Source organism: Daucus carota, chromosome 8 (assembly GCF_001625215.2).
Source record: "Daucus carota subsp. sativus chromosome 8, DH1 v3.0, whole genome shotgun sequence".
NCBI lineage: Eukaryota > Viridiplantae > Streptophyta > Magnoliopsida > Apiales > Apiaceae > Daucus > Daucus carota.
The window spans coordinates 18,283,599-18,420,216 of record NC_030388.2 but is presented as its reverse complement, the minus strand read 5'-3'; the positions used below and the strand labels follow the sequence as shown (position 1 = coordinate 18,420,216).

Genomic DNA, 136,618 nt, shown 5'->3' with positions numbered 1-136,618 from the left:
GTGTGTTCGGCTCGAGTTCGACTTGTTAAAACTTGAAAAATACATATGATATTTATATAATCTATAAATGTTATTGAATTTAGAATACAACATATAATATGCCAAATCGATCGGGAGAATCTTAACTATATTCCTAAATTAGCGTTTCGATTTTTTAAAAAATATTGACTAGTACCTATAACTAGTGTTTAATCCTAATTTAGCACTTTGATTTTTAAAAAATATTTTTAACGATCCAACAGTATGGATGTTAACATATATACTGTACATTTTAGTGAAATAATAAAAGTTTAAAATTTATTTATTTTATTTGGTTTCCTATTTTAAGAGTCAAGTAGCGGTTTGACATTGTTTTCTTTTCAAGCTCGGCTTGACTTAACTCAGTTCGTATTTGTTCGTGAACAAGCTCGTGTCCGACTCGTTAGTTAACGAGCTCGAGATCGAACACGATTTTTGTTCAATAAAAAAACTCGGCTCGACTCAGCTAGCTAGAAAAAAATAATTAAAACTTGGCTCGACTCTGTTCGTGAACAACCTAGCGACATGTATTTTTTCAGTTTAAAAAGGTAAGAGTTATTTTATTTCTGATTTTTTTTTAAATTTTTTGATCTAAATATACTCACATGATTCTTTAGTTTGTAATTTTCCAAATTAATTGATTGCTTTTATTTTTTTTGTCAGAGGCTAATTCTATTTTATCCCAAATTGCTTAATTACGGTAAGAGTGATTTTATTTGTTATTTTTCAGGATTGGTAAGAGTGTTTTTAAATTAAAACTTCAGTTATTCCATAGTCGTCTGTAATCAGAAGCGAGGATGGTTTCACCTTGTGGGGAGAATGAAATGAATTTTACACTCTAAACTCTTGCGAGAAACGAACGGGCATGTTGGGGTACGAGAGAGGATAAACCCACTTTGGACTATCCAATATCCAATGGGGCTCTTGCTACTTATTTGCTAAACCAATACAGTTACCAACTTTTTGCAAAACTAATTTCTGTTGGAGTGAAATGTAGTTTCAGCTGATTTGAAATCCACGTTCTCATTATATTACATTATCCTAATAATAAATTTTCTTATTTAGTCACTGAGCCTATAATTTTCTTATTTAGATACTAAGTCCATAATTTTCTTTAACAAGTCTATTTAATTTGATCGGCAAGTATTTATTTGGATTTCATTTCTGTTTGCTAACATCCTACGTTTGTTCCTCACGAATTCACAAACTAGCAAAGAAAATCAAGAAAATATCCAAGTGGAATAAAAATCGCATTCATATATTATATTCTACACAGATATCAGATTGATATCATATTTTACATAGCAATATCTTCTTGTCCTGTAACTAATAAGATGTTTCGTTTGTAATATAAACACAATATCATATTGATGAACATATCGATATAGTTGAGTTCAGTGATTAATAGGTAGGAGTTAAGCAAGTTGAAGATGACTAAAATTAAAGAAAATGAAGGTGGTAGACATGAAAGAGTTGCATTTTATGAATTATTTATGTTTGCAGATAAATTAGATGTGTTGTTAATGGTTATTGGGAGCTTGGGAGCTGTTGTTAATGGACTGAGTCATCCTCTTGTTTCCATTGCAATGACCCAGATTATCAACTCTTTTGGCAACTCCAAGAATGATGATGTTGTTCATCAAGTTTCCAAGGTATGCTTTTTATTTCTTTTTTTGTAATTTATTTGTTTCGAGTTTCGAGTTCCAGAGTCCAAGTAAAATATGTGCACATTGTTAAGTAACGGTTCATCTAAAATCTCGAGGTGTTATAATTTTTTTGTCTGTATTCAGGTGTGCCTTGTGTATATCTACTTAGCAATTGGTGCGGGCATTGCTTCATTTCTACGTGAGTACTAACTGTCATTTTTACCTTCGGTATGATTGGTTTTTGAGTTTTGTATCAATTTTATCAGTTTTGAGTGTAAATGGAGTATATAATTGCAGAGATTGCATGTTGGATGGTGTCCGGGGAGAGACAGGCTGCTCGGATAAGAGGGCTCTACTTAGAATCATTGTTGAGACAGGACGTTGCGTTTTTTGACACTGAGACGACGACTGGAGAGGTCATTGGGAGAATGTCTGGTGACACTATTCTCATTCAAAGTGCTTTGGGGGAAAAGGTAATGTAAAATGTGTCTGTGGTCATGTGCAATTTTTAGTTAGAATAGGGTCTAGCTGATGTTTGCATGATTGGTTTTGGAATATAAAAATGTAGCGTGATAGAAATCAATGTGGTTCATTTGATTTGGTTATACTTGCATCACAGGCTGGGAAATATATTCAGTTCATGTCAGAATTTGTTGGAGGCTATGTGATCGCCTTTATAAGAGGATGGCGCCTCACGCTAGTTCTGACATCGAGCATTCCTGCTATTCTCATTACTGGTGGATTCATGGGAACGTTAATGGCAAAAATGGCAACTCAAGGTCAAGTTGCTTATGCTGAAGCTGGAAATGTAGTTGAACAAGCCATTGGGGCCATTCGAACTGTATGACACTACTATAAATTGAATTGCATCTGTAGTATCTGTTTTTCTTTTCGTTTCTATACTTATTTGTGTTGATTTTCTTATATGTTTAGGTTGCCTCCTTTACTGGAGAGAAAAATGCAATTGATAAGTATAATAGCAGGATTCATGTTGCTTATGCCACTGTAAAGCACAGTGGAATGGCCTCAGGATTTGGAATCGGCACTGTCATGATGAGCGTCTACTGCACTTACGGACTAGGCACATGGTACGGATCAAGACTTATCCTAGAAAAAGGGTATGATGGTGGAAAGGTCGTGACCATTGTCATGTTGATCGTCGGTGCTGGCTTGTACGTACACATACTTATCTCTCTATATAAAAATAAAGTTTTAAGTTGTACCTCAAAAGAATTTTTCATCAAGGCATGACTAATAATTGCTTGTTTTTGAATTTTTCCTTTGGTACCAGTGCATTAAGCCAAACACTACCACTCTTGGGTGCGTTTTCAGCAGGGCAGGCTGCAGCCCACAAAATGTTTGAGACAATCAAACGTAAACCAAAAATTGATGCATATGATACAAATGGAATTGTCCTGGATGAAATTAAAGGGGCTATTGACCTCAAGGATGTGTATTTTAGCTATCCAGCAAGGCCGGATGTGCAGGTATTTTCTGGTTTCTCATTAAAAATTCCAACCGGTGTGACTGCAGCTTTGGTAGGGCAAAGTGGAAGTGGAAAGTCAACCGTAATCAGTCTGTTGGAAAGATTTTATGATCCCGACTCTGGGCAAATCCTTATTGACGGCGTAGACTTGAAGACATTTCAGCTTAAATGGATTAGGGGGAACATGGGGCTTGTGAGTCAAGAACCAATTCTGTTTGCAACAAGTATTAAATCAAATATCGTGTATGGAAAGGAGAATGCTACTGAAAAGGAGATAAGAACGGCTATTGAGCTTGCCAATGCTGCAACATTCATTGACAACTTACCTGAGGTATGCCAAGTTAAATATTTTAGAAACTGAATTTTAGATGGAAACACACACACACTTTATGGAACTATTTTATATGTCTAATGCATATGTAATATGTCTATGTGTCTTTTTGAATATGTGAGTTTCAATATATTCACAATGGGCTTTTGAATGTCTAAAGTTTACTCTTATTTCTGCATATCTTTGTATAATTATACTGGTTAAGAAACTGATTAGCTGGCCAAATTTGTACCTCAAGTTATAAGATCTTACCTTGTTGGGTGAAAATTCATTCTGTTTACCTACGAAACCAGCACGACTTATGAATGTGTGTAATACATAATTAGGGGTTGGACACAATAGTTGGTGAACATGGAACTCAGATGTCTGGGGGTCAAAAGCAAAGAATTGCAATTGCAAGAGCTATTCTGAAGAATCCAAAAATTATTCTTCTTGATGAAGCAACGAGTGCTCTGGATGCTGAATCAGAAAGTGTTGTGCAAAATGCACTCGAGAAGGTCATGAAAAACAGAACTACTGTTGTTGTTGCACATCGTCTCACGACCATCAGAAATGCAGACATGATAGCAGTTGTTCATGCTGGGAAACTCGTAGAGAAAGGTATCTCAGAAATTACTTTATAATATTATTGTTTAAATTCAATCGTATATTTTTGATTCTCAACTAGTACATCAAAATATCTTTGCTAATTTCATTGTGTTATTCTAATAGGAACACATGATGAGCTGATTAAAGATCCAGAAGGAGAATACAGTCAGCTTGTCCGAATGCAAAGTGGGAATACTAATCTGGGTCAAGAGGTTAGAATTGGGGAAACAGAAGAGGACAATATGAGTTTGGAATCGGTTAAAAATATAAACAGATCCTCTAGCCAAGGACTTTTCACCAGAAGATCTGTAAGCAGAGGATCATCTGGTCGATTATCATTTCAGTTCTCAGGTTCCAACCAAATTCATCCATCCACTGTAAGAGATGTTGAGAATGATGATAAGAGAAGAGAAACAATAGAAATTGACAAGCAGAAAAAGGAAGTATCTGTTTGGCTGCGGTTGGCCTGTCTAAACAAGCCGGAGCTTCCAGTTTTGGTCCTTGGATCAGTCGCAGCAAGTATAAATGGCATGGTCTTTCCTTTATTTGGTCTATTAAACGCAAAGGCCATCAAGACCTTCTACGAGCCCCCAGCCAAGATGGAGAGGGATTCCAGGTTTTGGGCACTAATGTATGTTGGTCTTGGTTGTCTTATCATTGTAGTCATACCATTGCAGAATTATCTCTTTGGGGTAGCAGGTGGAAAATTAATACAAAGAATTCGCTCATTGTCATTCCAGAAGATTGTACACCAGGAAATTAGTTGGTTTGATGACCCTGCAAACTCTAGGTACATATGTTTTTAACATTTTTAGCTATCTACAATATATTATTCAATTTAATAGTGAACTGTTTCATATAATGTTTGGTAGAAATGCTTCTACCTCTTTAACCAACTTAAAATTCTTAAAGAAGTGTTAATAAACTAAAAAACTCCCTCAGATTAATCTTTCTTAGTGCAGTGGAGCAGTTGGTGCACGATTATCTACTGATGCTACAAGTGTCCGGAGTGTTGTTGGTGATGCATTAGCTTTGGTTGTTCAAAACATTGCAACCATTGTAGCTGGAATTTTAATAGCGTTCAGTGCTAATTGGATACTGGCACTGGTAGTCCTAGCGGCAATGCCTGTAATGCTATTGCAAGAACTCCTTCAGAAGTTTAACAAAGGGTTTGCTGATGCCAAGGTCTGTACATAAAATTCCCAACTTGTATACTGAAGTGACCTTAATATATTTTTGACCTTTTTGGCTAATTAAACACACCCTTACACCCAATTTTGGATTTTTGGCAATTCCTTATAAGTTACCTCGCTATATGTCTATCACGCAAGAAAATAATTATTCTGAACTAAAATAGGAGACAAGAAAGTCGGGTGTTCATTATTTTCATATAATGCAGGTGATGTATGAAGATGCCAGTCAAGTTGCAAGCGATGCTGTAGGCAGCATAAGAACTATTGCATCATATTGTGCTGAACACAAAGTAATGGATATGTACCAAAACAAATGTGAAGGCCCCATAAAAACAGGAATCAGGCTTGGAATCGTGAGTGGAGTTAGCATCGGCTTGGGTTCTTCATCTCTCTTCTTGTTTTATTCTTTCGTTTTCTACATTGGTTGTGTCCTTGAAAAGAACGGGAAAGCTACATTTGCTGACATTTTCAAAGTAACAGACTAGCCCTATATATGACTGAACATTTGATTTAAGAGTTCAATAAGTAGTCGACATCCTTTCCTGCCTATAACTTAATATTACTTGCTTGAATGCAGGTTTTCTTTGCTCTTACAATGACTGCAATGGGAGTTAGCGGGAATGTCAACCTTATACCAGATCGCAAGAAGGTCAAGAGTTCAGTTGCTTCTATATTTAACATTCTTGATAGTAAACCCAAAATAGATTCAAGCAGTGATGGAGGTTCAACAATAAATACTGTAAATGGTGCTATCAAATTCCAGAATGTCAGCTTTAAGTACCCGAGTAGACCCGATTGTCAGATATTCACAAATTTGTGTTTAAGCATCCCCTCTGGAAAGGTATCCTATTCGAAAACATCACATTTCCTTACATTTACGTCTACTGTTCTGTTTTTTCTTCCCATCCCAAATTAAGCTTAGACATATATATAGACATGCAATGCATGCTGTCGGATTAAAATAACTTAAATTTACAGTGAAGAACTATGTTTTTGGTATACCAAGTATGCGATAGTCCATCTTCTTTTGATCTTTGAACTGTCCTTTACAGACTGTAGCACTGGTTGGAGAAAGTGGAAGTGGAAAATCTACTGTAATTAGTCTGATTGAGAGGTTCTATGATCCTGATGGCGGTCATATTTATCTCGATGGTGTGGAACTCAAGTCATTGAAGCTCAACTGGCTAAGGCAACAAATAGGATTAGTAAGTCAGGAGCCCGTGCTGTTCAACGAGACCATCCGTGAGAACATTGCCTATGGTAAGAATGGGACAGCTACTGAAGAAGAGATTATTGCAGCAGCAAGATCTTCAAATGCACATGACTTCATATCAGCATTACCTCAAGGGTACGACACAAATGTTGGTGAGAGAGGGGTGCAATTATCTGGCGGACAGAAGCAACGAATAGCAATTGCAAGGGCTATTATAAAGGACCCGAAAATCCTTTTGCTTGACGAAGCAACAAGCGCCCTGGACACAGAATCTGAGCGAATAGTTCAGGATGCATTGGACAGGGTTATAGTTAATAGAACAACTGTTATGGTGGCACATCGATTGGTCACCATCAAAGGGGCTGATATAATAGCAGCTGTGAAGAACGGAGTCATTGCAGAGAAAGGAAGTCATGATTTTCTTATGAGCATTCCAGATGGAGTGTATGCTTCCCTTGTTGCTCTTCACATGAACACAACATAAATGTAAACTAGTCTGAAGATCATATAAACTTTGTGCTAACCATACGATGAGGCATTTAGCAGTTCTGTTTTAAAGATCTTGTATTCTTAATATCATTTGGTTCATGTTCTCACTTTACTATATTTTTTTTATCACAATGCTTGATGTGACCTGTAAACATCATATAGTGAATTTAAGGTTTACTTTCTTAGCGTGTCGAGATAACTTTTCCCAGCAAGCTGTTGAGAAAGATATGCCTTCAGGTAATCTGCAAAGCTAGTACTTTCAAACTTTGGTAGACTACCTCTGGAAGAAATCAAGCTAGGCGCAGGTCGCAGGACCTAAATCAGCATCCTGGTTAGGCATTATGAATGTTGCAATCGAGACCTTGCTTTTTTTGAGTTCACTGTCGCCCTGTGCTCGATGCTGGGATAGATCCCGTTTCTCACAACCTGCAATCATGAAGCAATGACATTTAGCTTCGGAAGTGCATCAAACATGTTCATGAATAAAAAGACACTCAAATATGATATGCACGATGTGAGTAGTGCTACAGCCTACAAGCACAAAATTGGGTATAAAATTTTGCACAAAATGACATGGCAATTGCCAATTGAGGTAGGATGTTTTAATTGGTGCTATTTATGAAAATATAAGGGACTCATTCCAATCAAAACTTAACATCAACACATGTCATCTTGTGAAAAATTTTGTACCCAATGTTGTCCATGAAGCATTTTAATTCCGACGTTGACTATAAAAGCAGAAGGGAGAGGTTTGACAGGTCACGAACCCATGCTAAATCCTTCCGAAGTTGCAGACCTTTGTCTTCATTCCCCTGAGAGAGAATAGTGAGGCCACCTGCATCGTTGTGAGAAGCTAGGCCGATAATCTTTTCAGGCTGAGGACAAGGAGGATAGTAGTTTAATCTCATTGATTGGGTGCATTCATCCAAATATCATTGCCATATCCTCCGGGTTCATATGTAGAGAATTTGCTATAGGTTTAAAATCTTTGTCCCAGTGCTCTCTGGTGCAACTGAGTAAGCCGCCATAGTGTCTGTGCATGTTAGAAACAGCACATTTCCCCCAGGCATAAGTTTCATTTTTTTTCCCACAGAAAACCTCAGGCACTATTTGTCCTTGTTGCAGACAGCAACAATAGTTTTTTACTGAAAAACAGGTGATAAATACAGAAACAGCTTTTTTGAACAACTTTTAGCTGAAAAGCTGCTGTTAAGTAAAGCCCCATGCTTTTACAAAAAACTGCTTTTTTTGCCGGAAGCAATCATAGATTTCACTATCAAACCTCATCAAAAACTTTTTTGTTTATATTATAACTCAAAATATGCATATATCAATAAAAAATTATCAAACAACTATCTGGTTTCTACAACAACTTTTCTTTATCTCAGCAGTTTTCCTTGACAGCACGACAATTTTTAATAACAATCTCAAACATACCCTTAAATTTAGTACTATATTTATCACGAACATTTGATAATTGTAATTGTTGCCTGATAGAAAACGGGGGTTTTGCAAGTGAGGCTTCCTGATATGAGGAGCTGGGAGACTGTTTAAGTAAAACTTGTCAGCTTAATCAAGCTTTTATTTTGAAGAATTCTTGAGTCTCTAACTTCATTTTCTCCACTAATAAACTGCTTATTTCATGATTTATCAGCTGTAAATACATTTGCACAGATGTTTGCTCTAAATTATTTTTAGTGCAACTATTTTTTCCTGATATATATGGTTTATTTCTTTCTTTTCTTTTAGTTTGTTAATTGATTATACACGCACACCCGCAAATTAAACTCCTGACCTCCCGCAAGGGGTACCAGGGTTCAATCACCTCACCGCACCAACACACTGTTGGCTATATGGTTTATTTCCGTTTTACTATTTCACCTCTGGTCCGACCGAAGTCAGCTTGGTGCCGTCATAGAGAACCTTCAAACAAGCCTAAACCCAATTTTGGGCAGAACGCTTAAACTAAACAGTCATCATATATGCATTCACCAAACAATGACCTTTCAACCTCTCGTTTAGTGCCCATCATGCCCGGACAGCTTGACTGTGATAAAGAATGATCCATGCTGCAGAAATAGAGAAAAGAATCCGAGAATCTCGTAAATGGTTGCAAAACAATGGTAACAACCAAAGAAATAATTTTATCATAATGTTGGCGATAGCTAGGTGCCTGAGCCTGATGTTATACAGGCTGCCTGAAAGCGTAAAACACGTGCCTTGTATTATTCCTTGATCAATAATAAAAACTACTACTACACATAATTATTTGCATCAATTAGTCCAATTCCTTGAAAAATAAAACAGGTTGTCATAGGACCTGCCGTTTTTTACTTGATCTAAAACCTTAGCTGACTGCATCTCCGACCATCATCATCTGTTAGCTAAAAAATCTATGTGACACATCGAAATACATATTAATTACTAGGATGGTGCCCGCTGCCGCGAGCTAAATTGTGAAAATAAAGTGTTTTTTTCACTTCATTTTTTGTGTTAATATAGATTTTGGTGCATACCAAAAAATTCTATAAGTATACTATAGTCCTGTTACTTTCGAATGTTAAAACTCGACGATTTTTGTAGATGTACAAAGTATTGTAATATAGTTCATTTAACGTCCCTTTCTTCTTTTTTCTTGAAGACTGGATTGTCCTGACATGAAATTTTTATAATTGATGTATTATGTATAAACTTTGTCTTTCTAACAATAATATCGCAGAATGTATATTGCTATTTTATTCTTATTAGTTTTTCGGAATTTTCAAAGTTTTTTCTGATGAAGTTAGTTATTACGATGGTGCTTCAAACGTTGTACGAAAATAATATTACTTATGAATCGTTTCTTGTATCTATCCTTTGAGATTTCACGTTTTTAAAAATAATTCATTTCCTTTTGAGTAATTACATATATGCATGATGTCATCCATTACATTTTAATATTGGAAGGAAATACGTTTCCCTATAAACGGTTTTAAAAAATATGCAAATGTTAAATATTAGTATGTAGGGTACCCCGTTCGTTTCATTTTACATTTTGTTTGTCTATTATAGGAGGTTTTAAATCGTTGTCATTAAGCAAATTAAAATAGAGTTTTAAATAAGTTTGCGTTCACTTTAAATTTAGTAATGGCATTAATTTTTTCTTAATTTTTAAAAACAGTAATTACTTTGCGTAGTAGCTCAGATTTTCGAGACACGTGAAATCATTTAATGCAACATTCATTTTGTAACGAAGATATTAATTTTTTTCCCCGCCAAACTGTGATGTTGTTTCGGAAGAAACAGCAAAACCGTCACGCTAACATATAATGTCTCTGTCATTTTTGCACGTAGTTTTAAGTTATTTGACCTCTTGCTTAAATCCTTATTTTCAAAATTTTATTTTATTCCCAAAAAACATATGATTAATATTATTATTAAAAAAGATAAATTTTAAGAAATAATTATTTTAAGCATGTGGTAAAAAAAGTTGATAGTAAGTGTAAAATAGTCAAACGACCTATATTTCAGAACGGAGGTAGTAATAATAGAATTCTTGTGTGTTTTTTACTTTTAAAAACCGCATACTATAGTCAACACATTTATTTGCCATAAATGTATTGTAACTGTGAGTACAATAACGTATTACTCTAGTTTTTCATTACAACACGATGTGTATTTATTCCCCCCTTTGAGCAAACTCTTCTCTTCCACTCTACTATTGTCGAACCAAATCAGGTAATTTCCATCTGCTTAACATTGTTTGTTTTCCGAATATGCATGTGATGAATAAACTTTTAAATTTTAATATAGTTTCATTAAAGTCTGATTTCGGTATGATTATGAAGGTTTTGTGAAGCGGAAGTAGATATAGAACGATGGCTCTGCAGTCTATACTCCCGGTGGAGTTCTTGAAGCCCATCATATATGGCCCGGATTCTGCTATCTCTGACAGCTTGGTATGTTTGTAAAATATATACTGTCCTCGTTTTACAGTTTCCCTAAAATGAATTGATTTGTCGGAATTGTTATTTTAGAAATTGCCGCGTGGTTTTGTTGAGCGATTTGGGGATTCTCTTCCAAGGAATGTACTCGTCAAGACCATGGATGGAGAAGAGTTCAGGATTACATTCTCACAGGTGGATGGGTCTTTTTCTGGCATGCATAGGCTTCTCATGAAGTTATCTGCCAAGCAACTACAATTTCTCAGTTTTAAGTTCTTTGGTGGTCCGAAATTTGAAGTATATCTGTTAGATACCAATCACATCATGCATGCTACTCCAGGTTTTTTTGTTTTTTTTTTTGTGTATTTTCATTTCGATGTAAGTTTATTGTTAATCCATGTTGAATCTTACAATTGCAGGAATGCATTTGCCTTTTAAATGCAAGTTTATTAAAGTGATGTACAAAGTTTCTAGTTGCTGGACACCTATGGTTAGACAATTTTTTTGTTGGAGAATCAATTTTTTCTGTAATTTCGTAGGATGTACTAACGTTTTAATAAAATTTTTATTGTAATTGTTAGGAACTATCAGAAGAATTTATTGGATACTATGGTAAAACAGTTCCTCAGACAATTAATTATCAACTGAGCAATGGTTCAGTCTTGGATGGTCGTTATGATAATGAAAAAGGCAGGTTATTTGGTCTGCAACAATTTTATAAGTTGTATAACATGTCATGGTTTGATACCATTGTGTTGACCTACAATGGCAATAATGTTTTTAATGTTCGTGGATTTGGGAAAGATTGTATGGAGAAGAGGCCCTTTAGTAAGTACTATAAGATTTTGAAATGGTTAAAATTAGTTCAACTATGTTATTTTCAGAAATATATACATTTCTAACAATTTGAATCTGAAATTGATCAGTGAATTCAATTGGTTATTTTGAAATTGAAGTCAAGCCTTATCATCTTCAGGAATATGATTTTGGGGTGGTAAGAATGTATTTAGTGTAGTTGATAATCTTTTCAGATCAGACATTGGTTTGTTTTGTATGACATTTGTCTTCATTTACAGACTATTCCAGTGAAGTTTCATGGTGTCTTAGATGATATTGGTCAATGTGAGAATCTTGACATACGACATGGAGAAAGTCGGTGGACTGTTTTGTTGAAGAAGAGAATGAAACGTGCTGAACTGCACTCTGGATGGACTCTTCTACGGAAAGAGTTGGAACTTAAAGTTGGTGACATATGTCTATTCCGAAGGACAGGTTCCAAATTGAAATTTTTCCTTGATGTTTATAGGTCTTGCCTATGAATCATACTCTGCAATCTATATTAAGCAAGCTTATTACTAACTTTAGTGAACAATGGCATCATGGCGTGAAACATATATTTTGGGGTAGTTGGGGTCACTGGTAATGCTGTTGGATGTTTAAGATTGGTTTATTTTGTTTTTATTTAAGATTTGCACTTTATCATATAATCAGAGTAGTTAACATTGGCAGTATTACAGACCACTTCGTTTAAAAAAACAATGAGTAGGGCAGATGTGCAGATGATGATAATAAAGTTCTCATAATTCGTAATGCATGATAGATTAAGAGTAGGTTTTTTTCATACGTATATTAGTATGAGAATTTCTTTGTTAGCTTCTTCTTCCTCTGAGGTCTTTTATCCACTTCTGTGGTTTTGATGTAAGGGTCAGAGAAGTCTTCTAAATGATAGCTTGACCCCGACTCCTGAATTCATAATTGAGTTTCATTAAAAAATGTTAATGGTTAAAGTAGGAGACATGATTCAATTTTTTCCTATTACCTGAGTTAGTGTGTTTGCAACAGCAGATAAGGGAGTTGTAGTTTCCTCTGTAGCATTAGTAATTGCAGATTGGCATACAGACACTCCATTTGCATAGTAGGAATTTAACTTTCCTAATATGTTTGCTTCCTTGATATGCAGTCTTATGTAGAAATGCTGTTTTTCTAGTGCCTTTAGGATTGTAGGTACCCTCCCCGATTGTAGCACCTTCATAACATACATTACCAGAATTAATAAGACATAGATAACAAAAGATCCTTAACAATTCAAATGAGTAAAACATCTATACCTCGTCGTCAAAGTCTGTCACAGCAAAATTAAAAATACTTCTTATTTCACGATCGAATAAGACAATATGAATTTCGCCAGTTTTGTCTTCTGCGATGATAGTTATTTCCCACCTGTATTTTTTGTTTTGTATGAATTAGTTATTTTTTCATTGTTACACAGTTTGCCTGCACCTGTTATCATATTACATTTTTAATATATAAAAGCTCAGTTAGGCACATAACCTCAAATCTGGTTCTGGAACATTTCTATCAGCACATCTATAGCATTTGAAATTTCCGTTCTTCATTTCAACTGACTTATAGCAAGAAGTACAATGGTAGCGGTACCATATTCCAGTCTCCAACACTTCTTTGATTTGAACCTTGCAAATAATCTGTTTCTGCATTTATTTTCCACTGTATACGTTAAAGATATGTTATTATTATAAATAAGTTCATGAAAATAATTTTAACTTTACCTCAGCATCATGCATTTGAAGTTTTTTCACCTCTTTCACTGTGATTTCATCGTATTTAGGTTTCACATAGTTGACGAAGTTGTATTTTCCAAAAAGTCCTCTTGCATACCTGTATTTTGTTTTGTTACGTTTTATTTTTATTATAACGGTGGACTACTATCATATATGTAATAAGTATCGAAATCTTACATCCTCCTTAGAGCAGCAACACTTTCATCCTGATAGTTAATGTAGAAGGTAGTTGCTGTCACATTGGCTAGCTCGTATTGTTTTGCATTCATCTTTTGTGGTTGCCAGGAAGTCACCTTTGCACTTGATATGATAATTATTGTTGGATGTTCCTCAACGTTTTGAATAGTTTCGTTGAATTTTTCAGCCATATTGTCCCAGAAACAGACATTAACCGAAGACCTAAAATTGAAAAGTGTTATAGTTTATTATATTAACATGTGAATGATAAGATATATTTGATAATAGAGAAAATCTAACCTCCCGTCAACAATGTTGAACTTAACCTGCTTCTGTTTTTTGCCGAATCGATTAACCAAGTCAGCTATCGGCGTGTCGTTTTCTATTATTCCAACGACATCTAATAATGTAAGATATAGGTACTATTATTTTCCAGATTAAGCAAGTTCAATAGATTAAGCAGTATGAGCTTTGATTGATGATTGTAACCTGTAAGGAAGATGTTTTTGTCTGCAATATCATCCAATTGTCCTAAGTCATAGAAATCGAACATATTCTTCTGGATGAAGCCATCCTCTTCTACTTTTTCAATATGAGTGTATGTAGTAAGGATGATTTGCTTATCATGATTAACAACTCTGAATTTTTCAGTGTTTTCATAATTTTTTATCGTGAAGTTCGAAATTATGCATAAATTTCCATCACTGAGCTTTGTTTCATCCTTTTCAATGACTTTCCCCGGGACAAATGCATGCATTCTGAAATTCTGAAACGTTGAACTATAATTTATTTTTCCAGTCTTAATTATATAAAAAAGCTAATAACTTATTATTATTACTATGTAGTGAGTAAGTTACCTTATCATCCAGTAGGAGAATGTTGATTCCTTTCCATCCATCACCAGCGCTTGATACTCCTTTCCAATGTCTTAGAATTCTAACCTTGATTTTCCAGTTGTATGAGCCTGCGTGTAGTTCTTCCAAACAGTTGTATTTTGAGGAGCTCATTTTTCACAAATGTTTTAGTCGGAGGAAGAGTGTTCCTTATATTCGAACATTTATTTTAGACGTGAAATTTTTTTGCTTTTACTTGTAGGTTGTTCTGCAGCAAGGTAGCCCCGAGTTTTTATGATGATTTGATGGTGCTAGATACGTTAAGATTTATGTTTTCCATGTATAGTTGTTTACACACTGGATAATAATCACCAAAGTGGACAACAGATGTTAAAAGCAATATCTGTCATCCAGTAGCTTTTAATGTTATATAACCAGAAAATATAGTAGTGTTGTGTCAGCAAAAGATGTTTGAAGTTACACACAATGTCACCAAAAGTCTAGTAGTACAAAACACTGTCACGTTCATGGTGTTAATTACTGGACACTTTCCACTTCAATCTGCCAAAAGATAGTAGGTTCATTGCACGCTTGAATATCTTCACAGCATATCAACCCTGCTACAGATTATCATAATTTTTATTGTGTTCGTTAATCTAAATAAATAATTTCATCTGCTAGATATACATTAAAAATTATTGAGCGTACCTGTTTTTTGTTTTTCAACTGGTAGGTGTTTAAAGTCATTTCCTCATCATCACTTTCACTAATAACATCAATTAGTTTGCGGCCCTTTTTTTTCCGATGATCTAGGCTGGCTGTTTGAATTCGATTTCTTCTTCTCTCTTACAACAATCTTTTCCTGTAAAGGAAAAAGTCAAATATATGAATTAAACCCTCCATTTTTAATAAATTTGGAAAACTATTTTTTGTCGACATTACCTTTTTAATTTTTATATTTTTAAGCTTGCGTAGGGGATCGTGCTTTGCCTTAATGCGCTTGGCCTCTTCATCGCTTTTTGGCAAATCTTCAGTTGTAATAATTTTTTTCTTCTTGGCAGCAGTTCTTGAACTTTGAGTTTTTAATTCAATATCCTAATATTGCATGCACGAAAAATATGAGGTAATAAAGAATTTGAAATGTTATTTAAATATTCAGCAGTGATCATTAAGAAATTATCATGTACCTGGATGGTTAGGTCATCCTCCGCTTCTTCTGATAAATTGTCCAAATGTTCAAGATCTGATAATTTTTCCTCAACATCCATCTGTACATCAGAAATCTGATAAACCTCGGAATTTAACTTCAAGTTTTCTTCCGAGACGTCTATTGTTAGAACATACTCTTTGTTGATGAAGTTATTGAATAAAGGCGGGAATTTTCCATCTTCCTCCTGCTTCAAGTATATGAAATGTGAAGATTAATAATATAATGACACATGCATTTGTTTTCGATAAGATATATCCACCCTACCTCTGTGAGGTCAAGTTCCACATCAAAAACCATTTTCCCTGTAAGTCTTCGAATTTCACGGTCTCCAAAAACCAATGGAAGAACTCCAGTTTTATCAGAGCACAGCACGAAAACTCTGAATCTTTTAACATGCATGTTTTAGTTTCATTGTATACAACTTATATAACAACGTAAGATCAAAATATTTGGTTCTATATACCTTTTCTGTGGCCAAGGGAAGAAACGATTGCATTGGGGACATTTGTATCTTCCATCAACATAATCTAACTCCGAGTTACACTTTGTGCAGATGTAGAAGAACCAGTTCAGATCCTCTCGAATTTTTTTAACAATTACCCTTGCAGTGACTTTCGTCTGGATTACAAATAATCTAAAACATCAGCTTGTTTTCAAATAAATATGCATCATTGAGTCATCATGTAATTACTACTTCATTTTAATACCTCGTGGTCGAGTTTCTTGATATCAGCAATGCACATTTCCTTCATTGGAACACTTTCTAACTGTTTAACCACCACTTCCTCGGGATGAAAGAAAGAAGTTGTAGTCGCCCTGCTTGATTTTTGGTTCACAGCAATTTGGTCTATATTAGAAAAACTGAACTATTAAACTGACATGCATCTCCGACCATCATCATCTGTTAGCTAAAAAATCTATGTGACACATCGAAATACATATTAATTATAAAATATACCCTGCAACTATAACACCTGTTAACAATAATTTTAGATATCATCTATCACATCTTCTATATTTGTTGATTCTGTTTGAATTTGAAAATAATAATGAAATACTGTTTTCTAAATATAGATAACCATTATAGTTCACACCAGTGGAGCATAACACCTTACAAGTTCAACAAATTTTACATAACCGTTATTTATATTATTTTAGTTAACCAATATAGCTATCGTGTTGGAGATTCTGTTACACAATAATATCAAAATACATTATTATAGAAAAACACATGCCTCATGTAACTCCAATTTTGTTGTTGTAACACTAACAGATTCACTGAGGCTTACTAGACCTCAACTTATAAAATTTATTTAGCGATAATATGATTTAAAGTCTAACAGTGTCCAGATAACTCTTCCCACCAAGCTGCCGAGCATACACTCCCTTGTAGTAGTCTGCAGTTGTCGTTCTCAGAAAGTTAGGACGAGCTCCATTCGCGATAAGGCTAGCTGCAGGGCCGAATTCTTGTTCCATCAAGGGGCTCAGGAAGGTAGCAATGGAGATCCTCTCTTCAGCCGAGTTACAGATGGCTCTATGCTCAATGCTACGGTAGGATCCATTAGTTATAATCTGCAAATTAAAACAACTTATGAAAAATAATCATGCCAGCTATCTATTAAACATAAGTGCTTGCAATTTGACATAGGAACCTATATTATTAATACCTCCAAAATGTCTCCGATGTTAACAACAAAAGCATAAGGCGATGGTCTGACTGTAACCCAATTGCCATCCTTCCGGACCTGGAGGCCTTCGGTATCAGAAAGTTGAAGGAGGATTGTTAGGCCAACAGCATCAGAATGTGATGCAAGGCCGATGACCTTATCTGGTTCGGGACATGGAGGATAGTAATTTGTTCGCATTGACTGAGTGCCATCTTGAAACAGGTCTATCATTTCCTGAGGATCCATTTTCAGACTTTTTGCCATTGCGTTTACAAGCTTCATCGCAATGCTTTTTAGTTCCACCGAGTAAGCCTCAAGGGCAATCCTGCGTGTTTTTTAGGAATACAAAATAAGTCCTAGTTCATATGGTTCTTGAAAACTTCTACTTTTCTTGACCCGTTTGTATAAAAAGTCAGGAGTACTTATAAGAAGTTGAGAATACTAGCTTTTATTTCAGAATTTCTACTTCTTTTACAAACAGTTAAACCACTTATAAGTCTTAATTTACTTCTCACTTTTAGTCCACTTCTTTATTTTAAGCAAAAATCACTTTTTATTAAGTTTATCCAAACGGTGCCTTAACATATTGTTATTGACCCAAATGGATGTTATGTTATATTTCGACACTGCCCTTCACTCGAATTTTTTGGGTTGAAGAGTGGATCACAAACGCCCATCTTTGGGGCAATTAATGTCTGCATGTCCATATTAAATTGTGACAATGGAGAGTTGAACTTGATATCTCCGCCAAACCAGAACTTTGATATCATGTTGATCAGAAGAAGACCCCAATTATGTTATATTTCACCGATCATTCTGACACCTTATATGATATGTTAGGACTAGTTTCTGTAAGAAAGAGAACATGAAATTTTCTATAAACAGAGAGTTGAGGTTGACTGACCTGTATTGGACAGGGAATTTGTTAAACAAGTGAAGCTTCCTGTAACGAACCGGAAGAGTGACAACGTAAAACAGGTCGGCCCAGTCAAGCTTCTGCTCCTCCGAGACCACGAAAGCTTGTCCATATCCCTCAAGATCTCCTGCTGCTTGCGGAAACTTCTTCTTCTCATCCAGTGGCATTTCAAAGAACTCTTTTGTGCTTCTGATTACTTTATCAAGTAATTCCTTGCTCACCCCATGGTTAGTCAGCTAAAAAAATCGAATCATATTTTATCATGCATCCTGTATTTGTTAGAACGAAATTTATGTTATTATGGACAGATTTATAAACGCATACCTGGAAGAAACCCCATTCTCTACACGCAAGGTCTAGTTTACTCGCGTTCTCCAAATCTCCAGCAACTAAGAGATCCAAGTTAACTACTGGGATTTGCAAAGATGCATTGGGATTGGATTCGATAGGGTCTTGATCAGGACGAATATATCGCGATGGAACGGCCTTGAGCTGCTCTGTTTTAACGAGTTCCTGGACAGAAGGTACTGGGAGAGACCCTCCTAATGAAACTGCACCAGCCTCTTCTTCCATTCGTATCTATCCAGAAATATGCTTCTGTTTTGATCTCGTTGAATGAATGTATCTTGCTAGCAATATATGCAAAATGCAAACTCTGTCCTGGCAGGTTTTTTACATTGATTTTTAACATTATCTTGAGAATCCTATCAAATATAGTTCCACAATATTTTTTGATTTTTTTTCCTGCATAAAAGGTTGACATTTAAATTTTTAATTTTTATAAGAAAATTATGAAATTATGCTTTAAAAGAGACTCAAAATGCGTGCAAACATGAAAGGAAACGATCACAAAGGAGTAATATTGATTTGTTAGTTGGACCTTCTTGACTAAATTAAACGAAAACTGACAGGTTGTTGCTGTACTATGTACAATATTTAATACAACTCCCTCCGTCCCCCTGAGTAGTATACATTGGGGGACGGGGACGCGGCACGGAATTTAATGCTCCTGTAAAGTATAGTTGTGTAATTTATTTTTAAAATTTTTTTTTTCTGAATTAAAGTTTGGATGTTATATTTTTATTCAGAAAAAGAAAATCTCAAAAATAAGTTACGGAACTATATTTTATAAAAGCATTGAAATGCGTGTCGAACAGTTGAAAAGAAACGTATACAATTAAATGGGACAGAGGGAGTAGCAGTAGGCAGAGTTCAAATTGTCAGAACTGAAAGAATCATCCCGTAAATTATTAGTCATACATCATTGTCGGTGCATACATGCGTCGTGTAAAATACTAAAAATATTGAGCCCCACTAGGGAATTATGCCCGCGCTTCGCGAGCTCCCTTTAAAAATGAAAATAATTATCCAAAATACTTAATAATTAATAATGTGAAGAATTACGACTTTGTTTTTTTTTTTTTTTGACAAATACGACTTTGTTTAAAAACAATGAAAAACAATGCAAATGCATGTGTAGTTATAATAGTATTAACAACCATGACCACGATTACTCTCCTAAACATGTTTGCCAAATACTTATACATAATGTATAAAGTTGAAATCCATACATAATGATCTCACAACTGCAAAATTGTTTTCTGATGAAATTGTTTTATGATAAAATTGTCTATACATAATGATCTCCAACATGCTAGTCTCTTGTTTGAGCTGCAAAGTTTCCATCCTTAAACTCATTTGGACTGGGCGCACCTTGAAGTAGGAAAACCAATGCAGGTTGTTGCTTTTGAGAAGCCCATCAACTTAGCAAGTAAAAAAATTAGGACGGGTTTAACTTTTGCATAGTTTAATATAGACAACCAACGCAGAATCGATGGTATTTTACTTGACAAAACCATATATTATGCTATTGTACACAATGTTGTAGTGAACAAAGCCATCTTCCATGTTAGAGATGTCGCTTTTGCACATGTTCTTCTCTTTGAGACCCATGCAACAACAGGAAGATACATCTGCTCTGAGATCTCGCTTCATCATGGCGAGGTGGTAGAAACTTTAGCATTATATTTCCCTGAATATAAATAAGTTAAAACATGTACATACCTAGCAGGTTTATCATAAGGCCTTTACGACTACAACATAATCAATTAAATACCATGGTTGTAATATAAAGGTTCTGATGAAATTAAGCCAAGATCCAGGCCATCAACATTTCCAAACCAAAAGCTCAAGGACATGGGGCTTGATTTCTTACCCGTGAGGCAATGCATGTATGAAACTGTGAAGAGTCTGTAAGAGAAGGGTGACCGCTTGATTTCCGTAACCAAATTTAATCAGATGTAGCTATGCCATTTAATTACTACATTCACCTAAATTTTTTGCAACGAAACTTTAATAAGGAAGTGAAGGATTCTCAGCCAACACACATATCAACAAACATACCAGCTGAACATAGAAATCATTACATGGAATAGATCCTAGAAAGGCAGACTTGCTCACCTGGGAAGAAAAGCCACTGAGTAGATGCTAGAAAAGACATGACTGACTATAGTGTCGACACGTATATAAAAAGGACACTATCGGGCATAATACCAGACCATCACGGTATTTGTACTTGATCACAGCCTAGAATATTTAGTAGCAATAATGTATCCTTCTCTCATTCTATCCTAGTGGCATAACCTTCACTATAAATTATGATTACCACTCAAATTACTACTCAAAAGGTAACTTCAATACACGATCACATGTAGTCCTTGACAAACCAAAAGATCATTGTATTAGATACCATACCGCTATTTATTGAAGCTTTTGACCGGGCATCCTGCAATTGATGATCAATTTTTTGTCTTTGTATTCTCTCCACCCTATTGCTCAAAATTTGATGTAGAGTTGTTCCAGGAGCTCTAGGTATATGACCTGATAGTGAAAAAATAAAACACAAAAGATGAATGATGAATGTTTAGCCAATTAGAAACCACATTAGATTGACATAATATAATACATTGCGTGTTTTCATCTAGGTATATGACCTGATAGTGAAAAAATAAAACACAAAAGATGAATGATGAATGTTTAGCCAATTAAAAACCACATTAGATTGACATAATAGAATACATTGCGTGTTTTCATCTTCCAAATTAGTCCAACAGCATTTACAGGCTACGGAAAACATTAAAACGGTAAGAAAAGGAGATGCTGCATAGTTAGATATTTTACGCAAACCATGTTGTGCTTACCTGTCTCGCTTGAACCCGGGTTATCATCCATCGTAGAACCTGCATATCATCAACTCACATTATAAAAAATCTTAAACAATTGCTGAAAATAAGGCTCAAGAGCTGTTCATGAAGCCGACCCTTTTCAAAAAATAGAGATGAGATTCCTTGTTCCTGTTTTTTTCCATTTAACATTCTCGTGTAACTATCCCAGTTAAATTACCATTTATGTTTGAACCACAAACAATCCTGATTAGACCAAATATATTAAGATATAAATTGCTTATGTAAAGGCAATAAAGTGCAAATATTATCCAATAATATGCATCTGCAAGAAATATATATATATATATATATATATATATATATATATATATTAGCATCTGATGCCTTTCAACTATAATGTGAATTTGAGAACACATTCATGGGTTATACAAAGGGAGAATCATAAAACTCGACTACCTACTAAAAACCTTTTCTTGTACCTTTAATACCAACATTGTAATCAGATGTCTGATACATTCCAGATCGAATGGTCGTGTTCAGAGAAGGCGCAGAAGAATTGCCTGCTGAAGTTGTGCCATTGATGAAAACTGAAAATAAATAGGAACCATAATAAATAGGAAACTAACCTGTGTAGCTTTTGGGTCAAGAATTTTTCATGGTATTGAGTCATATCCCTGCTTGTCACAGTGCTGAATGTTAGTACATAGTCATGGGGAAAGAGTCACATGATAAAAACATAACTACAGTGCTGGCTACCTCGAGTTTAACATGATTTGGATCATCAAAGTATTCTCTATCCTCCCAATCTGCAGGCTAAAGAAGATGAATTGATACTCACATTAGGATCTTAAATATACGAATGACCACAATTAGAGAATGATAACAATTGTAAGTTGAAATCAGTTTCAAACCCAAGATAGCATAACATAATTTAAAAATCTTTTAAGAAACTAAACTCAAATTAAATATCTATGTTCAATGGAGCTTGTAAGATCTAACCTTTTTGGCATCAACAGCTCTGATCTTGCATGGCAGAAGGATATCCCGATTAGTATACATCATTCCAGAGTCTCTCCCCCTCTGCCATCAATGAGAGTACTATATGACGCATCTTGGCCTAAGAATAAATGTGTAAAAATGGGTTAGCTTGTCTGTCTCGCACTCCAATTCCTTCTTAATGAGATAATTTTGTCCCTTCGGGATAAAATAACATGAAGTTGCTTCTTCTGTGTGCCACATATATCCGGTTTAAACATCAAACTGCAGAAATAATAAGCGTGAGTGATCAATTTTAAAACAGCAAAGGGAGTAAAAGTAGAAAATCTTAACATTATTCTGCAGAGATGGTTCTACAACTGACAGGGAATTCTTCTTATGGTACAGGGTGATTTATGACTTAAAAATTTACTTTTACAGGTGCTTATAGATGTTTTTAATCACACTACTGAAGGAAATGAGAATGGTCTCATATTATCGTTCAGAGGTGTTGACAACGTTGTATATTATATGTTTGCACCTACGGTAAGGCTATTGGTAATATTATGTATAATGTATTACATATACAACTTTTTACATAAAAAAGTAATTTTTTATTCATTTTTAAAACTCAATCATAATTTCTCCTTAGTTATCAAATTTATAACTAATGTACACTAATGCTAAAGAAATTAACTAATCATAAAGGATAATCCAGATCAGCTAGAAAAAGAGTTATTTAGCATAACAAATTATACTATTCATCTTAAGTACCGGAGACATCATTTGAAGTCAGCAGTAATGCTTGCAATGTCTTTCACCTTACCTTTATGTCACCGGTGTGACTAAGCTGCATTGCATTGGACTACACTTCAAATGCAATGAGAGAAATGTATCGAGTGGATACTGAGAGTCGAATGTGCAAGCCTTTTGTTTCCCATTCTCCTATGTTTTTATCTACTTTTTCCTTCAATTGATTAGATTAAGGGGAGAGTATGATTATATTATGCATGACTGTACTTATTAATCCTTCCCTTTTAGCTTTGCCAATCAATGTACAGGTACAAATACTATTTGCTACGCAAACTTGTGCTTAATTTTAATTTTCATTTGTAAGTTCCCAGATTGTATTTATTAATTTGTCATGGTTGGCTAACATAAAGTCCCTTCTTTTCAAAGAACGAATTAAACTCAGTTTTTTAATTCTTTTTTTATTTAGCATATATGAAAAACTAAGAATAATCCAAATTTTTATTTATTATATTTTTGACTATCGGGAAATATATGAAATAAAACCTCTGGCTCAAAATGGCCGAAAACATTGACAACACAACATTTCTAAATATCCAAATAAAATTTACCATCAAATCTTATTGAAAACATGAGACAAAATAATCTGTATGTCATGATAAATGCCTCCAAAAAATAAAATAAAGCCAAAAAATAAATTTTTTAAAAGCTTTTGAAAAACAAAACCAAAATATGCAGTAATGAATCATAACTTACATATACTTACTAATCTGTCAGACACGATTCCTCAAGTCTCTTTTCAGGCAGGCCACAATTTTCAGTTCCCTGTTAGCAAATGTGAAGATAGCATCAGGAAATTAAAACAGATTGGCACTGTGCAAACACACAAACAGACCATAAGCACCTCAAAAAAAATCCATATATAACTAATAAAACATCAGAGATTCCTTAATAAGGCACCTCACAAAGGAGTCTTCTGGTTGGCACTTTCAAACAGTATATAGAAAGGTATATTCATCATTTTTTTTACTATTGGCCTATCAGGTATATAGAAAGGTATATAGTTCCTTGTACAGATCATGCAGAGAGTAAAAAACCATTCTAAATAATTGAATCTACCATGCAACTCACACAAAACTTTGACCATGCACTGCTCACTTCTGAGCAATACCAATGACCGACACAGCATAAGTCCCAGACAAACCAAAGCAAGAAACCATTATATAACCACTGAACTACTATTCCAATACCATCAGGCCAGCTTAAATGATTGAGAATAAAAAAAATGAGAATCCAAGGTACATCAATACTTACAGGTCCTGAACCCAATTACCAACAAATACAATTCCCAACCACACTTAATTCTCGCAAAAAAAAAAAACGGCTCAGCAAGATACCAAGGCTGTACCAGAACTAATAACCACCCAAAACCACTCAGCAAGATACCAGAGATGACTGCAGAACTACCAAACCTACTATGCTCACCAGAACCCCAACAACCTGCCACAAACACCTCCTCAAATCTCCAACTGTACAACCATTTGCAGCAATGATATGACCAAGACATACTTTGGATATCATAAACCATGTATAAACATACAGAAAGACATGTCCAAGACTTTGTAGAAAGTAAGACCAAGATTGCTACATCTTGAAATTAAGTACGTCTGGAAACTATAATGTAATACGAAAATCAATCATAAAATTGGTTCGTAATACCTGTCGATTTCACTTTAAAATCTTCACTGATTTCTTTTAACATCACTGATTTCTTTTAATACAAATCACTTCACCTGTAAAAACCTTTAACTTGAATGAACTTGCAAAAACCTGCAACTTGAATTCACCTGCATAAACCTGAAACTTGAATTCATCATGCTTTTCCGTAAAACTTGTTGCTTCCGTTAAATCCTGATGTTTTATCAATATCTCCATGCCTTCTTGACTCCAATCCAAGTATTCTCTGAGCATATAAACACTATAAACACTTCACTCTAAACACTTATGTTACGCTGATCCCTAGACTTTGTATCCATTCTTTTTAACATCTATATTATTATGTATCACCAAGAATTTCTCAGTCTCATTATAATTTTATTATGCCACATGAGTCCTAAATTTAAGACCATTAGATTATTTATTTAGTATACTATACAACACCATTTTACAAACCTTTCAATGAATTGCAATTTTAATGTTCTCACTATTTGATATACCACCAGCAAAAAATGGCACATGGGGTAGCAAGATTGATTTCTTTTGCCCAAATCTGACATTTATCCATCAACCAATTGCAGCGCCAACAACTGAACCAACTACAATAAAATAAGTAAAAGATATTTAGATATAATAATAACACAAAACAATTGTAGAATATATTTGCATTTATTTTAAAGTAATCAACAAATATTGATTATTGAAGATTTAAACCTAACTGCCCAGAGTACAAATGTAATGTATCAAGACCTGATAAAGATGGCCGCCAATACACATTCACAAATATTCCCAATCTTTGATGACTCTTTTTGCTGGCAAAAAAGATGCTTGAGCAAATAAGAAGATGATGAACAATCAAAGATGCAAAATAATATACACATATGACCATGTATATCTATATAATCGAATGGTGGATTTGAATTTTAACAAAACTCGGTAAGAAAATTCATCAAACATGTAGACTACATAAATTTACATCATTAGCAAACCTGTGAATGGGACTGTTAACATGATTTTCTGGTTGGAGACATGTTTACATGAATGTATACATCTCCTAGCACAGACATGTACCAGATGTCGATGTAGCAATACCGTCACTTTTCATGCCCGGCGAAGAACACAGTACCTATTCCAATGGTAGAAGATTGCAGAGATGATCCATACGCTTGAATATGGTGTCGCTGAATCTTCATTGTCAGTTTTCATGTCTGTTTGAAGCATAAGATGTCTATGCAAACGGTGGAAGATCGAAGATATGACCCGACGCCGTGAAGATATGATCCATACTATATTCAAATTTTGAATTGAGAGTCGGAAGTTTAGGTAACAGAATATCCGATTGTTAATGCACGATCAAATCAGCCCAAAGATAGCTACGCGAGGAACAAAAGAAGCGGGTTACTGGGTTATCGGGCTATTGGGTAAACGGAGCAGGCAAAACAAATGGGTATTTTAAGGAGTATTTTAGAGGTCTTCACTAGCATGCATTAAGATTATATTGATTCATGATTTATGAAAATTTAGATCTCAATTATTGGACTTTCATGAAAATGAGGGACTTTGGTAGCTGATTGTATTATCGTGACAATCCTAACTAAGAGCTTGTTTACGTGGACCCTGTTTGCCCCACTTAAAGCGAGGGTTTTAGGTTTTTTGTTTTTAAACTGAAAAATGTTTGTTTGTGTAACAAGTTAGGATCTAGCTTAAAAACAGAAATAAATCAAAAATTGATTTTAACCGCTACTTTTTTCAGCGACTAAATATTTTTTCAACTTTTTTTTTATTTATAAAAATTACTCTCAAATCATAAACTACTCATAAATCACTTTATTATTATTATTATATATTTAATAACTCATAAATCATTAATAAATCAAAATTATCGAAATAGACATTTTAATATCTCAACTTATCTGATAAATGTTAAGTCATAAACTACAAACACGACCCATAACAACTTCATATTTGTTTATAAATTTTTAATGTATTATAAGTGAGCCCACCCAACTATTTGAGCTCATCCTATTACAAACCTAGCCCACTGAATTAAACGACCCACGTTATAAAGTTTATACAGCTGCTGTGCTGACTGCTGCTACTGGGGCCGATTCACTGCTTCACGCCACTTGCTTCCCTCCCGCCTCCCCTTCTACAACCAGTGGCGGAAGCAACAGTGAGTCTGGGGGGTCCATTGACCCTGCTTAACTGATATGTAAAAACTTTTTACATGCCTAATTTTGTTGACAGATCTTGGTTGCCCCCGCTTAAAATACAAAACCAAAGTCTGTGTACACATAAATTTGTCAAGTCCATAGGTTAAAACAGACCCAGGTCCAGACTCACTCTGCAAATTCATCTAGAATAAAAGCAAAGAAATATACGCAGCAAAACATAAAGTCAAGAAACATAGTTAAGATACAGCCCACCTCGCAGCAAACAAAACACCGTTCTCCGGAAGCTCTGACCAGAAATTTAAAGACCATTATAGTATAATGCTATTTATGTGACGCCCCCCCTTACATGAATTTCTAGTTCCGCCACTGTCTACAACTTCTTTCATTGTTCTCGAAGCTCATGTTTATGTTTTAGTTCTCATATGTATATACATACACATATATAATTTTTATTTTTTGCATATGTTAAAATTAGGGATTAATCGTGACCTGAAAACTTTAGTGTTAAATTTATGTAGGCTCAATGTAGTTGCTAAATATTTTACTAAAAGGTCATGAAATTCGTTGGATTCAAGTGACGGTAGACATGTATATTTATGATGTCAGGAGAGATCCAGAATTTTCTAGCATCGGAGATTTGTGGAGATTTGGGAACTCTTGCAAAAAAAAAAATGACGGTAACTAAAAAGTCTTGTACATATCCATTGGTGTATCGCTTGATTGAATTAGCATTACTTCTACCTGTGCCAATTGTTTTTAATGAAAGAGTATTTTCTGCAATGAATATCTTCAAGACTAATTCGCGAAATTAAATGGGAGATGAATGGATGAATGATAGCTTGGTGATATGCATCGAGAAGGATGTATTTGTAAAGATCAATAGTGAATTAATATTGGATTGTTTTTAAAAGATGACATCTCGAAGGATGCAATTACCTTCTCTGGGACAATGTATAAAAGAAATATTATGTATTTGAGATCTTTAAAACTTTTTCATAATTTTTTTTAATATTAGTAAAGCCCCTTCTTGGTATAATTTTATAATCCAAATAATAAACGAATCGGGATCAACAAGTCTAAACAAAAATCATACAAAATTTTGAATCCAAATTTAAAATATAGTTTGTTGTGATTTTATACATAGAAGGGGAGTGAATTTATGTTAATATAATAATCTTGAACTTATTAATCATAAATACTTGTTGTTGGATTCTTGGGATTATAATGTATAAAAGTTTGTAGCATTTGAATATTTTCACATGCAGGATTATACAAATTTATGGATTAATGTATTTTCAAATATGAATCTTGTTTAGTATAAATATTTAAATAATAAAATTAGAATATAATTTTAAATTAATGTATTTTCAAATATGAGTTCAAATATATAACTAAATTAAAATAAAATTTGGCGGAAATCAAATATGATACTGAAATCAAGAAGAAGATGACAGATGGCATGTATAACAAGAGGTGATGGGTAATTGCAACAGTTGACTGGCAAAGCGCGGCATATACGACAGAGGTGATGGGTAATTGCAACAATTGACTAGCAAAGCACGTGGTAGCAATAAACATAACGGGCGTTAAACTAATCTAACAAAAACACACAACTTGCGTGATTATAAAAATTACGGCATGTATTTTCTAACAGAAACATGCAACCTTCGCGACTATAAAAATTACGGACTGAATTTTGCTAGATAGTAAACTTGGAGTACACCAAATGCATCTGCTTGTAACTACATATACACAACATGCATTTAACTTTTATTATAAAGTATCATCCCTCTAATAGCGGCTGCTTGTTGATTTTATGCCCATATTGAGATTTGGATACGAAACTATATTAAGATCATTTATTTTAGTTTGAAAATAAAAAGAAAAAGAAAAGAGACCATTTATTTTAATGATTGAGTTCCTAATCAAATGTCTCTAGAATAAGCAGTCTCAATCAGTTAACATAGCATGTCTTGGAATGTTATTTTCCCCGTAGATACATTATACAAACATCGATCAGCACATTTATTTTTAGAACAATATGTAACGGCTTCTCAAAAGCCTTAGCTTGCAGTAGTAACAGAATATTTCGGCAATATTATGATTCAAAGTCTGACAGTGTCCAGATAACTCTTCCCCCCAAGCTTCCGAGCATACACTCCCTTGTAGTAATTCTCAGTCGTGGTTCGCAGAAATTGCGGCCGAGCTCCATTTACTAGAAGGCTAGGCGCAGGGCCAAATTCGCGATGCATCAAGGGGCTTAAAAAGGTTGCAATGGAGATCCTCTCTTGCACTAAGTTACAGATTGCCCGATGCTCAATGCTACGGTATGATCCGTTGGTTATAATCTGCAAATTAAACCAGATGATGCATTACATTCATTTTAAAAGTACTATTTTGATATACTCCCTGTGTCCCATGTGATTGTTTACGTTCACTATTTGCACGCACTCTGACACTCTTATAAAATATAGTTTCATAACGTTTTTTTAAATAATTTTTTTTAATAAAAGTTTAAATGTTAAAAATATATTATGGAACTATATTTTATATTTTATAAGAGCCTCAAAATGCGTGTCAAAAAGTAACGTAAACAACCTGCTGAGACAGTAAGAGTACATAGACTGCACAAGTTTTTAGTAATTCGTACCTCCAAAATGTCTCCGATGTTCACAACAAAAGCATAAGGGTGAGGTTTAATTGTGACCCAGGAGCCATCCTTTCGAACTTGGAGGCCTGCCATTTCAGAGATTTGAAGGAGAATTGTTAGGCCAACAGCATCCGAATGCGCTGCAAGGCCAATCACCTTATCAGGTTCGGGACATGGAGGATAGTAATTGGTCCTCACTGTCTGATAACTGTCTTCAAACTGCTCAATCATTTCTTGAGGATCCATTTTTAAACATTTTGCCATTGAGTTCAGAAGTTTCATGGCAATGCTTTTCAGTTCTGCAGAGTAAGCTTCCAGGGCAAGTCTGCACATTAAATACATAAATCTTATTGAATGTTTGACTCTCCCGAATCACCGAGTGTGCTAATTAAAAATAGAAATAATGTTACATATACGTGTATGTGTATGTGGAGATGAGTTTCGAACGAGTACATGCACACCACAAATAAACAAGAAAAGACCCCAAACATCACTATTTTCAGACAAATTTAGGAAAAATGGTCTCAAACTGTTATTTCAAAACGCAACTCCATGTTGTGTTTAAATTTTCTAAGGGGAACACAACACGAAGTTGTGTTTTTAGCTGAAACCAAAACTTCAAGTTGCATTTTCAGTTGAAACGACAACTGCGGCTTGTCCGATATTGTAAACACGATACGAAGTTGCGTTTTGAAATAACATTTTGGGCCAATTTTTCAGAAAGAGACTATAGACGTCTTTTTCCGCTAAACAGTGACATTTGAGGCCCACACCCAAATAAATTAAAAAAACATTTGGATTATTCTAAGCAATATGGATAAATTGAGAATTGTCATTAGATAAGAATGAAGTTCACTTGGACAGAGACTTTGGAAATTTGCATAAAGAGAGAATATGTGACCTGTAATCGATGGGGAGTTTCTTAAACAAGTGAGCCTTTCTGTAACGAAGTGGAAGAGTGCACACATAAAATATGTCGGCCCAGTCAAGCTTCTGCTCCTCAGAGACGACGAAGGCTTGTCCATATCCCTCCAGATCCCCTGCTTCTTGTGGAAACTTCTTCTTCTCCTCGAGCGGCATTTTGAAGAATTCTTGTGTGGCTTTGATCATTTTATCAAGTAATTCAGTGCTCACCCCATGGTTAGTCAGCTGCAAACACATTAAACTATGGTTTAGCATCATCATTTATCGATAAAATTGAACTCTGTACATCCGAATCTTATTCTACTATAACTAGTGGCAGACAGGCCCGACTCAATAACCTCGAAGGCTCTGTGCAATTCGAATACAACATCTCGACCATGGGGCAAATGAACTATTTAATAGAAATTTTAGTAGAAATATACATGTACTATGAAGGTCAATGGGGAACGTACCCCACTGTCCCACGCTCAATCCGTCCTGACAGGTAACTCAAAAAATTTAGAAAAAAACGTACCTGGAAAAAACCCCATTCTCTACATGCAGAATCGAAGTTATTTGTGTTCTCTAAATCTCCGGCAACTAAGCGTTCCAAATCAATAACAGGGATTTGAGGCGCAGTTTTAGAATCGAAAATGATGGGATCTTGATCGGGACGTACATATCGGGATGGAACTGCCTTGAGTTGCTCTTTCTTAGCTAGTTCTTGAACAGAAGGGACTGGGAGAGACCCCCCTAACAAAACTGCACCTTCCTTGTCCAACATTATTTATCGAACTGAATCTTTTTGTTTCGATATTATGAAAGAATGCATCTTAGTTACCTATTTATATTACACCTTCTAGCAGTGTATCCATTCTTTAGTTGGAAGTTTACGACTAAAAGGAAAAGCTACATTAGTTGTTGAACTAGGTGATAAAACATTATAGTGATAAATAAAGGAGTGAAGAAAAAGAAAGCTCTAAAATTGTCACCTTGGAGAAGGCGGCATTATAAGTGCATCACCCCTCGGCAGAGCTAAGAAAAAAATTCGAATTAATCTTTACGTGCATAAAATCAAAATAATTATCATTTTCAGATGGAGTAAAAATTTATTTTTGATGGAGAAACTATGATCATTAAAACTTTGGTCGATACATAACTCACCTTTTTTAGTGTTATTTTTTTATATTATTTTATTTTTTAGTAGAGGTGTCTTTTCAGTTAAGGTTAATACTATTTTTACTCTTTTCATACTACTCTTACTTTTTGAAACAAATACTACTCTTGCTTATTCTTTTCATAATATCCTCACTTCACTATTTTCTTTTATATAAAATTTAGTGGATCCTAACATTTCTTCCACTTTTCTTTCTTATTTTTATAATTTTGTATATATTTTTTAATTTCTGTGTCCAAATCATATAAAACCAAATGGAAGGAGGGAGTATTAGATTATCTTCCCAAGATATGGTTAATATATCAGTGAAACAAGGACGATATAAACAAGGACGTAACAAGTGGGTTAGGATGTACTCATTTTATATATTTTTATACAATATAATTATATATTTTTCATAAAAATAAGAATATAGTTATATTATTTATTTTTCTTCAAAAAAAAAAGAATTTAAAATAATTTATAAAACTATAAATAAGAATCTTAGAATTTTTAATTATTTAGGCTTCTGTCTTAGATATATCAAAAAAAAAAAATTATTTAGGACCTATTTAGCTTACGAGCTTTTGGCTTTTTTATCATCTGAAATTGCTTCTACTTTTATACACGGTGCAGAAGTGTTTTTTGGACTGTTAAATTTAGAAGTTGGATGTCAAAAATGCTAGTTATTTTTGGACTTTTTTAGTGATTTATAAATTATTATGAAGTTTTTAAATTTTTAATGTGCAATAAATCTTATATATTAATAAGGTTTCTTGTATTTTGGTAATTTGCTTTTTTTCTCAATTTTATAATTTAAATTACTAAACACTCAATTGACTTAGAATTAAAATTATGCCGACACTTTTAATAACTTATAAGTCTCATTTATCATTTATAATTCTATTCTCTATTTTAAGGAATAAGTCGATTTTTAATTTTTAAGTTAATTAAGACAACCGCTCCTCGGTGACAAAACTAATTTGATTTGATCCATGTGACAGGTTTTTGCTCAATCTTGATTATTGTTTTTGTTGTATGATTTTTTTTTTTATCAGCAAACTATTTATCTTTTAGAAAAATTATAGTTGGATGATTTATTTATCTTTCAAAAAAACAATACGTGGACCCTCTTCAGGCACATCCGAATTCCATAAAATAATAATTTCACGCTTACAAAATTTATTAATTGATCGGGATCATTAATTCATTAATACTAATTACATATTATTTTATAATAACCGCAAAATCTATTAAATTATTATTTGTCAAATATTTATAACTCTTCTTCTCTATCCTAGGATTCACCACCTACTACTAAAGGATAAACAACATGCATTACGTATTTTACATGTTCAGCGCCATCACCTAACACACAAATCAATCATTTGCACAGCAATATTCAGACGGCGTTTGTTTAGTTTCAAGCCTTGCAAGTTCCAACGCAGAAATTGTACACGAAAGCAAATGAGATTGGTAACACTCGGAAAGTAACAGTAATTTATAAAATTGTTATTTATAAACGGTTTATAAAATTGTTATTTATAAACAGTATTCTAAAAATCGGATAACTCAGTCGAGTAGTACTCGCATCTAAAAACATTTTTGTGAGAAATTAATCAAAACTTGATTAGACTCGCGTATTTTGAGTCAAACCCAAACTTAGGTTTGACTTTTTTTCGTAAAGTTTGGACAATAACAACAATCTAGCAATTTATTAAAATTTGTTTTTATTATAACGGAGGTATCAAGAGGATGATATATACCTGAACCGTGAACTCTATTATTGGTAATGTATTGTTAATAATATTATTTATTTGTTAGTAAATTATGGATAATATTCGATAATTATCATTGTTATATAACATATTCTTATATATTAATAAAAAAACATTACTATACTTAAACTTCAAGTTTAAACACTTGTAATTGTAATTTGTATACTAAAATTTGATTGAAAATGAATTCAGAAAATGAAAAAATATTAATATCCGAGTAGCTATTCAAGTACTCTCTGAATTCCGAGTACTCATTTTTTCCAAAACAAAACCGAGTTGATCCGATTTTTGATTTTCACAACCTTGCTTATAAATATCTTTTCAATTATGAACATATAAGTATGAGTAATATATTATTAATTAAAGGAAAAGAATAATATATCATTCCCATAATTCCAAATTGGACATTTTGACATGTGTGTTAAGCTAAATTGGTTTTTACATATTACTTCTAAAGTATATTTTGTTAAAAAAATATCTAATTATTGTTTTTTTGTGAAAACTAACCATATTATATAATCAATATAGATATTAGAATTTAGAAATATATTGAATATTGTAGAGAACCATTCCCTCTAAAACCTTAAGGTGTTAGAGGAACCCTTTTATGGATCTTATACTTTAACACTCCCCCTCACTCGAAATAATATACGCCCCTGAGACCTCCTGCTAAATCCATGTAGAGAACAATTCCCTTTACCCCTGAGACCTCCTGCTAAACCCATGTAGAGAACAATTCCCTTTAAGATGTTAGAGAAGCCCCTTTATGGATCTTATACTTTAACAAATATAAGATAGAGGTAGTTAAAAATGTGGAAGTAAAAAAAAGGAGTTTTCTGCTATTTTACAAGCTTATAGCATTTCTTTAGTTAAATAAGCTGTTTAAAAAATTAGTAAAAATAATAAGGCCGACCTCGAGCCTCAGAGTTCTCGATCCACGACTTTTTGCATTTTATCGTCAAGCATCGTGGGCCTGAGAGCAGTGCATTTGACATCATCATGTCACCTAAAATGATTTGGCCGAGGATTTTATTCTTTCGTATTATTAGAGCAACACGAAGAAAAATGATTCTTTTCTTTTGGGTGGCTTTTTTGGTGGCCTCGTTCATCTGCTCACTTTACTATTCCTATTGTTTCTTTTGTGACATTGTACATTCTAATTAGAAGTTAACAGTACTAATGAAATACTACTGCAACGTTCAAATATATGACAGAATACTCTGTTAAGTACGTAATATTCATAAGATTTTACGCCCATATTTGTACTAAAATATATTTATAATATATAAATTAGAGCTCACCCTTTTAATCTTTTGTAATCTAATTATTAATAATTAAATTTTAAAATTCTAAATTTAACTGGTTCTGTGTGGAACTGACACACACGCACACATATACATACATATGTGTGTGTGAGTGTATATGTGTGTATAAAATCTCATCATGTCGATACTTCATATTATAATCACTCTAAGTCGTAATATTTATATTATTTTAATCTTGCGACTGTCTATTTTCTAGAATTAACTAAATTCAATAGACCGTTACTATTTCTAATTATTAAATACTAAAATAAACGATCTCTGTACAATTTTTACAGTATTTGAATTCTATTGCAATAAATTACTAAAAAATAAGATATGTCGTTCAATTATTCTCTTACAAAGTATTAAAAATTAAATATATGTACTTTCTTGAAATTTGTGGTTGTTACATATCTAAATTTACGTAATAAATATATAAATAATATTTAAATAATTTATACTTGGAATTATAGATTAACAAAAAAAATTTCATTAAAAAAATTCTCGGTTCTCACGGGTAACACTATAGTTATGACAAAGATAAAACTTTAATCATACATACGAAAGTTTAGTATGTTTCGCACAAAGTTTAACATTTATGATTACAATAGAGAATGAGTTCATATTGTACTAATTTCGGGAGAACATCATCTATTGGTGCTCAAAATGAGGAAGAATTGCAGCACCATCAAGCCCTCTTGACATATAATAAGTTATGAACTCGAGGGTGCTGATTTCCCTGTATTTTGGTGGATTATCGGTTGACAGAAGTTGCTTTATTGGTCCATAAGGCTCTGTTAGCTCATTGTTACGAGGGTAGAAGAAGCTGGCCACAGAGACCCTTGGACCTTCATAGTTTGCCACCACTCTGTGACGAACACTCTTGAATTTATCATTAGTTATCAGCTGCCAACATATAAATTTTTGTTAGTAATTGTCAATATATAAATGATGGCCTGCGGAATTCCGCCTCATTCCGTAGCTATCACAGTCCTTTTCTTTTATATTTTTTTCGTCCCCCCCTCCTGGAGTTCTTCTCTTCTTTATTTATATTGTCTGAGGTGGCTGCTTAGGATGTTGAATGGGCTAATCTAGTAGCTAGATAGATGAGAAGGACAAGCTATTATGGGACAGATGGAGGTCAGTCCAGTTTTTCAGGGGTGACAAGGTGCAGGAGAAAGTGCCACGTGTCCAGGTGCTTGGAGGTGACTAGCAGAGAGCTTACAAGCAGCTTAATCATCTACTCGGATCAGGCTTACGGTTTGATCAGGAGATCCCTGGGGGTGCAAGGGTTTACGGGGTCTGTAGGTGGTGCTAGGAGCCTGCGGTTTTGAGAGCCTGTTGTTCAGTAAAGATTGGCTTCGGGAATCTGCAGGGGATTAGTTTCCGAGAGACATGCATTGTAGGGTGATAATACCGTAGGGGACATGTTTAAGTCAGGATTCAGGGCCATCACATGAGTCTTTATCATTCTGTAGGAGCCAGAGAAGTTGTAATCTCACAGGTGCATGTTTCAGGGATTGCATATAGGCTTGCCGTAGGCTGTAGAAAACAATTGTCAAAGCCGTAGCCTGGTGTACAGTTTCATACGCCATCAGATGCCCCTTGAGTATATAAGCTTTCTTTAGGAAGCTTCATATACTCGGAAGCGTAGATCATTTGTCGGTCATGTACTTAACATTTGTTAATTGGGTAACCAGCTCTAACATTATGTACTGTAAAATGGAACTGCAGTACTCATACATAACGTCGTTGTATTGTTTTTGTAGGCGGTAGGATTCAAATACTCATATACTCGGAAGTGTAGACACCATTTGTCCGCCATGTACCTAACTCGTTGGTTGGGTAACCTCCCCAAACATTCTAATGCACCGTAATTGCAGCACTCATGCCCAGCAGGGCTGTAATTTTTGTAGGCTGTAGGGTCCAAATACACTTTGGGGATGTAGCCGTAGATGTGCAGTTTTCAGGAACCATAAAAGGGAGCAAAGAGTAATCGGCAATATGTTTGTAATAACCGAAAACAAGTAAATATAGTCCTTGGTCTCTCATCGTGGGCTAGGATCCTTGTAGGAAAGATATGGCAGAACGAGGCATTTAAGCTTTTTAAACAAGGGAAAAAAAAAAACTCTACGACCCAATATGATCATGTGTACATGTTACCTGAGCTATACGCAGGGTTAAAGCTGGGATTAGGGATCCGGATCGTCCTATGTCAAGTTTTTTATTCACCATACCTACAAGAGTTAGCAAGACTGAGCTTGTAAAATTAGTAGCTCGGGAGTATTATGGGACTAAAGATGCCATGATAAGAGTTGACATGGGTGAGTACATGCAAAAATATAAGGTCTTTAAGTTTTTTGGATCACCTCGAAGGTCTGCAGGTTTAAGCTGTGATGAGGGTGAGACAGAATTTGTGGAGAGAGAGAGCCCCACAAACTCTTTTTTTTTATATATATAATAAGAGTAACGATATAAATTATAAAATCAATAAATTAAATTGCGAATAGTGTCATATAAGAATGAGTACTCTTATATAAGAATGTGATTTATGAAATATATATATTAACGAATATAAAAACAAAATTAGAAACACAAAATGTATGCTAACAGTGTAACATAAACAAGAGATATAGAATAGTTGTATAAGAGATATAAAATAGTTGTAGAATAAAAATAAGATAGACATCTAATATGTTGTTTATAAGAATCACAATAATTATAATTACATGCAGTAGCATTATATGTCACATGTTGTATAAATACGGCTTATTTTTAAATTAAAACAGCTTGAGTGTGACACATAAAAAGATTTAAGGAACCCATAAGTGTTGTACACATTATATTATACTATGAATCATAAAAATAATGACATTTAAAAACACTAAGGTGTGCATGGGCTCCGTAAAGATCATCAAAATGCTATACAGAATAGGAATAAGTGAAGAAAAACAACACAGGAATAAATCAAGACAATAAGCAAAAATGACAAGGAGATGAGTCATGCAGAATTATTAATGCCCCACTGTCAACACATCAACGAATGCGTAATGAAAATAGGTCTCATTGATTAAAAATGTGTTTCAGCAAGAGCTTCATATGATATGCCTACGTTAGGCAAACGCAATATAATGAAGAGAAAATCAGTGAATAAGAGTTGTGAGTGTTGCTCAATCAGACGTTGGTCAAGCTAGTTAGTAAAAGAAGAAAAGAAATGCATATGATTATGCAGCATTCATGTGATATCCATATACGTAGAATGTAGTACCTATAGACAATCACTCGAACAAGACGTGCATAAGATGTTGCTAGAGAGTATACGATTCACTTGTAATACAAAGTGAAAAACAAGAAACCAACTACAATCAAAGTATATGGTTAAGCAAAGAGGATTAAATATCTCACAACTCAAATTTTAACTACATTTTTCACTATAAATTATTAGTCAGGTCAGGTGCTACATATGTTGGCATATGTGCCCCTTGTATTTTAGGTGATCCGCAGCCGTAGCAATAGTTTTTATGCTACATATGTTGGATATATTGCCCGTAGGACTTTAGGTGATCCGTAGCCGTAGCAGTTATTGCTACTTATATTGGCGTAGGATGTAGTGATCCGTAGCCGTAGCAGTTATTGCTACTTATATTGGCGTAGGATGTAGTGATCCGTAGCCGTAGCAGTTATTGCTACTTATATTGGCGTAGGATGTAGTGATCCGTAGCCGTAGCAGTTATTGCTACTTTTATTGGCGTAGGATGTAGTGCTCCGTAGCCGTAGCAGTTATTGCTACTTTTATTGGCGTAGGATGCTCATAGTATAGTTTATGCAAATAAATGTATATCAAAAATAATATGATACAAGAAATATATTATAGCAAGCAAGTGATATAAGAGCTATACAATTGGATGAATTAAATGTATATGCGTGACATTAATAATTTTAATACCAAGCGGCAGCTAATAAACTTAATTATATAAAACATTATGTAAACTAGTTTAAGAACGCTATGTAGTGACATAATCAAAGCGTAATAATCAAGGAGGGTAAATGATCTCTAATGTTAACAAAGCGCGCTCACAGTCAGAAAAGATACGAGATAATTTTATATGTGAAATAAAATAAATGTAAGCAACACAATATAAAAATGCTGCGAAGTAACAAATGTTTAATTAACAAGACATGTGCTTAATTAGCGGGAACAAAAGGTGAAATGGCATATCATAATTGCAAGAAAGTCAATAATGGCAATGAAAACAGGATGTAAAAATAATAAATAAGTAAATATAGGCATTATCGTGCCGTCGGTAATTAGGAAGTATATAATAAAGACTTGTGTTATAGAAGGAAAGTGTAAAAATTTGTGTGGGGCGCATTATGACAAACAAATGTATTTTATAAAGGTAAATTATGTTTAATGACAATGCATGCATGCGTCGTAAATAATGTGTACACAAAGCATTATTATTTGGTATAAATAATATAAGAAGACTATATACGTATCTATATAATAAACATCAATTACTAACGGAAATAGAGCGCAAGACACATAAGCTTAGATATGATTGTATTTAGGTAAAGTGGCTTTTAGCTTCTAATGGATAGATGTATCCTGCAGCTGAAAGTAAGCAAATAGCAGTGAAACGAGACTTGGCCGTTGGGAGATTATACTGATGGGTGTACTATTCTAGGATATCAACCCTGCATTGTAGTGATGTAAGGGAAGTAGAAGGCACGTTTTTATTTTTAAAGGCAATGTGGTTTTCAACCCAAGACACAGAGGAGAGTCACATTCTCAAGGCGTAAAGAGTGGTGATGAAGAATGCAAGTGATGGATTACGGATTAAATGTTTATACACCGAAGGCTCCCTCCGCCCAATCTTTGTGGGACCCCCCCTGCTAGTCGTCTTAGAATACGTAACAAATTCGCAGTGATGTAGCTCCGGAAGACCTGCCTACGAGTGCACGCCTCACCCAAAACCACTTCGCGTTCCTGTTCTTCCGAGCTTACGGACCTACGCTCTCAAACCCCCTAGCTTGACGTATCGCCATGTGCGAGAGAATTCCGTAGCCACAATTGCCCCCTACTCTCCAGTTCACCCTCCTGGCTGCGCCTTTGTGTTGTCACCTACCCTGCTAATGTGGAATAGCGAAGGTGGCAAACAACGCATGGTTTGGGATGGAGATGTGTATAATATCCAACCACTAGTTTGGGTGACAATAGAGAAAGAGTTTTTCACGTTCGTGTGAAAGGATTACAAAAGGCTGGCAAGATGAGTGTTTGGGTTATAATGGGAGTTTTTAGATACGTTAAAAATTGACCAAGGATTCTAAAAAAACAAAAAACTGGGTGAGGACAGTATTAGCTCAATACTTGCGGGTACTCTGCTAGATTCCAGAGCTATAACAGTTAAAGTTCTAAGGAATCTGAGGCAAGGGGGAGGAGCTCGCGTAGAAGTGAGCACGTACAATTGAGCATAATATATCAACTTTGTCCATCTTAAAAGATTTTGCGTAGAACAATAAGTGAACAAGAGGATATCTCGCATCGGAATGAATTTCAGGTGAGGTTATTATTACAAAAGTAGATGTCTCTAGCTGCGGAAAGCTATTGTTTGAGATCATATCAGGGAGGAGAAACAAGGAGTTGTAAGATGCTGGTGACTACTTTCCGGCTCTAGTCGAAGACAAAATAAGCAAGAAGTGTTGATGCATTTCTTAGATCAAAAGCCAGAAAGTATGTTAAAATTGTAAGTATGGTAAATAAAATAAAAAGCGCATGGTCTGTGGGCAAGCAATTACAACCAAAGAAACTGCTTGATAATATAATACCAAAAATTACGCTCCTAGCTATAAGCAAAGGACAGTAGAATGATATATACTGGTTAATCTTGTTAGAATTCAAAACTCTGAAGAATTAATAGTTACAGTCGAGTTTACAAATGTAGTAACATGAAAAAGAAAACGAGAGCAGTCATCCAGGAGGTATACCCAGAAAATAAGGTGTGCCATAATATTATGTATAAGGTGGTGCATGGCCAACTACGTGTGTTATTATTGAAGAAGCTGTCACTCTAAATCTACAGCACATGTCAACAGTCAAGTTTGAACCCTAAATAAAAGGTACGCCGCATGACAAGGTAAAGATGGCATTAAAGAAGGCTATGTTAATTATGTAATGAAGTGTGCCATACTGTAACATGGTAAATCTGTAACTTATAAATAAGATGCTTTGTTTTATTTGTAAAATAACCAAGAAAATAATATACAGAGTGTTAGTTAAGAGAAAGAGCCAAAGCTCTAAAGTTGTAAGAGAAAAGCCGTAGCCTCTAGGTGAGAAAACAAAAGCTGTAGCTTTGATATTATTAATATATAAACAAGCGTGTGTTATACACTATTTATATATATTGAGTCTTTGAAAGATAAAAGAATATATAGTTGCAAAGTTTATCATGTTTCCACTTTCCAACAAATCTATCACTAACTATAGGGAAAAAACAGTATTGAATATGGAGTAAAATATCATCATTAGTTTGGAGATAGTTATTGTTTATTGTTAAGCAATATTCCATCTTATTCTTAGAATTTTAACAAATATAACTACATGCTCGTTGATGTATGGCTAGTAAGATCAAGTCGTAAGAGTAATACCTGGCAAGGTGAAGAAGAACTAAACACTAGTGAGGCTAAGCATCCACGTCGACGCGAGTTCTATTAATAGTTTGAGTTCAACAGACCCTTCTCGCAGCTGTAAACCAGAGAGAGACCGTCTACATATGAGTTAGGTCATCGTAATATAGCAGTAAATAACATCTCGGGGAACAATACTCGATCCCCGGCGGCGGCGCCAACTGATGGCCTGCGGAATTCCGCCTCATTCCGTAGCTATCACAGTCCTTTTCTTTTATATTTTTTTCGTCCCCCCCTCCTGGAGTTCTTCTCTTCTTTATTTATATTGTCTGAGGTGGCTGCTTAGGATGTTGAATGGGCTAATCTAGTAGCTAGATAGATGAGAAGGACAAGCTATTATGGGACAGATGGAGGTCAGTCCAGTTTTTCAGGGGTGACAAGGTGCAGGAGAAAGTGCCACGTGTCCAGGTGCTTGGAGGTGACTAGCAGAGAGCTTACAAGCAGCTTAATCATCTACTCGGATCAGGCTTACGGTTTGATCAGGAGATCCCTGGGGGTGCAAGGGTTTACGGGGTCTGTAGGTGGTGCTAGGAGCCTGCGGTTTTGAGAGCCTGTTGTTCAGTAAAGATTGGCTTCGGGAATCTGCAGGGGATTAGTTTCCGAGAGACATGCATTGTAGGGTGATAATACCGTAGGGGACATGTTTAAGTCAGGATTCAGGGCCATCACATGAGTCTTTATCATTCTGTAGGAGCCAGAGAAGTTGTAATCTCACAGGTGCATGTTTCAGGGATTGCATATAGGCTTGCCGTAGGCTGTAGAAAACAATTGTCAAAGCCGTAGCCTGGTGTACAGTTTCATACGCCATCAATAAACATCAGAGTCGAACCCATGACATGAGACAACAGAGGATAAATTCTTAACCACCGGACTATCCAATAACACAATTCTTGATAATATAACAATGATGTGTAAACATTAATGTGGTACCTGCAGTAAGTCTCCTACATTTACTAGGAGTGATCCTTTCTTAGGAGGCACATCCATCCATTTGTTCTCGTGCAGGATTTGGAGGGCGCCGATAGAATCTTGGAGGAGAACGGTTAGAAAATTAGGGTCAGAGTGTTTCGACGTGCCTAATGTCAATTTGGGCTCTGGACATGGAGGATAGTAATGGCAGGATAATTTCTGAGTTTCGAAACATCTTAAGCTAGCAAGGTGGTCACTGTTCAGCCCCAGAGCCTCCGATAGCAATTCAGACAGTAGTTTCTTCAGCTTATTTAAGCATTCCACATATTCTTCAATTGCTTCTCTGTAAGAACATCACCACAGATGTAACTATTAAATATTTAAGATCAATGACCTTCATTTCACTATATGGAAAAAGGGCATCAGTCATATGACACAAATGGTAGATCAAGCAGAGAAAAAGGTTAAGACTTATATAGATGGCTCTATCCGCAGAACAATATGCCAAACATGAGTAATGGTACGTGCCAGCACCATTCAAGAGTTGTAACTGTTAGTATCATCTAAGACCAGCGATAAAGGTGCTCTTAGCATAAATTCAAAAATTCATCAACTATCTACAAAAAACAGATGCATATTTATCCCAATTACAATTGAGAAGTGCCTATTTATAAATGATTCGTACACATCTTTTACAAAACCTGTCAGCAAAACATTATTCATGTTCCAGGGGCTACCCAAATCGAGGTGCTCTGCTCTCTAATCATGTTGGCGGAAGTCGTGCACCCAATTGTCAATCTTGGCTAAAATTATACCAAACAACAACAATGTAGTTGATTACTTGATTGCGAAAGAAACCATGATACGAGTCAAGGTAAATGTCTATGGAGGGACACACTGAGGTCTGTACTAGCAAAGATGGGGTGTTTTAGCAATCAGGCCCTCTGACAGACAGAACTCACTTTGTGGGATGCTTTGCCGTGTTTTGTGACAGTTGCAAAGCCACATTACACAAGTGAATCACTGCATTTGACTCGATCTATATTAGAGATATAGTACCATTGTGTCTGGAAATAGGCCAGCATCTCCTGCTACCGATTATAATAAAATTGTATGCTAAGTTCCCGCAGCAAATATTTATAAATTATTGTCCGGGTTTCATGTGACCATCTTAACTTCTTAAGTGTCTCTCTTTCAGCATAGACACTACAGATTCTTAGAGCAGAGTTGTCACGAACAACTCATATTCACGAGGTTTCACAATAAACGCCAAAAAGAAAAAAAAGAAAAAAAAACACATACAACAAAATGTTCCCAGCGTCAGCTGTGTACAAAGGGTTTGTTGGAGTGCTGTTAAAAACTGTTTTTGTTTATAAAGATCATATTATTATTTGGTATTTTTTGATATTTACATATTTTGAGTTATAATATAAAAAAATTAATATCTTGACATTTGATAGCAACATTCATGATAGTTTCGGCAAAAGTTTGAAATTCAACTTTTTCTAAAAGTACGGGACCTGCTTTTCTCAAAAATAACTTTTGAACTAAAAATTATTTATAATCTTTGTTTTTATATTTATCACAGTTTTTTTCTTGTTTTTTAGAAAAAAAAATTCTAAACGAGTAGCCTCCTAAGCTAAAAGTCTAAAACATATTGTACTCGACTCCTAAATAATCGTTGCAGGCAGTGGCGGATCTGACTATAAAGTTAAGGGGGTCAATTTTTTTGTAAAACAGTGGCGGATCTGACTATAAAGTTAAGGGGGTCAATTTTTTTGTAAAAAAATACTAAGAGGGGTCACGAAAAATTAAGGGGGGTCAATTTCAATTTTACAACCTAAAAATATGTATAATATTAAAAAAAAAAAATTTAAGGGGATCAATTGCCACCTCTCCCACTTCTAAGATCTGGTTGCAGGTGCGCAGAAAAAAAAAATATAAAATTAGAACTCAAGAGATCAAAAATACCTCATAACAGAAGGCAATCCTTCACGATCAACAACTCCATCATCAAAATCACAGGTAACAGTATCCCTCCACTGTCCAATCTTCGTGACAAAAAGATCCAGAGTGCTATAATACTTGACCCTGCGCTTAAGGTCCCGCGTATAAAACTCTGCTTTCAACTCCTTCGCCTGTTCATGAAATTGTCTCGTAACTTCCAACACAGCATCAGTCACAGCCTCAGGAACTCCATGCTCAGTGATCCGAAAGAATCCCCATTTCTCGCAGGCTTCGCCAATTCCAGCCACGATTTCAGCTCGTCGGCTCGCATGTTGAAATCCCTCGAGGCTAATCACTGGCAAGTCGAGCTGAGCATCTGCCTTGGGTAGCTTGTCTGCTGGATGAATAAAGAACCTGGGAATTTTGGAAACACCAGAAGCAACGAGGCCTCTGACTCCAGCTTTCGAGTCGTCGAACAACTTGAGTTCGTTGAGTATGTCATGATCAGAGGCTTCTGCATTTTTAAGCTCCATGGCAAATGTCAAACTCAACTGAACCAAAATCTGTGTAGCAGTGTAGGACTATATATGACAGATAAATAAATGTGATTTATTAGGAGATGCTCGCTCTTATGTGCCTAATATTTATAGTCACAACAGAAAATAAAACGTGTTTGAATTTAGTAATACTATTTTGAATTATCTGCTTTCCGCATTATTATCATTGTATAATGAAAATTATTTAGAGACGTAGACAAAGAAGCTTCGAAGAAATTGAGCAAAACACCTCCTTTATAAAAATAAAACCAGCAGAAACAAGGCAAGTAGGATGGGTTATTCATCATAAAATATGTGATCATGGAGTCAGGATAAGATACTTGAAAGTGGCCATTACTGAAAAATAATGTATGTATCTATGTTCAATAAACACGTTTTCAAATTTGTGGTGGATACTTGTCGGGTGACGTGATCTTGGATTAGCCGATTATTACCGTCTATTTGCGTACTAGAATGGCTGAGTTGAGGTCATAATAATATATACCGATGAGTTAGAGCATCTCCAACGGCGTTGACTATAATCGTTGGCTAAATGGGATCCGTAAGAGCATCTCCAATGGCGTTGGCTATAATCGTTGGCTAAATTCGACCTGCAAGACATTATGTAAAATTTGCTGAACCTGTAAGACATTTTGCTTCAATGGTACTAGCTATATTGGTTGGCTATAATTTAAAAATAGTATGTTATTAAAATTTTATATTGTTAAAATAGAATATATCAGTTCAATATGGTAATAAATGATGTGCAATCTTCCTACAGATTTCCCTACAGACCTGTAGAGGTTCGACAAATTTAGCCATCCATAGGAGGTTGGCTAAATTTATAGACAACAGCTGAGCATGGTTGGAACTGAGTTTTTCGAACTGTTGGCTAAATTTTTTTATTTTAAGTATGCCAACTCATGTTTTAGCCAAGGGTTTTCAATGGTTGGAGGTGCTCTTAGGTTGTACTCTATAAATTTTCTCTTTGAATATAATTTTATGGTCTTTCTATGATGGGCACATACTGAGCGCGGAAATTTTTTGTGTTTTGATCATTTTCTTGCTCCTACTTCTTAATAATGTCTTAATAATTGTGAACTTCATGCAAATACACCAACTACACCAATCAAAATGATCTAAATAAGGTACATGTATGACATCATAACAGACTCGACTATAAAAACAACGGTTTTTCTCTGGGCACACAATAAGCGCTAACATCTATGAGTTGGGTGCATTCTTATTGGTCATGTAATTATAAATATGGATGGCCCCCTGCATTTACATCAATTCATCAAAACCCTCCAAACTCATCAAATTTTGTGCATATTGTGTGCCCTTGGGCACACATTAGAAAGACCCTAAAAACAAACCTGAGGAACGAGAATAAGGTACGCTCACAACACATCTCTAGAGCAAGATATACTTTGAATTAAAAGAAGTCTGATTGTCACGCCGGAGGTGCTTAACGGATCAAACCCCGGTTGAGCATTGTTTTGCAGGACCCTCTCCTTCAGGACACATCGCAGGCTCGATACGAGGACACCACAGATTTGGCTTTATCATTGGGTTGATAATAAAACTATTCCATGCTAAAAAAATGAGTTCAAAAAGGAGGTTCTTGTAAAAAACGAACCTATTTGATAGTCAAGAAGATGAGATTATCTAGAAAACTCCTGGTTATGGAAACTTGTTAATGGAGTTCTACGAAGACAGCTATGAATACAATTAAGAGGTATTTAGCTTCGTAATTGTCTTGGTGCTGGAAAATCTAGCGCAACTACACACTATACAAACTTCGTAGGCGCTAGGTGCAAGCTGGTGAAGAAAATTCTAAAGTGCCATGGACTTGGCGCTCCTCCATATACACTATGTAGGAGACCATTGGTAGTAAGACTGCTTGCACATTCTAAGTGTTGGGCCTGGTGCCAAACATTCCTGTCATCTTGTACAAGGCACCAGCCACCAGGCTGGTGTACCATCTCCACAGTTTCTTGAAATAATCAGTAATAATTAAATATTAATTTATACAGCAGTTAGTTGAATATTCTATATATCACAATCATTTTCTCTTCAAATGATCAGGAATAATTAGGGACCGTTTGGATGAGCTTAAAATAAGTGCTTCTTACTTAAAATAAATAAGTGGAGTAAAAGTTAGAAGCAAGATAAGACTTATAAGTGATTAAAGTGTTTGGAAAATAAGTAGAACCTCTGAGATAAAAGCTAGCATTCCTAGCTTTTTATAAGTGCTTCTTGACTTTTTACATAAACGATACGAATAAATACTTCTAACTTATAAACTGAGAAACCCAGCTTAAAAGTGGTTACCAAACACCCACTTAAATAATAACTAGTTGAGAAGCCGCGCGTTGCGGCGGCCTATAAAAATTATATTAATGATTCAATATTAATATTTGCAGAATACAATAATTTTGTGGCTGTTTAGAAAAAAGTATATTAATAATTAAAAATTAATATTTGTAGGATAAAACAAATTTTATATTATAAAAATCTTGATGTAATACCAATACTAATATATAAAATTACAAAATTTGAACTATAATTTATGGTGAAAAAATGAAAATAAGTTTCTACAAGTAATTAACAATTTAAAGCACAACGAATCTTAATTTTATATGTGTTTTTTTAAAAAGTAATCATGTTCTTAAATTGTCACCTTCCTCCAATTTTTTTGGATTGATTGTGCACAAAAACATCTAACTTAAATACGTGAGATAGCGGTCTATATAACTACCATTGCGTGTAACAACCTTTATTTTTTAATATTGTATAAACAGCCTTTACTTAAAAGTTACTTGAACGGAGCAAAGAGATAATGCATGAATAATATTTTCCTTATATACAAAGCAAATCATATAAAAATTAACAACAACAAACTTGTCCGATGGACAAAACAAATATTATAAAAGAATAATCAATAAACTTACATCACTAATAGTTAATTTATTGATATTATCCATCAATATCATGCCAAGACTATATTCTTCTCCCGTGTTTGGATTTGTCGAATCCCACCTAGCGGTTATTTACTTGCAACAATCTTTATATTTTTTAATACCGTATAAACAACCTTCACTTATCGTTGCAGAAGAACGACACCACCGAGTTGGAAATCGAGTAAGAGAACTATCACCAGAGAGAGGTAGGATTGTGGTATTGAGAGAGATTAAGTTGTGTTTAGATGATTAAAACCCTACAACCTATAGGGGTTTTTATATGTGCTACTTTTTTCCATAATTAAATAATCTGAAACAAAATCACATTAAAACTTTCAAGCTGCTATATTCCATAAATAATCCGAAACAAAATCAGATTCTGAAACTTGCTTCTAATATATCCGAAACTAAAAAAGGTAGTTTTAATTTTTGATATTTTTCATCCGAAAATTCCAGAAAATTAGAAAAATATGACAGAGCGATGTGAGAGGCGCCACCTACACGACCCTCGCTTCTCCTTTACATAGAAACGAAAATTAGATTAAAATTTTCAAGAAATTCCAAACTAAAAAAGGTAGCTCTATTGCTTCTCCTTTATATAGAAACAAAATCAAATTAAAATTTCAAGGTACTATATTTCATAAATAATTTGAAAACAAAATCAGATTCTGAAACTTGCTTCTAATATATCCGAAACTAAAAAAGGTAATTCTAATTTTTAATATTTTTCTTCCACAAATTCCAGAAAATTAGAAAAATAAAACGAAACGATATGAGAGGTGCCACCTACACGCCCCATGCTTCTCCTTTATATAAGTATATTGATTGATAGACCCACATTTATCAATCTATACACATCGTGTGCTTGCAGTTATTTATAATTTCACACATCAAAGTTTGGATGATAATTAAATTTTCATTTATACATTTATTTGATGTATTTTATTTTCTTGTGTATTATATTTTTCACTTTTAATATAATATACGACTTATTGCACACAATTCGAGTTTTTTTGAAAATGGTCCTTATATTTTTTTTGAATGAAAATAAGATGGCGAACATCTTACCAAAACTATCGATAAATAATGTGCCTGTTTGGGCACCTCGACTTATGACTTTTTCTACTAAAAAATCATATTCTACCTTTTTGACCCGTTGTGTAAAGAATCATAGGTACTTATAAAAAACTAAGAATTACATCTTTTACTTTTGTTTTAAAATATGCTTGTTTTCTAAACAATTTAATTATTTATAAGTATTAATTTACCTCTGATGTATAGTCCACTTTTTCCTTAAAAAACATTTTTTCAAACTTACCCAACAGCCCCCGATATAAACAGGCTATATTTACTTTATTTTGGTGTAAATGTTGAATCAAATCTGAAAACAATGACTCAAAGTTAGAAGCAGGATATTCTTTATCGTGAAATATGTAGACGTGTTGCAACATCTGGCTTGTTGGAATTATTTATGGAGCGCGCAGGGTTATTCTAGTAGTGGACCTTGCCTCCGCAAATGCGCTGTACTGTTTTCACGCGTTTTGCCATCGCTGAATTATCTGCAAAGTAACTCCACAAAGAAAAACTACGACTTCAAGTCAGCTAGATTGTAGCCTACGTTTTACAACCAGGATTTGTAATAAGACATTTCCCTCCATTTTTGTCTAGATTCAAGTTCGATTTATCGAAAACTAGTGTAGTATAGAATTTTTTTTTTTTTTTTTTTGCGTGTGTACATGATTACATGTTCTAAATTTAAGTGATTATATTTTAATTTGACTGAAAATATTTGATTTGTCATAAACATCTTTAGTAATCCTGAATTTATAAAACAATCGATTAATTTTAATTCTCTGTTCTCACAAGTATGTCGTATGTATATAAATTATTAAACCTAAGCAAATATATTAAATTAGCATTTCATTTTTCTGTAGGTCGACACTGTAACTGTTCACATAATTGATGCTATTTTGTGAGTGTCCAAATAATAGATGGTATTTTGTGAGCGGAGGGAGAAGTTCAATTCATACAACTACTTTTTATAAAAACAAAATAATTCATACAACTACTTTTGTAATAAGCTACGGAAAATATCATTTGTGTTTGCCTGTACTTAAAACAATGTTAGCTTTAAAATTAGAAAACTATTCATTTATGAAATTAGTCTGAAGGTAATTTAAAATAAAAGTAAATCAAAAATTGATTTAATATCCGAAGTTAGTAGTTTATATTTTTTTGACATAAGTCTTTTAGTTTTATTATTTTTCAATACAATCAAGTTGAATATCAAAATAAATAATCTATCAAATCTGTTTTATTATTATATTTTTATTCATAACTTATTTAAAATATAAAATAATGTAAAAAGACGATTCAAACCGAAAGTGTGTGCTAAACGGTCTCCGTGACATTGCTGCACATGCCCGAGGAAAGAAAAGAAATACATACTGTGCAAAATTGACTGGATTAACAAGGTGACGTAGCATCTTAGATATCTTTCATATTCTGTTTTTCGAATTGGGGCACAAGCATCTTAGATATCTTTCATATTCTGTTTTTCGAATTGGGTCTGTGCCCTAAGCATAAAATTTATAAATTTAGATGGGTTTGATTGTGATTGTTGTAGAGATATATTAGGTCGAGAGCAAAATTTTAATATTTAGAGCAAGCATAAAAAGACAAAACTGACCCATGTATAAATAATAATTGCAAAAGAAAAACACAATGTGAGGGATAATTTTGTCTTTTCATACTTTTCAGATCTGGATATAAAAATTTGCTTTGTATATAACATTTCTCTTCTTGTAAATGCACGAGTTCATCATTATAGAGAGGGTAAGTCAATCAAAAACTTCCAAATTTATAGATTTCACCCCTTAATATGTGTCCACGGGCATATCATAAAAAACTGTTTCAAATATCGGTCTTTCTAATGTGTGTCCAAGGGCACACAATAATCACTAAATTCTATAAAAATGGCTTATTTTCATTGGTGGAGTTAATGTGAATGCAGGGGGCCATTATCATTTATTATTTATCCATCAATCAAAAAGAGCTATTTTTATTGGAGCTAGGGACTATTGTGTGCGCTTAGCACACCATAGAAAATCCCTTCAAATATTAGTCATTAGTTTTTTTGTTTTTTTTTGCCACATTAGTCATTAGTTTTAAGATACTCACAAAGTGACAAATCCAATCATTCATTATCTCAAATCTCAATTTCTATGAGTATTAAATATTACTGTATCATAAATGAATGACCGAATATCTCCTGTGCTTTAAATATTTGAACCGTGATCCGCAAGCAAGTAAAGTAGTCTAAACAATTCGACATCAACTTTATTGTTAGAAAACACGGAAGAAGCTAAAACTCTGCGACACAATCAGAGCCGTGCCTGAGGGTGTTCCAAGTGTTCAACGGAACAGGGCCCAAAAATTTGAGGGCCTTTTTTCAGTGCCTTATACAACATATATATTGTTGGAAAAAAAAGTAATTATTATATAATTTCATTTCAAAAAAGAAAAATGCAGATAGAATAATGTTTTAAAAATAATACATGCTAACTAATTATCAATTATAATTATAAGTAAACTTAAAACATGTTATATTGATCTTAAAGATTAAAATTAATCATAATAATTTAATATAGACTACTAATCTTACTTATTTCATTAAAATATAATACAACCGTGAACACTAGGGTTTTGTACGCAATTTCTACATTTTATCATTTTTTTAGTAATTCAATTCTTAGGTGATTAATTTATTTTATTTTATAACTACATGCAATGTTTACATATTAAATGAAAAATATTAACTTATAAAATTACATTAATCAAATTATATATTTATATAAAATTTAAATAGGTTTACATATATAAATTAGGTTTATGTCATTGTTTTTTTGTTTATAATGATTACATCTTATTAATTATGTACTTGTAATTTATCTATTGATTTTCGATGTATTTAAATTATATTATAAAAGAAAATATTTAGTTAATTTTTGTATTTTATTTATTTTATTATTTTATTTTATTTTAATTATAGGGCACCATTCTAAAATTTTGTACAGGGCACATAAAATCTCAGGCACGGCTCTGGACACAATCAACCACAAGTGTACTCGATACGATTCAATTTCTCCTTCATTTCCCTATAAATCCCCTCTCTTTTCCATCTTCTTTCCCACTTCATTCTTGCTCTGTATTTAAACATCTCCCCTCTCACACAAACATATTGCACTTGGTTTCTATGGCTCTAGAAGAATTTCAAGAATCCGATACTATTTTTGACGACATTGTGGGCTTATCAGATGGAGATGCCAATACTACGTGCGGTTACAAGAAATCTGGAAATAATGAGAAGTTAAGGAGAAAGAAGAAATCAGTTCCTATGAACATCCCGGGAAATCATTCGGACAACGAATATGAATATATGTACGATGAAGATGATGGTAGAATTACGCGGCCCCACGAGATTGTGGGGCGGCGAATTACCGCAAAGATGGCGTATTCGGTGTGTAGCGGAAATGGAAGAACTCTCAAAGGAAGGCATATGTGTGAAATCCGTGATTCTATTTTAAGGTTAACTGGATTTCTCGAAACATGAAGACACTTTGGAATATATCAAGTTGAAAAAATAGAGAATATTCATGATATAGCAACTCAAAAAATTTGAAATTAGAGATTTTTTTAAACTTATTGTTTTGTGTTGTGTAACTTCTAATATACAAAGATTGTTTAAAGACATAATTTGATACAATATCAGAATTTATGTATGATGCACTTTGTTCGTTTGAAATCGACCCACATTGTAGCAGACGCATGTTCTTCGCTAAGTTTAATGTCAATGTTTATAGGTTGTCAACTTTTTGTCAATGAGCTAGTTCTGGGACACAAAGACGAGTGTTTGAAATTTCAACTTCTATGATACATATAAATGTCTTCTGTTTGATGAGATTTGAACTCTCGACATATTATAAATATTATAAATAGGATAACAGAGATATCATTCAAATAAAAGTTTGTTGATTAAAAAAATTTAATATTATTATTTCAAGTTATTTTTTTGTGGGAAGTTAGAAGTAGAATTGTGTGTCTGTTTGGCTGACACAACTTATGATTTTTTTTATAAGAAGCAAGTTTCTACTTTTTTTGACCTGTTTATGTAAAAAATCAAAAACACTTATAAAAAGCTGAGAACGCTAGCTTTTGTTTGAGGACTTCTGCTTATTTTTCAAACAGTTTAATTACTTATAAGTTTAATCCATTTCTCACTTCTAGACCAGTTCTTTACTTTAAGCAAAAAAATACATTTTTTAAGTTTACCAAAACGGTCCTTAGTCGTCGTTGATGACACAGAGTCTGAGCCTAGAATGTGGCTGATGGATAAGTTGGTCCAGCAACCAAACTCTGCAGCTAGATAGCACTGTTCCTCTATCGACGCATCTCCATTAGTTGGTTCATCACAAGCATTTTGGAAGTTGCTTCCTCTGTTCATTGTCCTGGCTTACTAGCGAAAACAGAGCAAAGACGGCTTACCATAATCTTATAAGTGAGACTAGCATATCAGATCTAATCAACAATAACAATATTCAAACAGCTATTGATCTCACGTGAGATCTTTCATCAATAAGCTGCCAGCTTATTATAATTTTCACACTGGAATTATAGTTCTCTATCCAGTTTAGAACCTCTTTGAAACAGAGAGTTTCAGAAATACTTGAATCACTAAGACATTGGAGAAATCCATTTTTAACAAAGACAAAGATTTTTAAGACTTTCCACACGCCATACAAGACCTCCAATCACAGTTTTGGCTGTGGCCAGACTCGGATTTGTTTTTTGACTCCTTTCAAAACGTCCCATACTAATAGAGTTTTTTTGTTGCTTATATTCTAAGATAAATATTCTTTTATTTTTATGATGTGTGACTTAGGTTGTGACTTAGGTTGACACGTACTCAACAAAAATATGTGCTCTTTTATCATATTAATCATTTCTAAAATTTATATGACTCGTATTGTCATGACCACTATAAATCCATTGAACATATTTTGTTCTAGTTCGGTTAGGGAGGGTGGCTTATTTTTTCAAGTAACATTATGATAAATTGATAATTAGATCATTTTGTGCCATTGGAATTTACGGATTTCTTTCTGCGGAGAAACAAAAGCCCCACAGACATCAAAGAGGCAAAAGTCTTTAATCTGGGAGATTAAATCCCCAGAAGTTTTGAACTTTTGATCATTTTGATGGAGGAAATACACTTGGCTTTTATCTCAATGTGATTCAATGCAAGCACCAAGAGAGGACCTCACTGATGCTTATATCAAGGCAATTTAAGATACTCATTACCAAAGAGAATTTTGCTTAATTGATAAAGAGATTTCCAAATAACAGCTACTTACTGTTGGGTATGAATTGTTCATTTCTGGTTATATTCCACGAAAGCTTATTTGACTTCGGTTTTTGATTACAATCCAACTAGGTTTTTGATCACCATCCAATTAGTTTAGTCAATGCCACCATAAAAATCATTCTCAAAGTGTTATCAATCAAATTTAAAGGTATTATGTGCAAACTGGTTTCAGAAGTTCAATAGGCCTTTGTCAGTGGCAGAAAAATCACCGAGGATACACTGATCACGAATGAAGTCGCTCATAGCCAGGCAACTACGACAAATAATAGAAGGATTCTGACCCTACACCAAGGATAGAACATCAATCTAATCGTCTAGCTGCATTTAATTCTAGCAGGCCTGATAAATGCACAATCGTTAGAGAAGCTGCATACTCATTATTTCTCAATTTTTGGGGGAACAATCCTCACTAGTAATTTATGTTTTGCTTGACTGAATATACATCATTTTTCTAATAGTCCCTTTTTATTTAAGAAGTTCTTATCTGAATCTTACTTGCATTCTGGATCATTTGAGATGGCCATTGGCGCATGTTCCACGGATCTGACCTGTCATACACAAGCATTCATTGTGTTAAATTCTTCAACAACCATTCTATTAATACTTTCTGGGTGTAGGTACCCTAATTATTACTAGTGTTTTCCAGTTAAGTTACTATGGCAAATTTACGGATCACATTCTAGCCTGAATTGTAAGGATAAGTTACCAAAATAACTTTCAAAGCAAAAACTAATGTTTTGTTCAAGATCAAATATGAATATGTCTATTAGATAGTGAGACTTCTTTTGAGTCGATCTCTATGATAACAACTAATGTCATTAATTATTACACTCGACATTATCTGAATCAGGTGCCTTAATCAGGAGTAACGAAACAAGCCTCTGAAGTTAGGACTTAAGAGCATATAATTTAACTAACTCCCATGGAATAAGATAACTTTACTGCTACCTGATATAAATGTACAGTTGTTTCGACTCTTGTAGAATGTAGTTTCTGTCTGATATTCTACACAATCATTGGTAATGCATTGTAAGAGTATATTTATACACTTCTGAGAACTGGTCATTCGCTACAGAGCCTCCAACAATACATTTCCGCGTTCAATAAAAGCTATCTAACTAACATCCAACTGTAAAATTAATCATAATTGTAAAAAAAATATAACTTGGATTGCCCAGATTATTTTACTCTCCTCCTTTTATATATACACTTACATTCCATAGATATAACACCCCAATAGTCTAGCTATCTCATCCGTTTTCTATAGCATCACATTTTATCTTTAAGAAAATGTGTGTTGAGTTTAAGAAATGGCTGATTGCAGTGTGCATGGTCACTGTGCTATGCTTTTACAGTGAAACTAATGCTCAACCTCAAGTTCCATGTTACTTTATTTTCGGAGATTCTTTGGTGGACAATGGAAATAACAATGCAATTGCGTCGTTGGCTAGAGCTAACTATTATCCTTATGGTGTCGATTTTCCTGAGGGGCCAACAGGAAGGTTTTGTAATGGTAAAACTACGGTTGATGTCATTGGTAAGGATCCTCTTAGAACATCACTGCAATATGTACATTTTGCTGGTAGTCATCATGTAGCTGCATTTTCATAATCATACAGCACGGATACTTGATTATTTATTATTGAATAATCACATAATTTCTTAACTGCATTCACGTACTAATTGTAAATGAAATTGAAATAATAATTTTCTTCCTTGCATGATAGCTGAGCTGTTAGGGTTCGATGATTACATCACACCTTATTCACAAGCAAGGGGTCAAGACATACTCAGGGGTGTGAATTACGCGTCTGCAGCTGCTGGAATCAGAGAAGAAACGGGGCAGCAGCTGGTACATCAACATTTATACTATCTAAATTATTAAAATGCAAACATAAAATGTTCATAGTGGATTGGTCAGTCAATCTGTATTTGAGCGGAGTTAAAACAAAAGAGTCCTGTGGTTGCGGCTAGGGACTTGAACATTTTCTTTGTTACTGCAGGGTGGCCGTATTAGTTTCAGTGGGCAAGTAAATAATTACAAAAACACTGTATCCCAAGTGGTAAATTTACTCGGAGATGAAGACGAGGCAGCCAATTATCTGAGCAAGTGCATATACTCAATCGGACTGGGCAGCAATGACTATCTTAACAACTATTTTATGCCCACAATTTACTCTACTAGCCGCAGATACACTATTCAACAATATGCAGATGTTCTTCTCCAGCAATATAGGCAACAACTGGTGGTATAATACTATAATTCACCGACAAATTTACCACAAGCTGCGAGGTACAAATTGTATATTAATTCATTTTGATTTATTTTTTCTTCAATGTTGTTTGTTTTGCAGACATTGTATAATTATGGAGCAAGAAAATTCGCGTTGGTTGGATTAGGCCAGATCGGGTGTAGCCCGAATGAACTGGCGCAGAACAGCCCTGACGGGACAACATGTGTACAAAGAATAAATCTCGCGAATCGGATCTTCAACAATGGACTTAGATCACTAGTGAATGTTCTCAACCGAAACCAACCTGATTCAAGATTTACTTTTATCAATCCTTACGGGATGTTCCAGGACATAATTGCTCGTCCTGCATTTTTCGGTACATTTAATAATTCTGATAACTGCCATTTTTCTTATAGTTTCGGGTTTTTATGAACTCTGGATTAAATGAATATTTCAGGTTTCAGCAATACGAATTCAGGGTGTTGCGGTATAGGAAGAAATAATGGGCAAATTACATGTCTTCCGCTACAAAGTCCGTGTGCTAACAGGGATGAATATTTATTCTGGGATGCTTTTCATCCTACTGAAGCAGCTAATGTGATCATAGGGAGGAGATCATATGCTGCAGAGTCTGCAACCGATGCGTATCCGTACGATATCCGCCATCTAGCTCAGCTCTGATGAGATTTGTCAAGAATGCTTATCTGAATTATATTGCAGGTGGAAGTTATATATATTTAGGTGTGAATGTTAAACATATACTTATGAATTATGATTATGTATGCTTTGCATTGTTTTAGAAGTGTGATTAAATGTGTCGTTGGCTTTATAATTTTTTTTCTTTTGACGATTTAGACTTTTATGTCTTACAAATAAGTGTCTGTTCTAATACTTCTTGAGTGGGCTATCCAATCGCGCTCGTTGGCTTCGTAATTGAGTAAACTTCAAAGTTGTGGTCAAAGTTTACACCGATTTTCAAACAATTGGCCAAGAGTTCCAAATTCTCAGAACGGTGGCCAAATTTTGACTCCACTTTTTAGAAGTGTGGCTCCCGTTAAACGTCAGTAACATAGTAATAGAGTGAAGGATAATTTAATACTGCACTATGCAGTCAAGATGCTAGTGTCTTGATTGTGATGGTATTGTAAATGATCAAGAACTTGAATTGAGAAGGAAGAATTGAAAATTATAGTTTACATATCTCAAGTGGTATGGATCAGAAGCAGAGAAATCTGATTTCTTAAGTAATGAAATTTGTTAATATATATAAATGAAAGTTCGAAGACACAAAGATAAACTAAAAACAAAAGAATAGTCAAGCACACGATATAGAAGCGTCCAAATATACAAATTCTGATATATTTTGACCATTCCGGACAAGTAAGCTATATAATACAATATTACAATCTACAATTGTCACGCATTTATATATATACAAAATAGTGTAGATCATTATTGTTCTATTAACATTATATACTTTATATATAATAAGCGTAATGGAGATAATTTGGTCGCATGGTCACATGGTCCAAAGGCTTATCATCCGTTGGATCGTATATTGAACAAATAAGTAACGTTAGATTAGAACAAATTAACTTCTAATTCTATAAGGCAGCTGATATCTGCTTACATGTTTATAATTCTTTTTTTATCCAAAACAAATTCTGTCTTTCACATGTTTATGATTTTTTTAATCCAAAATAAATATTTCCTACCAGCTTTAATTGTAGAATCATATAAATCACACCGTCACAAAATTATTTTTATCTAATATATTTTAAAATTAATAAGCCGGATATTTTAATCCAAAATAAATATTTCCTACCAGTTTTAATTGTAGAATCATATAAATCGCACTGTCACAAAATTATTTTTATCTAATATATTTTAAAATTAGTAAGCCAAATTTAAATCATATTATAATAATTCTAATATAAAATACATTTATAAATATAATCTAATGGAAGTTGACGTCACATATTCTGCTCAATATATATTAAAATTTGATAGAAAAATTTAATACTTTAGCATGATACATGAGAGAAAAGGAATGGCTTGATTACAAATTTACAATAGTTTATTTGAAGTCATTAGTGACTGTGACGGTGTATTTTATACGGCATCGCCACAGTCGGATGATCTAACATGTGTAACCATTTTTTTTTTACAGAAACAAGTCTGAAAAGTAGAACCTATATATTTTTACAATAGTTCTGACTTACAAACAAATCATAATTTTAAATTTTATTTAATTGAAATTTTTAATTTATTATTTATAAATTAAATTTTTTCACACCACTTACAATATATTTAAAAAGTTTAAAAATAATTAAAAAGCTCTCGTGCCTTGCACGGGCTATAAGCTATACTATTAAAGCCGAAACATTAAAAGTTTGGTCGGTCGGTACTTGGGCCAAGGTACGGCCTATCAATATGAACTTTTTAAGTTTCAGTTTTAATAGTATAATAATATATAGTATAGGATAGATTTATAATATTTATACATAATAAAATTATATTTATATATATTTGTTGCCCGTGTTAATTGTAGAAGATCGGTTTTTTTAGTTTGAAAATCTAAAAAAGATAATCTATTGGAGTTTAAAGCCGAAACATTAAAAGACTGGTCGGTCGGTACTTGGGTCAAAGTACGGGCCTATTGATATATATTACCTTTTTTATATTTTTAACTAAAAAAATTCAATTTTTTAAAATAACATTGAGAAACATGATAATTACCCTTTTAACAAAATATATTATCTTTTTATAAATTTTCTAACTTAAAAATTGATCTTTTACAATTAATACGGACACGGGCGACATTATATACTTATATATAATAAGCGTAAGGGGATAATTTGGTCGCATGGTTCTATGATCCAAAAGCTTATCATCCGTTGGATCGTATATTGAACAAATAAGCACTGTTAGATTAGAACAATATTACTTCTGTTCTATAAGGCAACTAATAGCTATTTGCATGTTTATGATTCCTTTTCTGAATCCAAAACAAATTTTGTCTTTCATATGTTTATGATTTTTTTAATGTAAAATAAATATTTCCTACCAGTTTTATTTGTAGAATCATATAAATCGCACCATCTGTTTCAAATATATATATATATATATATATATATATATATATATATAAATCGCACCGTCACAATTTTTATATAATATATTTTAAAATTAATAAGCCGGATTTATATGAGGAACAAATACAAAATCTTTTTCTTGATCCAAAACAGATTCTACCTTTTTACTGCATGTTTATGATTCATTTTCTTAATTCAAAACAAATTATGTTTATCAATTTTAATCTAGAACCATAATTTAGAAAAATATTTAAATCACATTATAATAATTTTAATATAAAATACATTTATAAATATAATCTAATAGAAGTTGGCTTTACATATTCAACTCAAAATTTTATTACAATTTGATAGAAAGAATTTAATACTTTGGCATGATACGTACCAGAAAAAGGAATGGCTTGATCACAATAGTTTATTTGAAGCCATTAATAGCTATAGGATGTATTTACAACAGTTCTAATTTACAAACAAAACATAATTTTATATTTTATTTTATTGAAAATTTTGATTTATTATTTATAAATTAAATTTTTTCGCATCATTTTAAAATATATCTAAAAAATTTATAAATAATTAAAAAGCTTCCGTGTCTTGCACGGGCTATAAGCTAGTAAATAATTAAATATCAAAAGGAAGTAGTGAAATACAATTCCAAAGTTCCTTCTCTTATCCATTTGAAACGGGAATGGGAGAAGAAAAATGATCCGCAACCAGATGGGCTTCCCAAATCGTGTGTATAAATAATCTCAAACTTTGTTAAAATTTGTTCGCCATCTCATACTGCGATGTTGAATATAATAATAACAAATTTTTTAGTATACGTTCATGGGCACATATTAATAAGTATTTTATTAATTTAATAATAAATTTAATTAGATAGTAAATTTTTACCAACTCCAATTTCACAAATAATGATATAATATACAAAAAATTTCATTAATTAAAATATATTTAATTGAAAAATAACGCCAAAAAAAAATTGACACGGAAAAGACCCTAATAATAATACCACGTTACCGTTAGCGGTGGCTGCTAAATATGGTGGAGATCTTTACATCCTTATCGTATCCAATAACTTATGATATATGCATTAACCCACGTTCGATGACTCTCGTTTCTTTTATCTACAAGTCTTAAGATTGACTTAAATTACTTTACGGATGTTACACGTTTTCCGTTATAGTAGAGTATTGTTTTGTTTATGATATTAAGCGGGTATTCGTTGATTAGCTTGAAAAGCTTTTAAACTTGAAACTTCATAAATATCACGAGTCGGTCCCATATACGATTCGTTTATTGTATGAATTCTGCACTATGTTTGTAACATAACAATCACTGTACAGTGCACACCTTTAATTCATCATATTACCACATTCCCTACCTACCTTACACTGTGCTCCACTACTCTTAAAAGTAGAGGAGCTGAGGAGAGGAGAAAAGAGATTCTGGAAGAAAAATTTGTAATTGTCTCCCAATAGTCCATCTATTTTCGTAATATCTTTTGACGATCAGACTCTTTTCAAAATAGGAAAAATTCATAGGAGAAAAATGTACTGACAATTTTCGAAGGTGTTTGGATGGTTGGTAGAATGAAAACTGGGAATGAAAATGGAAGCATGAGATGTGAAAGGAATGATTTACTTGCTAAGAGGGAATGAAGTTCTATTCACAAAAGTTTTGTTAATCCAAACACAATGTACTGCTACGAGGTTTTGATTCGCGTTAACCGGGCTCATTAATCATGAACCAAATATCTCCTTCTTCTTTTTTTCTCTCCAAAATAAAAAGCACAAGAAAGAGTAGCTTTTGTATTTACTCCATCTTTTCTTCTATTTTTTTCTTTTCTCTCTCTAACATTTCAATTATATATTAGGCGCCATTATGTTTAATTAAAGGAAGTTCACAATTAGAAAACTTTAATAAGTAAATATGTATTTTTTTTTGACTTATAGCCTTACAATTGAATGCTCAATAAGTAAATATATTATAATGACGCCACAAAATATTGTTCCCATGCGAATTTCTTAAAAGTCGAAGTCCAAATTAAAAAAATATAAATAAGTTTATTTTGAAACAAAAAAATAATATAAATAAGTTAATATATTATAATGAAGCGACAAAATATTTTTCCGGCATGCATGTCCGGGAAAACATAGCTTCTAATTTATAAGTCAATTTTTTATAGTCACTTATTTATTAGCATTTCATATATCTAAAAAGGTTACGGGTCAACTTTTGATTTATAAGTTCAAAATTATAATTTCATGATATATTTTTATTTTTAAAATTCAATTTATGAAAATATAGAAAGTTGTTTGAAAATACAAGTTACACACACATATATCGAACAATAATAAAAACTGATAAATAAAAAATATTTTTCACTTAGAAATAATTTTCAACATATAAATAACGAATAATAAATTAAATAATTTTAAATTAATCATAAAAATCGACCCCACAGCTTAGTCTAATATATATCAAGCGCACGTTGTCAAGTGAACATACAATTTTGTGATATATCGATCGTCAAAGTTTGTTTTCATGTAGCACATACCTTAAGCAAATCAACTTTGACATTGTATATATTAAACAATTGAGATCCCTCTTGGCAAGTTGTGAAGTACTAATCAAACATGCCAGCTTAATCTCTATATATATTATACAAACTATCCAGCTAAATAAATATCCAACCAGCACACTACAACCAGGTTCCATATCTCCCTTTGCACGACTTGAGCTCCCTCATTTTTCAATTTCTATCCCAATGGCAAGCGGCTTTAGCTTATGGCGTTGCATGCCATTAATAGCAATGTTTTGCAGTCTGAATATACTGATTTTGGTCAGTTGTGAACCGAAAGTACCCTGTTTCTTTATTTTCGGAGACTCGTTGATGGACAATGGCAACAACAATGATCTCGACACTCAGGCAAAGGTTAATTATCCTCCCTATGGCGTCGATTTTACTGACGGACCGACAGGAAGGTTTACCAACGGCATGAACCAAGCAGATTTTCTAAGTCTGTCTTCTTTACTTGCACTTCAGTATTTCAGTTTTTGTCCCGTTAATCTGTCTGCATGCACAAAAATCTCCACTTAAGTAAAAATAGTTGTTAGTGTATCCTCATAGGCACACAGTAGAAAATCCGTATAACGAATAGAAATTTACCTTGTTCAAAGTAGTTTCCATGTCCATGCATATACAGTGCATTTGATATTTCAAGGCAGCTATCTTTCAATAAATTTTAACTTAATTTTATGCATTGCAGGTCAATTTTTAGGTTTCGATAACTTTAGGCCTCCCTTTGCTAGAGCTAGTGGCTCTGAGATGGTCCAAGGAGTCAATTATGCTTCGGGAGGATCTGGGATTCGTGGCGAAAGTGGCTCAAACTTGGTAAAAACATAATTCTCCCATCTAGAACAGAGTATATACTGGTGACTTATCATATGCAGAGAAGGTTTAAATTAGTAACAAAATTTTCCATTAAAATTTTGGTTTTCAGAAAAGCCAGCCTAATTGTTGAGCACTCTAAGAAAATCCAAATTTCAAACATATCATTTTTTCTAGATCTCATCTTGTTAAAGTCTTTATTCTATTTAACCTCTCAACAGGGTGAAGTTATTAGCTTAGACCAGCAATTAGGCAATCACCAAACTACGATTTCAAAAATCGTGAGCCTACAGGGGAATAATGCGAGTTATACTGGAGAGTACTTAAAGAAGTGCATTTACGCAGTTGGGTCGGGGAGTAATGATTATATCAACAACTACTTCATGCCAGATTTCTTCCCAGAAACTAGCCAATATACACCGGAACAGTATGCAGATTTGCTTATACAACAGTATGCCTCACAAATAAAGGTCAGTCTTGGATTTAGCTCAATTATTTTGTCACAATAACTGTTGTAACATATATGCAGCTTTTCGAGTCACCCTGTTACTGAATCACCTCCACTCAATTATATAGCAGTGGTAAATGACAGAGAGTTTTGTTGATTGTAGGTTTTGTACAACTCCGGAGCAAGGAAGATTGCTTTGTTTGGACTTGGACCTATAGGTTGTACACCAGAGGAGATTAGGACCTTCCCAAGAAATCTATCAGGCTGCGTAGACAATCTAAACAACGCGGTGGCTCAGTTCAACAACAGAATGAAGCCACTTGTTGATGGCCTTAACGCGAATCTGAGTGATGCACATGTTACCTACGTTAACATATCCAACTTCTCACCACAGATCGGTAGGCTACCACAACTTTGTTACATATTTGTCTCAATGAAATGGCCTGTTTGAGAATTTGAAATAACAACTCAAGTCCTGTCATTTGAAATCCATCATTTGAAATGAAATGCACGTTTCCAAACGCCCTCGGGTATTTAAAGCTTTCTAATAACATCTACTAATACTATAATCATATTTTGCAGGACTTTTGAGCTTTCCATGTTGTGAAACATCCACAACATTTGGTAAGGGACAGTGTGTGCCAAACCAGAAGCCTTGCCTTGTCAGAACCTTGAGAGCTTTCTACGATGGATTTCATCCAACTGAGACAGGACATCTGTTGTTTGCAGGAAGAGCATACACAGCCATAACGCCGTTTGATGATTATCCTATAGACATTCGTCACTTAGCAGAATTATAATTTGTAACATGTACATTACAACTATTTATCATTGATACGTAAAGAAGAATGATTTGGTCTAATTAATTGGATTCCATGCAAGAATTCTTGAAGGACCAACAGATAAGTTGTAATTAGGAATAAACCTTTATTTACAATTCATTGTCTTTTTTCTTTTCTTTTTAGGATTCAGTTCCCTGTAGTGTATTCTATGTCATGGATTGAAGATTTCATTTTTGTGTGTTGAACAGATTGACAAGGAGTAAAATACTTGTATCGAGAGGTTAAAGATGGAGACTAGTGATCTAGCTAATAACATTCCCTCCTTTCCAAATTAATAGCCATTTTCATAAAATTAACCATATCAAAAAATTCTAACATTAAACACATGTTTCATCTAAGCAAAAGTTCAAAGGATCTTGTACAGAAGACTAATAAAAAACCTATATATTCTGCAACACGTCCGGCATATATACTTAATTCCCCGTTCCTTTTTAGTTGTGCCGGTCAAATTGACCTTGACTATAATTTATCAATTGAAAAAATAAAAAAAAATGTCATTGGAAATAATTTTTAATCTACTTTAAGATGTAATTTTCAGTTTTTTAAGATAATAAAAAAATGACTTATAATCTTTGGTCAAAAGTTAGTCAATTTGACTAACAAAAATAAAATTGTGACAACTAAAAAAGGAAAACAAATCTTTGACATGCAACATGTTCTGCATACAGAATATTTTGAAACATAAGTAAATACTATAACAAAACATGTTATATATGATAGAGTAAAGTGCAAGATGTGTATCTGAAATTACGCCTTTGTCCATTTTGTGTATTTCAGTTTTCGAATATAGCAAATGTGTACTTTTAGTTTCAAGACTCATGCATTATGTGTATTTTCGTTAAAAAAATTTAACAGAGTTAGTGGTGAGGAGCAACAGTGGTAATTACTTGACCAACGGAGTGTCCATGTGGCATGTACTGCATCAGTGCATCTGCTCTATCAACCAAGTAAGCAAAGCAAAATCAAGGTTTTCTTCTTCCTTTTCTTAAATATTTAAAAACTAAATTTTGTTCAGATTTTTCTGACACAATTTGTAAAATTATTTCTTTATAAGAATCCTATACCAGTTAAATCTGTCCCATTGTATAAACAATTAGGGTGACCGAGTTATATTTTATAAAAATATTAAAGTACGTACGTGCTGAGTAGTGAATAAAAAATATATAAAAATTAAAGTATGTGCCGAGTAGTGAATAAAAAACGTATACAAATGAGGAGGACACAAGCAGTATAATATTAGAACAGAAAAATGGTATATATTTATTTTACAGAATTTTTTGATAATTTTATTTTTTGGAGTTCTGAAAATTAAAAAAATCATCAAATAATATAAAATCTATTTACTTATATCTTCGATGACCTAACTTGACAAATAAATTATAATTTAAAATATAATATTCTTTAATAATATATTTAATTAATAAATTAGTGTAAAAATGATTAGATTTCAGTGTATTCAATATTTTTTTTTCAAAATTTTCTCATTAATATAATAGATATTTATATAAATTATTATCATACATTTTATATAATAATTAATGTTTGGAATTTTTTTATGGAATACATATTTGTAATTAGGAATTGGTATCCACAAATATAATATATATAATTATTACTCCCAATGTCCCTCTAATTGTTTATCACTTTATCTCGGTAAATGAAAATTTAACACGCATTTTAAAACTCATATAAAAATAATTTCAAAAATTACGTTAAAACATTTTTAATTCAATAATTTTTTTGGCTAATTATTTCATATATATATAATAGGTATTTATATACATTATTATCATACATTTTACAAAAAAAATTAACAGTTGCAAGAATTTCTATGAAATAAATGTTTGTAATTAGGAACCGAAAATATGATATACATAATTAATTACTATTTCCTCCGTCACCCTGATTATTTATATTGTGGGGCATATTTAACACGCATTTTTAGAATTCTTATAAAAAATAATTTTACAAATTGTGTAAAAGAAAAATTTGAATAAAATTTAGTTTCTAAATATTTATAAAAAAGAAAAAGAAAACCTTGATTTTGCTTTGCTTGCTTGTTTGATAGAGCAGAGCAGATAGCCGCTAGTCAAATAATTACCACTGTTGTCTCTCACCACTAACTCTGTTAAAAGATTTTTAACAGAAATACACATCATGCACGAATCTTGAAACTGTAAGCTATATTCAAAAATTAAGATACACAAAGGGCACAAATATGTATCTGCAGGTACTTTGCTATATTCGAAAATTGAAGTACACAAAATGCACAAAGGTGTATCTGCACGTACACACCTTGCATTTTACTCTATATGATATATGAGTCTCTTATTGGTCCTATACCCAAGGTCCTCTGCTGAATAATTTTATATGAAGTATGAGTTGCCTGAACACAACTCGTTTCATTTACATTCACAATAATAATCTTAATTTGATGATTATAAAAGTTATTCTAATACAAAATTTGACTTTTGTTTCTGTACTTCTACTTTTTTCCCCAACAGTTTAATCACTTCTACTTTTTTCCCCAACAGTTTAATCACTTTTAAGTCTTAATTTATTTCTCACTTCTAATCAACTTCTTTACTTTAAGCAAAAAGCACTTTTTAAAAGTTTACCCAAACGGTCCATGTATGACTTATTTACATGATGAAAACGATCGAAGCTGATACAAGTAGGTATTCGAATGAGAGAGAGAGCTAGCTAATTGAGAGAGAGTGCTAGAAAGCTAATTGGGAGAGAGAGTGCGCGCTAATCACAGAGAGAGATCGCATACAGAGAGAACAATCGCTAGGGTTGAGAGTATAGATTGTTTGCTCCCCAACATTTAATTTGAGAAAGGAATGAATATGTACCGCCTGTTTTAAAAGGAATGAATTTGTTATTTTTTTAACCTAAACGGATTGGACCTGGATAACAAAGTGATCGCATACAGAGAGAACAAAGTGAGTATCTCTTACTTCTATAGTTTTATTTTAAGGAATGGACCAATGGAATGTTACTTCTGTTCCAATTTTTGCCACTTATTCTCCCTCTGTCTGGTCATATGGACACCTGTTACCAAAATTTATGATGATAAATGCTCTTAAAGTCGCTCACTATCTGATAAACCAACACATTAGCGGACATAAGAAACATCATCAAGAAAATTCAGTTAAGTCTTGGGAAAGAAATATCCTAAAAAATTAAGGCTTAGGAAAGAAATATCCTAAAAGAGTTTAGTGGCAGATTTTAATTCTACCTGCATAATTATAGCTGAGCCAGTCATACAATACTTTTCCTATATTCTCTGTGGTTCCACATTATCTCTTGCTTTAGCATCTCAATCATGCATTACACACATCTTAAAATTGCTCATGCAAAAACCTGCCCTTTTATTTGTTCCAATGGCATATGCAGCTAAGCTATGGTTTTTATTACTACTGACATTGTTTCATCCATGGTGTAACAGCTTAGTTGATGCTGGAACTTTATGCCAGCAAGTTCCTTGTTACTTTGTCTTCGGAGACTCCTTGGCTGACAATGGCAATAACAATGGGCTTAAAACTCAGGCAAAAGTGAATTACCCGCCTTATGGCGTCGATTTCAAAGATGGTCCAACCGGAAGATTTACTAATGGCCGAAATTTTGCTGATATAATTGGTATCTCTTAAAATTTTATCTTAGTTCTGTTTTCTTAGGCATAAAAAAAAAGAAAAAAAAAAGATGACCTGGTTTATCATCTTTCTGGTTCTGTTTTTTGACCTCTCACCTAAAAATCAAAGAATCTATGTATAGTAAACTACCATTTTACCGTCTTGCTGAACTGACGGGTACGTACTTTACAGGTGAACTGCTAGGTCTACGTGATTTCATTCCTCCATTCGCAGCATCAGAAGGCAGGAACATAATGGATGGAGTTAATTATGCATCTGGTGGATGTGGCATTCTTCCTGAAACTGGTCGACATCAGGTAATCCCATACATTCTGTCTCATTAGCCACTTGAAATTATTTTTCAATACTTATTCATGCAAAACTGATCTCATTTTTCTGTCCATGTATAGGGTGAGGTGATCAGTTTCGACCAACAGCTAATTAACCACAATAGAACTATTTCTCGTGTCACCGCGGCACTCAGTGGAGATAAGAAGAAAACAGCAGATCATTTGAATAAATGCATTTATATAGCCGGATTCGGGAGCAACGATTACATCAACAACTACTTAATGCCAAATTTATACCCAAACAGCAAAATACCACCTGACCAGTATGCACAAAAGTTGATTAACAAGTATACTCAGCAGTTATCAGTAAGTATTTCAATTTTTATCTGCACTAACATTAAAATACACAATTTAACCTTGTTATTTTCATTTTATTTGAATGCAGACTCTATACAATTATGGAGCAAGGAAGATTGCAATCTTCGGACTTGGACCTATAGGTTGCATTCCTCAAGAGGCTTTATCGAGTAGGCCGAATCTGCTTGGATGTGTAGAAAATACAAATAAAGCAGTCCAGCAGTTCAACAACAGACTCAAACCACTTGTTGATGACCTGAACGCTAAGCACCCCGGTGCACATTTTACCTACATTAACGTCTCCAACTTTGCACCTGTAATTGGTAAGTTGCACGTGTCATCACGCAACATTGTACCTTTTTCCAATATTTGTAGAGGATTGAAGGGGGGCTAATTGAGGCGTGTTTTATATCAGGTGTTCTTAATAAACCCTGTTGTAAGATATCCGAAGGTGCTGGCGCGGGACAATGTGTTCCAAACAGCGCTCCGTGCCCTTTCAGATCTTTTAAACCGTTCTTCGATGGTTTTCATCCTACAGAGACCGGGCATATATTGCTTGCGGGAAGAGCCTACGTGTCTGCATCACCAGCGGATGCCTACCCTTATGATATCCGGCACTTGGCTAGTGCTTAGTAGACAAAATGTCGTCTGTGTAGTCATTTTATGGTCATTGCAAAATACAATAGGGGCCGGTTGGATTGCTGGTGGGAATGAAAATGAAGAGGACTTTTCGAAGCCTATATAAAACGCAAGCAACAAATTGTTCATGTACTGAGAATCTTACTAGAGATAAACCTATTATTGATTGCTTAACATTTCCATGCATGAATTACATACGGAGTTTTGTAGCTAGTAACTTCTTGCAGTACAATACACTCTCTTCATGCTTTGTTGCCACTAAGCTAAACCTCGCAATCTAAGAACCTGAAAAAGATATTTCAGCTCCTACATTTATGCATCATGAAAAGATAGATAATTATTTGGTAGCTTTCATGGCGTAAAGATATACTCCCTCCATCCCATTTATTTTTTCTATAAGTTAAATTCCATGTTTTATTTAATAATCTTAAATACACTTCTGAGCAATCGCATAATTAATTAAGCAGCTGTGAGCAACACTAAACACAACGGACCAGACTTTAATCAAGCTTATACAGAGACTTTCATAATATTCAACAACAAAGTCTTGTGCTAAATTATACACACAGAAGCCTTGATTACACAATAGACAGCAAATGGCATATTTAAACACAAATAGTCATGTGAGAGTATATATGCACTCTCTACATTCACACCGTGGATCAGCTATATAAGTACTTCAAGAGCTTACACAAGCTAGTAACTGATCGGTACTTCATATATCTCTGAAATCCAGACCAGTGGAAACCGCAAGCAGACGCTTCATATATAGCTCATACGCTTAACTGCACTCAAACAATACAAGTAAAGAATCAAATCAGAAATATAATTATAAATTTTGCTTTATCTTTTTCATTTTAACCTTGTAAGTGCTTCGCAAACCTAAGAATGTAATATATTTCTAATTAATAATGTGCATGACTCTATAGCTAGAAACAGATTAGCTCTTACACAAGTTGTAACGGTGTCTGGTCCTGGCAAGAGTAATGATTAGTAGGTTCAAGACCGTTGAGCTGGATGAAGTTGCGACCATCAAAGGACTGAGGCTGGGCAACTTCATAAGTTGAACTCCCCGGCATCAAGTTCATCTGCTGCTGTGCTCTCTCATTGTCAGCTATCTACGAAAAATGTTCACAGGCAAAAATGCTGTCAGAAATAAATCAATCCTTTGTCACTAAACCGTAATTTCATATTGGAGATAGAGATATACACCTTTGCTCGAAGGTACTGGTTATTGTTATGCAAGTCAGTTTCCTGCAATCCAAACATATTATTGCACTACAGATATTAATAACATGATCGCATTAGGAAGTCGAAGGATTATCCCGCGCCTCCTTTCTTGTCAGAATGTCAGGGGTTCGAAATGGGATACATTACACAAGTCATTACTGAATGGAACACACTTAAACTTACCCTCTTCTGCATATAATCGACTTCATCAGCAAACAATAGCTCATTCTGCAATTCGAGAAAATGAGATGATCATTATACTTATTATTACGAAATTTGATATATTAACTAATTTCATGTACCTTTTTGGAGCGGACTTTGCTGATTCCTTTCTCAAGTTTAGTTTCCAGGTTTCTGAGCTCTTTGACAGGCAGAGAGCTCAAGGCCTCACCCATCATGTGCCTGTAAATTTTAAATCATCCCCGTATTCAAAGCATCCATATCAATTTAAAGCTAACTAGCTAGAGAACATCCATGAGTTCAAATTTGTAACCTGTTGTCCTGCTGTATTTTTGAAATATCGCGACGAAGTTTTGAGGCCTCTTGCTGGTAATACTGGCAAGAATATCAATTGTTGCACCAGAAGTACTTTAGAATCACATGTAACAATTAAATTATTTAATTAATTTAATATGTCAAAAACACATTTTATAGCTAATTTAGTTTTATGTTTTGATGTGGAAAATTGTTCAACCAATTTAAATTTTTTTTTAGGTAAGTTCATCAATTTGCAGCTTATAGTTGACTCAGCATTCCTTTATTCTAGTTATAACCTTCTCTTTTTCGATTCCCTGATGAATTGTCATGTTAACACCCTAGTAGTAGTTAGGCACAACGGTAGCTATGTCAGTATCAAGGAGACGTGTGGTTTGACCAGAGAGAGAATATATATAAAGGCATTTGAACCAACTTGCCCTAAAAAAAATAAAGGACAAAACCGACTGTCTACAACTAACCGGCTAAAAAAGTGTCGACTTAAAACCGACCGGCGGCATTCGGTCGGTTATAAGACAACACGACGTCGTTTTGTCTTACTGGCAAGACCCCGACATATTTTAACCGACCGCACACTGCATGGTCGGTTTTACTGCTGACGTGTCCGCGTTATAACGGACCACCCCACCAGTCGGTTATGTATTTGTGCAAATTTAATTAATTTTTAAATAAATTATAAGCCAAGACGACGGCGTTTTAACACGGAAAACAAAATATATAATTTTTTTTATTTAATTGGAAAATGAATTTTATATACTCTTCACAGAAGGAGTTACGACGTCGTTTTATTTCAGTTGAGGCTGAAATAAGCAAGCTCAAATTATATTTATAGAGCCGGTTTCGGTGAAATTTAAATTAATAATTTATAAATTATAATGACTTAATATTTGAGTAATCTTATATTTTAGGACTTATAATTATTTAAATATAATAGTAATAAATTCTTAAAAGTTTGAGTTATACTCTATATTTGAACTTAAATTTCTTGAAGAAATCAGAAGAGACCTGAGCATTGGCTTCGGAAACAGAAGCAGTATTAGGGGTATCGGAGCTGGTCTTCTTGTACCTCTCTATAGTTCCCTTGACACTGCAACCAAACCAAATATATTAATTTTGTCAATATATATGTAATTAGATTTCGTGCCATAATAAACCCTGACTTTTTAGTGACTCTTGTTTTGTAAACCTAGATATTAGGATAACCAAATGTATGCATTTGTCCTGTGGTTAATAAAAGTCCCTAAGACATGATACAAATTTATGATGTTGTTCAAAAGATATAATCTGAGTGTTGTTTAAGTTTAGTCAGATTCAGAAGTCAGTCAGTCATGCATTCTTGACTTGATGTAATATCAAGTATCCTTAATTTCCTCGAGCTAGCTAGCTACAGATTGGCTTCTGCCAAGCTGTCATAGCTTCACTTTCAATGGCTAGGATATGTCCACGTGTCACACACCCAATTACCTGTTGGGTAACATAAGATTCCAGTGTTTTACCCACCTCGGTAATTAGCAAAACCCCAAAGTGAAACTCAGTTGAGACAGTGAAAAGAAGTCAGTGTTTTCCATCTCTCTCACTCAAACAAACCGGTGCATTACATTTTAGGCTGGTTGAATTTAAAACTTAGGTTAAACTCATCATTATATGCGACTATTAAATTTATCTTTATAAATTAAATTTTCGAAATGAAAACACACTAAGACTTTTAGTAGGCGGTAAGATAAAAAAAATGAGTATTAATGTTATGTACCACAAATATATTTTCCCGAATGACATGTTAGATATAGTCGGACGATTTATGTGTATACGAAATGACATTATTATGAGTGTGAGTAGAACCAATCAAAAATTGTCAACTAAAATTTGAAAAGAAAATTGAAAATAATTTTTTGAGGTCTCTAATATTTTCCAACAAAAAATAGATTTCTATTATTAAAAATAACTATACAACAACAAATCTTAATTAGATCAGTGAAAACTCTTTTGATCTGTTCTATCACTCTCATCCAGTACCAGAAAATCTTGTGTGAGGTGACCAAAGATTTTTGTGACATCTACAAGATGTACTTAAATAGATATCTATGTATACTTATTTACTTTAAATTTAACTGAACTGAATGGGTTTTTATTGGGTGTGGTAAGGAGAAATATACTCGGACATATAAAAAACAATAAAATATATAGTGATGCAAATAATACAACCCTAAAAATTATATCAAATATTGACCTAACCGGTGTTACATGTGCAAAAATGTCAAGAAATTGAGGAAAGACAAGGAATTGAAACACAACCGGAAGTGTAGTCGAGTTGTGATTGGTAGAAAAAGGTATTCAGCATATTTTAAGCCTGACTAATTAGAAACTCCTGTGACCCTAATTTTCATTCCCAGATCTCCACATCTTCCTCCCCAGTAGACCAGTACTAATGTTTCAACTCATATTTTGAGCAAGAGTTAAGGCCAAAAAAACAAATATCAATTACCAGTTCTTGTTGCTTCTATGAAAACAGATCTATATAGTACAAAAGAAACCATTTTGAAGACCAAATTTATAGGTATATAATCCAAACCAAGATGGAAAGTCCACTGAAAAAAAAACCTAACAAAGTGAAAATCTTCTAGCTTACCCAAGTCAAAATTCCGGGATGATCAACATAAAAACATACCTGTTGTTAGCATATTCATAGAGGCGGCCACGATTAGAGAAGACAATCAGAGCAATTTCAGCATCACAAAGTACTGATAATTCATAGGCCTTCTTCAGCAGACCATTCCGACGCTTACAGAAAGTTACTTGACGGTTAGTCGTGCTCTCGATCCGCTTGATCTCAATTTTTCCCCTGCCTGACTTTCTCTGGGGTGAGATTTCGCCCGATTGATCATCAGTTAATGACATAGTTCCAACTGAATCAAAAAAAAAAATCATATTCCAAAAAAACAATTCATGCTTAGCATAAATTAAATGCTCATAGAATGTAATCCACTATCCACCATAAAACCTCTTGAATAAGCTACTAAATTCAATGAAAAATAATTAATAAAGACAATGAAATATTCGAAGAGTCGAAACACCAGGAAACTTGTCCCTGATGAGGAAAATTATAAAGGGTAGTGTAGCAATTAAGCTGAGGAAATTTGTACCTCTTCTGCAAATTACAAGAAATCTGAACAGCAAAGATGTAGAAAGTGGAAAGAGTTGCAATAAGAGGTTGGTATATATAAAGTAAACAATGACCTATTGTCGTACATGATGAAGTAATTTCATGAAGATTAAGAATACTTAAGAAAACTAATCTTAAATATTACTGTCAATAAAGTATAATTAGATAACTACATTATTGATTATACCTCAAGTTGATGGTCATTTGTATTAATGATCAAGAAGCAAAAGAGAATAAGGGATTGCTATATATGGAAATCAATCATCAAGTTGCAGACTTGCCCTTGGCCATACATTCTAATTGAAGTTTTTTTGTTTACATTTATATTTTTTTTCCTGCCTTAGCTTTTTTCATGTCTGGGGGAGAAAAGGACTTCAGAAAATGGCTTTAATGATTTTGTCTAAACTTATCTTTCACAAATAAGGACTTATATATTTCTGAAAAACATTACAAGAAACTCTACTTTTTTTCTCAAATAAATTTATATTTTTTTCCCACATAATGAATACTAAACACATCCTTAACATTTATATCCAAAAAAATTATAAAAATATCTATTTTTAGAAAACAACAGGCCCTTAATGTATTTTGTCAAACAGGCCAACTGATCCAAGTTCAACTCAAGCTTTAAACTTTTTTAAAGCAGAATAGAAACATAAGCAAATGAAGAGTTCATTTGCTTCGCTAGCAAAACCTTTCTTACTCCCTTTTTTCAATTTTTCTTATTAGTTCGAACATTAGTATGAATACTGTTGTATGTTTTGGGTCTGTTAAAAACTTTTGCAGACACAGTGTCTGTCATGTTTAGGTATGATAGTGATTAATGATATTCTAAAGAAAAAATAATAGACATCACATACATGCATGTGTGTATATGAAGATACTAGTGTGTCCGGGAGCTGTTTGCCTGGGTTAAAAACCCCGGCTTAGTCATCTAAATTTTTTTTGATAAAATATTACTCCTAAGTCATGAGTTACTCATTAATCACTTATATTTTTATTGTTATATTTTTGATTACTTACAAGTCATTAATAAGTCAAAATTATACAAACAAACATTTTAACCTCTCCGTTTATATCACATAAGTCACGTTAAGTCATAAGTACGTTAAGTCATAAGTCATCAAGAGTGCAGCCAAACGAGCTATAGGATTTTATTTTTGATGTCAGTGTTCATCAGTAAATATATTTTTCCAAAAATGCATGTGTGCTTATAATTGCTAATATGACATGTTTTGATATAAAAAAAAGGTTAGATTCGGATTTTATTTGAAATTGAGGCATTCAATAATTAATATAAAACTGAGAATTTTTCGCAACACAAATTACTAATTTCTAAAATGAATATCATTAAATTAAATAAAAAAATATTTTATATTTAATTACTAGTCTATACATATTTTTATATGTTTGGCGCTACATCAGTAGAAGATGTGACTTTTCCATTTGCCCACCGGCCCGTCAAACATTTTAAGCATTGGATTTATTTTTAAAAAATTAAGGACATCTTCCTTGTTTGTGCAACTTTTAATCTAAGGACTGCCCAGTCAAGTGATTGATACGTGACTAGTTAAATTAGATTTGGTTTGCCGCAACTTCGCTCTTTTGTCTTCTATAATTCACTTTTATTTCAAATTTCGGAACTCAGCTTCAAAATTTCAAATATATTATGAAACACCAACAAAACATCTAATATTATTTTAGACTCGATTTGTATATAAAAAATGAGCAATATATTAAACTGTCAAAAGTGGCCAGAAAAGGCCCGCGTGTATTTTTGTGAGTAATTAGTTTAATATATATTCACTTAAAAAAAACTTATATATTATATATATAAACTTTGTATCATCCTATTTAATTGTGTATTATTTTCTTTCATTTCGATACGCATTTTAATACTCTGATAAATTTTATCAGTTTATGTACTTGTTTCGGATCTAAATATTACCAAAAATCTTACTGCTTTTAATCCGCTTGGATTTTGATTCTAAGTTGGTGTATATGCGTGCAGTGTGTGAACTTAAAGAAAAGGGTAACCTACGGAAAAGCTGAGAACCTAGAAGTGCTGCAAATAATAATCAGTCACGTATATGTAGTTCCTTCTGTAATGATGACTACTAAATTTGGTCATTGTAAAATGCTAATTGAATTTCAGAAGAAAGATGTGTATATATAAAACCCTATTTACGGTTTCACTTGAACTAGCATAAAAGCCCGTTCAAGGCACGGGCCTCTATTTAAATTCATTTTCTACAGTAATATATATTACTCAAAAAGAGAAGTCAGAAAAATGGTTGAAACTTTCAATTTGAACAGGAATTTGTAAAAAATAAAAAGCTAAATGAAATTTTAATGTATATCTATGATACAAATAATTAAATAAAAACTCAGTTTAATACCCTCCAACCCACAAAGTAATATACTTTACAAACCCCAGACTCTACATCCATTTATCACTGACATGTGATTTTTATTTGAAACAATTCTAGACTAAAGCCGGTTTATGTGATTCACAAAAGAACATAGACAGCTAGCTCTCCCATTATCTGCAAAAGATAAAATACATGAACTATATCAGTAACATTGCATCACCAAAAAATATTCCCCTTGACATCTTTTGCACCTACACAGTAACTAAAAGTAAACCTGCTCTGTACACATGACTGGACCAGGACTCAGACCGTTTTATTGAACTATTTTTCATAGAATGTTGTAGAACAACAGAGCGGCTTCTTCCATAATCTTCTTTAAAAGGTACAAAGGTTTAACATAATTTACCCCCTCAGTTTTCTGTCACTGAGTGTCCTTAGGATTCATGTTCTTAAGCAGATTCGTTGCAAATTCCTTTCTCTCGTGCGGCACAAGTAGCTTCAATGGGATGAGTTGCATATCGAGCTTGTCATGTCGCCCGACCTAGCAATCGGATTCAAGATATATCTTATTCAGAATCCTGATTCATATTGGTAAATAAAGTCCGCTTCACCAAATAGCATATCCTGAGCAAACCTTTATAATTATAACTTTATAAGTACCTCAAGTTTCTGATATAGGTTACAAGAGCATCTTTATTCATAATGACTATGATCTACCATCATAGATTTATAGTAATTGGTTCAAGATTTAGGTTCTAGACAATGGAGCCCTTTGAAAACAAAGCCCGTTCGCAATTCTAGTTAGGAACTTGGGATTATGATATTAAAATTCTATGTGCTCAATAAATAAAATAACAATACGCATTAAGCATTATGGTATCAGCTATATAATTTTACTTGATTAGACAGAATTATATTTGATCACAAATTTTATAAAAAAAACTTTTCCTAGTCATAGACATGTATCCGGAGGACCTAGGTCTGAGGATCCTTTTCGGTAAGCTTAAAGTCCCCGTTCCACCCTGGGTTCAAATTGTTCATCTTAATGGAGGTCTTTTTAGCGGGAAGTCTTTCACCACTTAGACAGAGTTTCACATAAGGATCAGATGCACTCAGCAAGTTCATCTTCAGAAGCTTCTCTGCACGTAAAACCTTCACATGCAGTAACCCTATGGGCTTCTTGGCTACCCCCTGTATAAAATGGGTTATATCACAGGAGGAACGATGTTGCTTATTAATATTAGCCGTGCTGCTTTCCACCACAAATAGAGTGACATTTGTAAAAGAAAATTATGTAATCAAATGACCCAAATAAGACTTAATGCAGAATTGATCTTAATTGGTCACTTCTTTTCATCTGAGGCTGCACAATAGAGTGGAGAGAAGGCTGTATAACAGAGGTTAGAGCCTAGTAAGAAGTGATTACACAGAGAGGTGATCATCGCAGTTGGCACACCTATAATTCAATGTTCAATAGGGTTATCCAATGCTCAATAGGGTTAATATTTAACCCCGGCCGGCGGCCGCTAACTTTAAGCACACAGCAGAAATGGTACAAGCTCTATTTTCTCCAAATTTAGGTTTAAACTTTAAATTTTCATCCTTAAGGATTTTCACTTCCATTCCGTGAAGCATAATCCAAATTTCCAAAAGAAACTCTGATTCTTCCACTACAAAGTCTATATATCCCGTTAGATGTCATCTAAAACACGTCAATTCTGTTGTACAATAATGCTAAAAGGGTGATTCACCAAGCGATCTACAATCAATAGATAGGACATACTGGTAGAATATTATATACTATTAAACGCCAATAATAGAATCATCATTTTTAAATTTAAAAGCATTTAATTAGCAACAAAAAAAAAGGAAGGGAAAAACTCAATCAATAGACACGAGTATGTATGCTATTCAGTGAACAAACCTCTGTCTTGAGATTAAATTGTCTCTGGGAGGTAACTTTATGATGCCTCTTCTTCCAATGTTGTCCACCCAAAGTCCCCGATGACTCTGAGCCCTGCATTTGAATGCACATTAGACTGTTTGATCATTATACATGTTTTATTTACTGATCTATCATTATAATTAATCAGTCATAGTATTCACAAATTGTGATCCATACATTTTTTCTACTCCTTCGACCACCAGAAATCCTGCTTGAAAGAGTAAAGCTGTAAAGAATACAACGCCAAAATGACAAATCAAGTAAACATAGTATGACAGACATAAACAATATACAACTAAAACCTTGACATTTATCAATCAAATCATGTCAACCAACCTTCCTCGGCCGCTATCCAACAAAGACTTTGATCTAACCCAAACTTTCTGATGTGAGGGGAAAATCTGACCGATAACATGAAGAATTGAACTTAGTTCGCCTGGTAACTCCCCAGCCTCTGAACTGAGTTGGTGCGGGAAGAGGATGAAGTACCCTGCCCCATTGCAATTTATATATGAAGTTAAATGTGTGGTTCATCCCTTGTAGGTGCATCATGTATTGAGTATAATAAGGTGGAGCTGAACCAAAAGCAGCATTCTATCATTTCAACTGCATGAGTTGTGAGCAAGTATGTACTCGTATAAACTATAAGCAGTTCCTCTGGACATGAATAAACTTGTAATATCGAACTCTAACAGCGCATGTGTGGAATTTTAAAGTGTTATTCCTTTTGCTATGATTTTTATATTAATTACTTAGGGAAAACACTTGAATAGTATCTTTCTTGGGACGTCATTGACTTGTGTCAGCTTATACCAAACATTATGTGTCAATCCCCAGGCTTCTGTAATTAAAAGAATCTGGGGTACTCCCATTTCTAATAAAAAATATGTCAAACATCTCTGTTATTTTAACCTACTGGGAATTTTGAAGTATAAGAGTGACTCCCATATCAAAGTAATTGTATAAAATGTGTCAAATTAGTAAGTTGGTTGAAATGTAAGACAACAGAAAATGAATGCCCAACTGCAAGCAGAACCAAATATGCCTTCTATACAATGTTAACCAGGAACTTGCAATCTTATAAATATCTTGAATTAGGTGACCAATCTTATAGAACATGGAGAAATTAGTAAATACAACAGAACATTGTCTCAGAAACAAGAAACTTTTAAAGATCCCCATTTTAAATGTCTTATCCTGAGTAAATATTTGATAAAAACAACAGTGTAAATTAGAACGTCATTTGTACTAAACTATTATTCTATTAATCTGATATTTTGGAGGCAGTACTCTTAAATAATTACAGTAATGTAAAAACGAATCTCTGGCAACATTTTGTCGCATACCTTCAAACTCGGGCCATGTTGATTGTTTAAACAATTGCCTTTGTTGTTGATCTTTGACTCTGTCCATTTCCAGGTGGAATGTGACCACATAGTCCTGCAATATTGTTTGTTTTTAGTAATAATTCTCAGAAGCAGTAGTAAGGATACTTAATAGCTTGCACTAAATGTAGCTACTTTGAACGTATAAGCTATAAAACTATCTTTGTGACAGTATAGTTACTCTATACATTTTGAGATAAATGGATAGAATCATTTTCTCAAAAATGCATCGTAGACTGCCTCGTCGACTCAAAACAGTAGAAGGCCTAAATTTATCTTACAAAGCAAAGTAAGCAAGCAATCCTAATTCAATATGCACAGCACTTGAGTGTGTAGAATCTACGGGATCTCTTGGCCTTGAATATAAAGGTGGTCTAAAATTCAACAATCGCATATATTATACTATATCATTTATGAAATAAGTTATACCAAACATAAAAACAATTTATATGGCAATTTTATTTTTTTGAAGATGTTAGGATCACTACCTACACATATAGCGCGAAGAGCGTCATTTTGGGCATTTATTATAACAAATAAAGGGTGACAATATTAAAATATCATAACGGTTAGGTAACATATATAGTAGAAAGGAAATTAGTACTAAACCATGGGATGAAGTGGGAGAATGATCTTGGCGATTCAAGTATAAGACTCTCTCTTCCTGGTCTGTATTATATACACTTTAACTACTTAACTTTCTGAAGTGCTAAAAGCAAGCCAAAAAAAACACCAAATAAGGGGAAATACTCATGCCAATTAGAGCACAATTTAGTTATCTATTAAATATAGTGCAAGATTTGCCCACTAAATTGCACATAGCAGGAGTTTAAGCATACAAATATTGCATAATAAGACACAAAGTCTGGTACTTTGTAATATATAATATCTTGCAAAGTTTTCACCAATTATAATTTATTTATTTTTAATATGACAAACTGCGACATGCAATTTATAGAGAAAACATTAGGTCAAATCATGCTCCTTGTTTCTCATGAATTAAGTGATGAAGACCTAAATTTTAAAATAGGCATTCATTAATCTGTGCGATGCAAAGGTTTTGCATTTCTTCTCTATCAATTCGCACTACGATCATGATTAATTTTAAATGAGATCTTTTCAAATCAAGCAAAACAGCATAGAAAACCTGTACTTTTTTATAGAAAAGAAAAGTAGTAAAATTTTAGGTATGAAGAAATTCATATCTCCACTGCTACAGAATGGTTATTTGTTGCCCAAGAAGATACAGTGTCAATAAGGCATAACATGAAAAACATGTGATACCTATATTTAGGGATGTTTTTATATTTTATACTAAAACTATATCATACAAAGTGATGACCCATGACCGGTGCAATATGATAAATCAGTAGATGCAGTATTTTAACTTTTACGAAGCTTAGATGGTTTTGGTTCCACTTTTCCTTATTGCAGAGCTTCTTCACCATCAAGACATCCATATTTTTATTTTCGAGAGTTTATAATTCCTGATTATTATCATAGCTTCCTTTATCTCATCTCAAGCATTAACAATAAACTTAAATTATATATACAATAGTGTATAGGAGCGGAACCGAGTTTCTTCTTTGTAGGCGTCTATAACTCTATTTCACGAGAGACCAAAACTAAATATGTATATTGATTTCACATGCATACTCTTTCCTATTGTAAGAGCTCATTCAGTAGCCCACAGATCATCAAGATTTGAGACGCGGTGAATTCAACTATTTAGTTACAAATTAATAAAATCATTTTATAAATGCATCAATAGTTGTTTGTCTCTAGAAACTAAAAAAGGCTACCAAAATTGAACATGCTATTATGACCTTGATATACTGATTTGGCACGATATTCATATTATCAATTGATTAGGTGAAGCAGAAAATTGCAAACCTGAACCGGAAATAGTAATCAAAATTATCAGACTGAAAATACTCATCCCCCTTTATCAAAGAACCGGCTCAAGAGTTTAGATATACGCCAATCGCAAACCAACAGGTCATTATTAGGATTTTCTATAAAACTGGAATCCGATTTATGATTGATATTTTAAGTGCTAATACAAGCACCAGAAACTACCTCGTATACTATACACACTCAAACTCAAGGATAAAGTAAAAGCAAGAACTTTTATTCTGAATTGAAAAGGAATCTAAATCATCAGACGGGAACCCAATCAGAGACATTACCTTGAGTATTGCCGAAATATTCCGAATTACAAAGCACATAGATCTAAACAGGAGTTCGGAGGCTATCGGCAGGTGAGGCACACTCCGGAGTAGGCGGCGACGAGGATTGAGCGGAAGCTTGTTTGGAGCAAATATTGCAATTCAACTAAAACCTAGGCTAAGAATTATATTTCAACTCAAAATACGGTTTGGAGTAATAGGAGTTCGACTGGAAATTGAGGCTCGGATAGGTTTGTAATAAATATCTGTTTAATAAGGTGCTTAGGAATCAGGTAATTTAAATCTTAATCTATCAATATTTTGGGCAATTAAAATTGCACTTGCTTATTATACTAAACATACCTAAGATGGTCTAGTATATGATCATTTAATCTTTAGGTCTGTTCCAAATTTATTTACGATTCTTACTGATAATAAATTTTTATTATATCTTTTTACTTTATCTTTTGTACGTTTTTTCTTTCATTTGATAATCTTAGGTTGGAATTCATCTAATAATTCTTTTTAAATTAATAATGTTTAAATAAAATTCTACACAAATCAAAACTAAAAAACTAAAATAAAATAATGAAATTGTTTGAGTTGTTCACAAGTGATTCAAACTTGACTCACTTCACATAAAACTTAAAATCAAACAACATAGTCCAGGGAAGATGTCTACTTCCAAGTATTTACAGACCATAATTATACTGGGCATTGCAATGATTACTGGGTAGATTGTCTCTAATACCAGAGCCAAATCCTAATACTCCCTCTTTCCTATGATAGTTCACCCAATTTGACTTTGATAAATCAATTTGGCACTCATATTCAAATTCCGTAGTTGATTATATTTAAGCTGCTACACTTGCATATATGTGGAATTATAGTTCATAATTTCAAACCCCGCAGGGAAAACAGAATAACTGTGTAATGCAGTTTACAATCTTTATTTTTAACCGTGCACTTTTCTGTAAGTTTAAATTCTTAAGGGCTCAAGACATGAAAGTTCATGTCTCGACATGTGTCAATAAGTGATATAACTATTGCATAGCCCAATTCGTTTGACTATGTTGTACAGCACCAAAACATACACATCTTGAAATACTCATCCTGGGGAGAGTGAACATATTCACAAAATGGAAGTAATGTCTTTCCCTGGATTTGCCGATTCAGGGGAACATTTGCCCACTCATTTTACCATGATTTTGAATATTGTTAGATCAATTGAGGTTTTTGGGATGCCTAATTCATGTGCGAATTAACCTATGACCTAAAGCTGGCCTATAAGTTTGAGGGGATAAAACAGGAAGACGGCAGTTGCCCCTCCTTTGCGAGCAGAACAAAAAGACCTCGATATTATCCTCACCATATGGGTCTTCACAAGTTTTCAGTTAAAAATAAAAATTCTTATCACTGACCTAAACGTAAGCAGGGAGGACTTTATATTATAAATATTATCATATAATCCAGAAGATTCTTCATTTGCTCCCAGTGGCAAGTTGCAGCCAGCCTGCAACATCCTTTTAATCAGGGCATCAAATCTGTTAACTAACCGCATTTCAAATATTAAATGTTAAATAAAAATGTGACCCCTTGGCCTTTTTCAATTGAACATTCCAAACATGCTCGGACCATTATATTAAAGGAACATTCCAGGGAGATGGATGTTTCTTATATTTTTCGTAAAATTTTATTTAGGAGTATAATTTTGGGAATCGTCTTAGATTAATAAACCAGTAAATATGTGTAAATGAAAATTCAACTAATTAATATGTATATTCGAGATATATTTTATTTTTCGTCTGTCCCTTTTTTCTCTTTTTTCATTTTCTTTTACCCTTTTTCCTTATGAGTCATTCTCTTTTTTCCTCATTTCCTGCCACCTTGGCTATCCTAAATCTGTACAGTAGGTGACTGAATGAAACAACATCACAGAAGGGTAGGGACATGTGCCGTTACGGATTTGATACACTCGTCACTACTACATGCTACGGGACGCTAAAATGGGGCCAGGAGGGTAGCTTGCGAGGTCGGGTCAAGCCTTCTTTCCAGGGACTTTGATCCGTCGGTAAGTGCCACAAAAAGATTCAAAGTACTTCTAGTCAATTAGAAAGAAGTAGCCGTAGAGGAATTTGATGTAGCATATGAAAATATGAATACTGCACTTTCAAAATTTTAAATAGCTCTTCAATGCTTTCTCTATTTCCAGTTTAGGCAAGTATATTTCTTTACTGCTGGTGCATGTGTAGTGATAAGCACCAGGATAAAAGAGATCGGGCATTATCTCTAAAAGAAAGTGCATTCACTTTATAAAAACATAACAGGAGGTCAAATACCATGCTCTATCTTGTCTCATAGCCATATTAAAGAACCAATACCTAAAGTCAGCACTCTAGTGGTGTTATACATCCTGCCTAAACTAAAACATCATAGTTTGTTCTAAATATCAAACGCAAGATAAATGGAGTTATAATCGCCAACACGCGAAACCCCCCCAAACCGTATCTTTAAAAAACCAATTTGTAGTTAGAAGAGTGAGATACCTGGAGAATAAGTTACATTTGGAACAAAATATAGCACACCATTAGGGACATAGTTTAGCATCAGAAATCCCTCTCTGATGTTAAATTTCAGCAGTATCTCCAACAAATTTAGGCAGAACCGATGAACTTGCTCTAACAATCATGCTTTAACATGGATTCATATACAACTAAACAAAAACGCAACCAAGAATAAGCATAACTAAACAAATTTAGTAACATAATCATACGAAAATTACAAATTACAAATTAAATAAGTAAATCTTCTAGTAAGCAAAGCAGTACAGCGGAGTCAAACCTGATGAAAAGGATTGGAATGGATACGTGTCTTGAACCCCGAATTTGAAAGACGCTGTAGTCTTCTCGTTCTCCGGGGATCAATCTACAATCTTCAACACCCAAAACCCGACGCAACTTTCAAATTGAAGCACAGACACAGAACCTAGGAGGGACCTACAGCGCCGCCCCCGCCTTGACGTATCGAAACCCAACGCGAAGAAAACGCCCCACGGAACCGCACCAGAGTTTTATAAGCAGAACGCACCACGACAGACGGTGCAGAGCGGCCAGGAAGTAGAGACCTCAGTGGAGGGAATAAGACCTAGATTAGGCGGCCAACAGGAGCGGAAGGGCAAGAGGAAGGTAGAGCAGGAAGACGACGGTGCGGAGGTGATGTTTTTTTAATTTAGATTTAGTTAAAACACGCCCGTCTAGGTTAGGCTCGGAGCGAGGTTTGGTCTTATTTTTTTTGCTCAGGAGCCAGCCTTTGCATCTACCTGTTCTCCTATAATATATATAGATAGATATCTTTGATGGTCAAATATAATATAAAAAATTATATTCACTTCATGGTTTTTATTTTTTTGAAATCTATTCTCATAGTATGTGATATATATAATTGATTATCGAAATTGCTAAGTAGGTTTCACTTGTAATAAATTATAAATTTTCCACAACTTAAGAATCAAACTAAACTAATTTGATCTAATAAATAATTATTATTACCCCACCCAAAAATTAAGAAATATATGTCATTAAAACTGATTTTAGTATAGTTTTTATGAGTTGGGCTCAATGGAGACCAAAAACTTTGAAGTCCTTACAGACTACAAGATCTACCGTTAAAATAATCTGGCAATTAATGGACATGATTAAATATTTCTTGTCCTGCATTTCTAGTAATGTAATATTAATAATTTACACTATTCTTGTCCAACATTTTTAATAAAGTATTATTAATATTATTGTCTTGCATTTCTTGTTTTAGTTTTAATTCAAAACTATTTTTATAATTTACACTATTCTTGTCCTACATTTCTATTAATGTAATATTAATAATTTGTCCCGCATATTTGTGATATATCTAAGTGTTATTTTGTCTTGCAACAAATTCAAGTCGTTGCAGTACAATGACAATGAGTTCAATGCCAATCATAGCAATGTCCAACTACATCTTTGTTTTGTATGCAATTATTATTTTTATTTGTTACGATTTCGGTGATTGAACACCAATATTATGAAATTATTATTTTATGTTATGCAGGATTTAGAAGTTCTACTTGGTGTTCACCGCTTTAGAAGTGCAAGATATGATAGGGAGAGAAAATGAATGTGCTGGACAAATATCAGCATCCCTTGGATGGGTAAGAAATGGATGGCTATGATTAAGTCCCTAAAGCCTCCACAAAAATCAGTCTCCATAAAACTTTTCTCTAGTTTTTGTACATATTTATTGTTAAATATGTTATATATCATTATTATTCATAATGAAATATTAATTAGTTCAAAACTAGAATCTAATTCAAATTTTAGATAAGATTCTATTATCGATTATGTAGTGTTCTTCTTTGAGTAATCATATATATATATATATACATATAAGTATATAAATATACATATATATACAGGAGTGAGTTCTGGTACAAACTTGCAAACTTTATGTAATGAATCGGGTTTTTATTAATTATTTATTATTTTGTTGGTGATTTTATAAAAAGGGAAGGAATAAGATTTTATATTTTATTCCAGTTTGTTGGATTTTCAAAAATAAATATTTTATTATATAATTAAATCTCGGTCCAGTGAGATGTTGGGAATTTGATTATTTGAAATATTATGTGGATAATATTTTGAGGTGCAACTATTTGAAATTTTATGCAATCATGTGATTATTTGATTTAATTGTGGTACATGAGCAATCTTAATTGTTTATTTTTTGTCCGAGTGAGTAGTTTAGAAATTTAGTTTATTTTATAAATCAGAGTTGTTATTTGATTTAGAAATATCAGGAATCTGTGTTTACTTATATTACAAAATTTTGTCCGAGCGGTTAAGTTAGAATTTAGATTTATTATATTGTCTTCATTAAAATTGTTTTTAGTTTTTAAAAATCAAAATTTGTATTTAATTGCGTCAATATTTTATTCAAGTGAAAACTACCGAAATATTTAAGTTTTGGTATTTTAATATTTTGAATGATTTAAGAATATTCAAAAGTCTCGCGAATGATTGTGTTTAATTATTTGCAATTTAAAAATCAATTTGGGCAATTAAATATAAAATTTTTAAATGATTTAAAATTTGAAATTTTTACGTATTTTAACCATTGGGGATTTTTCAGGAATTGTGGTATATTTTGTTTTGCTTTTGGAAATTATTTTTTTGACCTCCAAAATTATTTTTATTGCTTTTAAATTAAAATTGGGGGTAGTTTCTAATAAAACAAATACGTTTCAAACCACGTAGCAGTGAATAGCACACACGCGGATTCTACCTTTTTTTAAATAAAAACTCAGACGTATAGATAAGAATAGACAGACAGAGTGTTGTACTCAAACAAAGGCGGTGGGTCAAGAGAGCTAGGGTTTCAGTTTTCTTTCGGAGAAATCGAATTGAAGCATGATTAAAGGTAAAAGTTATGTATGTCTGTTCATTTATGTGCGTATGTGTTTGTATGTATCTCTGCTTGTTGTGGGTGGTGGTTTCAATCGGCGCTAAGGGAAGACAATCGGAGGCTGGAAGTTGTGTTGGTGTTGATTGATGGGTGGCTGGGTGTTATGGAGGCGGTGGGGAGGCGATTAGAGGGAGGATGGTGGTCTGAATGGTGGCCGGCGGCTCACTGCCGCGACCACGTCGGGAAGAACAGGGGCGGCTCAGCCGCTGCTGCTGCAAGCCGAAAAGGGAGGAGGCTGCCAAGGCGAGAAAAGAAAGAAACGAAAGAGAGGAGGAAAACAAGAGAGAGAGAGAGAGAGAGAGAGAGAGAGGGGGGGGTGAGAGAGAGAGATGCTGGGCAGAGAGGGAGAGGGGCTGCAGGTTGGGGCTGGCCGGAGTCCGGTGGTTCCCGGGCGGTGGTGACTGCCGGGAAATATTTCGAAAAGCAAAACAAATATTGATATTGTTTTTATTATTGTTATTATTATTATTGTTTTGATAACGATAATAATATTAATGATAATATTAATAAAATTAATATTTATATTTTTGATTGTTTATATTAGTGGCAATTTGTATTATTATTACTTGTAGTATCTTGATGATGTTTTGAGTGAATTCCCAGATTTTAATTGTTTAGAATAAAAAGAATTGAGTTGGTTGTTGAATATTGGGTTGATTGTTGATTTTTGGGACTCCTTTATTACAAAGGAGGTGCTGTCCGATTTTACTTATTATTAACATTTAGATTTAATTTGAGAATCAAATTATGATTATAATTCGAATTCTAATTAATATTTGGACAAAGATTCTGGGATTATCAGTTAGGATTATTTATTTATAAATAATAAAGCATGTCAATCTCGTGATACGTGATAATATGATTACGTGTTTAAATTATGAATATTATGTGTACATAATAAATGTATAATAATGGTACATAGAAATTATATATGTATACTATGAAGGGTAGTATCAAATTTGATTTCAATTCAAATTTTAGATTCGGACGACAATCTGGGTTGTTCGCGAACTGAATTATATTGTTATTATATATAGTCGACCAAGACGTGTTATCAATGACCATCAAAAGTAGTTGAATTGTGTTTTCGAGTTGTGTTGAGCCAGAAGCGAGATGCCAGGGCAATATATTATTCTCGAGTTGCGTGACTATGATGTCACTAGTTTTTCTGTCAGAGGCAAGTATCCCTATCGATGACTTGTACTTTAACAAGTTTTTCTCTCCATGACTTGTGTTATCACAAATTTTCTATTTATATTTTTATGCATGTGACTCTATCTATTATATTTAAAGAGTAATAACTCTTGTGTTATTGCAAGTTTTCCATCTACAACTTGTAATTAATGCAAGTGTTTTTATTCTTATCTACTACTACCATTTCTCTATGTCACATCCTTTTTTAACCAAAAATATCTTATTTCATTTTACTCGAAACATACTTGTGCTACTGCACATTATATATGCCTAATCTATTAATGTTTTATAAAAATTCCTTTTTCCTTTCTTATTTGGAAAGATGAGCTGAGAAAGCTCTTAAAATAATTTTTTGAGATTTTCAACTACCTCATTTTATTTAACTTATATTTTATGAAGTGCCTTCAAATGTATCGAGCATGAAAGCTGTTTTACTTGCATCATTATTTTGGACATGTGTATACGCACATACTGTCTACAATATTTTATCAACTGTTGTTTTATGGAACCGCTTCCCCTGAAAAGAACTTTTATTTAAATGTTTTAGAAATGCTGAACCGTTAATCTAACGGTTAGTATTGTGATTTTAATATAAAATAAGGTTGTCGATTACTTCGATACCTTGCGTATTTTGTGATTGGAAGTACCCTCGGGGACCGTACGCCGGTCTAGTTACTATTTAGGCCAATGTGTGCCTTGGATCCCTTAAAATTTGGTGACATGCTTCGTGCATGATCCGGTGCTATCTCGCGACTGATCATCGGCTATAGCATAACGTTAAATTATTCCAATCCCTAAAAATGTTGTGGATGATTTATATATTAATGCTATTCTTTATTAGCATTAAGTTTCAGAAAAGTTTTACAGATTAATTCGAAGTTCATATTGTCGTTGAAGCATTTGTTGCTCAGTGATAGTTAGAGCCAAGAATGAGTTGAGATCTTCTTATTTATTCAACTCATCATTGTCATGCTGGTTTAGCAACTAAATATATGGAAATTTAGTCGACAATGATGGACACTGAATATTTAGGGATTTCTTGAATTGTGGTTTATGAACAGTTGATTATCAAAAGTTATTTCTCAAATGATTAAATTTTGAAGTTCTTGCAAAGGTACTATATTATGAGATTTGCTACAATGCAAATCAAAACGGTTTTAAAGATTTTGAAGTGAATCATTTATTTGATTCCAAAATGTTTTCTCATGATGGAAACTTTCTCTCTCCAGTTTGGAATTGCATTATCAATGTTTTGAATATAAATCCATTATTTATTGGATTTGAAATTCCCTGCATATTATGGATTTACCTTATTATGCTTTTAAATTTATCTTGCTGAGCATTTTCGCTCACCCATGCCATTATTTCTAACCCCTTTCAGCTAGGGATTCAGATGAATTGTTGGTTAAGCTGCGCGTAAGAGTAATGCTAGGTGAGAATGCCAGGGAGATGTCAGTGAAACCAATTATGGTTAGAATTGTTCTATTCCAATTTAGTTGTATAATAGATTTATTTATTTGGTTATCAGTTACTCTTCTTATCGAGGTGTAACTGATAATGTAGTTTAAGTTGTAATAAGATTTAAAGTTTTAATTTCTGATTTCAGTGCTGTAACCTATTAGCGATCCTGTTTTTAGGGGGTTAAAGTGATTTTGATTTAAATCTCTTTTAAAAATTTTCAAGATTTTCGAATATCTATTTTACATTCTTCTTCAATACCGGTTTTTAAATAATTTTGTTTTAGTGGCACCAAATCCAGACCCCCGGATTTTGGGGATGTCACAGTTGGTATCAGAGCTATAGGTTATAAGTTATTGAAATCAGAATGTAGGTTGTGTAAGGATTGTGTTTAATGGAACCTCATATAGAGGTAAGATAAGACTATTTGGCATAGTCTTTGTTAGTAAAATTGTGGTTAATATTGGAGTATTGATTTTGAGTAACAATTGGGATATCCTAGTTTCTAGTTTTAGAACTAGTGAGTTTGGATTTCAGAGAAACATGATAAAACCTTTAGTTTCCAATCTTTTTGAATTTGAGATTGACTTTCTGAGTACCCAGTACTAGCTAGACCTGTGGGTTGACCTGTCTAGTCTGGATTATCTCTTTTCATCTTTACCACTTCTTGAATATGGTAGAGAGTCATCTATTGATTTTCTAGAGATATATATAGAATGAGTATGAGATTTGTTGGGTCAGAGATGCTGTGATTTGAGAGTTATGTAGAATTCATATAAGACTACTCGACATAGTGTTATGAGTAGGCTAGAACGTCAACGTTCTACAATGCTGATTGTATAAAGTTGAAGATGGTTTCTGACCGTGCCAAGCTAGATAAGACCTTTTACTAAAGTGGATTGCGATGATGAAATTCTCAAAGAAGATTACAAGTCAACGATGATATGCGTAATTGATCATTAAGAATGTCGAGAAGAATCGTTACAAACGACACGAGACATCAGAGGAGCCAATCAAGAAGATATTTGTGAGAATCTTGGCAATACCTTTCTCGTTGTTGATTATATTGATTATTTCTCAATCAATGATTTATTCTAACATCTCTTTCATAAAGATGTTTGTTAAATTGAATTGTGATAGAGGCTAATATGATATCTATTTTTTTAGGTTATATAAAGCCCTGTCAAGTTTATGATGTGAAACCTTCACTTTCTTCAAGTGGTGAATGCTTCTATTTCAATATATCACCATTTACTCGTTGTGTATAAATATTCTTTCTAGTTATTATTTTTCTCCAGAATAACACCTTTGGAAATTCTTCAATGTCGATCCAAGGCGTGTATCAAATTTTAATTCGTCAAAAGATAATGATCATTTATTTAATTTTAAAATTCATTACATATTTATTTTCTCTAACTGAGATGAACAACCCTATTCATAGGGGACACAATGACTATCTGTCTGTGTGATAGAAGTTTGATGGGACGCCATCACTTGTGTGTTGTGCATTACAAGAAGGCTAATTACCTTTAGTAGTATCTTTATTAAGATACGCGACATTAAGTTCTCTGGATCATATTGATCTCTCAGTGCTTCTTTATTTCCAATCAATTTTGACTTGGAAAAGTTTAAGTATGACAATTACTTTGATATCTAAATTCTGAGACATTTTAAGATTTCATAATTCTGGTTCCAATCAATTTTGAAGGTATGCCAACCAGGTTGTGTGAGCTAATCATGCTAGTACATTTCAAGATTACGTATAAGATTACAATTATTAAAGCAGATCACGACCCGACTTGCAAGCCATAGCATGCTGAAGTCTCTCTTCGCTGATTCCGAGGACGGAATCCTTATAAGGGGGGAAGTCTGTAATGAATCGGGTTTTTATCAATGTTTTGAATATAAATCCATTATTTATTGGATTTGAAATTCCCTGCATATTATGGATTTACCTTATTATGCTTTTAAATTTATCTTGCTGAGCATTTTCGCTCACCCTTGCCATTATTTCTAACCCCTTTCAGCTAGGGATTCAGATGAATTGTTGGTTAAGCTGCGCGTAAGAGTAATGCTAGGTGAGAATGCCAGGGAGATGTCAGTGAAACCAATTATGGTTAGAATTGTTCTATTCCAATTTAGTTGTATAATAGATTTATTTATTTGGTTATCAGTTACTCTTCTTATCGAGGTGTAACTGATAATGTAGTTTAAGTTGTAATAAGATTTAAAGTTTTAATTTCTGATTTCAGTGCTGTAACCTATTAGCGATCCTGTTTTTAGGGGGTTAAAGTGATTTTGATTTAAATCTCTTTTAAAAATTTTCAAGATTTTCGAATATCTATTTTACATTCTTCTTCAATACCGGTTTTTAAATAATTTTGTTTTAGTGGCACCAAATCCAGACCCCCGGATTTTGGGGATGTCACACTTTATGCGTTCAACACATATATAATTTGAGTTCAACATTTTTTTTAACATATCTTGTTGAACATCGATTAAAATTGTGTTAGAGAAGTACATAAACTAATTTTTCAATATAAGAACTAAGTTAAACGTATTATATTACTAATATTTATATTTCTAGACCCTACCCAAACTCTGGAGATATAATTTATGCATCTTTATAGCTATATTGAACACAATGATAATTAGTGTTCAACACCCGACGTTGAACCAAGTTATAAATGTGTTGAATGCACGAATTTATTTATGCGTTATTTTTAAAAATTGTGATGTTTTATGAAGAATTTTCAACATGGATACTTTCTATAACTAAGGATTAACACGATCGGTGAATAAATAAAAGTTTCTAAGTTTATAACTTAAAAAAAAATTATTTGATCCATAGGGATAGGATCAAATAAAAACTTTTTGAAGTTACAAACTTACAAATTTTTATTTAATTTTTTTTATTCTCCCATCGTGTTAATCCTTAGTTATAAAAAGTATTTATGTTGAAAATTATTGAAAAAATATCACAATTTTTAAAAATAACGCATAGATAAATCGTGCATTCAACATATTTGTAACTGGGGTTAAACATTGGGTGTAGAACATTAATTATCAATATGTTGAATATATTTATAAAGATGCTTAAACTATACCTTTGAAGTTTAGGTAGGGTCTAGAAAAATAAATATTGGTTATATAATACGTTTAACTTAGTTTAGTTATTACATTGAAAAATTAGTTTATGTACTTCTCCAACACAATTTTAATCGATGTATAACAAAATATCTTAAAAAACGTTGAACTCAAATTATATATTTGTTGAACAAAAAAAGTTTGTAAATTTGTACAAAAACCTTCCCCTACATACATATATACATGTGTGTGTGTCTCCAGATATATCGTGTGTATGTATGTATATATGTATGTATATTGTGCATATGTATGTATGTATTTATCAATCAAATTTTAATCGAGTTTCCAGTTTAAAGCATGTATCGGATTTCGAATCAGGTTTCACTTTAGTACATATATAAAATTCAAATCTAAACTAAAATATCAGCTTTGGTTATATCCAATTGGGTTGGTACAGATCAGATATCAACCAACCGGATCAGATGTCATACCTAAAATAAACATGAACAACCTCAAGATATTGCAATTATTTTAATCTCTAGAAAAATAGAGTAAATTACACTCGCACCCAACTTTTAATGAAACTTGAAGCCTGGAATTATCATCAGAACTGATTACAAATAGAGATGGAAAAAAAAAACATTATAATTACTCCCTCCCTTGAAAATCCGTCTTTTGACTTTTTCACACACATTTTAAGGTGCTTTGACCACATAGCTAGAAATGTTATCTTCAAATATTTCTTTTTGTGAATAATGTTTTTAACTATATAGTCAAAACACTTTAACATACGTGCCAAAAAGTCAAAAGGCATATATTTAAGAATGGAGGGAGTACATTTGAATGTAATGTACATAGATTGCTGCCTACTATCATGGAGCAAGAGATGGCAAATATATTGATCATCCCCATGGGCAAAGTCAGAGATGACAAAAAGAATGAGTGTTTCAATTGATAAATATGATCAATACTATCAAACCCCTGAAGTTTTTCATTTATCTTTACTTTTTTAAATACACCGTCGTGAATTAAGTTGCTTTATCTTCGTGTAGTAGGAAGGTAAACATTTTTCGACATGGCTAAACCAAGAGAGGACTATTTTGGACTGTTATCTGTTTGTTGAACGAGATGAGCGACTGTGACTGCCTCGACTAGAATGATCTTTCTTCCACATTGCTTCTAGTTTTTCGAAGCATCTTATGGGTTTTGCCTGTGAACATCATCAACATATATAAAACCAAAAAAAGAAAGAAAGAAAAACATTTACCAGCATAAATATCCCCTTAAACAATGGGTTAATGAGTCCGCTATAGAACAAGTAAACTGTAGTCATTTAATTAATGGCAAGTCAATTTAACTCTTCCTAGCATCCTATTGTTATGTTTTTCGACAGCAATTACCATTGATCCAGCAATGTGATTACTAACTTTAAGTTTCCTTTTCAAGTAAACATATACAGTGATTACCATTGAACCAGCAATGTGATTACTAATAAGTATACATTTAATTTTTTGTCGATGGGCAATTTGATTTGTTAAGTATACTTTCCTAATTACAACCACCAAGTAACAAACCTTCCATCGATTCCTCTGAATCAGAGTACTGCAGATGGACTCCAACCGTGGAATTATCTTCTTAAATGTCGGTCGATTGGCCGGTTTCTCACTCCAGCATTCCTCAATCAACCTACAAGTAGAAAAGCCAAAAAAATTTGAATCAACAAATAAACAAGTCATGGTTAGGGTTTAGAAAAAAAATAAAGAATAGTTTACAAATCCACAAAAAGAAACTTCATCTGAGCAGAAATTGTTAACAGAGAAGAAGAGATATAGAGTATAGACCTCTTTGTACTATCCCAAAAAATATGTCTTCCACAAACATGTCCATCCGTCTCTAAATTTCAGTAGAATTAAATCCTAATTTAGTGAGCACATTACAAGTCTGGAATTTATGATGAATGTGCTCAAAAATTACTTGCATGTTATGTCTGTGTCTGTTAAAAACACAACCAGACGGAAAACTCAAGAAAGAGCTCCCAATCATTAGACATCCTAATACATAGTAGTGTGGAGTTCATTTTCACCAACTCAAATGATAAATCTGCATTCCCTACTCCAATCAATATTACCAATGACAAACCTCATCAATTAATGATACACATTAGTAATAAATACCATAAAGTATGTGTGAACTAAATTTGGACATGCCTTTTCCTGACTTTACCCTACACAGCTTTAATATGGTTATTAACATACCATTCTTTACATCAGCAATTCTGAAAGATTTCATGAACCAACAGATGAATGAAGAGGGAGGGAAATGTCAAATTTATGCAAGTAGATCCTTAAGAAAAATAATGATAACGATAATAATAGCTTAATTACATTTTTGACCTAGTAAATTTAGGGTGTGTACAGTCTTGGACATTTTAGTGTAGACATTTAAAATAAAAAATTCAAATTTGTCGAAATTGGCACTTCTAAAATTTTTGACCAGATCTATGAAAATTCAACCGGGATTTATGCAGAGTGCAATGCATTTGTTACAACTGAAGGGCCTTAAGGTTTAAAGTAACTGGGAAATGGAGTTAAAGATGTATATATATAATTTTAAGGAAATTAGCAATGTCAAAAAGTCTTTAACAGATTTCAAAATTAAGAACTAACACACCATTTCATCTATCGCCACAACAAAAAATGCTTACTGCCGCTTAAACCTCTTCGTCAACATCAAGGAGCAATCACCTGAATAACTGTGACAATATTAAGATAGAGAACTTACTCTCCAAGTCCATGTGCGTAATACTTTGCTGGAGCTTCAAATGGAGGGCGGTCCTTTGCAGCATATGCTTTGGGAACTTCACTTTCTTGCTTGGCAGAAAATGGTGGGCAGCCTTCAATCATCTAGAGCACAGAACACAGATTTCAAGTTACGAAGTCTATTCTGAATATCAAGTTTTTTATCCAAATAATATAGTTTAGACTAGTGGACAGGGAATCCCAGTTACATATATGTTCTTTCTATATTATAGTAGTACTTTCAATATTAAACACAATACAGACATCAAGTGTGTTCTTTGAAACACGATCTTATAAGACATTATATTACTAATTTGCATCATTCAAGCCCAGAATATAGTATATAGCTAAAAGCTAAACACCACATATGTTCAAAATTGACATAGCGGGTTTTCCTTAACCAAAGGCACTTGCACAATAAATCCTTTAAATGAGTTTCCTTGAAACCACAAAAAAGATAAAGCCAAGGAAGCTGGTGTTTGAGTAAACTCATTTTTTTTAATTCAATAATCAATTCTTAATCATACAATGTTTAGAGATAATATATATCTTATCCCAGATAAGAAAATAAAAAACAATGTAAACCAACCCAATTTAATACGGGACTTTTCTCACCTTAATTCAAAATATAATATAATATAAGTATAATATAAATATAAACTTTCTTCTAGTTTGAGTGAACTTGGTTTTTTAGTTCAATAATTAGTTCTTCATCTTACAATGTTTATGATTATATATATAGTATATCACATACATTGAATAAGCCCTTCTTTTGGACTAAAAACTTCGGCCAAACTGACAAAATATAAACCGGTCCAATTATATTATATATAACAAGAGTAAGAGGGATATATAAAAGTACTCCAAAAAGTCGAGGTCTCGATACTCATAAATAAAAATTTAACATATTACTCCCTTTGTCCCATTTCAACTGTATATTTAAAAAATTGCACACAGACCAATATTTAGATTTATGATAGTTTTATACACCCTTCATAGGTCATCTTCCTCTTAGAATCCTTAGCCTAAGAACCCTTAGAACCTTCTAGTATTAATCAAAATTCTGCAGCAGAACTGCACATGCAAAAAGTGTCGTGTTTATGTATTATATTTCAAGGGTCATGTTCAAAAGAGAACCATTAGACAGAGAACCCTTATCTAATTTCTAGTATTAGTTAGGGTTCTGCAGCAGAACTGCACATGAAAAAAATGTCTTATTTATACATTATATTTTGAAATTACTTCTGAACACACACAACGATGCAAAAAAACATGTATTTAGATTTAGATCTTGAAAATCTATGTAAAATATAGGGTTCTGCAGCAGAACCTTTGTGGTTCTATGGTTCTATTTTAAGCATTGGTTCTCTCTTGAGCGTGACCCTATATTTCAAAATTATTTTTGAACACAACAACGATGCAAAAAACATGTATTTAGATTTAGATCCTGAAAATCTATTTAAAATTTAAGTTTTGCAGTAGAACCTTAGTGGTTCTAAGGTTCTACTTTAAAGATGGGTTCCTCTCTTGAGCGTGACCCTTCATATTAATGTTTGATGAAATATATATATATGAATAGTCAGACACAATAAACAAAACACTGATACTTATGTTTAATTAATAATCCTCCTGCTGTTACACTACAGTACTCCTCATTGTTGTAATACCAGTAAGTCGAAGCGAGTCGATGGACTCCGACTAGTTAATTATATATTAAATATAATATATACACATTATTCAATGTAGGTTTTAAGTTTTAACACCTTCCAAAATATTTTATTTAAGAATATAAGTATAAAGGATCAAACACTTGAAAAGAATGAGAGCAAAGCGGAAAGAGTTAACAAATAACAACAAAACAAAGTACTTGTGATCATGTAAAACACGTAACAATTAACAAATAACACTTCTGTGATACTGTGATGTTAATTAGTAATAAACTATCATACTAGTAGTGCAGTGCAGCAACAAAATTATGCAGAAATACTATAATACAGAATTATGCAGAATTAATTGTGCACAATGCAGATTGCAGAAAAACATAGCAAAAACCTGCAGAAATGCAAAACATAGAAAATGCAGATATAATAACCGCTTAATCGACCACTTAGTCGACCGGGCGAGCGAAAAGTATCGATATTCAGCTAGTTGACATGCCTTCATCGCTTAGTCGACAAGTCGGTGACTAGTCGACCGGCATGACAACCTTGCTCCTACTAGGTTAAAACATTTTCATATACACTTTGGTGAGATTTGGTCTTCTATAAAAATTTCTTTTAATTTTGATTTTTTCATAAAATTTGCTAGTATGTTTGATATTGCAAAAAAGAAAGTGACAGTGCTATTTACTATAGAGTAACTTCTAATATATCTCTTAAAAATATATATTTATTATATATCAATGTTCATTTAATTCTTTTCCATTTAAACCGCCAAAAGAATTTTATATGTAAGCTTTCTTTTGTTACTTGTTGTTACGTTAGTGGCATGCATGCAGTGAATGAGTAGTGGTGGAGTAATATTAAACTGAGCAGAATTAGGATTTTAGTGTCTTCACGAGTACTAAGAAATGTATTAGAAATTACATGGTGTCATTAATGAGAGAATAATCACTTTTTAGTAGTACATCAAGAAAACAACAATTATTTTGAAACAAAAATTACTCTCTAAAAAAGCAACTAAAATGGGACGGAGAGTATATTTTTTAACATATTAACATAATATTAAATTTATCAACTTACAAAACAAGAAATATTTAATATTTTGAACCATTTTAAGTTAATCAATATGTATATATATAAAAAACCTCTGCACATGCTAAAAGTTAGTTTAGTATAATACATGACTTTCATCACCTCAATTCTAAATATAATATAAGAAGTTCAATATGAATATAAGCTTTCCTCTACATCGCTATATCGCTAGATAGATAAATAGTGACGGCCTCATTTAAAAAGAAGTCTTCAACCTTGACCAATAATTATTAACACGTGACCCCAACTAATTCAAAGATCACTTCGACTGTGTCCATTAATTATTAGGACACTACCACTTCAAGGAGAATTTTGCAAGTTTGCTCTACCTCATAGATCCAATTAACTACCAATTTGATTCATTAAACATACTCGTGTGACATATTTTAAAGAGGCACTTGTCTTGCATTATAAATCAACAAACAAAATGTTTGAACTCGCAAATATACATTTGTAAGCCAGCACCGAATCACATTAAATTTGATAGTATCTGACAGCCCATTTGTGCTTCATGTAGAGTATTCCGTTGGTCTCAAAATAAGGGTCCATTAAATATTTCTACTAAAAAAAGTAAAAAAAGTGGTCACCAAGAAACCGGGAACAAGATGCAAAAGAAGGAAAATGAAAGGGCAGATAATGTACTACTCTTTCTACCTAAAGCAAGTGTTACCTCCTGTAGAATTAACGCAAATGAGAAAACATCTGCCGCAGTGTCATACTCTTCATTTCCGAAAACTTCTGGAGCAATATAGCGGCCTGTTCATGTCAAAGAATAATTAACTCACTAAGTCATATAATAAAAAAAAGCAGGGAACAATTATAACTGTTAGATAAGCTAGTGAGATACTTCTTTCTTTATCAACAATTTCGTCACTCACTAAATTAAGAACTTTAAAATGACTGATTGAGATGGAAGGAATCTATGTTACTCCGACTCTTCTATTTAGGTAGTCGTATCCGTGTTCGACATATGGACACTCGGACACGAAACTTATTCCGTGTCAGATCCTTTGACTGAAATGTGGGCACTTTGACCAACTAAAAGACCACATCTAAGTTGAATATACAATGCAAACCAGAAAAAGACAAAAATAAAAAACAAGCATACAAGATCCCTAATTTGCAATATTCCTTACAAATTCATGTTTGATCATAACTGTATAGTTACTTGTTGTTAAGGAATCTACTAACCATGCCTATTTACGAATGTATTATGTCGTGTCCCCGTACCCGTGTCAAAAAAATAGAAAAATGTCATGTGTCCCCAATTTTAAGAATTGTCGAGTCCAAACTCGGATATATGTCGTGTCTGACACGCCATACCCGAGTTAGAGAAACATAGGAAGGTATTATGGATAATTCTATATGGAACAAAATAGTTCATGTCATGTTTCAAGTGTTATGTCCTGTTTTCAAGTGTTCATGTTTCAGGCTTAGCTTACAAAAACAAAGCACATTAGGAAAAGGGTGGTTCTTGAGCACATTGTTAGAAGATTAAGCATGTTTATTAAAAGATTTAAAAATATTAGTTGTTTTAATAATGATATTGGTTTACTGTTAACATTTTACATTAATGAAAATAAACTAACAGAGATAAATGTTGTACAATTATGTGTGTGATTATAGTATAATTTTTTTCAATATTAAGATATATACTATACTAGCTTTTAACCCGTTTGAAGCTCGTGTCGAGATAATTATTTTAAGATCATTATTAATATTTTTATTTATTAAAACAATATAATTTATCTTATTAATTTGGAAATACAGTCTATTATTATGTTTTGTACTATTTCATAATAATATTTAAAAATAATAATATTGCATGTAATAATAATACATTTTATAACTCAAATAATTTAATAAAACTGTGAAAATTATTTTTATGTATGTTATTTACTTTATGAGTTTGGAATTTTGAAAAAGATTAATGATGAAAATATATAGTAATTTGTTCAATTTTAGTCCTTATATGTTTAAGTTAAATTGTTTCTGTTTTTATTCTAAGGTTTTATGTTATTTACTTTTTAGTTTGACCCGGTAGAAACATTTACAAATATCGGTGCAAAAATGATTTTATGTATCATATTTAGTTTATTAGTTTGAAATTTTAAAAAACCCTTCATCATAAAGAAAAAAATAGTTTTTTTGTTCATTTAATTCTTGTACGTTTAAGTTAAGTTGTCAATGTTTTCATTTTTTAATTTTATTATTTAATTTGGTCCAACAAATAATTCAGAAATGTCAAATTTTTGCAAGTTGCTATATGTTTACCAACCAATCAATTATATCTTATTTTAGTTATAATACTAAAGTATCGATAGATGATAATATTTATAAAATTAAAAATTACTTTCATTATTATGTTAAATCTTTTTTAACATAATTATTTTGTGTGGATTTTAAATTTTTAAATTTTACTTTTTAATTTGGTCTAGTAAAAAACTTTACAAATGTAATATTTTTGCCCGTTGCTATATGTCTACCAACTAATCAATTATAGATGATAAAAATATTTATGAAAATTAATATTACATATATTATTAAATTAATATCTTTTTTAACTCAATTGTTTTATATAATGGTGCAAAATTATTTTATGTATGTTATTTCGTATATCAATTTAAAAACTTTTAGTCTTTCTCTTCAATTTCAATTCTTGCACGTTTATATTAAGAAATTTGTATTCTAATTCTAAGGTTTTAATTGTTTTATGTTATTTTTTTGGTTTGGTCAAGTGAAAACATTTACAAATGTCAGTGCAAAAATGTCTCATCATGCATCTCCAAAAATAAAATCTCATGTACAAATGTCAGTGCAAAAATACTGCTGTAGACTCTCGTGTATCCTGTATAGTTTATTAGTTTGGAATTTTGTTTATAATAAATCTCCAAAAATAAAATTTAGAACTTTTTTCAATTTTAATTCTTTTATGTTTAAGTTAAGTTGTCAAGTATTTTTATTCTAAAGTTATATTTTTATTTTGTTAGGTCAAAAGTATATAAATATCATGTTCTAGCAAGTTATTGTATGCATGCGCAAAACAACAGAATATGAAAGAAGGCGGAAGAGTTTGGAGACTGTGAGAGTTTAATTTTGCACAAAATCTAATTAATTAGTTAGGCTAAGTTTGAGAGTGATGTTCAAAACTGACGTGTTATTAAGAAGAAGTGTTGTTTTGTTTGGTAATTTTATGATATTTTCATGTTTTGAATTATAAATAGAAAATAATGTTTTTCGCGAGGTTGGATACCAAAATTTGTGATAACCTCCCGTAGAAGGTGACAAACAAATTTTTCCAAAAGAAAACATAGGAGAAAATGTTTTCTCTAAAAGCAGCTTTTGAGTTGAAGGCTATTACTTAGAAAATCTGCTTTTAGATTGACCGGACAAATTTTTACCTGTTTTCTGGCTGAAAGCTGTTGTTTGCAACAACAATACCAAACGAGGACTTAATTAATTACTTTAAGTAAAGTCTTTATTATTATGGACACTGTATGTATAATAGCAAAATATTAGAATCAAAGGAACACTTGAAAGAGAGTGAGAGCACAAATTTGCAAAGAGTCTTATTAATTACTTTATTAGTTTAAGTTGAGTCTTTATTACTACGGACACTTGGAAGATATTAAGAATACTATTTTGTACAGAGTCTAATTAATCAATTAATTTAAGTACAGTCTTTATTATTATGAACAAAGTATGTTAAGTTGTTAAGAAACCTACCAACTAACAAAATATATCCCATTATGGTTATAGTTGTGTAATATAACCTAATGTAAATTCTCTTAGTAAATAATTATGATATTAATAAATTTATATATACATACGTGTCACAAAAGTGTCTCCTTATCCAACATTTAACTTTTCAAAATCAACCCTACACCAAAAAATAACCCAAACATAAATTTTGAAATTTAAACCTTTCCTTACCGAACCCAAGGCTCCTCAACTCCAAATCCAAGCATGCCCTTGACATCTTCAATCTTTAACAATTATGAAACTTGAAACTAGTTCGTTCTTTTGAACAATTTAGCTTACCCGTAAAGTTAAGTTTACGGTCATTATTTAGCATGTCGGGTGTTTAGACATTTGTATTCATACATACGCATTTTATATATATAATTTATAAAATGCACTTTTGTGGGGAAAAAAGATCCACGCTTAACTGATTTTATAAGAAGATCCACACTTAAGTGATTCCTAAAAAATTCAACAGTCACTAATGAAATATCAAATTTCAATAATGTTTAAAATCAACCACTAGTTACAATTGAATTGAATTAAATCCCTCATCCCATTTTTTCCGCTCTTTAATATTAATTTATTAGAACATATTACTAATTTTATCCAACTTTGACTTTTGGCATCCAACTTCATTGTTACAGTGACTGATATAGTAATAGTATTTTAAAAGTTTTACTTACAAGATGTATCTTGACAAGTCACTGGTCTATCCTCCTTAACTCTGCTGGTAACCTTTAACAGTTTGCTAACTCCAAAGTCTGCAACTTTTAGATGCCCAGAGTCATCCCGCAATATGTTACTGTTACATACAAAATACATAAGAGATTTCTCCCGCATCAAAGCCAAAACAGAACTTCAATAAAACTATTATGCAATTGTGTGGATTAAGTGCATTAGCACCCAACATTATCCAAAGGCTGGATCAGTGGTGGCGAGGAATAAGAGACATATATCCTCATAAGGCAAACCTGAACCCATTGCATTGGCATAACTCATAACCTAAATTTACGCCACTTTTAACTACTCTCATTTCCAATTATTTAATTATAAAAAACCCTAGCCTTTTACTGTTTTTATCATTTTACTTTTATTATACTCCTAAAGCAAATAAAGTTTTCCTATAACAATATTGATTATAATAAACAAGTGTGTCGGACATAAATAGTCAATATAAATTCTCTAGGAATCCATGGCAATTAATGGAAATTATACAATGTCGTTCTTGTTTCCATGTGTGCTTCTATTGCATGTCTATAGCATTTTATTACAGTAACAAGAAACTTACGCAGGCTCAAGATCACGGTGAATTATTGCTTCTGGTTTAATTTCATGCAAATAGTTCAATCCCCTGCAAGTTTGTCAAACAATAGGTTACTTGTACAATTATACGTATAAACACACATGACACATTTTCTTTAACATCAAATTCAGTATTCTCGACAGGGCACTTCTACAGATCTTTCCACGATCTCAAACATTATTTATCAACTGCCCAACTAGGTTTCATTTGGATCACCAAGCAACTAAGCTTAATATATTTAAACCTTTGCCAATATGCTGTATGTGTTTTCTATTCTCTTTGCAAAGATGACTATTACAATAATCGCTATATACTTCTAGGATATTTATAATATAACTAAAACCCAGAAAATCATCCTTACCAGTCTTATCAAATTGCACAGCCTTACACTTAGTATAACATACAAGTAGTAGTCTCTTCATCCTCAAAATGGAAAGTTTAAAATATAAATACAAACACACACACACAATTATGGAAGATATTCTTCACCAACTCGTACACAGGAATTGCAAGTCAAATTTACTAAAGATGTCCTTTTAAGAACACCTATGTCCGACTGTTTTCTTTTTTCTTTCTGTTTTTTGAGGGGGAGAGGGGGCAGACCATTCGCAAGTAGATTGTTTATAAGCTAAATGAAAATAGAAATTTTACTTTCAGTGGTCAGATATAAATGTCTTTGTGTCTTCAAAGAATTAATCCGCAATTTGCTCAACTAAATTTTAATAGTCCCGATATTCCGGTGCAGCAAAATGTTAAAATCATGATGGACTTCTTTCAATTACAATGTTTTAAGACTAAAGTAAATATAAAAAGAAATACTTTAAAAAAATTATAGCCTCAATATCAATGAACGTCTCATGAACACAAGTCACAATGCTTAATGTAGCTACTTTTGTGCTATTTAATATCAATCTTACGCTAACAAGAAGTGTACACCACAATAAGGAAATAAGGCAATAATTACCAGTCTCGATATGCTAAAGACTAATTACTGCTGAAGCCAAAAATTAGGTACAAACCTTGCTATGTCAAGTGCAAATCTCACTGCTTTCAGCGGTCTCAGTGGTCCTTTTTCTTTCATATATGCACACAGATCACCCTATAACAAGCACAAGTATGGTTACCAACTATGAGCCTATGGATTCTAAGAGGCCAACTTCAAATATTATCTGTATGAAGTACAAAAACTTTCCACAAGCCAAACGTAGCCCAAACATTCCAATATTCGTAAAATGTAACTGATCCACATGATAAATAGTACGAATTAAGGCCAAGACGGTATTTAATAACAAAATGATGTAGCAAAAAGAGCATGCATTTAGAAGAAAGCACCAGAGCTGAACACAAATAGTCAGTTTCTGCATATCAGTAATTCAAATGATATCAATCTAGAAGTAATAAAGACCTTGGGTAAATATTCTGTGACAATCATCATTGGACTACTTTGAGTAACAGCACCTAGAAACTGAACAACATTTGGATGCCTTATTTTCTGAAGCAAAGCAAGCTCGTCTATAAAAGCCCTCCTAAACAAAAAGAGCAAATACAACACATATGAGAAGACTAGCAAAAATTACTAAGTGCAATTTATTAAATATATAATAAGTTGAAATAATACACAAGTACCCACACTTTATCATCATTGTTAGTCACTTCCTCGGCAAGCTTCTTTGCGGCAACTTGTGTTCCACGCCAAGAAACAACACGGTACGTACCCTGTTATATTATAAATTGACAAAATGGATGCATACAAATGTTGGTAAGATATAAAGAAAGAATAGATGGCAATGTACATCAACAAAAGGGTTCTAAACAACAAGTATAAACTTTGACTAAACTGCAGCTTATTAAATAGTTCTGAGAACTACAACTAGTGGCCAATTTCTAACCATACATGCTACATGTTATATATTTTGTGGGCAATTAAGCTTCTTCGCATAAAATCAAAATTTTCTTCATTCATTCTGTTGCAAATCAAACACTCAATAACTTAATAAGACTTTTAGCTCTGCACAGTCTTCAAGATCCTTAACAGTTAACATACAAGTACAATCTTTTCTGCATCGAAGCTTTGCCATAAAAATAATATTATTTCTGGACACATATAACTTCCGCCCCTTTTTCAGACAAATGCCTATAGTATAAAGTCTTGAGTAAGATGAGATTTCACAAATTGAACACTTTGACACATAGCCCAACCCTAGAAATCGGGAATTCTCCACTCAACCACCACACCGAGAATTCGCTTCTTGGAGATTCTCGGGGGTGCGGCGAATCTTGGGTATTCTTTTTAATTAAATAAATAATTAGATGATTACTTAATCACTAAATTACCTGATACTGCAACTATTGTGCTATTAAGTAATCATTATATCACTTACTAAGAATATTGAACTTAATGTTTACTATTTAGTTTAAATATATAAATTCAAACTATTGATATATATTATATATTATATATATATTTATGTTTTACACTTGCTAAATTCCCCCACACCCAAATGCCCGTATTTTTAAATTTGCCGAATTCCCGTATCCCCATACTACGCACCCCTGCACCCGCATTCATGTATAGACAATATATATGATCATAAATAAAATACATACACTTTTAATATAATACTCACATACAAATATTTATTATAGTTTTAAGTTATTGTAGCGTACTGATAGATTTCAACACCCAAACACTAGAAAAATTATATAATGACGAAATATCAAAGCTATATATATTAAAATAGCTTTAGTTCACATCAAGCATACACATGAAAGAAAGTCACCTTTGTTAATTCCACACTGTCCGTAAAATCAAGCTCCTTTGGGTCTATCTCATACTCTGGCACTTCACGGACATTTTTAACGTGCATGGGGGCTACCTATATTTAATATGACATATGACAAGATAACTTTAAAAAGTTAGCTTAAAGTTACGCCGATTCAGATCTAAATTGACATTATTAATGATAGCGTAAACAAAACAGGATTTAGCAGAAAATGATATGGTGATAAAAACAATCGCAGAGTGCTCCATGTCTTTACCGGAAGCTTTGCTCCATGTTTCTCTAGAAGTTTAATCACGTCGTGATTTTGATAATGTATTGCATCTGCAAGAGGCTGTAAAAGCAGCGGTAAGTGGTACTTTGCAGTGAAAAAACAAAGGTATGGATGATAAAAATAAATGGCATGTGTTATTATTAAGTAGTGTTCTTAAGAAAGTTATCAAAGTGTGTGAAAAAGGTAATGCTTACAGGCGTGTAGCTAGCAAGAACATAGAATTTTAAGCAAAAAGAAATATAAAGAATATAAACATGAATCTTTTGTGTTTGTGTGTATGACACAAGAAAATTATATCTACTCTGTGACTGTTGGAAACTAGCTCCTAAGAAATCTTCCATCGTATGAACAGCATTGTGCAGGTGGATATGGTCCAAGTCCCTAAGGTTTCTCATTTCTGTTATCGATTTTCCTCTTTCTAATACCAATCTTGAATCACTTAAAAGATTACATTTTTATGTGCATATGACATTTCTTACAAGATTCAGAGAGTCTCTGTAATGTGATTATGTATAGGAAACAACTGACATATCATGATGATTGCGTATCTAGTTTAAGGACGGGTTCCATATTGCTTGCATGGAGAACTCAGGTGGTATGGTCCAACACTCTAAGGATCCCTCCCATAAAGATTAACATCTGGTGATGGCACTTCTAAAATAGAAGGTAAACTTAAATCCTGACTACCTTTTCAAGAAAGTAATGCCTGGAGGAAGGACTAAAAATTTGAAATACAATAGGCCAATCAATAAAGAATAAACAACGATTGTGAAAGGGATGAGAGGAAGTACTAGTAGTTTTAGGTTACATCACTGACAGGTCCATACCAAATCATTTCCTCCAATGCAAAATCATTTTGGATCATTGACATGAATATCGTCATATCGGTCACATTCTACTACTAAATTTGTAGGAATGGGCTCTTTAAAGATTGGACCACGTGGATAGGTGCAGAAGAGGGGCAAACAAACAAGATTGACTATCTTGTTCGTCAATAGTGAAAAGTAGTTTAAAAGAATAGACATACTTAGAATCGAGATGATTAGAAATGTAAGAGGTGCCCCGGGTTCCATAAAAAGTTAAAGAAAATAAGTTAGTGAAACATACCCCTTGAAAATAAGATGTCTTCAATATTGGCATGCTAATTAACAAGTCATTGCAAAAAAATATATATATATATATATATATATAGGATATAGACGAACATTCCTGGTAAGCGAATATGACAATTGTGAAGATAGGTTGAGGATTAGTGGTAGGAAAATAAATTAAGCATGTAGATGTCTCCTCAAATATTCTATGGGGTATTCAGCAAAAGCATAATAAGGCAGAGCTGTAAAACAAAACTCGCGGTCATAAAATGTTAATTTGCAAAGCTATCATAAAGACTGTTGAATCCTTTAATTAACTATCAACTATTCAACTAAAAGTTGCAATAATTTGTGAAAAGTAACTGAAATTTTTATTGGTAAAGCCATCAAGATATAGCCAACAAGATCCTCTCTTTTTAGCATTCTTTCATCCCATTCTACTAGATTCGCATTCTAGAGCCCATAAATCAATAAAGCAAACATACATTACTAATATCATTCCAAAATCCCTTCTACCATGGGAGACATAGTTAATTCCCTAAACCAATTAGTCGTACCAATGCTCATATTCTAAATCCGAAAAAATATTCTTTTTCAGATATTCACAGCGTAATAATTCATACCAACTCTTCTAACAAAACTACTACTAATAAATTAACCATCACGCAACAATAACTATTCTGTTCGCACATATAGCACAATTACATTTGAAATATACTAATCGAAAAGGCACGACATAAGAAAAAATAAAAAATCGAGGATCGAGAAGAGCTACCGTGCTGCCCCAGCGATCTCTAGAATCAACAGAGGCGCCTCTACTCAACAACAACTCAACCACCTCACTTTTCCCCTGACAAGCGGAAATATGAAGCGCGGTACGATTATCGATATCTCGAAAATTGACATCGATGCCGGAATTAAGGAGTTCTTTGATCCCATCCAAATCACCTTCGTTAGCCAGATACATGAGATTGACACGCGGATCAATATCTACTTGATCTTCTTCTTCTTCATTTGCACGATCATCATCAGGCGCTAGTGATGATTGCTTCAGTAGCGTGAATCTCGCTGCCATTGGTCAAGAGTTAGGGTTTTGAAAAATATAAAATATTTGTATGTTTACTGACAGAGGGGATGAGTTGTAGGGAATGTTTGCAAGTGAAAGACTCGGAAACACGGTAGACGTTGACGATCTCCTGCTATCTACCGGGTGGTCTGGGAGGGCAATATAACCATAAACCTCATCCGAACCCGACCCAACCCTCTATAAATCCTATATGATTTACTGACACAAAATCCGAAACTAATCGGAAATCAGAATTTTATTTCTAATAATTTTAATTTTTACCTTTTATTTAATTTTAATAATTTTATTTTGACCCACAATCGACCTGATTGCTAACACGAATACGGTCCGTTATTTGAAATTGTCACGGTATATATTAATAACGCTTATAATTTACACAATTTTTTTTGAAAAAAATATATTAAGATCTACTTTTTTTCTAAACAAATCCTTTTTTTATCACAGAATGAATATTAAACGCCTTCTTAATATGTATATCCATCAAAACTATAAAAAAATATGCATTTTTAGAAATAATAAAGACTTAATTTATGTTGCCAAACAGACCACTTATGACAAACTTATATTATATTACATCGTATTCGATTTTGATAAAACTATTGGTTTTACAATAAACTAAGTGAGTTATTCTTTTGACTTGTATATTTTTGAAAATATATATATATTTTTTCAACGACTATCATTTGACACCCATTAAGATCGTTAATAACATGGCTCGTTACTCATAAAATGGGGAGTCATATGAACACTTATACTAGATACAGAAATATCATATGACTGTATATGTTTAAGGATAACTAAGTTACTTATGATATGCTTATATTGTGTATGGAGAATCAGCTACTCATTAAAATCGACTATCCTGAACGAGGATTAGTTTGCATTCTAACTATTTATAAATATCGACTATCCTGAATGAGGATTAGTTTGCATTCTCCAATTCTTGAAATTTATTAATATTTTTACTCATTCTTCTTCTTGTACTCTATGAAAAAGTTAACTTTCTGATCATGAGATCAATGTGACAAGAATTTGATAGGACAAAAAGTATACTTATCCTAAAATATCATATTCGAAGTTAAGACGGAATGTATACTTGTCTTTGAGATGGTGGAAAGTATACCATTCCTGGCATTAAGTCTTGGAGTAGCACGTGTCTCACTCATATTATCGTTATCCCTTCTTTAAAATCTTAGTCCATGACATTATGATATATAACAATATATAATAGTTGTTGAAAACAAATTTAAATTGTCTTTCAAGTTGTTAAACAATTAAAAATGACATACACATATATACATAATTAAAGATATTTAAAATTAATAGTTATAATAGTAACAGAATAATTTTTATTTCAAATTTTCTAAAAATCCTATTTTCAATAATGATAACATGCATCTTCGTAATTTGCAAGAAAGATTATTTTCAAATTTTATATCCATAAATAATAATAATTGTACAAAAAAAGTCAAATAAACCCAAATTTTAAATTATATCATATTTAATTTATTTTTCACTTCTAACTCAATTCAGAATCATATTATTTTTTGACTGAAAAATAAATTTTTTAAAATTTAGCCGTATAGTTTTTCCTAATTTACCGAATTACCGGTAGTTCTTGCCAAACCATCCCTCTTCCAATTCACTCATCTGCTGGCCCCCATTAAAAAACTACCAACAACCTGGTAAAAAAACATAAACAAAACATGAGCAAAACATCAAACAAGATGTGTTCATCTCAAACCATCCCATCTGCATCTTCACATGTTTCATCACATAAATACCATTAGATCTGTTGGATTTCTCGGACTCACCACAATCACCATCTTTCTCGTATCAATTTCGATGGATATTCAAGACCCAGAAAGCAAGAAATATGTTTATTCAGTGTGGGCCCTTCCAGACCAAGATGTGATTCCTAGGTTGAAGAAGCTGATGGGTGGTCTTAGATCAGAGTTTGGTGGGCCAGAGTTTGAGCCTCATGTCACTGCTGTGGGAGCTATTAGCTTGACTGAGAGTGAGGCAAGTCACAAGTTTGGTAATGCTTGTCAAGGCTTGAAAGCTTATAATGCTAGTGTTGACAAAGTGGAGTCTGGGACTTTTTTTTATCAGTGTGTGTTTCTTTTGCTTCGTGCAACCCCTGAGGTGATTCCGATTTTTCTTTTCTTATCATGTCTTTTCGTGATTTTCTGTCATGTAGTAATGCTGTTGTGTTGTGTAAAAGAAATCATATTTAGGTTTTGTGAATGTAAAACTGAGTTTTGGTTGGATTCCGGTAATGAGTTGGACATTGACATCCCTTTATCATGTGATACTATTAGTTAACAATTTGCGCTAATTGACATCCCTTTATCATGTGAGTTTTGGTTGGATTCCGGTATTAAATTGTTTGACTTCACAGCATACTTAGTAGTATTTCTTTAAAGTACTACAGTAATTTTATGTAGCGAATGATATATCTAAGTTAGCAGAGTTCATTCTTAATTCTTTTTGTCATTTATCAACCATAAAGAAACTTCTAACAAAAACAGTACAGAAGTTATACTCAGATGTAGAACAAATGGAAAATCATATTACCTGTATGTACAGACTACAGATGAATGATATTATTACATAGAAGAGGCTTATATGGTAATGTTATCTAGGCACCTCAATGCTCTCTAGATTTTTTATGTAATACTGACTGGATACTTTGGGGTTAGGCTCAAATATAAAAACATTAGTTACAGTTTGATTAAATTTCTATTTTCATATATTTAATTTTGAAACTTATTGTTTAAAATTTCCATTGATAAATGATTTTTTCATACTTCTCGGGTATTAGGTTCAATTCTCTTTGTTTTCTTGTCTCTTTCTGTGCTTGTCTATTTAATGTACAGAGTTACTTATTCTAGGTCGTGGAGCCTAGTGCGCATTGCAGCAGTCATTTTGGTTACAAGAGTTCCACACGTAAGTTCTACTATCTATCATGGTCAGCTTATCCCTGTATCAGGTCTTGAACTGCATTACATGGAGCAACTTATTGTCACTTTTATTTCTATATAATTAGTATATATTTGTACTCTTAAAATGAAGTGAGAAAATGTACCGTGACAACAATTATGGGATGAAGGCAGTACTTAGTTCTTTCGTTTTAATTTTGAGCAACAAGGAATGTTATTATCCCCTCTTTTATGCATAATTACATATATTTTTCATTGCTGTGGAAAGCATAGTTAGATGCACACTTGCTCTGGTTGAGTATGTGCAAGATCTGCAAATCAGAAAGTAGCAATTTTTTGCTAGTTCTGATAATGCAATGATGTGCAAGTCAAAAGTAAAAACTCGCATAAATTCACTAGAACTTGCATCCCTATGCTTAAAGTTGAACATGCCTTTAAAAAAGAAAGTGAGAAACAAAAACGGAATCATTATCTCTTCCATTTCATCTGCAACCCATGAAACAACTTCATTTCTCATGAATATATGATAAAGAGAAGTAGAATTTGGGGGGCCCAGGTTTCAGTGCCATCTTTTGCTAACTATACATTTCATTGCTTGATCATATTAAAGATTTAGAAAAATTGTTATTTTTTTATGTTTGGGACAATGTCACATGCTATTAATTATTATATATCTAAATGAACCAGGTACAAATTTGCTTCATTGTGTTTGTATATCTAATTGTCTATATATTCATATACTAGTATTGTTTTTAGTTTTTACTACTTTTGGCTTTAATGGGAAAGAGCGATTATATGTGTTTAGCAAGTTGCTCCTTGAATATTGTTTTTGTGAACTTTTGCCTTTGACACTGCTCTAAGCCATACAAACAGTTAAATATTAATGTGACTTTTATTATAGGGATTCTTTGGGGAAAAATATTTAAAATTAGAGGCTTAAATAAATTACAATACTAGACTGAAAAATATACCAAGGAAATGAGATTTGTAGTATTAGGTTGCTAGTCAACAATTATTAGTTTGTGGCATTTACACGTGGTTCTCTCAAAATCGTCCAAAATTAGATGGCACAGCAAGCTTCACTTATGAGTAAAAAAGTAGGGTACGTTCTGGATCCGTCTCAATACTGGACCACGAGGGGGCAGGTGGCACTTTGTAAATGTGAATACTTAATCCACCTGCTTTCTATGTTTGGGGCAGGGGTAAGAATTTGATATTTTTATGGTGAGTTTGTGAAGAAAATTAGTAGAATGGAGAATGGAAAAGGAGAATGCAGCAGTTACTCTCAGAATGGGGGATTTGACTCTAGGTTAAATTCATAAAAAAAATAGTGACGGACGAAATGAAAATCATACAAGTGACTCATGTTATAGTACAAATTTCATTCTGTTACCTCGTAATCAAACAGGATATGAAGTTTTTGCCCTTCCCTTTTCTTATCTTTCTAGTGTGAAAAAGTAAGATGTACTATCTAGTTTTGCTCTTATAAAGCGATTAATCTTGAAATTTAACAGCTTACATGCCGCATCTGAGCTTGTTATATGCTGATTTAACGGAGGAAGAGAAGAAAAGGGCCCAAGAGAGAGCCAACGCTCTTGATGAAGGCATTGGCAGTCTGACTTTCCAGATAACTCGCCTGGCACTGTACAAAACGGACACTGAAGATAAAAGCCTCAAATCCTGGGAGAAGGTTGCGGAATGCAAACTCCCATCAAACTAGTTATGCACTATTCTACTTTGTAACAAAACAGTATAGTTGTTTCTTTATAAACAGGCTCTACACTAAAGCTTAATTGCAGTTCTTGATGTCTAATATTTGCTAAACCCTTTCTTCATGCAATGTACTGACTCATGGAAGCTTTTATACACATGACGTACAACAATGGTCACAGTTTTAGAAACTGATTTACTATAAATTTTGACAGTAATTATAAAATTTGAATGAAGAAAGGAATAAGAATTTTGTACAATAACTAACTATAATTATAAATTTATAGAATTTTATCAAAACTATTATGGTGAATGCATGCAATTTAATACTCCCTCCGGCCTCCATCCCTCTCAATTCGGGGACGGGGCGTGTCACACACTTTTTTTTTTTTTTTTTTTGAAAATGAGAATAAATCTCAACGAGAATCGGCAAATCACCGTGATAATTCTTTCATTCAAGAAAGCTTATTATCTAACCGTCGGACATGCAAGATGACCGGGGAAATTTAGACAATAAAACTTTAATGTCCGAAAAGAAAACCGGCCTTCTTCCAAGAATCCTGAAAATAAAACAATAGAAACAAAAAGAATATAAGTCGATATATTTAACATATTACATCAAAATATTCTCACAATCATGATAACTCATGATTGAGACAATTAAGCTCTTAATTAAGGCATAATAATAAAATATTAATATCCTTAATTAAGACACAATTAACGCCCTCAAATAAGGCCCAATTAACGCCCTCAATAAAGAGGCATAATTTACGCCCTCAATAATTGAGGCACAATTTATGCCCTCAATAAAGAGGCATAATTAACGAGACACAATTACCGCCCTCAATTAAGGCACAATTAGCGCGCTTTCCTTTCTGAAACCGGATCCCGTCCTGAAACCGCCGTCACCGCCACCATCGGCCACCACCGCTATGCTATCGATCAAGTTGCCTCGTCGTATGCGAAGCGAACGACGAAACGTATCACATGTAACATGAAAATCGCCCAAAACACCAAAAACCAAACAAAACACAGGGATTAAACAAACAAACAAATACACACAAACAAACAAGATTAAAATCAACACCTTTCGCAATTCCACTCAAAATCATGAGAAAAAGAGAAAATATTGTAAATAATTGTAATAGAAAGGCATACCAGTTGAGTCATGAGGAACCCCATAGGATTTGAAAGTCGGAGCAGCATCATGTGACAAACCCATCTTCTTAGTTGCCCCTCTCTCGATCTTTTCTCTTCACGCAGAACAAGATATAAGATGTTATATCAAGCTTTATTAGGCTGGGCAATAGTTGCTCATGTGTGTAAGGACATTCTATTCTATATTCAAGAAAAACAGAAAATAAACCAGAGGAACTACATTCGATTCTATATCTATACGGATATATGGAGTAGTAGTTTATATATGTGTGCCTATGTATATATGCTTGCTGTGAATGATTGTTTAAGAAACGGGTTGTGGCGTTGGTTGGATTCGGAGACGGCGGCACGGTGGTTTGTCGTCGCGGTATGGCTGGTGGTGTTTGATTTTGGTGGGGGGCGGCACTGTTCATGGCCGAAGGAATAAAGAGGGCGACGAACATGTGGTTGTTTGAAGAAGGCTGGATAATTTTCAGCCAGAGTTGTGTCACACACTTTAATGCTCCTTTAAAGTATAGTTCTATAATTTCTTTTTGAAATTTTTTTCCCAAATAAAAGTTTAATGTTAAATTTTTATTTAGAAAATTAAAATTTAAGAAAAAAGTTGTAGAACTATGTTTTATAGGCTCATTAAAGTGTGTGTCAAACAGTGAAAAGAAAATGTTAAGAAATGAAAGTGACAGCGGAAGAAAAACTAATACAATAAATATTAGTTTATTTTGCGGAAGACAAAAATATTAGTTTATTTTGTGGAAGACAAAATATGATCCTAATACGATATCCACCTAACCTCCTAAAAGAATGGTTAAAACAATACATAATCACAAATATTAGCTATATATATGCAGAATGATAAACTAGACATTTGGTTTAGGAATTTTGTATGGTATCCTCACAAGCAGCCTAAATTGGAGGCGTTGAAATCTGAAGAATGAGCGGGTTTGGTTGAAGTGGAACAAGTATATATAGATTAACTAGTGGTGCAATAAAAACATATATACTTGATATTCTATAATGGCTTATTCTGATAATAAAATTGTTGTTGCAGGCTTAGCCTTGTCCCTGCTTGTGTTGGTAACATCATTTGATGTTATAATGGCTATAGAAGGTCCCTGCTTCACCGAGTGCCATCAGCGGTGCGCGGAGCAAGATGACTTACCGGTGGATTATTGTAAATATGACTGTGGTTGCCCGCTTCCTAAAGGATGGCCGGCTCCCCCTCCTCCTCGTTAACTTCCACCGTTACATTGAAGAAAATGCCAGAGACCCCCCCCCCCCCCCCCAAATCTTTGTTTTTTGAGTAATTTATATGTAAATATGGTTGACACTTGCCTATTTGAATAAACAACATGCATATAGAATAAGGATATGCATATATGTAACTTATTGCTCTTGCAATTAAAATGATGTGGATGGAGAACCATAATCTATATTAATATTATCATCACATGTCACCAAGGTTGCTGAATAAGAGTAACAACTTGAGCTTCCTTCTCTAGCCTGACTGTAGTTGTCTCTGATCCCTTGGATCTTGTAAAAATCACCCCCATGCATATCTTGATTTATCTTTATCTCTAAATACTGATATCACCACTAAGCATGCTCACTACACAAGACATAGTTGGCCTAAGTGCAGGAGTTGTATTAGTGCATAGTAGAGCCACTTTGATCATTCTAATAGCCTCTTCGATGTTGTATTCTGAACCCAACCTTGGATCAATTAGCTCCATCAGATTCCCATTTTCTTTCAAGTTACATGCCTAAGAAAAGATTTTGAAGTTTGAGATGGATAAATAGACAGAACTGCTTGTTTCAATTTATTATCAATACAACCAACAAGTAGTCGAAGGTATGCAGTAAATATCTTTAGCCATACCCAGTCAAGAAGACAGATGTAGTTATCATCTGAATGATACTTGGTGTTCTTCTTGCCAGCAACAATTTCAAGTGCAACAATTCCAAAACTGTATACATCTGCTTTATCTGTCAAGAAACCCCACAGCGCATATTCGGGGGCCATATACCCACTATGAAATTGAAATGAATATCAGATGATATTTTTTTATGGTTCTTCTACGTTATAATTTGTTTATAAGAGTTTTGGTCTGGTTATCTTCTATATAAATGATCCGATCATCCAAGTACAATGGTTAGTGGTCAGACATAGACCAACCAGAATGGTAAAATAAGATAGCTAGACAGACAAAATTTTATTTACTTCTAGATTACTTTAAAACTGAAGAGAGCTCTTACATTGTACCAGCAACTCTAGTTGTAATATGAGTTTTCTCTTTCTCGTCAAGCTTGGCCAAACCAAAGTCTGAGATTTTCGGGTTAAGATCTTTATCCAGAAGAATGTTGTTAGCTTTGATGTCTCTATGCACAATTTTAAGAATTGACTCCTCGTGCAGATAAACCAGGCCTCTTGCTATACCAATGCAAATCTTTTGCCTAGTAGGCCAGTCTAGATCCAGTCGTGAGTTTCCTGGACCTGCAAGAGACATGGCTAAATCTCTCATTCTTAGAAGCACTAAATACTACACATAGATAGGATGAAAAGATATGATACAATACACTGATAATTAATGTGTGATGATAGTGTTTAATATGTTTTACAGCCGTGCTGTGTAAAACTGGTGTATCATAGAGAAACAAATTGTATTGATTGATGATGAAATAAGTAATATGTTGAATATTAAACTCACCAAACAGAGCCCGGGCAAGACTGTTATTTTCCATGAACTCATACACCAGCAGTAATTGCTTGTGCTCAGTACAACATCCATGCAATCTTACTAGATTTGGGTGTCCTAAACCAGATATCATTCCAATTTCATTGACAAATTCACGAGACCCTTGATTTGATTTCGATGAAAGTTGTTTGACAGCAATTATAGTACCATCCAATAGTACTCCCTACAACATAATGAAATATAACAAAATACAGCCTTTGATCAAGTGAAAGACTTAGCAAAGAAAAAGGCGACGCCTATTTTGCTATATGTGCACAAGTGTAATGTGTGAGTTGTTATGCACCTTGTAAACAGATCCAAAACCACCCTCTCCAATTTTGTTTGCAGCAGCAAAGTTATCCGTGGCAGCTTTAATTTGTTGAAAGGTAAATACTCCAGTCTGCAGGTCTAATCCTCTCAGCACTGCAAAACACAATTTTCAAATTGTCAATTGAATCTTGCTAGTGTCTTGACCCTACCCAATTTTTGGGCCAATTCCCCCTTTGCACTACCTAACAAATGTAATTCTTGCCAAATCTTTGTGTGCACGCAAATTGTGAGATTTGTACTTATGTTACTTCTCCTTTTGTTCCTTTTTCTTTTCATTTTCTCTTCCTTTTGCATGGCCAAGTTGTAAAGGTGTAGTAAAAGCATCCAAATTTGGAAAAAAAAAATGTGAAATACATAAATTTATGTCATGTGTATACTTTGGATCCCTATTTTTTTTATTTTAAATGAATTACTATATGAAAATAATCACCTTCTTCCTTTAATATTCGATTTCCTATGTAGCCCTGCCACCAAGCAATACCAAGAGAAGTGAAAAGAAGAAATAATCCCAAAACCACAACTGAGACCGAAATGATGATCTTTTGTTTCCTGTGAGAAGCACTTGAATCTTGAGGTGGATTATCTACAACAAAAACATGTGCAAAAGGTATTATGTTGCACTGAGCAAGATGTTCAGTGGCTTTCATAGACACTGCATCATATGCAAAAGAAATCTCGGAAAAAGATAGAAAAAACGAGTCTGTAGCATAGTAACCGTGTTGTCCGAATGTATCAGAACTAATCCAAATGTCAGAAAACAGAAAATGTTTGATCATACAATTGCTCAGGAAATATTATTACAGAGTTAAGCTCACTAAAGCATAAATTCTTACCTGATTCCATAGAAATAGCTGATATCAGAGGGCCATAGGTTCCTCTAACAGGTACTGCTGTTGTCCCTTTCCCACTGTAAACAAAGCGAACTTGTAGTGTTTTATCCATTACAACAGCTTTAATTTTAGGCTTTACTGCCTTGTCAACTCCATGTGCTTCATGTTCAATATCATAATCCTTGAGCCTCAGTTCATCCTGTAACAAGCTCATTGGTCAAATGCAGCACACTAATTCAGAGTAAGTGAATCTGAAGCTAACTACAATGCTATAATTAACCTGGACATAAATGTCAAACACTCGTCTTCCAAGACTCTGATAAGAACTATTATCTCTGAACACTATCTCAGCGAAGTGTAGTGTCACTGTGTAGTTTCCATTTGCTAAACAACGGCCATAGTAAGTGAGTGACAATGGAGACAGACGGGCGCTTGTGTACAATTCAGAGTCATTCATTCTAAGAATAGAATTATTTTTCGCTGTATAGAGACTTAAGGATTCATCAATCTTATAAAAGAATCCTGTACTACTATATCCCCAGTGTCCTTGCAGATAATAATATTTTGCTTGACCTGATAAATCTTCATCCGCTTCAAAAGTTCTATTGCCAATTGTAACTTGGTTTCCCCCACAATTAATATGCACCGCGTACAGATCTATAAGATACGAGCATATCTTCAGATAATACAATCTTCACACTATGCTGTATTACATTTTGTTTCATTTTGGTAGCCTTAAGCTCAATCAGTGCCTCTAGTTGAGTATATCAATTGGACTAAAATATCTTAGAATTATGTTTAGCAAATCTAAGTTTTTTTGCTTTTAAGAAAAATAGGAACCAGAAATCATCTTATGCATATATAATTAGGTTTTTCATGTAGAATAAAAATTTATAATAACTGTTGGGAGAAGCAGAATAAAAGGTTTGAACAGGTTACCAGAAGATATAAGAACTGACATACTTACCCTTTGAACATGAAGGGCTTCCGAGGCAATTGTTATGTTCTCTGAGTACAAATCATATGTAGCATGAAAACTAAAATTAATATCTCATCATCTCAAACCCAGTTGAAATTAATTTAAGAGCTTACAAGTTATTTTCGCAGCTTCTGAACAAGTTTCTGTTTATGAAAGAAATATAGTCTTAGTACTTGGTTTCAATGTCAAGGAAAGAAAATATGCAGACTACGCAGCTTACACTGAATCCCTGCAAGTTTGTGGCTCAAAAGAAAAATTGTTGTACGATAGATCTACTTGGCTGCATATAAGCACGCATATGAACTCTATTAGACGTTATATCATTTGGTAGGCTAATGTGAGTAAAGAATACAGAATCCTGTAATAATAGAACCAAACAGAAAAGCTACCATATGTGGTAAGAGAAACAAATGATGCTTTATAACTTGTGTTCATTGAAGATTAGCAGGAGTCTAGTCTAAAATATTCCACACTAAAGTCAAGCAAACCCTCTAAGGCTAAATTTTGTAAGGAATCATTATTTATTTACATGTTACATATATACTAAAATTTTTAAACCACTGTCAGTATATGTACGAAAAACTAGAAAATACAATGAACTGATAGTCTATGAATGCATACCCTTTGGGACCTTTGCTTTTAATCCACTCGGGGATCTTTCCAGTAAGAGAGTTGTTTGTGAGATACCTAAGTAGCCAATGTAAACTTAATAGTTTGAACACTAAACACACATATGGGAAATAGCAAGACGAAAAAAGTGCTTTGCTGATATAAATGCATGCATTGTGTAAACCTCAAAATATTTTGTAACATTGCTCTCATATTCAGAGTTTAGTAGATAATGTTTGTCACTGTAAATTATTATATAATATCTAATCCAGCAGTTGGGTGGGAATGAAAATTCATTTTCGCTAATAATAAACGTTCAGAATGCATGTTTGTCTTGTTAGTGAAATTTGATTGCTTACAGTATCCGGAGGGATTCTAGGCCACTCAGATCAGTTTGCAGCTCTCCTTCCAACTTGTTAAAGCTTAGATCTCTGCAATCAGATAAGACAGTAATACTTGGTGAAGTCCGTTACTTGCGTAGGTTCTGTGTAAAAAAAGAGAATACTAAATTGAGTTATTCTTACATTCTCTGCAGTTTTGTCAATTGTGATAGATATTTAGGTATTTCCCCGGATATATTGCAGCTCCTGAGCACTCTGCGACACATCAAATAGTGCTTGTAATAATTCTGAAGCATGGAAGAGCAGATATATTCAACATTTTATTATATATGACTAACAAATTCTTCAATTGCACCATCCTTTCTAGCTGAGGAAATTCTGATGCCCCTCCATTCAAATTGCTGATTAATCTACAGAGGCAAAATTCTCTAGATTGATTGGAAAGAACAAGGATGTACTAATACAGCCTTTAAAGAAAAGTGTACAAGTTGAAACTCACAAATCTGTTAAATTGCTTATGAGGGAAAAGCTAGACGGTAAAGGTCCCTCGAACCCACCAGCTTGAATATCTCTGTTAATTTTGCACATATCAAGTGGATTTAGATTACACCGAAGTGCCCTAATATTGACTATCACTTGAATTGCGATGATAAAAAAATTATTAAAATAAAGAATGTCAAATATAAACTAAACTTACATCTTATTGAGATTTTTCCACATTTGAAAATCAGGTAAGTTTCCGGTGAAGTTGTTGTTGCTTAGTCTACTGCAGGGCCAAACAAATCTGCAACTTAGTTGTAATGAAAAGGACACTGAAACATTGTTTATAGTACATCAGCAAACAACGACAATATACTCACATATCTTGCAAGTTGATTAGGTTATTAAGCTCCAGAGGTAAATGTCCATTAAGATAGTTAGCATCAAGATGGCTTCAATGAACATAATAAGAGGCAAGTCTGAGAAGTTTGTCTTAATACAACAAACATGTTTTTCTAAACTAATTGAATTGTAAAACATGAAAAAATATCGATAACAGAAGAATTAAATAGAGAAAGTCTTACAGGCTCTTTAAATTTACTAGTCTCCCGAGCTCTGGTGGAATACTTCCGGTGAACATGTTGTTGTCAAGGCTCCTGAAAGAATTCTCATCTGAATTATACGTTTTAGATGAATGTGTGACTGCATGAGTGTTTAGGAGACAAAAGAAAGCATACACATTTGTGAGAGTGGAAATATTTCCCAAGTATTCTGGAATTGGTCCTGATAAACGGTTCACTGTGACAGCCCTGGATTTATTACATTTTCACTCTCTTAATTCAACTAAGCATATTTGGTATCAAATTTATATTTTATTATCGTTGACGAAAGTACTACTCGGTTATTAAGTAAAAAGACAAGGATTTATTTTATTTTTACTCACAGAGATTCTAGCTTTGTTGTAGCCCATTCACGGGGTATTGTGCCATGAAGGTAGTTGCGAGTAAAATCACTGTAATTAATAATTTTAGGATGGCAGCATCAAGATGTAAGATATGAATAAGAACCCAGTATACACCAGCACAAAAGTTCTTACATCTGTTTTATGTGAGGCAACTTTGCTATGGATGGTGGAAGTATACCATCAAGATCCTGCCCTTTGAGGAACCTATTTTATGAAGATAAAAAGTTGTTAATCGTCCCAACGAAGAAATGTTGACATTTTTCTAGTGCATTAAAAAAACCTAAATCAACACAGACTGAAGATCTAACAGAACCAGAGTTTAATTCGGACTTGTAAGATGTTGCCATCAGCATATACTAATATATCACAACTGTCTGGATTTGGGTAGTCTGTTATAACCACACAGCGGTTTTATGTGTTAAGTAACCGGTACATAAGGAGTCACAATAAGGCCTTAACATGATCTTATATGCAGAAGACAGGTAAACAGTAATTAAATCAAATAAAACAATGTAAAAAACATAACAACTTAATTACATACATGCTTTGGATGTGACATATTCCAATTGGGTTGGAGCAATTGCAGAGAACAGAATTGTTATACTTTGACCCTTCAGGTAAATTTGTTGCATTCCACTTAAAGAAATTTGAGTTGTTTTGATTGCAAGAGTTAACGCTCAAGTTCCAGTCCTTTTTCCCAAGTTGATCGGCTATTTCACCAAGTGCATTCACTGCATTCATCAGAATCATATGTCTATGTAAATAACACTGATTAATATCAAGGTATTTTTTTATTTTTTTATATATATGGAGTTTGCATGTACCTTCCTCCTGTGGAAGGTAGCCACTTTGTGCTTCAACAAAACCTGCTAAGATGAAAAGAACAAGTGTAAGAATAAACCCAGAGTTTCGGTTATCAAAAGCTTCTGCCATCATTTTTCTGTTTGTACTAAAATTCCTTGGCCCCCTGGTAAACAATATGAGAATGCAGACAAGTGGAAAAGTACTGCATTTATGTAAGAGTAGGTCGAGAGATGGAGGAGTTTTACTAGCTAGAGCTATGTTTTCTTCCCAGAATGTGATATGCTGGAACATGATCATTGTTGTTCCACATCTACACAAGTACACAACTCATTTCTAAGTGTAAACTCTCATATGTGTTCATCCTAGGTATGGCTGCCCTTTGACTTTTTCTTCCATCTTTTTTGATTGCCGAAAAAAAGGAAAAAAAATCATGTTCATGCTCTTTAAAAAATGGGAATCGGATTTAATACGTGGAGTCACGCAACAAGGATTAATTAGAGATTTAATCAGTTCGGCAAGTTACGGTTAGACAGACAAGACTTAAAATTTTTAGATTAAATGATTAATGATGCAGTGGTATTAGCTATAATCATTAACTATACGTAAAATATAATCTTTTTATTTAAATATAAAATCATATAAAATTAACTAATTTTGTTCTATATTAGAGAAAACAAATAACATAGTTAACAAAATATATTTAATGATAATTTTATAACAATTTTATATTTATTTCAATATTTTAAAGTAAACAAGATAAAATAAAAAATAAATAAATGTTATAATTAAAACACATCTGATAGCTATAATCATTAGTTATATTTAAAATATTATTATTTTTATCTAAATATAAAATTAAATAGAATTAAATAATTTTGTTCTATATTAGAGAAAATAAAATAACATATTTAATAAAAAGATATTTAATGATAATATTATAACGTTTTTATATATATTTTAATATTTCAAAGTAAATTATTATAAAATAAATATAAAATTATTGTTATAATTAAAATACATCTTATTATATTAGAATTTTATTAATTTAGTTAACAGTAAAATTACATTTTTACACTTAATAATATTACACAATATTATAAATTCATAAATTAAAAATATAAATAGTTCATTAATATATATATATATATATATATATATAATTTATGAATATGTCTGTGTATTATAATATTATGTATTTTAAATATATTTTAAATATTTTAAGTTAAATATTGAAAAATGATTTAAGTTAATATTATATCATAAATAAAATATAAATTTAGTACAAGGTTTCGTTTATAGATTAGGCGTGTGTTTTTTCCGTTATCTAAAAAATAAATATCTAACAGGACCATATTTTGGTATAAGACAGTCTGGAGATAAAGGAAGCACGGTTCGGTTTGAACGGTTTTGGAGGTTCAAACCGAATTAAACCGAATTTTTCGGTTTTGAAAATCTACAAATCATATCCAAACCGAATGTTATAAAAATAAATCCAAACTGAAACGATTCTTAACCGATTGGTTCGGTTGGTTTCGGTTTAGTACCAAAATATTATGAAAAGTATACACTTTTATTAATCTATGTACTAGCTTTTTTGGCCCGTGCTACGCACACGGGTATTGATTCTTTGATTTTTATCGACTTAATCTATACTTTGCTTTAAAAAAAAAAACTTAATCTATACTTTATGTCGTGATTAAACCCAAATCTGGCGGGTAATCAGCGCAGTCAAATTATTTATTATGAGTTTTAAATTATAGAATTTTAAATGTTTATTAGCATTTTGTCTCGTGCTACACACACGTGTATGTTTTTTGTTTTTTTTATCGAGTTAACCTATACATTTTTATTAACAAACAGTATGATATGAGATATAAGTTATGAAAGCAACGTACGTAAGAGTCAAAAAACTCGAGTTTTGTTATTAGCGAACAGTACGTTGTAGATGTTAAAAATAATATATACAAATGTCGATTGAATAAATAAAATCACGCAACAGAAATTATAACGACGCGGACTATATAAATCTTTGTATTTAGAAATATATATAATTATTAATTTAACCTGATTATGCAGATTACAGAGCTTCCATCCATTCCTCAATTATAAAATTAAGGTGAATATGCTGATGATAGAGTTTCCTCCCGTCCTTAATAAAAATTGATAAATATGTTAAGAAATAATTAACCTCAAAGTAATACATCAATTAGGGAATACATATGTATTCATAATATAGTTACATTACTAAAATTATATAATGCTATAATTATTGCCTATATTGAAAATTGATACTAAGAGAATATACGTGATAAATATCTATAATGGAATAGATTCTGTATTGATTTTATAACGGAATAGATTTTTCATTAATATCATTACAATAACCAAATATTTAATATAATAATAATATTTCATGTTTGGAATAAAAATTTATATGTTCATGAATCTATGATCAAATCATTATTTGTATAGTTAAAATACTAAAAAAATATTCGATAATTATTTCTAAAACATTTATAAAAGATATGAAAAATAGTAATGACTATATAATTAAAATTTCTCGGCGTCGCCTAACGGCGACGCCTCGAATCTTAAATAAAACAACAAAAACTATAATAAATTATATGTAAAAATTTTATTGTTTAGTTATTTAAATGAAAATTTTCTCATTTATGAAAAATTTATTTAAAAAAAAATATACATGTAGCATTTTCGCCCGTGCTACGCACACGGGTATGATTTTTTTTTTATCTAGTTAAACTATAAATTTTTTATTAACAAACAGTATGATATGAGATATAAGTTATGAAAACTAACGTATGTAACATTCAAAATACTCGAGTTATGTTATTGACGATCAATACGTTGCAAATGTTAAAAATAATATATACGAATGTCAATTTAAAAAAAAAATCACACAACGGAAATTATGACGACACAGACTATATAAATCTTTGAATTTAGAAACATAAATAATTATAAACTTAACCTGATTATACGTATTATAAAACTTCCATCCATTCCTTAATTATAGAATTAAGGTGAATATGTTGAGAAATAATTAGCCTTAAAGTAATACATCAATAAAGGAATACATATGTAGTCATAATTCAGTTACATTACTAAAACTATACATATGCTATAATTATTGCTTATTGAAAATTGATAATAAAAGGATATACATCATAAATATCTACAATGGAATAGATTCTGCATTGATTTTATAACGGAATAGATTTTTCATTAGTATCATTAATATAACCAAATATTTAATATAATAATATTTCGTGTTTGGAATAAAAATTTATATCTTCATGGATCTATGATCAAATCATTATTTGTATAGTTAAAATAATAAAAAAATATTCGTTAATTGTTTCTAAAATATTTATAAAAGACATAAAAATAGTAATGACTATAAAATTAAAATTTCTTGGCGATGCCTCCAATCTTAAATAAAATAACAAAAAATATAATAAATTATATGTAAAAATTTTATTGTTAAGTTATTTAAATGAAAATTTGCTCATTTATGAAAAATTTATTTAAATAAAAATATACTCGTAGCATTTTGGCCCTTGCTACGCGCACGAGTATGATTTTTTGTTTTTTTATCTAGTTGAACTATACATTTTTTATTAACAAACAGTATAATATGAGATATAAGTTATGAAAGGCAACGTATGTAAGAGTCAAAATACTCGAGTTATGTTATTGACAATCAGTACGTTGTAGATGTTAAAGATAATATATACAAATATCGATTGAAAAAAAATAAACTCATGCAACACAAATTATGAGGACGCGGACTATATAAATCTTTGTATTTAGAACATAAATAATTATAAACACTTAACCTGATTATGCGTATTATAATTCTTCCATCCATACTTCATTATAAAATTAAGGTGAATATGCAAATGATAGAGTATTCTCCCTTCCTTAATAAAAATTGATAAATAAGTTAAGAAATAATTAATCTTAAGGTAATACATCAATAAAAGAATACATATGTAGTCATAATTCAGTTACATTACTAAAATTATATGCTACGATTATTGCCTGTAATGAAAATTGATAATAAGAAGAGATATACGCGATAAACATCTATAATGGAATAGATTCTGTATTGATTTTATACCGGAATAGATTTTTAATTAGTGTCATTAATATAAATAAATATTTAATATAATAATAATAATTCATGTTTGGAATAAAAATTTATAATTTTATGGATCTATTATCGAATCATTATTTGTATAGTTAAATAATCAAAAATATTAGGTAATATGTTCCAAAATATTTATAAAAGATATGAAAATAGTAATGATTGTATAATTAAAATTTCTTGGCGTCGTCTAAAGGCGACGCCTCGAATGTTAAATAAAATAATAAAAAATATAATAAACTATATGTAAAATTTTTATTGTGAAGTTATTTAAATGAAAATATGCTCATTTATGAAATTTTTATTTAAATAAAAATATACTCGTAGCATTTTGGCCCGTGCTACGCACACGGATATAATTTTTTGTTTTTTAATCTAGTTAAACTATACATTTTTTATTAATAAACAGTATGATATAAGATATAAGTTATGAAAGACAACGTATGTAAGAGTCAAAATACTCGAGTTATGTTATTGACGATCAGTGCGTTGTAGATGTTAAGCATAATATATACGAATGTCGATTGAAAAAAAATAAAATCACGCAACAAAAATTATAATGACGCGGACGATATAAATCTTTGTGTTTAGAAACATAAATGATTATAAACTTAACCTGATTATGCGTATCATAAAGCTTCAATCCATACCTTAATTATAAAATTAAGGTGAATATGCAAATGATAGAGTTTCCTCTCTTCCTTAAAAAAAATTGATAAATAGGTTAAGAAATAAATAACTTTAAGGTAATACATCAATAAAGAAATACATATGTAGTCATCATTCAGTTAGATTACTACAATTATATGCTACGATTATTGCTTATATTGAAAATTGATAATAAAAAGATATACGTGATAAATATTTATAATGGAATAGATTCTGTATTGATTTTATAACGGAATAGATTTTTAATTAGTATCATTAATATAATCAAATATTTAATAAAATAATAATATTTCATGTTTGGAATAAAAATTTATAACTTTATGGATCTATTATCAAATCATTATCTGTATTGTTAAATAATCAAAAATATCAGGTATTATTTTCTAAAATATTTATAAAAGACACCAAAATAATAACGACTATATAATTAAAATTTCTCGGCGTCGCCTAACGGCGACTCCTCGAATCTTAAATAAAATAACAAAAAATTATAGTACACCGTATGTAAAAAATTTTTATTGTCAAGTTATTTAAATAAAAATATGCTCCTTTATCAAATTTTTATTTCAATAAAAATATGCTCATAGCATTTTGGCCCGTGCTATGCACACGGGTATGATTTTTTGATTTTTTTATGTAGTTAAACTATACATTTTTTTATTGACAAACGGTATGATATGAGATATAAGTTCAGAAAGGCAGCGTAGGTAACAGTCAAAATACCCGAGTTATGTTATTGGCCATCAATACGCTGTAGATGTTAAAGGTAATATATACGAATGTCGAATGAAAAAAATAAAGTCACACAACAGAAATTATAACGACGTGTACTATATAAATTTTTGTATTTTGAAGCATAAATAACAATAAACTTAACCCAGTTATGCAAGTTATAAAGCTTCCTTCCATTTCTTAATTATAAAATTATGGTGAATATGCTGCTGATAGAGTTTCCTCCCGTCCTTAATAAAAATTGATAAATATTTATAACGGGATATATTTTTCATTAATATCATTAATATAATCAAATATTTGATATAATAATAGTATTTCATGTTTGGAATAAAAATCTATAAGTTTATGGATATATTATTAAATCATTATTTGTATAGTTAAAATAATAAAAAAATATTAAGTAATTTTTATCTAAAATATTTATAAAAAAAACATGAAAATAGTAATGATTATATAATTAAAGTTTCTCGGTGTCGCCTAGCGGCGATGCCTCATACCTTAAATAAAATAGCAAAAAATAATAATAAACTGTATGCAAAGAATTTTATTGTTAAGTTATTTGAATAAAACGATGCTCATCTATCAAATTTTAATTCAAATAAAAAAATGCTCATAGCATTTTAGCCCGTGCTACGTACACAGATAGGATTTTTTTGTTTTTTTTTCAAGTTAAGCTATACATTTTTTTATTAACAAACAGTATGGTATGAGATATAAGTTATGAAAGACAACGTAATAGATTTTTCATTAGTATCATTAATTAAAGTGAATATGCTGATGATAGAGTTTCCTCCCGTCCTTAGTAAAAATTGATAAACATGTTAAAAAATAATTAACCTTGAAGGAATAATCAATAAAGAAATACATGTGTGATTTAAAAAGAAAAAAGAAATACATATGTAGTCATAATTGAGTTACATTACCAAAATTATATGCTACAATTATTGTCTATATTAGAAATTGACAATAAGAATATATACGTCATAAATATCAATAATGGAATAGATTCTGTATCGATTTTATAATGGAACAGATTTTTCATTAGTATCATTAATATAACCAAATTTTAATATAATAATAATAATTTATGTTTGGAATAAAAATTTATAAGTTTATGGATCTATTATTAAATCATTAATTGTATAGTTAAAATAATTAAAAAATAAATTTTTTTCAAAAATATTTATAAAAGACATGGAAATAGTAATGACTATATAATTAAAATTTCTCGTTGTCGCCTAATGGCAACACCTCGTATCTTGAATAGAATAACAAAAAATTATAATAAACCGCATGTAAAAAATTTTATTGTTAATTTATTTAAATAAATATATGCTCATTTATTACCACATGAAAATTATTTAAGCATTTTGGCCCGTGCTACACACACAGGTATGAAAAGAAAATGCTCTATTAATAATGAAATTATAACAAAAATTCTTGATCTGGAAATTGAATGTAATGAACATGAAAACTGTATAAATTAAACGAAAAAGTATTGTTGTAGTAATAAATGTCAAAATCTGTGGAAATCAAATGAAGTTTGACTTCCTATTCGCATATAAGCTATTACAGTCCAGATTCATGTATCGAAAATTTGTAAAACCGAGTGTATGAATACTTCCTTATATACCAAGAGCTGAAATTATGGAATGAGAAAAGACTCCATTAATTTGAATTTATAACAAAAAGTTTTGATTTGAAAATTAAATATAGTGTATATGTAAACCACCACATTTTATACAAAAATGGATTGTAATAATAAATGCCAAAATTATTGAAAATCAAATAAAATTTGACTATTTTTCCTTATTTACATATAAGTTATAGCAGGTTAGATTCTTGTATTTAAAAATTGAAAAGTCTAATATATAGAAACTTCTTTATCAAGAGTTAAAATTGTGAAGTGAAAAAAAATACTCCATTAATCAAAAATTAAAACAAAAAGTCCATCTGAAAATTGAATATAGTAAATATGAAAACTGCACAAATTATACGAAAAAGTTTTGTAATATTAAATGCTAAAAAAAGTGGAAATCAAATTATGTTTGACTACGTTTCCTTTTTTGTTATGAATTATAGCAGTCTATATCCATGTATCAGAAAATATTCAAAAATAATAATTAATATATAAAAATATCAAAAGTCTTGATTTGAAAATTAAATGTATTGAATATGGAAACCAATATATATTATACAAAAAAGGATTGTAATAATAACGGCCAAAATCAGTTAAATAAAATAAAATTCGACTATTTTTCCTTATTTACATATGGGTTATAGCATGATAGACTCATATATCCAAAAATTTAAAAGGTCAAATATATAAAAACTTTCTTATCAAGATCTAAAATTATGGAGTGATAGAATATATTTTTATATATATTCTATATGATTTTATTCTCATATTTTATTATATTTTGCACTGATTTGGATTTTATTTAATATATTTTCATGTTTTATTGTAGGAAATAAAGAATTCTAAGTTGAGAAGGATTTGGAGATAAATTAGCTATTTTGGAGCTAAATTCTATTAAAATTCGGATTTATTGGGTTCTACCCGATTTATGCACTGTTTGGGCCATATCTTGAGTTCTGGATGTCGGATTTGGACGATCTTACAGCCCACGCGAAGCTCTTGGAATTTCCTTTAATTTAGAAGTGGTTCAGTAAGCAAAGTCCAACTGAAAAAGCCCGAAAACAGAGCAGCAAAGGAAGTTACGAATTTTGACAAAGAATCCTACCTTGCTTGAGAGTTCTATTTTGTATATTAATTTAAAATATTAGAAAGACTTTTAATATAAAAATAGGATCAGATTTTATGAGGAGAAGATTATCATTAGAATAGACATTTTTTACATACGCTACTTTTACAGAGGGTTAGGTTTTTCTTCATCTCCATACTTTGTTCTAGACATTGTTTTCTCCATTAATATAAGTTTGAGGTATTCCTTTTCATATCTTGTTTTACTTGTTAATGTCTTATATGGCTCTCTTCATTATTTTCGTTGCTTTTACTTCTGTTACTATGTGTGAGTAGTTTCATTCTAGGACGGAAGGGGAGCCATGTTTGCACCATTATAATGCTTTATTTTCATTAGTGGTTGAATGGGTAACGTGTAATTCTAGTCTATATGTCTTGATGTTTGATCTGTGTAATTGGCCAATATCATAGATTGATTGTATGCAAATAGGAGTACAAGATCGAGAGATGTACTTGCTAGAGGCACACATAAGATTAGCGGGACTGAAATTGAGTGCGAGAGCATCAATGGATTCCTGAGAGTGTTAATGCTTGAGAGAGATTAACAATTGCTCTAATTACATGACTTGTTGAATTATTATATGAATAGCTATTTTGGTGTAAGCATGGTGAACCTGAATTGTCCTAGACTTTAGTTAATTGATTTAAATCATCTTTGCATTGCTTTATTTAGTTAGTAAAAAAATCTTAAATATTCGTTTCTCTTGTGAAACAATTTGCAATAGTCAGATTAAGATTCTTGAAACTTGTCTCCCTGTGGATTCGACCCGTACTTGCTAGTATCTGTTTACAACAGACACCGTGCACTTGCGGTAGATATAAATTTACACATCAAGTTTTTGGCGCCGCTGCCGGGGAGGCGCTAGTTTTATATATATTTTAGTTTGATTATTTAGATTGTTTCCTTTGTCTCATTGGAGCTTTAGTTCCAATCGAGGCTGTTTTCACTGTTTTCCTTGTTTAGTTGTTCATGCCCAGGTCTACAGGAGACGTGGAATCAACTACTCCTGATCCTGATTTTGACACTACTCTACAGCAATATCTTGATCAACGAAAGAAAGGGAAACAAGGGTCAAAGATTAAAATGGGTGATCTTCCTATTAAATCTTTGAAGAATTATTCGCAGCCCTCTCCGAGTGGTGTGCCTACTGGCATTGCTATGCCAAATATTCAAGCAGCAAACTTTGAGATCAAACCAGCGTTGCTCACTATGATCCAACAGAATCAGTTTGCTGGTCTTCCAACTGAAGATCCTACACTTCACTTGCAAAGGTTTCAACAGCTCTGCTCTACCATCAAGTTTCAGGGAGTCACTGCAGATCAAGTGAAAGTTATGTTGTTCGGGTTTTCTCTTCGTGATAAAGCTCAGAAGTGGTTGAATGATATCAATGTGACCGAGTGGGATGCAATTGCTCAAGCCTTTCTCACTGAGTATTTCCCTCCCAACAAAACTAATGATTTGGTTGACAAGTTGACCACTTTCAAACAAGAATATGATGAAACTCTTAAGGATGCATGGGACAGATTCAAAGATATTCAACGCTCGTGTCCCCATCATGGTCTTGAGAAGTGGTTTCTTCTCAAGCGCTTCTATTATGGTCTTGACTCCGAGACGAAGAGCACGGTAGATAATGCTGCAGGTGGTGTTTTTCTAGACAAAGGAGTTGATGATGGTTATGCTTTTCTTGCAAATCTAGCTGCAAATCACTTCAATAACCCGAGAGCACCTAAGAAAGGGGGTAAACTTGAAGTTGATGCTTATTCTCTTTTATCATCTCAACTCGCAACATTGACACAAGAGATTCACTCATTGAAAACTTCACAAGCCTCTAATACTCAACCTATGAGTATTAATGCACTATCTTCTATGGCTCCTATGAATAATCAGGTTTGTGAAGTATGTGGTATTCAAGGACACCTTGGTAATGATTGTTTGTACAATGTTCAGAATGCACAGAATTTTCAGATGGAGCAGGCAAATGCTTTTCAGCAGAGGCAGCAATATAATCCATACTCCAACACTTACAATCCGGGATGGAGAGATCATCCTAATTTCTCCTACAGGAATAACAATGGTCAAAATCCTCCTCCCAATCAGCAGCAACAATATCAGCATCCTCAGCAACAACAATATAGGCCTTCTCAAGGGCCTATTAACCCTCCTGGATTTCAGAAACCTGCTCAACAACATGCTCATCCATCTAGCCCAGCTGCACAACCTGATCAGACGCAAGAGATGTTAAAGTTGTTGATGCAAGAAATTAAAGACATGAAAGTTCACAATAAGATGATGGAGACTCAGATTGCACAATTAGCCAGCTCTTCAACTACAAGGCAACCTGGTTCTTTACCATCTCAACCAACTCATTCAAAGGAGAATATAAATGCTATTGCTTTGAGGAGTGGTCTCACATATGATGGTCCTCCAATGCCTGTGGATGATGTGATTGATGAGAAAGAAAAGGAAAGCTCTAATGGTGATAAGGTGAATGAAGCTATTGATTTGACAAACAAGGGTGGAACTGAAGGAAGCAAGAATGATGATACCGAGAAGACCGTTAATGCTCCTCCACCTTTTGTGCCTAATCTGCCATTCCCTAGCAGGATGAACAAGACAAAGGTAGATCAACAGTTTGGTAAGTTTATGAAACTTGTCAAAAATCTTGAGGTAACAGTTCCTTTCACTGATTTAATTTCTCAAGTTCCATCATACGCAAAGTTTCTAAAGGATATTCTTACAAAGAAACGATCTTTTGGTGAGGTGGAGACAGTTGCTTTTACTGAAGAGTGTAGTGCTGTTTTACAAAATAAGTCTCCACCTAAACTTAAAGATCCTGGAAGTTTTTCAATTCCATGTCACTTGGGTGCATTATTTATTGACAAAGCTTTATGTGACTTAGGCGCTAGCGTCTCTGTTATGCCTCTCTCTATTTTTCAACAATTAAACATGGGAGATCTTAAATGCACACAAATGACATTGCAAATGGCAGACCGTTCTATAAAATATCCTTTGGGTATTTTAGAGGATGTGCCTGTTAGAGTTGGAAAATTTTACATTCCTGTAGACTTTGTGGTTTTGGACATGGAAGAGGATAGTCAAATTCCCATTATTTTGGGTAGACCATTTCTCTGTACTGCTGGTGCTGTTATTGATGTCAAAAATGGGACATTAACTTTGTGTGTAGGGGATAATAAAAGTACTTTTACACTAACATCTGCTCTTAAGTCCCCTATGCTTGAGAATACTTGTTACAGGATAGATGTCATTGATGCAATTGTCCAAGATGAGCTACCACAGGTTTTACTAGATGATCCATTGGAAGCAGTCCTTATGCTTGAAGCTTACGAAGGAGAAGGACATGCTGAAATTGATTCACTGATTTTTGAGCTTGATGGTAAGGCAAATTTGAGGAACTGTGAGGTAACAAATGCTATCACTCCTTATGATAAAACTCATGATAAAACTCAAGTGAAAAAGTTAGAGTTAAAGCCTTTGCCATCTACTCTTAAGTATGTGTTTCTTGATGATGATGAGTCTTGTCCTGTGATTGTTAGTTCCAAACTTGATGACAATCAAATTTCTCAGCTTCTTGTTGTGTTGCGTATGCATAGGAAAGCTATTGGGTATAGTATTGATGATCTTAAGGGAATTAGCCCAGACTTTTGCATGCATAGAATTAATCTTGATGATGATCATAAGCCTTGCATACAGGGACAACGTCGCTTGAACCCTAACATGCAAGAGGTAGTTAAAAAGGAGGTGATAAAACTACTTGATGCGGGCATCATCTACCCAATTTCTGATTCTAAATGGGTGAGCCCGGTTCAAGTAGTTCCTAAAAAAGGAGGGACCACTGTAATCAAGAATGATAAAAATGAATTGATTCCCACTAGAGTTATCACAGACTGGCGAATGTGTATTGACTATCGTAGGTTAAACACTGCAACTAAAAAGGATCATTATTCTCTCCCATTCATTGATCAAATGCTTGAAAGACTTGCTAAACATAAGTTCTTTTGTTATTTAGATGGGTATTCAGGGTTCTTCCAGATCCCTATACACCCTGATGATCAGGAAAAGACTACATTCACATGTCCATATGGTACTTTCGCATATCGAAGGGTGCCTTTTGGACTGTGCAATGCGCCTGCTACTTTTCAACGTTGCATGACATCCATATTTTCTGATTTCATTGAGTCTATTATGGAAGTATTTATGGATGATTTCAGTGTTTATGGTTCTGATTTTGATGTGTGTTTGCATAATCTTTCAAAAGTGCTTAAAAGATGTGAAGAGGTCAATTTGGTTCTAAATTGGGAAAAGTGCCACTTTATGGTCAATGAAGGAGTGGTACTTGGTCATCTTATTTCTGAACATGGCATCCAAGTTGACAGAGCAAAAATTGAGGTGATCGAGAAACTTCCTCCTCCTGTTAATGTTAAGGGAGTTAGGAGTTTCTTAGGTCATGCGGGGTTTTATCGACGTTTTATTAAAGATTTTTCAAAAATTGCAAAACCCCTCACTCAATTGTTGCTTAAGGATGCCACATTTGAGTTTACTGATGCTTGTTTGGAGTCTTTTTACAGGATTAAACAGGCTTTGATAAGTGCACCAATCATACAACCTCCAGATTGGAATCTTCCATTTGAGATCATGTGTGATGCGAGTGATTATGCTATTGGAGCTGTTCTTGGTCAACGAAGAGATAAGGTTTTGCACGCAATTTATTATGCAAGTAAAACCTTGGATGGAGCTCCGGTGAATTATGCTACTACTGAGAAGGAACTCTTAGCTGTTGTTTATGCTCTTGATAAGTTCCGAACTTATCTCATCGGTTCCAAAGTCATTGTTCACACTGATCATTCGGCACTTAAATATCTATTGGCCAAGAAGGAAGCAAAACCAAGACTTATTCGTTGGATTCTGTTACTCCAGGAATTTGACTTGGAAATCATAGATAAGAAGGGTGCTGAGAATGTGGTTGCAGACCATCTTTCACGATTGCGGTTCAAATCTGATGTTGCTCCTGACATTCCTATTGACGATTCCTTCCCTGATGACCACTTATTTGTTGTTGCCGCAAACACCCCATGGTATGCAGACTTTGCAAATTTTTGTGTGAGTGGCTCCCATCCTCCAGATTTGACTTATCAACAACGAAAGAGGTTCTATTATGATGCTAAACAGTACTTTTGGGATGACCCTTTCTTGTATCGGAAGTGTGCTGATGGAATCTTTCGTAAATGTGTCCCCGAGGGTGAAGTAAACGACATTCTCCGACATTGTCATTCTCTTCCATGTGGAGGTCATCATGGTCCTTCT

The 136,618-nt window shown here is 32.9% G+C and overlaps 13 protein-coding genes and 1 long non-coding RNA gene across 25 annotated transcripts; 7 read left to right on the top strand and 7 right to left on the bottom strand.

The window, feature by feature from the left end:
* The first annotated feature begins 1,434 nt into the window (after positions 1-1,434).
* Positions 1,435-7,027, top strand: LOC108198266 (ABC transporter B family member 9-like). 7 transcript variants are annotated; one of them, XM_064083205.1, is made up of 13 exons: positions 1,435-1,670; positions 1,809-1,863; positions 1,962-2,137; positions 2,284-2,505; positions 2,598-2,836; positions 2,956-3,481; positions 3,808-4,081; positions 4,193-4,255; positions 4,304-4,859; positions 5,032-5,254; positions 5,469-5,735; positions 5,840-6,103; positions 6,315-7,027. In XM_064083205.1, exons 1-13 carry the CDS (start codon positions 1,449-1,451, stop codon positions 6,957-6,959), a joined length of 3,732 nt encoding a protein of 1,243 aa, XP_063939275.1. In that variant the 5' UTR covers positions 1,435-1,448; the 3' UTR covers positions 6,960-7,027. The 7 variants fall into 7 exon arrangements, with proteins under 7 accessions (XP_063939275.1, XP_063939276.1, XP_063939277.1 ...); XM_064083206.1 differs by having other exon boundaries at positions 4,193-4,315; positions 4,388-4,859; XM_064083207.1 differs by having other exon boundaries at positions 4,193-4,377; positions 4,462-4,859.
* A 9,873-nt stretch (positions 7,028-16,900) lies between these two features.
* Positions 16,901-18,921, bottom strand: LOC108198942 (protein SRG1-like). Its single transcript, XM_017366715.2, has 4 exons — positions 18,594-18,921; positions 18,258-18,505; positions 17,354-17,678; positions 16,901-17,258 (listed from the first exon to the last, which is right to left on the bottom strand). Exons 1-4 carry the CDS (start codon positions 18,840-18,842, stop codon positions 17,016-17,018), a joined length of 1,065 nt encoding a protein of 354 aa, XP_017222204.1. The 5' UTR covers positions 18,843-18,921; the 3' UTR covers positions 16,901-17,015.
* Positions 18,922-28,945: 10,024 nt separating this feature from the next.
* On the bottom strand, positions 28,946-31,472 carry LOC108197173 (protein SRG1-like). Its single transcript, XM_017364708.2, has 4 exons — positions 31,158-31,472; positions 30,621-30,868; positions 29,720-30,044; positions 28,946-29,417 (listed from the first exon to the last, which is right to left on the bottom strand). Exons 1-4 carry the CDS (start codon positions 31,404-31,406, stop codon positions 29,175-29,177), a joined length of 1,065 nt encoding a protein of 354 aa, XP_017220197.1. The 5' UTR covers positions 31,407-31,472; the 3' UTR covers positions 28,946-29,174.
* Positions 31,473-35,348: 3,876 nt separating this feature from the next.
* LOC108197414 (1-aminocyclopropane-1-carboxylate oxidase homolog 1-like) lies at positions 35,349-45,183 on the bottom strand. The gene is made up of 3 exons (XM_017365023.2): positions 44,428-45,183; positions 42,478-42,799; positions 35,349-35,766 (listed from the first exon to the last, which is right to left on the bottom strand). The coding sequence occupies exons 1-3, from the start codon at positions 44,934-44,936 to the stop codon at positions 35,512-35,514; spliced, it is 1,086 nt and encodes a 361-aa protein (XP_017220512.1). The 5' UTR covers positions 44,937-45,183; the 3' UTR covers positions 35,349-35,511.
* Positions 45,184-52,157: 6,974 nt separating this feature from the next.
* On the top strand, positions 52,158-52,514 carry LOC108198264 (protein S40-1-like). The gene has a single exon (XM_017366026.1). The coding sequence runs from the start codon at positions 52,158-52,160 to the stop codon at positions 52,512-52,514; it is 357 nt and encodes a 118-aa protein (XP_017221515.1).
* Positions 52,515-55,464: 2,950 nt separating this feature from the next.
* Positions 55,465-57,407, top strand: LOC108197466 (GDSL esterase/lipase At5g45670-like). The gene is made up of 5 exons (XM_017365099.2): positions 55,465-55,863; positions 56,054-56,178; positions 56,330-56,575; positions 56,681-56,936; positions 57,018-57,407. Exons 1-5 carry the CDS (start codon positions 55,617-55,619, stop codon positions 57,239-57,241), a joined length of 1,098 nt encoding a protein of 365 aa, XP_017220588.1. The 5' UTR covers positions 55,465-55,616; the 3' UTR covers positions 57,242-57,407.
* Positions 57,408-62,331: 4,924 nt separating this feature from the next.
* Positions 62,332-64,461, top strand: LOC108198631 (GDSL esterase/lipase At1g29670-like). The gene is made up of 5 exons (XM_017366398.2): positions 62,332-62,678; positions 62,928-63,052; positions 63,271-63,519; positions 63,661-63,895; positions 64,080-64,461. Exons 1-5 carry the CDS (start codon positions 62,426-62,428, stop codon positions 64,295-64,297), a joined length of 1,080 nt encoding a protein of 359 aa, XP_017221887.1. The 5' UTR covers positions 62,332-62,425; the 3' UTR covers positions 64,298-64,461.
* A 3,264-nt stretch (positions 64,462-67,725) lies between these two features.
* On the top strand, positions 67,726-69,254 carry LOC108198263 (GDSL esterase/lipase At1g29670-like). Its single transcript, XM_017366025.1, has 5 exons — positions 67,726-67,981; positions 68,167-68,291; positions 68,385-68,630; positions 68,710-68,937; positions 68,997-69,254. The coding sequence occupies exons 1-5, from the start codon at positions 67,726-67,728 to the stop codon at positions 69,252-69,254; spliced, it is 1,113 nt and encodes a 370-aa protein (XP_017221514.1).
* A 486-nt stretch (positions 69,255-69,740) lies between these two features.
* Positions 69,741-74,250, bottom strand: LOC108197540 (floral homeotic protein AGAMOUS). 3 transcript variants are annotated; one of them, XM_017365188.2, is made up of 9 exons: positions 74,126-74,250; positions 73,651-73,888; positions 71,991-72,072; positions 70,984-71,045; positions 70,793-70,892; positions 70,674-70,718; positions 70,473-70,514; positions 70,212-70,378; positions 69,741-70,045 (listed from the first exon to the last, which is right to left on the bottom strand). In XM_017365188.2, the coding sequence occupies exons 2-9, from the start codon at positions 73,878-73,880 to the stop codon at positions 70,042-70,044; spliced, it is 732 nt and encodes a 243-aa protein (XP_017220677.1). In that variant the 5' UTR covers positions 73,881-73,888; positions 74,126-74,250; the 3' UTR covers positions 69,741-70,041. The 3 variants fall into 3 exon arrangements, with proteins under 3 accessions (XP_017220677.1, XP_017220675.1, XP_017220676.1); XM_017365186.2 differs by lacking the exon at positions 74,126-74,250 and having other exon boundaries at positions 73,651-73,996; XM_017365187.2 differs by lacking the exons at positions 69,741-70,045; positions 74,126-74,250 and having other exon boundaries at positions 70,208-70,378; positions 73,651-73,996.
* Positions 74,251-76,388: 2,138 nt separating this feature from the next.
* On the bottom strand, positions 76,389-85,298 carry LOC108197541 (uncharacterized). Of its 4 annotated transcripts, XM_064082418.1 has the most exons (9): positions 84,857-85,292; positions 84,562-84,728; positions 82,037-82,188; positions 79,809-79,902; positions 78,799-78,952; positions 78,640-78,688; positions 78,442-78,534; positions 76,924-77,058; positions 76,402-76,691 (listed from the first exon to the last, which is right to left on the bottom strand). In XM_064082418.1, the coding sequence occupies exons 3-8, from the start codon at positions 82,073-82,075 to the stop codon at positions 76,939-76,941; spliced, it is 549 nt and encodes a 182-aa protein (XP_063938488.1). In that variant the 5' UTR covers positions 82,076-82,188; positions 84,562-84,728; positions 84,857-85,292; the 3' UTR covers positions 76,402-76,691; positions 76,924-76,938. The 4 variants fall into 4 exon arrangements, with proteins under 4 accessions (XP_063938491.1, XP_063938488.1, XP_063938490.1 ...); XM_064082421.1 differs by lacking the exon at positions 76,924-77,058 and having other exon boundaries at positions 76,389-76,691; positions 84,857-85,298; XM_064082420.1 differs by lacking the exon at positions 82,037-82,188 and having other exon boundaries at positions 76,409-76,691; positions 84,857-85,289.
* Positions 85,299-87,332: 2,034 nt separating this feature from the next.
* On the top strand, positions 87,333-92,423 carry LOC135148245 (uncharacterized). Its single transcript, XR_010286190.1, has 3 exons — positions 87,333-87,466; positions 88,549-88,688; positions 90,087-92,423. It is a non-coding gene; the product is annotated as an uncharacterized LOC135148245 (long non-coding RNA).
* A 1,702-nt stretch (positions 92,424-94,125) lies between these two features.
* Positions 94,126-109,229, bottom strand: LOC108197023 (integrin-linked protein kinase 1). Its single transcript, XM_017364496.2, has 12 exons — positions 108,769-109,229; positions 106,888-106,962; positions 106,629-106,724; positions 105,479-105,564; positions 105,254-105,374; positions 104,868-104,947; positions 103,834-103,896; positions 103,229-103,347; positions 99,472-99,557; positions 96,032-96,153; positions 94,825-94,936; positions 94,126-94,460 (listed from the first exon to the last, which is right to left on the bottom strand). Exons 1-12 carry the CDS (start codon positions 109,066-109,068, stop codon positions 94,359-94,361), a joined length of 1,362 nt encoding a protein of 453 aa, XP_017219985.1. The 5' UTR covers positions 109,069-109,229; the 3' UTR covers positions 94,126-94,358.
* Positions 109,230-110,738: 1,509 nt separating this feature from the next.
* On the top strand, positions 110,739-113,890 carry LOC108197079 (cyclic phosphodiesterase). Its single transcript, XM_017364568.2, has 3 exons — positions 110,739-111,225; positions 111,975-112,029; positions 113,537-113,890. The coding sequence occupies exons 1-3, from the start codon at positions 110,845-110,847 to the stop codon at positions 113,740-113,742; spliced, it is 642 nt and encodes a 213-aa protein (XP_017220057.1). The 5' UTR covers positions 110,739-110,844; the 3' UTR covers positions 113,743-113,890.
* A 1,821-nt stretch (positions 113,891-115,711) lies between these two features.
* On the bottom strand, positions 115,712-123,265 carry LOC108197080 (probable leucine-rich repeat receptor-like serine/threonine-protein kinase At3g14840). The gene is made up of 24 exons (XM_064083300.1): positions 122,980-123,265; positions 122,697-122,886; positions 122,288-122,359; positions 122,135-122,203; positions 121,929-122,000; positions 121,776-121,847; positions 121,572-121,643; positions 121,409-121,477; positions 121,211-121,282; positions 121,050-121,121; positions 120,895-120,966; positions 120,730-120,801; positions 120,383-120,448; positions 119,982-120,041; positions 119,875-119,904; positions 119,750-119,790; positions 119,063-119,439; positions 118,786-118,981; positions 118,383-118,535; positions 117,927-118,045; positions 117,596-117,806; positions 117,144-117,381; positions 116,767-116,917; positions 115,712-116,650 (listed from the first exon to the last, which is right to left on the bottom strand). The coding sequence occupies exons 1-24, from the start codon at positions 123,254-123,256 to the stop codon at positions 116,465-116,467; spliced, it is 3,009 nt and encodes a 1,002-aa protein (XP_063939370.1). The 5' UTR covers positions 123,257-123,265; the 3' UTR covers positions 115,712-116,464.
* Positions 123,266-136,618: the final 13,353 nt, after the last annotated feature.

What these genes read in the sequence shown, in the direction of transcription:
- LOC108198266 (XM_064083209.1), top strand. Translation starts at nt 1,449, where the DNA reads ATGACTAAAATTAAAGAAAATGAAGGTGGTAGACATGAAAGAGTTGCA. An exon ending in TTGTTCATCAAGTTTCCAAG is followed by an intron (nt 1,671 to 1,808) that starts GTATGCTTTTTA and finishes GTCTGTATTCAG; the next exon opens with GTGTGCCTTGTGTATATCTA. An exon ending in TGGGAAACTCGTAGAGAAAG is followed by an intron (nt 4,082 to 4,192) that starts GTATCTCAGAAA and finishes TTATTCTAATAG; the next exon opens with GAACACATGATGAGCTGATT.
- LOC108198942 (XM_017366715.2), bottom strand. Translation starts at nt 18,842, where the DNA reads ATGGAAGAAGAGGCTGGTGCAGTTTCATTAGGAGGGTCTCTCCCAGTA. An exon ending in GAGAATGGGGTTTCTTCCAG is followed by an intron (nt 18,506 to 18,593) that starts GTATGCGTTTAT and finishes CGATTTTTTTAG; the next exon opens with CTGACTAACCATGGGGTGAG. An exon ending in AAATTCCCTGTCCAATACAG is followed by an intron (nt 17,679 to 18,257) that starts GTCAGTCAACCT and finishes AAAAACACGCAG; the next exon opens with GATTGCCCTTGAGGCTTACT.
- LOC108197173 (XM_017364708.2), bottom strand. Translation starts at nt 31,406, where the DNA reads ATGTTGGACAAGGAAGGTGCAGTTTTGTTAGGGGGGTCTCTCCCAGTC. An exon ending in GAGAATGGGGTTTTTTCCAG is followed by an intron (nt 30,869 to 31,157) that starts GTACGTTTTTTT and finishes ATGTGTTTGCAG; the next exon opens with CTGACTAACCATGGGGTGAG. An exon ending in AAACTCCCCATCGATTACAG is followed by an intron (nt 30,045 to 30,620) that starts GTCACATATTCT and finishes TTTAATGTGCAG; the next exon opens with ACTTGCCCTGGAAGCTTACT.
- LOC108197414 (XM_017365023.2), bottom strand. Translation starts at nt 44,936, where the DNA reads ATGGAGCTTAAAAATGCAGAAGCCTCTGATCATGACATACTCAACGAA. An exon ending in GGATTGCCTTCTGTTATGAG is followed by an intron (nt 42,800 to 44,427) that starts GTATTTTTGATC and finishes ATGTTCTTACAG; the next exon opens with AGAAGCAATTGAAGAATATG. An exon ending in ATGTAGGAGACTTACTGCAG is followed by an intron (nt 35,767 to 42,477) that starts GTACCACATTAA and finishes ATATGTTGGCAG; the next exon opens with CTGATAACTAATGATAAATT.
- LOC108198264 (XM_017366026.1), top strand. Translation starts at nt 52,158, where the DNA reads ATGGCTCTAGAAGAATTTCAAGAATCCGATACTATTTTTGACGACATT.
- LOC108197466 (XM_017365099.2), top strand. Translation starts at nt 55,617, where the DNA reads ATGTGTGTTGAGTTTAAGAAATGGCTGATTGCAGTGTGCATGGTCACT. An exon ending in AAGAAACGGGGCAGCAGCTG is followed by an intron (nt 56,179 to 56,329) that starts GTACATCAACAT and finishes TTGTTACTGCAG; the next exon opens with GGTGGCCGTATTAGTTTCAG. An exon ending in TGCTCGTCCTGCATTTTTCG is followed by an intron (nt 56,937 to 57,017) that starts GTACATTTAATA and finishes TGAATATTTCAG; the next exon opens with GTTTCAGCAATACGAATTCA.
- LOC108198631 (XM_017366398.2), top strand. Translation starts at nt 62,426, where the DNA reads ATGGCAAGCGGCTTTAGCTTATGGCGTTGCATGCCATTAATAGCAATG. An exon ending in GAACCAAGCAGATTTTCTAA is followed by an intron (nt 62,679 to 62,927) that starts GTCTGTCTTCTT and finishes TATGCATTGCAG; the next exon opens with GTCAATTTTTAGGTTTCGAT. An exon ending in GCGAAAGTGGCTCAAACTTG is followed by an intron (nt 63,053 to 63,270) that starts GTAAAAACATAA and finishes ACCTCTCAACAG; the next exon opens with GGTGAAGTTATTAGCTTAGA.
- LOC108198263 (XM_017366025.1), top strand. Translation starts at nt 67,726, where the DNA reads ATGGCATATGCAGCTAAGCTATGGTTTTTATTACTACTGACATTGTTT. An exon ending in AGTATACTCAGCAGTTATCA is followed by an intron (nt 68,631 to 68,709) that starts GTAAGTATTTCA and finishes ATTTGAATGCAG; the next exon opens with ACTCTATACAATTATGGAGC. An exon ending in ACGTCTCCAACTTTGCACCT is followed by an intron (nt 68,938 to 68,996) that starts GTAATTGGTAAG and finishes CAATATTTGTAG; the next exon opens with AGGATTGAAGGGGGGCTAAT.
- LOC108197540 (XM_017365186.2), bottom strand. Translation starts at nt 73,910, where the DNA reads ATGATTTTTTTTTTTGATTCAGTTGGAACTATGTCATTAACTGATGAT. An exon ending in TTTCCGAAGCCAATGCTCAG is followed by an intron (nt 71,046 to 71,990) that starts GTCTCTTCTGAT and finishes TATTCTTGCCAG; the next exon opens with TATTACCAGCAAGAGGCCTC. An exon ending in GCAAAGTCCGCTCCAAAAAG is followed by an intron (nt 70,719 to 70,792) that starts GTACATGAAATT and finishes CTCGAATTGCAG; the next exon opens with AATGAGCTATTGTTTGCTGA.
- LOC108197541 (XM_064082418.1), bottom strand. Translation starts at nt 82,075, where the DNA reads ATGTGCTTTGTAATTCGGAATATTTCGGCAATACTCAAG. An exon ending in ATATTTCGGCAATACTCAAG is followed by an intron (nt 79,903 to 82,036) that starts GTAATGTCTCTG and finishes ACAATATTGCAG; the next exon opens with GACTATGTGGTCACATTCCA. An exon ending in AATTTAATCTCAAGACAGAG is followed by an intron (nt 77,059 to 78,441) that starts GTTTGTTCACTG and finishes TCCGATTGCTAG; the next exon opens with GTCGGGCGACATGACAAGCT.
- LOC108197023 (XM_017364496.2), bottom strand. Translation starts at nt 109,068, where the DNA reads ATGGCAGCGAGATTCACGCTACTGAAGCAATCATCACTAGCGCCTGAT. An exon ending in ACAGTGTGGAATTAACAAAG is followed by an intron (nt 105,565 to 106,628) that starts GTGACTTTCTTT and finishes ATAATATAACAG; the next exon opens with GGTACGTACCGTGTTGTTTC. An exon ending in TCACAGAATATTTACCCAAG is followed by an intron (nt 104,948 to 105,253) that starts GTCTTTATTACT and finishes TGCTTGTTATAG; the next exon opens with GGTGATCTGTGTGCATATAT.
- LOC108197079 (XM_017364568.2), top strand. Translation starts at nt 110,845, where the DNA reads ATGTTTCATCACATAAATACCATTAGATCTGTTGGATTTCTCGGACTC. An exon ending in TGCTTCGTGCAACCCCTGAG is followed by an intron (nt 111,226 to 111,974) that starts GTGATTCCGATT and finishes TACTTATTCTAG; the next exon opens with GTCGTGGAGCCTAGTGCGCA. An exon ending in TGGTTACAAGAGTTCCACAC is followed by an intron (nt 112,030 to 113,536) that starts GTAAGTTCTACT and finishes GAAATTTAACAG; the next exon opens with CTTACATGCCGCATCTGAGC.
- LOC108197080 (XM_064083300.1), bottom strand. Translation starts at nt 123,256, where the DNA reads ATGATCATGTTCCAGCATATCACATTCTGGGAAGAAAACATAGCTCTA. An exon ending in TTGACAAAACTGCAGAGAAT is followed by an intron (nt 120,802 to 120,894) that starts GTAAGAATAACT and finishes ATCTGATTGCAG; the next exon opens with AGATCTAAGCTTTAACAAGT. An exon ending in GTTTTGGATCTGTTTACAAG is followed by an intron (nt 117,807 to 117,926) that starts GTGCATAACAAC and finishes ATTATGTTGTAG; the next exon opens with GGAGTACTATTGGATGGTAC.